The following is a 144,179-nucleotide window of genomic DNA, read 5'->3' on the forward strand; positions in this document are numbered from 1 at the left end:
TAGTGGGTGCCGCCTCCCCGTGGGAGGGGCCAATGGCCGCCTCCCCCGGGCGCTCCCATCCATTCTGGGTGGCGCCCCCTCTAGGGACCTTGAAATTACTGCTCACCGATCATGACCTTACCGTCACAGGCCGGATAGTTGACCGACTATCCGGTCCCCCCAACTCCTCCTAAAGGTCATGCTTCCTCAAACCCCTTAGCCATGCTATGAAGTCTTCTATGAGTAAATCATTCCCCTCCCGGGACAGGTGAACCCCATCATTGAGATACATGTGATCACCCCGAATACACCCATGAGGAATGCTATGCAACTGCGCCGAGCGAAACAATTTACCAATTTTATTGTTTACCCTCTTCACCAAATGGTTCAGTGCTGACACCGAAAGGCCCCCCCGCCATACCTTCCTGGGAATCATGTGGGACCAGGCAATCGTGCACCCCGGGACTCTCTTTGACAACCAGCTAACAGCAGCCAAAACTTGTTCAAACAACACTCGTCTACCCAGTGTCACCATGTCATTGCCCCCCAGGTGTACTATGACCACAGATGGCGGTGACCTTTGCCACCCTAAGAGACCCTCAACGAATGACTCCAATTGGTCAATACAGAGCCCACCCTTCCCATGGAAGGCCACTTTGTACCCGTATTCCCCGGCTGCGCGAGTCGCGTCACCTGCTTTGAATACGTCCGCGGCGCGCCTCACGTATGAGTGGCCCACGACCCATACCACTCTCTCTCTAGACGGTGATCCATGACCGCTGGTCTCCTGGTACTGGGTCGACTCCAAATTCCGCCCCGCGTGACAGGCTCGCAAAACTGTAATTCAAACAAAAGACAAGAAGCGTGAGTGCATGTCATTGACTTTGCAACATGTGCAATCGCACATACCTTCTGAAGCAATTCGAGGACCATCGTCCCAATTGTTTCACTTCATCCGCACTCTGACCCCTGGCTGTAGCCTCAGTAGCAGCCCCTATCCTAAAAGAGTGGGTCCCAAAATCGGCCGGGTCCATGCCCGCAGCAGCGATTGTCAGTGCTAACACCCACTGGAACTGAAACCTCGTCAGTGGGGTGCCATCATTGTGCCTCAGCAGACTCCCCCCCCATGTAGCCACCCTTAGTGCCAAGTATTCTTCTATACACATTATCGGGCACGTGGGGGACCCTCGCACGCGCTGCACAACAACACTATTTCCCATAGCCCCCTGGTCGGTCTTGGACCTGGCTATCGTGATTACCATCGAATCACCCCTAATTAGGACGTGATCCCTGCACAAGCCTCCCTCAACGTCTTTCTTATTCCTTGCGACCAAATCGCTCACCCGCATAGCCCCATGGAATGCTAATGCAAAGGCTGCGCGGAACAGAACTGCTTCGTACTGGGAAGAGCATGTCTCGACTAGTTTCGCCATGAGTATGGACAACCTTTCTAAGCCAATCGGGCGCCTCTCATCTTGTTTGCGACCCTCGAGGCGCTGCCAGCCGCGAAGGGCTTTTTTCACCAAAAAGGAACCCGTCGGGTCTTTTATGCCATGCACCTGCGCCATGAATGAAATGGCCGCTCTATGCCTATTGGCCGTTGCCGCTGATCGGCCCTCTCTGTGTAGTGCTACCAAGAACCCCAGGAAGGATTCCTCCTGACCCCAGTTCTGATTCTCTGTCGGACCCAAAAATGTGCAATAGGAACGAAACGCTCCTTCGTATGCTTTCCTCGTCCTGGGGGCTAAGCTTGCTGCCACGAGGTCTTGTAATCCGGGGCACCGATTAGCCAAAGTGTTTCTGGGAATGGTGCCGCCACTAGGTCCGCTGTAGGTAGATAACCCTTGAACGCCTGCATGTGTGAACGAGAGAGTGCATCAGCCGCATGATTCAGTACGCCCGGCACATGTTTCGCCCTGAACTGTACATTCAGTCTCATGCAAAGCAGCACAACTTCTTTCAACAATCTCAAGATCCATTTGCAGCGTGCTGCCTGTTGGTTAATGCATTCAACAACCGACATATTATCAGACCAAAATACCACAGAGCGGTCTCTGAACTCGTCTGGCCATGACATCAGAGCCACAAAAATAGGGAATAGCTCCAGGAACCCAATGTTACTTGTGAGACCGCTGGAGTGCCACCATGCCGGCCATGTTTGCGCCGACCATCGGTTACCAACAATGGCGCCAAATCCCACGCTCCCCGCCGAGTCAGTCCACAAACCTAGCTCGTCTGAAGACGCTGGCGGCTTGCTCCATACTAATCGACCGTTGAAGTCCGCCAGAAATGCCAACCAAATGCGCATATCCTGGCGAACCTCTGCAGACAGTCTTGTACGGTGGTGTCCTTCTTTGAGACCAACCATAGCTTGTGCAATAGAGCGTGAGAAGGGGCGGGCCATTGGTATAACTCTCAAGGCAAAGTTAAGCTGACCCACCGTTTGCTGTAACTGGTGCAGGGTCACTTTCTCCTTACTAAGGCATAGCTTCAGGGAAGCCCTAAATTTGGCTACCTTTCCCACTGGCAATCGGAAACATCCCTCCACAGAATCGAGCTCAATCCCCAGAAACTCCAGTGAAGTAGATGGTCCAACCGTCTTACCTGGTGCCAATGGGACTCCAAACTCCCTCATGAGGATGTAAAAGTCCTGTAGTGCCTGCGCACATTTTGTGTCGCCGGCCGCTCCTAAGAACAGGAAGTCGTCTAGATAATGCATAACATGCCTATACCCTGTGGCCTCGGTAAATGCCCACTCTAAAAAACAGCTGAATTTTTCAAAATAGGCTCAAGAAATGGAGCAACCCATCGGCATGCATTTATCCATGTAATAACTCCCTTGGAATGCAAAACCTAGCAAGCGCTGATCCTGTGGGTGTACCGGGAGCAACCGGAACGCCGATTCGATATCTGATTTCGCCATCAGCGCCCCGGGGCCCAGGCGATTTAACATGGCGACGGCATCATCGAAAGATGCGTACCGCACCGAACAAACTTCTGGGCAATGGCCTCGTTCACCGAGGAACCCCTTGGAGCAGACAGGTTATGGATAAGCCTAGACTCCCCCGGGTCTTTCTTCGGGACCACCCCTAACGTGGAACAGATGAAATCCGCCACCGGTGGGCGATGAAAAGGCCCTGCCACTCGCCCTAAGCTGACTTCTTTCGCAATTTTTCTCTCTACCACACTTGGATTATGTTGTGCCGATAACTGGTTTTTACAAAAGGAGTCCCCTCGAAAATCCCCCGCCGGGATGTGGAAGCCGTGCAAGAATCCCTTCCTCAACACCCTAGCGGAGACATAATCAGGGTATTTGTTTAACCAAGGAGTCATAGCCATGAGATCAACGGGCGTAGGCAATTGGTCACAACGTTCTACCTCACTCCTGCTTGGACCCTCCCTTTCCACCCGCCCCGTTATTTTTCGATCTACATGAACTCTCCGGGTGTGAGGAATTCCCACAGCCCGCACACACATGCTTGAACCTACATGTTCCTTGCGGTCTGTTACAGTTGCCTCGATTGAAGCACCAACAGACCCCCCGCTTTCCACCATTCCCGCCGGTTTTCGGCTGGTGATCGCCCCCGGCGCCTGCTCGAAAGGGCACCGCGGGCTTTTGGCGGGAGAACCCTGACCCACTCCCGCCCGGCGAGGATGTACCTGCTGCCCCCGGCAGGAGCTGCTTATGCCATGAGACCGAGTCGAGGCAGTCCCAAGTCAGAGAGGCATCATATTCTTACCCTTTTCGGAATTTCATGTCGTAACCTTTCCATTCCTCTCCCTCATACATTGCATAGAAATCCATAATACGAGTTTGATAGCAAGACAGTTCAGTTAATACCTCGGGTTTACGTTCCCCCATAACTGCAGTAAATATTGCAAAGGCCTTTGCCCAATTCGTTATCGTTTCATCCACCCTGAACTCCGCCATCTTGGCGCGCCACACGCTCGGGTGCCACAAATCTTTCTGGGTTTTAGCATATTCCATCTCGTGATGGTCAGTTAATAACGAAAACATATTGACATACTTGTCTCCCCATATCAACTCTTTTGTGGTCATAGGGATGTGCTGTGCCACCCTCTCCCGCCTTGAGGGTAATGAGCCCTCCCCCGCCATTGGCAAAGCGAGCTTACCCGGTTCAGTCATTGTTCCCGCCGGTTTCTCGAGACCCACTGCCGGTCCTACCGGTGTCACCTGTGGGGAAACAAGAGGAAGATTCGCCTTCGCGGCATCTCGCGACTGCCGCAACTGCTGTATTAGTAACTTGGCCTCTTCGGCCGTGTCTCCGGGCGCCTTGGCACCCCCTGCTTTTTTATTGAGCCATGTGGCCAACTGGGTGGCCAATTCAGGAGGCATATCCTCATCGTTAGCGGGGGTAATCACAACCAGGATCGGTTGACCCGCGTCTGGGATTGGTACCGGGCCGTCAGCTGGTGTGACCGGGGAGGCCGGGGGCACCTCAGGGACCGGAACCTCCCCTGCAAACGCCCTCTTTTTGACCCGCTTCCCTCTACCCTCCGGGACGATTCCTGGCAAGGCCGGGCCTATTACCTTCTTAGGGTTACCAGGATTGCTCAGTGCAGCCAGTTGCTTTTGACGTCCACCAAACCTCGGCTGATCGATGGGACTTGTCCGAGTTTCCGCTCCATGCCAGCCATTCGGTTCATCAACATGCGTAGCACCTTATCCGTCTTGGAACCCTTTCCTGCTTTTTTGCCAGCCATGGTTTCGATTATCGGCTCCTTTAGACGAGCAACGAGGTCCTGGACTCTTCGCCTTAGAGTAACTGAAAGAAAAACAACAAGATTACAAGTTCTCAAAATTGCTGCTTGTTCCGTCGAGGGCTCACGAGCAACGAGTGGGTGCAGCCTTCAGAGCACAGGAACAAGAGGACGCTTCTTCGGATTCCCGCTCTATTTATTCTTCTGCGGGAGGGCGTGTACCCTCCTCCGGTACGCCTACTGGGCGTGGTCATCGGTGTAGGTGTCTAGGACAACCCCTCTTGGGTGGGAAAAGGTGTGCCCCGGCTACGCCGCTTTGGGCATACCAGCCGGGACACGCCCCCGCCCAAAATGGTTTCCCGGGAGGATCGGGGCACCCAACCATACGTTCGGGGGGACCGAGTGGTCGCCCCTTTCCATTCTCTCTGGGGAGCTCATCATTTACAGACATTCTTGGTTTTTGTGACATGCATACCGCTAATAAAATCCCAGCCAATAAACCAGTGGACCTTGATATCTCCATCAAATACAGGAAATAGGGGGAGGAGGGGGTTGGCGGTTCCAGGCAATTTGGGATGTGCCCTAATCTCGGTGAAATATGCTGAATTGGTCCCTATATAATTTGCCTAAATCCTATATTACATTCAGCAGCCCCAGCGCATTATCTGCACTAGGTTGGAGCAAAAATACCTTTTATGTACTTACTAATAAAACACATATCTAACATATATAATCATACAAACTCTCACCCTTTCAACATAAAATGCCTTTCACTACCCTTTCACTTCTCCTAGCATTGCACTTGCCACCCCACTGAACCCTTTCTTTATTCAACACCAAAATCCCCAACACCATCTTTGACAACATGGTATTATCCCTTCCCAACACAAATAAGACTAAAGCATCACCCCACTCAGCATACAAACATCTCCCAAATTGATTTTTCTCCCTTTCTCACACTACACAGAAACTATACTCACACACCACCCCACACTCTTCTCCTTCAACATATACAACTCACCACCCCTCCACAGTCAAACTATACACCTGAAATATCCACCACCGTAATACCAGACAATACTAGCGCTCAAAAATTAAATACCAAATACACATAAATACATTATCATCACCTACACTCACTCGTCCAATATATCATCACAGCACAACATACAAACACACATACAATCTTCCCCTAATACCAGCATAAATAACCCATATTCAAAGCCATCTCAAACTCACCATCTCCATGCATCAAATGCACCATTCACTCAATCCACAAATACACAACAATACCCACCACACATCTGTCTTTCATTTCTCAATTCAGAGCCATTCATCATGACACTCATTATCCACTATCACCCATCCCACACACCTTAAGCATACGCAAAAGAAAGTAACTCCACAACAGTCTTCAGAACCTCGCATCCCCTACTCTATACCAAAACAAATCTACAATTTACACACAACTCCACAGCTCAACTCCTCCACTTCCTACAGACTCACCACCACCCACCCTACAAGACCCAAAAGTATGGCTTCTAAGCCTTTTGATGGAAGATAATGATAACCATAAACAACCCTTCATCTCTTCCCCGACAGTTAACATTACCAACAATAGCACACCACCCACAACTTCAATGGATATTACTCATTCTCCTGCAGCACAAGTTCTCTACACTTCTAAGTAAGATTCTTTACAGTGACTGCTGATAAATGTTCATGCTGTATCAAAAACAAGTACCACATATTCATCCTATTGATAGACACACAGCCATACTTACTTTCCATTATAGAATCATGGCTGGAAGAAGACATGCTACTGGTATTCCATGAAGCTTTCCCGGCAGGATATAAAACTGTTACACAAAATCGCGTAGACAAGAATGAAGGTCGCTAAGTCATCTTATTTAAAGAAACAGCAAATCTTACCAAATCTGAGGAAGTTTCTTTGCAAGGTTGTGAAACCCTTCTTGTCAGATACAAGCACACACCAACATTTACTTTCTCCTTTTCAGCAGACCACCACAAAGTAATGCTACATTCCCAGCCACATTGCTAGACACACTCTCCAACCTTCTTACAATATACTCAAACCTATGCATACATGATGATCACAGCACATGTTTTGACAAACCTAATATGCTACATCCCAGAACCATTCTTATTGGCCTAGATGTGCACAACCGACAGCAACTCGTTTCTGAAACCGGACACATTGTTGGACACACATTAGATATTTAACAAGTAACTAAAACCTTCCATCCCCCAATCACATACCCACCACGGAACACGCTGAATTTGGATGAAGTAAAACATTTGCTTACCCCAACACAAATTTGGTCATCATCAATTCTGCCCAGACTCTATATGGATGGCTCAAGAGAGCTTTAGATCTTCAAATTCCTCTGAAGGCATCTAAACGTAGCAGAAACAACCACTACCCTTGGATTAATGTAGAATTAAAAAAGATCAAAAACCAAAATGCTAAGCTTCAATACAACTGCCTCAAAACAAATAACCTTGAAGACAAAATATACCTACACAGACACATTAGAATATACAAGTCTACAATAAAAAAAGCAGAAAAACTATACTATAAAAACTAAATCCACAATGCAGTGTGTCAAAAAAGAATTTTATAAAATACTCACCAAATTCCTTAAGCCAAAATGCACAGAAGCTACCAATTCCATTTATCACAATTTTTGTGACAAACCGCCTAACTATTAGACATCTAGGGTAAATATACGAAATACTTACTTAAACAACAAAAAAACAACAGCCCCAAACCGTTTTCCGCTATACCCTACAGCCAAAGGCAAACAGAACAACTATGTTCCTTCAGAGAACTATCACCAACTGAATTTATGGAATTTTTCAATACAATGAAGCCAGTCAGCAGCCCACCTGAAATCTTCAAAAACATCATAAGGGTATTTATACAGAGGGGTTTAATCAAGCTTAGCTTTACCAATTATCATGAGCAGATATGTGCATGCATAAATTAAGTCAGTCAGTCAAACAAGCTTTATTCGACATAGTCATAAAAGCATTACAGGGAGGAGGAGCTTCGCCGGCGATCAAGATGGCCGCGTGAGCTCGGAGCTCCGAAGACCTCCCGGTCCTCCGTAATAATCCTGCTGCCTATCCTGTCCCACGATTGTGGGAATCGACTGCTAAGTGGGTCCTGATGCGGCACCCGCTTTCGGAGTGAAAATCGGTCTTTCCTGGACTTAGTTAGCTCAACGGACCCCGGAGGCTCCGCCCGCGTCATTGGCGACCGTCGAGGGGTACAGCGATGTGTCCACACGGGCGCCTCTTTGTCTGCGCTTTGTCCTCCCGCTGAATGACTCTGGTATCTGCACGCCCTGCTACTCGGCCTAAGTACCGGGCCCTGGCAATAACATCGTGTGTGTAGCACACCTTCTACGTGGCTTCTTTGTCCCTGTTGATCATCCGGCCTGGGAGTGCCAACATGGCGGGCAGAGGAGACCTGGACAAAGGCAAGTCCCAGCGGGTCAACAGGAAACCGTCCCAGTCCCAATCCACTATTCCGGAGCGATTCTCCCAGTCGAAGGGCTCGCCGGTGCAGGCGGGTCGCACTAAAGACTCGGAAAGGGGTGGATCACCGGACGATTCTGATATAACGCTTCGGGACGTCATGGGCGCGATCACGGGAGTACAGACGGAGATGCACACTCTCCGAGAGGAACTGTCCAGCAAGGTTGACTCCCTGAAAATTGAGTTGAACCTCATCAGGACTGACCTCGGGAAAACCAATGACCGGGTGAAATCGTTGGATCTCAAGACGACTAGCCTGGTCACTGATGTGTCTGATATCCAGACGGAGGTGCGAGACCTGAAGTTGGCGAATGGAATGCTGGCGCGCCGACTGGACGAGTTCGAAGGCCGTGTGCGGCGCCAGAATGTCCGCATCACTGGGGTACCGGAGAAGGCCGAAGAGGACTCGGCGGAACTTTTTGTGGAGGACCTGGTGCTTAAGAACTTGGCACCGGGGGGCCTGAGTAAGTTCTTCTTGGTGGAACGGGCCCACAGGATACCGGGGGGACCGCCGAAGTCGGGCGCCTCCCCTCGCCCGATCATCGCACGGCTCTTTAACTTTAGGGACAGAGACGCTATCCTGCAGGCATCGAGGACCGCGGGCCCTCTACGCTTCCAGAACTCTGATGTGAACTTCTTTCCGGACTTCACTCAGGCCGTGCAGAAAAAGCGTCAGAGCTTTACTGGGGTGAAACGGAGACTGAGAGAAATGGGCCTGCGGTACTCCATGCTCTATCCTGCCAAGCTCCGCATCGAACGTGACCACCGGACCTTGTTTTTTGACTTCCCGGATGAGGTGGGACACTGGCTGGATACCCTGCCCCAAGGACGACAAGAACCGGCTGACCAGACGGAGGAGACCACCGGGGGAGCGGAAGCGCAGGAATGAGTGTTCGTCGTTTGACTTTCCGTGAGCGAAGGGGCCGTATGCGACTTCAACTTTAGACATTACTGCTATTGATTTGACTAGTTCTGTTAATAATATGGGGGATGACGGGGGGTGATAGGACGTCTCCTTTCTCCTCTGTGGGCTTTTTGTAGATTAGTTAAGGGGCGACAGGCACACTGCTAGTTGGGGTGGATTATAGTTTAATGCAGGGGTGCAGGGTGGTGGGTAGTTGGGGTGTGTTTTTTCAACTTCTTTCCTTGTCTTCCTTTTTGTCCTGGCTGAGGATTTATTGGATTGCCATGCTACTGTTGTGGACGCCATTGCGGGTGGGGGGGAGGGGGCGGAGCGTCCTTGACGATGGGGGGTAGATCTCTTAACTTGTTGAGCTGGAATGTCAACGGGTTGGGGGACCGCATTAAGAGGGGTGTTGTGTTGCAGATGCTCAAACGTTGTTCGCCTGATGTAGTATTCCTGCAGGAGACCCACCTAGTGGGGCACACTTGTAAAGCTTTGAATAGACGTGGTTTCAAAATGGTGGCACACTCGGGGTTCTCCTCGGGATCACGAGGGGTGGGTGTCATGGTGCGCATGTCCCTCCCGTTGGAGGTGGAGTCGGTGCTTGCGGATGAAAGAGGCAGATAGGTGGCTGTGGTGGGCAAATGGGAGGGCCGTACGCTAGTTTTAGTTTCGGTTTATGTACCCCCGGGACTGCAGGACACTACTTTCAGGGATCTGGCTGGTGCCATTTTAGGTCTCCCCGAGGGACTGTTACTTGTGGGTGGCGACTTCAACTCTGTCGTTTCCGGAAACCTGGACCGCTTCCCATCCAGAGACCTGCGTCCTTCCCAGTCCTGTCTGCCTGATTTTCTGAGTTCTATGGGGATGGTTGATTGCTGGCGCCTGCTACACCCCTCCCAGAGACAGTACACGTTTCTCTCCGGCGCCCATGGTAGCCTTTCTAGAATAGACTACGTCCTCACCCCGGCTGCCCAGGCGCAGTCCGTGTCCACCGCGCGTTTACTGGCCAGGGGCATTTCGGATCATTCCCCAGTTTGGGTTTCCTTCGACTTCCAGATCCCCGCGTCTTCGCGGGTGGCTCCCATTAACCCTTGGTACTTTCGCGACCCGAAGACCAGGTCGCTCCTGGCTAAGGCGATGGATCGGTACTTTGTCGAGAATGCTGGCTCGGTTGACTCAGCCGTCTCCCTTTGGGAGGCCTTTAAAACCGTGCTTCGCGGCGAGGCCTTCTCCCTGATTGCGGAGGTCCGCCGTCGGCGGGATGAGGATGTAGTTCGACTGGAATCCGACCTTGCTGAGTTGGACTCCCAACTGGCACTGGGCCCCTCCCCCGAACTACTCCACGCGCTCTCCCTCAAACAGTCCGAGCTGCGGGCGACTGCCACTGATGCGGCGAAAGCCCTGCGCAAGGAACAACAAGGCAGGATATATGACGCGGGAGACAAGGCTGGCAAACTCTTGGCGTGGCTAGATAGAAGGGAACTCGCGTCTCGGGTGGTCCCGGAGTTGGTGAGTGGGGATGGCCTATCCTTAACAGACCCGGCGGCTATAGTTGGGTCCTTCGCTGATTACTTCGAAGAGGCCTATGCCTCCGCGGAGCCCCTTCCGGAGTCCGCGTCGGCTTCCTTTTTGGAGGATATTGAACTTCCCTGCCTCTCGGATCTCGAGCGAGATGACATGGATCGGGACCTGACGGTGGATGAAGTGGCCTTGGCTATTAAATCATTACGCTCTGGCAAAGCGCCGGGGCCCAACGGCATCCCGGTTGAGCTTTACAAACTTAAGGCGGACGCGCTTGCCGCACCTTTGTTAAATATGTTCCTTGAGGCCCGTGAGGCGGGAGAACTCCCCCCGACCAGCGGCTGGCCACCATTGTGGTGATACACAAGGAGGGGAAGCCGCGTGATCTTTGCCGGTCCTACCGGCCCATCTCTCTTTTGAACGCCGAACCCAAGATTCTGGCCAAGCTATTGGCTACCCGGTTAGTGGGAGTGATCTCGGACCTGGTCCACCCAGACCAGTCCGGCTTCATACCACACCGAAATACGGCGCTCAATCTGAGACGGCTTCACGCAGTAATGGCACGCACGCATTTGCTTCGTGAACCTGCGGTCCTTGCCTCTCTCGACACCACTATGGCCTTCGACTCGTTGGAGTGGAACTACCTGTGGGCAGTTCTGGACAGGTTGGGGTTTGGACCCGCTTTCATCGGCTGGGTCCGACTACTGTATTCTGCTCCACTGGCCAACGTGGCGGTTAATGGTCGGTTGTCGGCCTCCTTTGCGCTCCACAGGGGCACTAGACAGGGTTGCCCGCTTTCCCCGCTCCTGTTCGCCCTGGCACTTGAGCCTCTGGCGGCCTGGATCCGAACGCACCCTGATATCTCCGGGATAACGTGGTCCCCGGGTTTCGAAGACCGGGTGTCGCTCTACGCGGACGACATCCTTTTGTATCTTACCTCTCCCTGCCACTCGCTCATAGTGGCCTTCGACCTCTTGGGAACCTTCGGGGCCCACTCGGGCCTGGTAATCAACTGGACTAAGTCCTCGTTGTATGTACTATCTGAAGACACGCCGCGCCTTCCCCGTGGGTGCTCGATACAGGTAGCCCAGCAGGGCTTTCGGTATTTGGGCATTTACGTGTCGCGGGACTCCCGGGCCCGATACTCGCACAACCTCCTTCCACCGCTGGAGCGGCTGCGCCGGGACGTTGAAGGCTGGAGGACGTTGCCGATCTCCCTGATGGGTAGAGCTGCCCTGTTTAAAATGATGGTGTTGCCCCGCTTCCTGTATGCCCTCCAGAATACTCAGGATCCCGTGCCAGCGAAATACTTTGCTGATATCGAATCCCTGCAGCGGGCGTTGCTGTGGGATGGTAGGCCACGAATCTCGCTGGCTAAGCTGACTATACCGAGTTATGATGGGGGCATTGCCCTGCCTGATGTGAGGCGCTACTACTGGGCGTCCCAGCTCGCGGCAATTAATCACGGCCTTTACGGCCCGGCGGTCAACCCGGGCTACGCTATGGACCGGTGGCTCGTGGGAGATGGAAACTACTATAGAGCGTTGTACTCCAGGTCTCTGGATTGGAAGCTGACGGGTCCCACTAAGACGATGGTGCAGATATGGCGCGCAGTCACTAAAACTTTGGGCTGGCAACATAGGGTTACCATGGCTACCCCGCTGTATGACTCAGATGTACTGGGGAAGCTGTGGCATACTAAAGGCTTCGATAGGTGGGACACCATTGGGATATCCAAGGTTGGGGACATGGTGGCCAGGGGTAGGGTCAAGTCGTTTGAGGTGTTGCAATCTGAGTTCCAACTGGCGGCAACGGAATACTTCCAACACGCCCAGCTTAGTCATGCCCTCTCCCCCTACGTATCGGAAGGGGAGGCGATTCCCGAATCATCCCCCCTGGAGGATCGGGTGCTGGACGGTTATATGCCGGACAGCGCTATCTCCCTGACGTATAAAAAACTTATTAATGTGAGAGTGGATTTGTTGGTGCGATTGAGAGAGCTCTGGGTGCATGACGGCATAGAGGTGGATGACGAAGAGTGGCAATCGGCGGTCTCCTCTCCCAGAGAGGTGGCCATATCGGCACGGCTCCGCCTGGTGCAGCTGAAGATATTGCACAGGGTTTATGTCACTGGCCCCAGACTTATACATATGGGACTGTCTACGGATGACACCTGCCAGCGGGGGTGTGGTATGCTTGCTACTTTCCTACACATCATATGGGAATGTCCTGAAGTGGCCCGGTATTGGACACGTGTGCATGATGTGATGAGGGCAGTGACTGGTGTGGCCCTGCCGGCAGAGGCCCGGCGATGCCTCCTCAACATTTGGGGCCCGACTGATTACAGCGTTGCGCAGACCCGTTGGGTCACCTTGGGCAACATGGTGGCCAAAAGAGACATCGCCCAGAAATGGGGTGCGCTTGCTCCTCCCTCGCTCAGCCTCTGGGAAACCAATATGGATTGGTGCATGCTGCGTGAGAAGACGGTGTATGTGGCCAGAGGCAAACCTAAAATGTGGAGGTCAGTGTGGGGTGCCTGGAACTCTTACAGAGGTGACATTTGTGACCCCCCCATGGAACTTGAACCAGAGGTCCAGCTTTCCCCGTAGTGCCCCCTACCTGTGGCTCCAGATTGCTTATCCTGCCGTGCTACTCCCCACGCGACTCACTGTTGTCATTTTCAGTGTGTGCTGCCTAGGGTGTGCAGCCCTCGACCTCCTCCCGCTACACAAGTCCACTGTATCTGTACTGTCCTCAGCCTACTTCTCTCTCTTCTATACTCTTTCGTGCTTCCGGCACACCTTCTCTCGGCCCTTTGGGCCTTCCTACCTCATGGTTTATTTATTGTTGAGTTCGATGCTATCTAAAATTAAACCTGATTGCTTCTGCTTATGGTATTGTACACGACCTCTCCTGCTGCCTAAATGCTGCCTGGCCTCCGGGATGTATGGCTGAATAGCGGTGTACTTTTTCTACAAATAAAGGTTTTCCAAAAAAAAAAAAAAATAAATAAATAAAAGCATTACAGATAAAAATGTGTTATATAAAAATAGAATTAAAATTTACACAGAAATTTAAAACAAATTTTTCAAATTCAAAGTTCATTACAATATAAATTAGAAATCATCATGTTAAAATGCATCAAGTATTCAGGTAGAGAGTGCATTATCAAGAGCCTATCCCTTTACATTTTTGTTTCTAATAATCCAGGCCCATCCTAAAAATCTCGCCACAGCTATATATATTACACGGCTTGGATTTGTACAGATGATTCTAGCAGCCACAGTTCCATTCCGTGTACCCAGCAGTTTAGCCATGGGTCGCAGCCAAACTCTGCGCGGAGCGGAGTAGGCCGGACACACAAAGAGTAGATGACTAACTGTTTCTTTGGGATCTAGGCACGATGGGCAAGAGGTACTTCTACCATTAGACCATCTGGATGTGAAAGATCTAACAGGTATACTACCAATTCTCAGTTGGAAATAGAGCTTTCTATCCAGTGGCTTCGTTATGTCGTCCCAGAATGTCTCAAAGCGAGTCTCATTCTTGAACTCCATAAACACCCCCGTTAATGAATGTGGGGGAATGGTCCTGAAGAGTTTCGAGGATATCATCTCCCAGTACAATCCCTTGATAGCCTTTTTCGAGGGGAATATAGCGTTGGTTGAGCCTTAGCCATTCTCCACCAGACCCAGCTCTCTGAGAACCGCTCTAATTCCAGAGAGCCATTTTATCTGATGAAAGACATCACTTTTAATAATGTCTAGAAGTCCCATGGCGAATATTTTCAGCTCCGGCGTTACCCATATTCGCCTCCAGTATAATACTGGGCGGAGGTTTGCAATAATCTCAATTGGTTTCAATTGGTTTCATGCCAAGGTCCTGAAGAAGAGGGCCCATGGGGGTACCATGCGGCAACATGGCAAGGTTACGTAGGAACCTGTTTTCAGAGATAGTTAGTTTACTTAGTTCCCATGTCCCCACATCTCAACCCCATAGGGCCCGATTCACAGAACTAACTTAAGACAAAATCCTAAACTTACTACTATTTTGGTATTCACAGAATGCACTTACTACTTTTGGCATTCACAGAATGAACTTACTACTTTTGGTATTCACAGAAGTTAGGATTTTGTCTTAAGTCTGTCTTAAGTCTGTCTTAAGTTTGTCTTAAGACAAACTTAAGACAAAATCCTAACTTCTGTGAATACCAAAAGTAGTAAGTTCATTCTGTGAATACCAAAAGTAGTAAGTGCATTCTGTGAATACCAAAATAGTAGTTAGTCTTAAGTTCATTCTGTGAATCGGGCCCATAAAGAGCTGCACTCACAGCCTTTGCATTATAGACCATGATTGCAGGGGCCAACGGTTTTGTCAGGGACCTGGCATGTTCGCGAGTCAGTGCCCCTGCGAATTGCCTATGTTTAAGGGTGGCTAAGTCAATCTGCTCATTCCATCGAAGATCATGCTGGATGGGAACACCCAGATATGAAAATGATTTTACTTTCTCCAGGGGTAGGTTATTCATCAGCACCTTCCCTCTGAATGACCTATGTTGGTTAAAAGACATGAAATTGGATTTTAAAACATTAATTTCCAGGCCATGGTCAGTGCAATACGTTTCAAAGATCCCAGGTGCTTTTTGCAGGCCACTTGGGGTCTTAGAAATAATGAGACAGTCGTCGGCAAACATTAAGGGGCCTATTACGATGGAGGATTTTCCGCATCCTCCGGGCCGGTGGAAGCCACCGCCAGCCCGGAGGATGCGGAAAATCCTCTGCGTACCCACCGCCACATTAGGATGGCTGGTGGGTCCTGGTTTCCGTCCGCAGCTTTTCCGCCGCGGTTGGCTTACGAGTGGGAGGCATGCCCATGTCATTCAGGACAAACCAAAGGTTTGACCGCAGAACAAGATCAAAGGCTGCCCTCAAATCAATGAAGGCAGCATACAGGCTACCCCCCCCCCCCAGTTGAACAACCTTCCAATGGAGCATGGCAAAGTGTAGTACTTGATCGACTGTGCTTATGCAGGCTCTAAATCCTGCTTGGAGGTGGGACAGGATGTTCATCTCACGCTCTCACTCGTGGACTTTGTTTAATACCAGTCTACCATATATCTTCTGGATGGTGTCTATTAGACTGATCGGGCGATAATTGCCTGGGAGCAAACGGTCGCCCTTTTTGAAAATGGGGATTATTTCCGCCCCTTTCCAGGATTCGGGTATTAAGGAACCACTGGCTATCATATTTGCCTGTAATAGTATATACTTCCCCCAGAGTTCTCTGTTATTTAGGAAGATGTCAGCCGGGACACCATCTATACCTGGCGCCCTTCCAGGGGTGATAGAGTCCAATGCATGTTGGATATCCATGATAGTAAATGCATCTTCTGCACAGGGGGTATATACAATCCCTTCTCTCTGTTCTGAGGGTAGTTTCAGCCATTTGGCATATTGAGGCCTAAAATAAGTTACCCAATCATCCTGGGCTACCCAATTTTGGGGTTTTTCTGGGCGGGCTTTGCAACCCCATTTCAGCAAGTCCCAAAATTGCTTAGAATTCTTAAAAGAACTAGCCTCCTTCAGCTCCTCCCATTTTTTTACATCCCAGGCGCTCTTAGATTCCTGGATGATAGTTTTATACGCGCTGCTTTTTATGCGAACACTGGCATAGGTATGGGCGGAAAATCCGTTTCGCTCGCGGATTTTGCGGATTTTCGGGAAATCCGCAATCCGCGAGATTCGCGAATCTCCCGCAAAAGCCGCAAATCCGCGAGCAGCGGATTTTGCTCGCACTGTTCGCGTGAGTTCGCGGCTTCCCAGTACAACTTCGCGCCCCGCGAATAAGTGCTAAATTGCAGAAATACGATCTTAGCAAAACTGAAACTACTTGCCAGGTTCAAAAGTTCAGGCTCATCATTAGTAGCCATTTCCTGTAGTGCTTCCTGAGGGGCCCCTCCAGAGTTCAGTTGCCAGTTGCAACTATTATGTGACCCTGCTCTGAACCTCAGAATAGTTACACATATGCCACAAAGGTCCTGAATTACAGCTAAGGGAGACAAGCAGGAGCCAGGATGGAAGTTAAAATCCATTAATCAGCCCCTAATTCATTATTGTCAGTTGGGGCAAGGCAGGTGTTGTAACTAATTTTGCAACAATGAAAGCACTTAGCAAGTGCAAAAGATCACTAATCAGGGCGCACTAAGGAAGCAGGTGCCAGCTAAAAAAATATTCTGTGACACATTAATCAGCCCCAAATTAATTCAGGTCACTTGAGGCAGGGAAGGTGTGCTTTGCTTTGCCGAAAATAATGTACACTGGACAACCAGAGGGTGTGGTGATGAAACAGAGGGTGGCATGGGTGGGCCAGAGGGTGGCATGAGTAGTCAGAGAGTGGCAGTGGTGACAGAGAGTGGCAGTGATGAAGAAGAGTGTCCCAAACAGGCTGGACACGTAGAAACAACAAGTTCGCAAAACTTGTGACCCGACAGGTAAGTTCGCAAATTGCGAAATTGTAAAAACCCTCGCGAACTGGCAGAAACACGGGCGAACACAAAAAAAAAAAATCCGCAAATTTGCGGGAATTCGCGGATTTTGCGGATTGCGAATTCGCAAATCCGCAAAATTCGCGAACGCGAGATCCGCAAAATTCGCCCATGCTTACACTGGCACTGGATCCATTTTTAATTGCCTGCCCTAGATCCTGCCATGCCTTTCTACATTCTATGTTATACCACCTAGGAGATTTGTCGGTCATAATTTGGTTCAGGTTGTTTGGTTTAACAAATAGACCTTTTATTTGTGAAAAAAAGGTTTTGTGTACCTTATTTGCATTTTCTCTCTCTGGGGTAGAAGGTTCAGCATTGGTGCAGGCACTCATTTCCATAGTTGCCTTCTGTAAATTCTTTAAAATAAAGTCAATGTTTGGCTGGCTTTGGGCAACTTTGGCCCACTTCAAGTGGCACATGTCATTTGCCACAGGGACGGCTTGCGAGCTTCCTTTACTTGAGTCCTCTATTTTCGATGGGGCTTCCCAGTAGGACAAAATCATGCATAGGGGGTTGTGGTCACTCTCAAGGCAGTCAACAACCATCATATCCTCCAGATGGTGCCACAACTCGAGATGGACTAGTATATAGTCAATTCTGCTTACTCTGTTGCCGCTCTTGAATGTGACAGCACCCACCCTATCTTTCGGCGTTCTACCATTGGCCAACCTTAATCCTTTGTTCAAACAGGTAGAGTTAATCTGGATCACCAGATCAGTCCACTTTTTCACTGGGTCGAATTCTAACTTTGGGACCCCCCACTGGCTATCTTGATCATCTACAAAATGAGAATAGCCTCCCGACAAAGGTTCAAAGTTTACATTAAAATCTCCTGCAACAATCAAACGTGAATGTACGGAGAATTTTTCAATGAGGCCATCAAGTACAGCAAAGGTATCAGACTTCCGCCCCCCTGTGCTCCTGGCGTACACATTGTAAATGTCCAAGGGTTTGGCCCGGTTAAGTGTAATAGACACAATCTGTATATCTTTGTGATTGGAAGTGAGCTCCTTTACGGTGATCCCAGAATCCTGTTTGACCCAAATAGTTATTCCCCCAGAGGGTCGTCCTCTATCGCTTTTTTCAGCAGCGACACTAAAGTCTAAAAACCCTGGGAAATGCTGTGGGTTAAGGAGCCATGTTTCTTGGAATATACAGATAGTAAACTGGCTGACAAACAAAGCCCATTCTGGACTTTGCACCTCGGCACTCAGCCCTGCAATGTTCCATGACATGATGGAGCCGAATGTATCAAAATCTGTCACTATGCTTACATCAGGGTTCAGATTTATGGGACTACCATCCCCATTATACACCCCTGGATCTGGTATTACATGAGGTATTCCTATGGGGGTGTCCTGTGCAGCAATAGGGGTGTTTGATGATACATCGACACAATGTTTTGAAATAATGCCATCTAGCATTAGTCAATCGTTACATTCCAGGGATGACCCACCCACACCTACCCCCTGTGATTGAGTTCTGAATTCTTTTAGCCACTGTTAGGGGGGTGAGGATCTGATTCGGATGGATGAGTGATCAGGGGAGCAGGACCTGAACTCCAGCAGTATCAGGTTTTGTGCCGTATTTACGTTTTTAAATGTGAGTTCAATACAGTCAGCTCCGTATCCTGGATGCGAAAGCCTGGTGGCCCGAGAAATATCTTCCCTTATCACTGATCGGCATCCTCTGGTGTGTCTGATCCAATGGATAGCCTTATTTGTCAGGGAGTCTTTTGTTTCTGGGTCCTTGTCTGGGCTTATTTTTGGGACATTCACCATGTATACTTTGGATAGATCAGGGGGTGTAGGTCGAGGCAGGAAAGGACATCTGCCCGACTAGTTTTTAGGGGTATGCCTAGTAGTATTAGGGGTATTGATAGGCCTAGAGTTGAGCTTTGCATACCCATTATTTTTTACTCTATCGGGAGATTTAGATTTGGGGATTTTCACATGCAAGGGCTTCGCTAGCACCTCTGTACCTTTGTCTGCTTTACTAAGAGGCGTGTGCGCTTTGGTCTGGATACTACCCCTAGGTTGCTGCGAAGCTATTGCCTTTTGTTTCCCCACAATACCAGTACTCGGCTGTTCTATAATTGGATTACAATTGGGGCAAGTTTTCACATTAGTAATTACCTTGTGCACTTTGGAAGTTAAAATGTCAACTTTATCTTGCATGCAATGAATAAAGCTACATAAACGTTTCACAAGGCTGCGTAACTCGAAATGTCATTCTCAGTTCCAGAAATGGGTGTATATGAGTTTGCTTCCGGCCCCTGCCCTTAATAAGCATCTGATGCAGTTAGCTGAATCAAAGGGTCCCCATTCTCCTTGTTAGAACAGTCAATGTCGGTAAGAGGTGAGTACCTATTTGTGCAGAATACAATTGGATCAAGCAGGCAAGGGGGTGAACTTTCTGCCTCTAAGTCTACTATAGTTGACCCATCGTTTAAAGCTTCCCCTGTACCTTCGTCAATATTACGATTATTCTTTTTTTTCAGGAACATCCCAGGGACAAATGTCACACCTCATTTGCCATTTTTCTGCAGTAAGTCAATTAAATCATCCCCATTGGTCACTCTCGGGATATTCTCTGACGGTGGCTCAGATGAAAGAATAAGACTGCAATCTTCTATGAGTTCTTCAATGCGTGACTTTACACAGTTCTCTCCTGCATGTTTTGGTACTTTAACAGCCTTCTTGGATTTTCTCCTTTTCACCCGGGTACTAATACCGTCAATAACACCCTCCATGCATTTTCTCTTCCCCATTGCAGTTATTCGTATAGAAACAGTACCTTAATAAGTGGTGGGGCAATGCAGATGTATATGGCGTGGCCCTGCCCTGCCTCCTCCTGCCCCTGACGGCCACAGACGGCCCGCCCTCTGCCCGGGCTCTTAGAAGAAGATCCTCCTTTAAGCTGCTTTGTATCACACACAAAGCAATACATGGCAAAAGACCCCTCTTCATCAGGAAAAAAATCAACAAATGCATACAAAAAGAAACCTACACTCAAGAATGAGTCACTGCCTCCTAATTCCTACATACAAAAAAAAACATGGGTGGAACATAATTCTCTATTCAAGCAGCCAAACTATGGAATTCACTGCCCACAAACATAAGATCCACAGACAACGATCTCTCCACTGCAGAAGATTAGTCAAGGGCTGGCTCTTACCCACATGACCGTTATACTAGCAGTTCAAGAATTTACCACAACAGTATACTCAGACATATCAAACTATACTTCTGAAAGTAATGGATCTGAGCTGTCGTTATACAAGTATATATCATTGTACGTTGAACTATGCCATCTAATATAAGCAGATTCATTTATATTTGGGGCAAACTATGTATTGCATCTAAAGATACATGTGTATATCAGACCATGTCAATTTTACTGCTTCAGTGTACGTATAGGTACATATACAGAGGGATATGCCTGCTACTTAAAACTACAGTAAATGGCATGTTTATGTATGTAAAAGTTAATTACACTTATTTGAAACATGAAAAATGTACCACAAGATAAATACGGACAGCAGACCATGTACATATTGCTGCTTCAATGAACATATGGGTATTTATACAGAGGGGTTTAATCAAGCTTGGCTTTACCAATTATCATGAGCAGATATGTGCATGCATAAATTATTTACAACTTACTATTAAATAAATACCCTTCCTTCCCATCCTTCGTTCCCCTCTGTCCCATCCCAAACTTTCTGACTACTATGAACTCCCAAACATCCTTCTCAAACCTTCACACCTCCTTTTGCCATTCCATCCAACTAACAAGCACATACAACCACTACTTACACAAAACCTACTACTTCCCCTTAACAAATCTGTTAGATCTAGGGGTCTCTAGTTGGCAGAGGTAGGTACCAATGTCCAAATTGGGACCCTTGCTTCTAGTCAGGGTAAGGGGGATACACTCTTTAGATACCCCCTACTCACCCCATTGGTAGCTTGGCACGAGCAGACAGGCTTATCAAAGGCAATGTGTAAAGTATTTGTACCAACACTCACAGTAACACAGTGAAAAGCACCCCTAATTGACTCCACACCAGTTTAGAAAAATAAAGTATCTTTATTTAATCTACACACTACCTACCGTCAAGGTCTGCTTCTGCACCTAGTCTAAAAGAATTGCACTGGCTCCCCGTGCGCCAAAGATGTCAATTTAAAATTTAAAAAGTCTTACTCATAAACTCCTCTATGGTACAGGCCCTTCTCACCTGGCAAAAAACTAGTCTGGTATAGACCGCCCAGAACTCTGCGTTCTAGCTCGAAGTCCCTTCTTTCCCAGCCAAAGGCGCGTACCTCCAGAAATGGATGTAGGGCTTTCTCCTACCGGCACCGCAACTTTGAAACAAGCTGCCCTCTCATCTGTTGTCTCTCTCTAACCACCAAGCGTTCCGCAGGAGTCTGAATACTTGGCTCTTTCCTAATTAATTCCCCTCAAGGCCATTTTCTCTCCTCTCAAGGCTGTTGCCTTCTTTTTGCCAAGCGCCCTGAGACCTCTTCTGGTGAATTGTTGCGCTATACAAAAGCCTTTGACATTTGACATTTGACACAAGACCAAAACGACAAACATCCAACATATACAGTTCAGGAATAAGTCTTTAAGAGAGTTCTAGGGTTTGTGTCAAAATAATCCACAGTTGCTTCACTTTTAGCCCAAAGTACCTGTAGATGCATCAAAAGTTCGACATGGAAGCTGCAGCATTGAAAAACAAGCGATGCGTCACTCCTGAGACCCTGGGGAGGCGATGCGACAGCCCCGCTGCAAGCAGCGGGCGTGTTGCGACGAATCCAGTCTGTATGGGGAGGGAGGCAATACCTTGTATGGATTCTGGTGCACAGGTTCTGTAGGAAGCGTCTTGCACAGGCTTGATGCGACAATTGCGATTCTCATATTTACATGACTAGAGAATCTGGATTTCATTAAAGACTCGGAGGCTGACATTATGCATAAATCTTTAATGCAGATCCCAGCAGCCGCATCACAATATAACAGTTCCAAAATAGAACAAAGGCAACAGCTAAGAGCCATGAGCCAACAACACACAGCCTCTTTTAAATGCGGCTCCCAAGCAGATAAGTCTACTCTTATACTCTTCTGATTATCTATGTTTTCCTAGCCTTTAATGGTATAGTATATTACTTATAGTGTTTTAATGGTTCATTATATAACCTTGTGGGGCTTTTGACTCTAGTATGAGTGTGTGTTTATGGTGTGACAGTTTCCCTCCCCCATAACCTACACACCCTCCCTCTACCAATTTCCAATATATGGAAATTCCCTCGTTGCAAACCCCCACCCCCAGGGGCACGCTTATTTGCGGTTCCCTGTATGTTCTTACTTCGTCTGTAATATTCCGAAAACTCACCCCGTTTCACAGAAAACCAACCGGTCCGTTTTTTTCCCCACTTTCCCCGCGCTTAGCGCGTCCCCCCCCTGGCGATACCCATCGTTGTTTTAGCGAAAGTAGTTACCCTCACCTTCTTCACTATTTCCCTTAGCGGTTGCATTTTCTCCCCGCGCCCGGCAGCGCGAGGCTGTGGCGCTTTCGAGGAATGACCCTGGGCAACAACGACGCGGCGTCGTCATGTTGCCAAGGGCATTTCCTCTATCTCGCACGCGCCGGCAAGGTTGTGACGGCGTGTCCATAGCAACCCCTGCCTTGCTCGCGCTGCTTCTCTAACGCAAGCGGCAGTTGACATATTTACGTGTTTAGGTGCTTCTCTTGTCTTTTTTTCAGTATATCCCCGTTAAAAAGCATATCAGTCCCATGTCTAGCTCAGGTTCTGAGGAGGCTTCGGCCCCTTCCCAGGATCTGGCCAGTATCAAGTTTAACAAAATACTCCAGAAGGAGATGAAAAGCTGTCTGAGGGAGGGGCTCGCTCAGATCATTAGTTCCAAGCGCCCCCCTCAAGAAGACGGCTCAGCCCCGGGTAAGAGACTAAAAAAGAATAACTATAATGAATTGAGCATGGAGGGTCTTTGCACCTCATCGGATAAAGGAGGTCTTAGCACCTCAAGGAATGAAGGAGGTCTTCGCACCTCAAACAGTGTGGGTGTCCTTAGCGGCACAAAGAAGCAAGGTGTCCAAAGCGACACACGCTCAACCGATGCTCATGATAGCTATGATGATATTGGATCGGATGACTCCGAATTTCTCGGCGAGTATGTCCTCGACCTTAATGATGAGGAACACGACTTCGGAGACCCTACTGAAGAGGGTACTTCCTCCTCGAGAGATGTAATCTGTAACCCCTTGGGCGAGGAGATGCTCTCTCCTCAAAACTTAAAACACCCCCGAAGCTCCGAATGGTTCCCTCGGGAACACGTTGCGAAGTTTGTTAAAAAATGGATCAGATTCCTCTTGGAGAATGAGACTCGCAACATTCTACGAGCAGAATGCGCTAGACCTTCTGTGGGTGATAAGTCTTGCTACACCCCTAATCTCGACCCTGATCTAATTAAATTCCTCTTCAAGCTGGGGCGTGACCCCAGGAAAGGTATGGAGAAATCCCTGAAAGTTTGCCAGGATCGTCTCCTCGACGTACTTGGCCCCCTCACGAGGATTCTCGACTCTGCAGAACAGAGCCACATTGAAGGCACTCGCCTCGATGCCGAATTGATTAGAGGCTGGAGCCAAAGGGCCATTATCCTCTTAGGAAATGCAAACGCAGGCATCAACGCTGAAAGGCGTAGAGTGGTCCTCACACGGATTAACCCTAAGCTCAGTGATCTTGCCGATAAAGAACCTACTAAAAACCAGAAAGGACTCCTCTTTGGAGAAGATCTGATTAAATCCCTTGGGAAATATGTCTCGACCTTTACGGCCGGGACGGGACGGCGACGATCTCAGTTGCGGCGGCAATGCGCGGCGCAGCGTTGATCTACTCCTCTCGCGGCCCCTTAATGCGATGGCTCTGCGATGATGTTACCAGCGACGTGATGCGGTCCGCAAGCAAGCGGTGCGGCGATCTCACCCAGCGACGACAGGCTCTGCTACAATATTCGCAGCGACGGTAATCTTTCTGCACTGGAGCGATGCGTCCCGCAAGTGAACGAAGCGTCGGTTCTTGCAGCGAGAACAGGCGCTGCGACGATCTTGATCTTCGAGGTGGCGGGAATTTCCGCGCACTGTCGGGGATGTGCTCCGCAAGCGAGCGATGCATGAAAAGTTGCAGATTGTCTTAGTTTCTCCTTGTCCAGCTTCCCAAACAGCAGGCACAACTTCCAGAAGCCCCACAATTGGATTAAGCACTCTAGGAAGGGCAGAACTCATACAGCAGAGTTCAGGGGGAAGCTGGGGTGAAGTCCTTTCGTTCCTGGGACTTCTTAACTGGGAGCCAGCTCTTCTCAGGCCCTTGGAGATCTCTTCAAGCAAGGGGACAAAGCAACAGCAGAGACCTTCCCCTCTCCTTGGCAGCAAAGCAACTGCAGGTCAGCCAACAAGTACACAGCAGGACAGTCCTTCCTCTTCAGTCTTCCAGCCTTCTCCTTGGCAGAGGTTCCTTCTTGATTCCAGGATGATCTAATTTGCTGTAGTCTGGGTAGCCCTTTTTATACCAGTCTTTCCTTTGTTCTCTAGAGGCAGAGAGGCATTGGCTTGGTCAGAACCAGTTCAGGTCAGTTCCTGAGCACTTTGTTTTTCTGTCTTCTCCTCTTCTTTCAGAGAGAGGAGCAGGGTCATCAGCCGCCTAGCAGGAGGTGGAGCCAGCATTGTGGAAGGCAGGCACAGCCCTATTCAGGCCCAGGTGCTATCCCCTCCCACCACTCAAGATGCAGATGTAGTCATTCAGCCTAGAGCTGACTCATGCACCGTCCTGAGGGCTCCCCAGCCCCTGTCACTCACAAACCAGACAGTCAGTTCACAAACAGGCCAAGACACACAGAAAGGTTAGACAAGAGAACAGCCACTTTCTAAAAGTGCTGTTCTCAAACACAGGATTTAAAAACCAACCTACCTAAAAGATGTGTTATTAAATTCTGAGTTCAGGGATACCAGACTTTAGTTTTCTATCTTGCTCCTATGGGAAGATATACAGGTAAACATTATACCCAGCATTCCCCAATATAGCCTATGGGCAAGATAGCCCTCTCAATAGTGAAAAACGAAAATGGCTGTAATTCACCACCTGAGCATGTCACACACACCAGTACATGCTCTACCCTTCATATACACTGCACCCTGCCCAGGGGGGTACCTAGGGCCTTCTATAGGGGTGTCCAATGTGTACAGAATGGGAAGGGTTAGGCCTGGCCAGTGTGGACACTGGTCAGGGCAGCATGGCAGTTAGCAACTGCACACAGGCACTGTGATGGCAGGCTGGGACATCATTTTATGGCTACTCATGTGGGTGGCACAATCAGTGCTGCAGGCCCACTAGTAGCATTTGAATCACCAGCCCTGGCACACTCAGTGCACTTTACTAGGGACTTCCTGGTAAAACAAATATGCCAATCATGGATAACCAATCACAATACCAATTTACACAGAGAGCATATGCACTTTAGCACTGATCAGCAGTGGTAAAGTGCCCAGAGTCCTATTGACAACAACCACAGGTCAGGAAAAATAAAGGAGGAAGAAGCAAAACGTTTGGGGATAACCCTGCAAAAACAGCCATTTCCAACAAAATCCATTCCTATTATTCTATCCCTACTCCAAACTCCCCCTTTTCAACCCCATCCCTAGCATTCTACCTCTATTCCAAACTCTACAAAACACACATGAAATCAAGAGCCCACACCTAACACAACCAATGCACAAGAAAAAACCCCATAAATTTTTACTAGCTACTAATCTTGGGTTTCGAAGTAGCATGCTACTCACCTAAAAGTGCTTCAATGCTTCATCAGGGGTCGTAAGTGCTATATAAATTAATTTACAATTACATTTACATTCTCTGGAGCCTAACACCTAGAGTCTAATGCAACAGAGGGAAACAGAAGTACAAAACTTGTAGTAACGTCCCAAGTACTTAAGAGAAACTATGATCTGGAGGCAGGTTTTTGACCTTGCTCAACTAATGTATATAAGAGATATGCATGCAGTGTAAGAATGTCACATTTATCGGTCTGTATGAGTAATTACAAAAATAGAGACTTAAGTAGCACTTGCTCTTTATTTTTATATCTTCTATAGTGCAACTGATCCTATTGTAGAGGCTCAGAGCATTTTACACCACATACATACATTGTAAAAAGAAAGAAAAATATCCAAAACCTGTCCACCATAACACAATCGATGACACTATGAGGCGCCCACCTCCCCAACAGACCTACTTTTTACAGACTTCATTTCATGCTACACTATAAGAAGCCCTTCCCTCTCTGCCACTATACTTTTTGCTTCTCTCTCTTCTTGAGGCACACCGGCACGTGAGCAGCAAAAAGTCAGAGTAGTTATTAGGGTCGAGCCTGTGAAAGCATGGACTAGCGCATGCGTCTCGCTTGCGAGACACTTTTGTATGCATAAAAGGGCCTGGAGCCCTTGCATGTCCCTCTTCTTTACAGCCTTGTAAAATCATCAAGGCTGGTCTAGTGTAATTTTCCTTCCTCTATGTGGAGCAGGGCCCAAGCAGTGATTGATTCAACTTAACCACATGGCTGCTAGGCGTTTTCCCGTCCTGTGCTGCAAATTGTTGTTTTTCATTGTTTTATGACGAGCTGGCCTTGTCATCAGCGCACGGCAGGTAAGCGCCATGACGAGCCCAGCTCGTCATTAGCTTCGAAGGGGTTAATCAATGCCCTTCTGCTGCTCCCAACGTAATTGAGGTACTATTTTGCTCTGTTTAACTTTGAGTGCCATGCAAATAGAAGGCGTGTGACTGGTTAAAACGTGCTCAGCAGGACAAACAAAATGGCAAATATTTAATTTCTATAGTTAACTTTATTATATTTTGCCAAGTGTTCTTTTCTCACTTTGCACTCATGTTTTCTTTTGTATTTGCTTGTGGGTGCTGTTCTCAAAAGATGAGGATTGTCTTACTGTTTCTTGCTTATGGTTAATTTCTGAAATGATGCTACAACACATAATCATAGAGTACACGTCAAGCCACCCCAAACCAATTTGCTCCACTCAATCCAATCTACCCCAACCCACCCGAATCCAAACAATGCACGCCAATTCAATCCACTCCAACCAACCCCACTCCTCCCAACCCACTCAACTCCAATCTGTCCCACTTCAATCTACCCCACTTCAATCAGAAAAAATCTGCCCCACTCCAATCCAAAACAATCTGCCCCACTCCAACCCCAAATAATCTGCCCCACTCCAATCCAAAGCAATCTGCCCAATTTGTCACTCTAATCTTCCATACTCCAATTCAAAATAAAGAGCCCCACTCTAATCCAACCCGCCCTGATCCAATCCACCTCACCCCAATCCAATCCACCCCACTCCAATCCAATCTACCCCACTCCAATCCACCCCACCCCACTCCACCCCATCCTCCCCCTTACCCTAATCCAATCCACCTCAATCCAATTCATCCCACCCCAATCATGTTCACCCCACCCCAATCCAATTCACCTTACTCCATTCCACCTCACTCCATTATTCCCCCCACCCCACTTCAATCCAATCCACCCCACTCCAATACACCCCACCCTAATCCAACCCACTCCACTCCAATCTAATTCACCCCATCCAGCCCACCCACTCTAATCCACCATACTCCACTGCAGTCCAATCCACCACACTCTACTCCAATCCACCCCACTCTACCCCATTCCAATCCAATTTACCCCACCCCAGTTGTCCACCTCACTCAATCCAATCCATCCAACCCACCACACTCCAATCTACCTTACTCCAATACAATCCATCCCACCCCAGTTCAACCCATCCCAATCCAATGCAATCCACCTCATTTCAGTTCAATCCACCCTCTCTACCCACCCTTCTCTAATCCAATCCACCCCAAGTATTTTTTGGCGGAAGTTCTCTAATGAAGTTCAAGAACCAGTAGTGGTTTCTACCACAATATCGATAAGAGGCTTCACGATAAAGACCAGCTCGGATGTGGCCTCTGCACCACAAACTCTTCAAAAGGACCTTTTTCAGGTAGGGGATGATCCCACATATATCGAGGAGCTTCTGGAGTTTTGGTGAAGCTCTTGTACAATATTACATTTGATTATTGTGGATCAAAAGGTGAACCCAACACAGAGGTCAACTTTTTCTTTTTTGTCAAGTTTTTTCAATATAGCTCACTATAACCAGAAGATATCAGAGCGCTTTACATGAGCACCAGTTGCCTTACAGATGGACACATTCATTTTTTGTTAGGTACAGGGAGATTAAGTGACTTGCCCAGAATCACAGGATGTTAAGCATCCCTGGCGAGACTCTAATCCGATTCCCCAGCTTCCAGGTCGAACGCCCTAGCCGCAGAGCTGTTAGGCAACATCCTCTCCCCTTTGGCTTCTGTTCACATGGCAAAAACCTTTTGATACTGAACTTAATGATCTAATTCAGAAAACAAGGGAAGAGAAGAAAATCCTTCAACATTTCGACTCCTCTGCAACAAAAAATAATTTTATGCAGAGAAAGCTGGCACAATTCACTCAGCAGTCACAATGTCCATTTTGAGGTTGAGGCTGAGGGATGTGCTGGGTGAAAATACCCGAAAATAGTATTCTCAGCCCCAATATTTTAAATCATGACTATCCTGTGAGGGCAAGACTGACCTTTAACAGCGACACCTGGAAAAAGTTCAGTGTTTAATCTGAGTTGGTGGTTGCCCGTGGGGCTCACTGGCACTCATTTTTGGGGACAGTGTGAGGAGGAGCCCGCCTTTACACCTGTGATAGTTCCCCACCGAAGCTTTCCAGACGAGTTGCCGTCCATCCGTCTGGACAAGAGAGGGTTAACTAACCCGAACGCCTCTTCCCTGAAGGAACGCCCAGGGAATAGAACCAACCAATAGGAAGAGACCTGGGGCATTAGAAGGGCGGACCTGGTGGGAGGAGAGCAGAACCCGGAAGACGCCAAGAACGAAGAGGAGGACACACTGAACACGAACAAGGGGCACCTGCGAGAGAAGACCGGACCGAACAAGGAGCGACCCAAGAGCAGCGCAGTTTCCGAAGAAGACGAGGTCAACATCGCCACTGGTGAAGCAGAGGTCTGGTCAGAGGATTGGTGGACGCCCCCGGAGGACCCCTGTATGCCGCCGTAACTCTGGTATGTGAATCAAGCCAGGGGGTGGGGGAGGGAGTTAACCATAGCGGGAGGACGGGGATTTAATTTAGCTTTAAACATATTTGCTTTTGGGAGGGGAGTGGGCGCACTGTGACCTTTTGTTTTGCAGCCCTGACTATATGACCCTCTGTAATTCTTCTACTTTAATGAAAGCGGGCGTCAACATAAACAGTGATAGCCCTGACATTCTGTTCTTTGCGTGCCATAGTTCCGATGTTAGAATTGGGGGTCTCTGGTTGGCGCAAGTATTCACTTGTGACAAGCAGGGATCCTCTCCTCTAACAGTGGAAGGCAAGCGGAAGGATAAGGATTTGTGTTTGCGCAGTACCACAGCGATAACTGGCTCCACTACAAAACTCTGCATTTTAGATAGTCACATGGATGGGGATTATTGTTCTAAATGTCATTTCTTTGGAAATGTGTTTCTAGAGCAGTGTGAAGTTTCTGGATTCACCAGTGGGTGGGATCCAGTGGAAGCAGCATAAAGTGTGTCCAGTGCTTGTCTTCCCCGTCCCGTTCCCAGGGTAATGGTACTTGTGTCACGTCAGATTGGTGGTCAGGTTGAGAAATCAGGGGCGGTAGAAACTGTCTTACCAGTCTGGGGGGGGGGCTGTGGATGAATGGTGTGTTGCACTGGACATGGGTGTGAGTTCTCTGGGATGTGGAGCTTGCTGAATAAATGGATGTGTGTTGGATTTCAGGGGTGTGCCTGAAGCTCAAGGGTGTGCCTGAAGCTCAAGGGAGTTTTCCCCTGCCCCTGTGCCATTGTGTTATTTGTTGGGGAGTGACCCTAAGGAAAGTTCTGGTCTTCCAGCCCGGTGGTGGAAGTGGCTCAGAGGAGCACAAGCCCGGTCTCCGTAGTCTGTTTTTTTTGGGGGGGAACACCAGATGAGGGAGCCTAGCATGTCCGTATGGAGCGTCCTTTAAGGGAGATCTCCCAGTGTGGAGAGAACGTGAAGCGCCTGTAAGCAGGGCTCTAGTACTTCTGTTGTCTGGCAGTACCGCTCCAGTTTGGAGGGTGCAGAAGTCCAGATGGAGGGGTGCAAGGGGGATAGGTTCCCCAGTGGAGTAACCAGTGGGTCAGGGGCAAGCCAGAAGGGTTGTGTCGCCAAGGAGTGACCATGGTGATGCCACTTCTATCCTGAGTGTCAGGCAGACTTGTACACGACACATTAGTTATGTGTCACCCTCAAGGAAGTCCTGGTGCGCCAGGCATCTGACCAAAGGGTACTCCCTCGGTTGGGGAGCTTGTTGAATACTTGTGTACTCTTGTTTTGCTCAGACACCTAAGCCCTCTGTGTTGAACTTTTCCCAAGAACGTCTGCAGAAGTGAGCCTGCTTTTGATTTCTGTGGTCTGTTTAGAGACAGCATTTTGGAGTTGGTATGGTTCTGGGAGGAGCGAGACATAGGGGATGGAGTGATTCCAAAAGGAGTGGTTGAGGTGTCTTCCAGCCCAGTGTGGTGGAAGAGGTTCAGTGTAGCCCAGCTAGGTCTCGGTGTAGGGCTCACGTCCTGTCTCAAAGGAGGAGTGGGTGGGACTGCGAGTCTCAAGGTGTCCGAAACCCAGTCTCAGGGCCTGGAATGTTTCTGAAGGGAACGTCAGGTCGGGGGCCTAGGCTGTACCAATAGGTCATTTGTGGAAGATCTCCCAGAGTTTTTGAAGAATGTGGAACATCGGTGAACAGGGTTTCAGTAGTTCTGTTGTCTGGCATTACCGCTCCAAGTGGGAGAGTTGTGTTCTGGAGGGTGCTTCAGAAGTAGAGGTAGGGTGGGGCATTCTTGCCCGTAACCTCTGGTCAGCCTGAGGGTGCGGACCCTAGGTTGAAGGATCAGTGGTAGTTTGGGACTAAACTGAGGAGAAGGGTGGAGAATGGATATTGTATGCCAGGGGTTACCACCCCCACACTCTGTGGATTGGCAGGGACCAGTGGTATCTGGGTGGCCTAGGGCCTGGTCCTAGCCATGGACAACTAAGGAGTACCAGTGGGGTAGCCTAGTTGGGCCTGTTTTTTTTTAAGTATGTGCTTGTCTTGTGGAAGAACAGGGCGTAGAACCGGAGGGTGTCCCTGCAGTGCGGGCCCACGTCCGTGTTCTATCACCCAAAGCAGGGAAGTCAATCACAGTGGTGATTGGTCTACCCTGCGTTTTGGCTGGAAGGGGGTTGGCTTCCAGTGTTAGAAATGGGATTTCTGGTTGGCTGAGGCTTGCGCCAAAGTCAGGCAGAGACCACCACTCTAGTCAGGGCAAGGAAGTTACACGCCAAGATAACCCCTGCTCACCCACTTGGTAGCGTGACACGAGCAGTAAGGCTTACCCGGAGGAAATGTAAGTTAAGTATTTGCGCACGCACCCACCAGCAACAACATCCCAGGCCCCCCACAAAAGGAACTCCACACAAGGTATATGTAAAAATAGCCTTTGTATTACAAAATATATTAGATAGTAAACACACACTTTACAATGTGCCAGAGGCACAGGCAGAATTTACAGGGGATATGTACAGGACAGGGCCACATGGACCACTGTCAGGAATATGCACTTTTAGGTTTAGAATAATAATCACTGTAGGACAAAAATTAAACATAGAGCACACAACCAGTAACCACCTACGCAACCCTAACCACCTTAGGAACAGGCCACGCAGGGAACCAGGACCTCACTAGCCCCACCTGTACAAGCAAAAACAACCACCTAAGTATCACAATACATGTAGGGGTGTAGGCCTGGGAACAAAACACATGATGCACAAACATACATTCAGAGGTGTAAGAACAATTGCGCAAAATCACATTAGTCACCACCTGTGACTGTCCCTAGGCCAACTGGCTTCGCAGGGGCTAGGATGCCCTGTGTCCCAAAGTCAGGGGCCTAAACGTAGCAGCTGCCCACTAAGTGCTGGGCAGTTGTAGATAAAATGATGGGGCCAACAAGGGATCCTCGCAGGCTCTGCACAAATGACTGGGCCCTCAGGAGCCTCGCTGGGCTCTAAAGCAAAGTGATGCCCCCTAGAGACTCCCTGGCTCTGCACAACAATGTGGGGCAAGGTGGGAGAGGCCCGCTGCCTTCTGGGTCTGCTCTACCACGACAGACAAATGCCCCTGAAGCCTCTCTGGGCTCCTAAACAACTGTGGCGCTTTTGAGCCTCTCGGGGCTCTGGAACAAATGTGGCGCTGTGAGCCTCTCGGGACTCTGGAAAAAATGTGGCCGGTCGATGGAGTACCCCCCTGGGGGGCTCGAACTCGAGTGAGGCCTCACGGGCCTCCCAACACTACAGGCCTCACACTGGAGGGGAGGGGCGGGCACCGGCAATGTCTAGAGAGTTACGGCATACGCGGTATGTGAATCGGGACAGGGGGTCGGGGAGGGAGTTAACCATAGTGGGAGGACGGGTACGGGAATTTAATTTTTCTTTAAACATATTTGCTTTTGGGAGGGGAGTAGGCACACTGTGACATTTTGTTTTGCAGCCCTGACTATATGACCCTCGGTAATTCTTCTACTTTAATGAAAGTGGGTGTAAACATAAAGAGTGATAGCCCTGACATTCTGTTCTTTGCGTGCCATAGTTCCGACTAGTGTTCATTCTTATGGTGGCATTCTTGACCGCTAAACTATCCTTGCCTTATGTAGGAGCTTGTGTCCGGAAGTAAGGTACGAGCTAAAGACAGGTATATCATTTTTGTCTCCTCATATTGAATAGCACAAATTCCTCCCTAACTTCCTGCACTACCATTACCTTACGTGCACTCGGTGTCCCTACCACCCTGGTGATGGTACTCTTTTTGCCAAACAACAAACCGTGAAAAATACACTTACCACCTCTGTCTCTTCTTTTTGCACGCTACCCGGGGAACGTCAACACCACCCACTGGGAGAAGAGGAAAACCTGCAGAGAAAGCTCAGCGACAGCCTGAACGCAACACCCACAAGGCCTATCTGTGTTTATTTTTGCTGTTTGTGCACCAAGAATTAAATAAAGACGCCAAAATAGATCCACGTATAGGACCTCCTAGCTTCTTTTTCCGCTTGTCCCGCTCACAGACAGTCACTTACTTTTCCTCATCAGTCATTGACCGAGAGCAAGAGAGGGGAAAAAAACAAACAAAGGGCAAGAAGAAGGAAGAGAAAGACAGAAAAAACTGTTGCAAAGGGAGAAAGCCGGAACCTTTCACAGGTGAGATAACAGGGCAGGGAGTGTCTGACAGGGAATGGAAAAGGCATTAGGTCGATTCTAAACTGCGCAGCCTTGGTATTCTGTACAGCAACATTTAAAAGCACCAGGTGCGGTTTCTGAGCAGAGCATTCTATTACAAATTACGCACTGAACAACTTAATCATGGACAAGTGAGTATTTGCAATAATAAGAAATGGGTATTCTACAGAATTGAGAGAAGAACTACTGACTTGCTTTAGGGAGACCGCAGTGCCAAAAGCTTCAGTAAAGAAAGGATATCTTCTGAAAGGAGTAGCAAACCTTTTAGAGATAGATGTAAAAAGAGGTGTGGCACAGCGTCCAGGGTGCCTGACTCCGGACCATCGGGTTCACGGTTCGATCCCCGGTGGCAGGTTAGCCAGCACTATGTGACTTTGGGCATTAACTTGCTTAATCTTCCCAAAGGCCCCCAGTGACGGGACACCTCTCTGTAGGTGGCTGTGCGCTTTACAAATGCTAGTATTTCATAACAGAGGTTCAGTATTGGACAAGAACACGGGGAGATTTTCAAAACTTTGCGTTGGTTTAGCGTCACAAAAGTGACGCTAACTAGCGCATTTTTTTTGTTGCTATTTTCTTTCAAGTGTAAAACTATGATATTATGAGAGTACAGGGTTCGATGGCATCGACAAGAGCAGTCATTCCATGGGCACATTTCCTTCGAAAGCAATTACTTCAACGCATATAAGCTCATAGGTCACCAGAGACACAAGCTTTTGAGATGATGCTTGCAATCTCTCAGACATTAGTACTAGAAGCCCGATTTGTACGTTGGTGGAAACAGTACTCCATCACAAAGGAGATGGACTACCCTCCAAAAAAACAGCCCACCCACCATTTATAAAGAAAGTATATGATAGTCTTTTCTCATAATGGTCTCTCCTCCTCACTTCAACATAATGGTTCACCCACCATTTATGAAGAAGCTATGTGATAGGCTCTTCTCGATAGGGATTCAAAACCAGGATTTGAAGTGGTTCTCACCCTTTCTTTCTTATTGGTCTCAGGCAGTTATCATCAGACCTTAATAATCTATTATGAAGCCACTTGTCTATTGAGTCTTAGTGCTCTTCATGAAGCCCTACCCTGTTTAACATTTACATGAACCCATTGTCGAATCTTATCCATAGCTATGACTTAGATGTGATGTCTTATGCAGATGATAAAAGGATTGCCATCTCATTTGTTGGTAGAACCATTTCCACCATATACATTTTGTATGCTTACCTAGAGAGTGGCCTTTTGGATGACAAAATACTCTTTCAAGCTAAATGGTGATAAAATTACCTTATTAACTTTGGAGAAGCCTCTTTGATCTGGTCTCCCTCCTGGAGGCCCATTGAATTGGGTAATACAGGAAACAACACTTACAACGCACCTTTTACAACGCACTACCTTTACAACGCATGCCATTACAATGCAACCATTACAACGCATGTCACTACAACGCATACCACTACAACACATACCTTTACAAGGCAGTCATTACAATGCATACCATTACAACGCATACCTACACTATCCAACACTTACCATACTGTTGCACCCCCTGGAGTTAGAATAGTCATTTTTACCCCTACCCTATCCAATACTTACCCTACTGTTGCACCCCCTGGAGTTAGAATAGTAATTTTAACCCCTACACTATCCAACACTTACCCTACTGTTGCACCCCCTGGAGTTAGAATAGTAATTTTTACCCCTACACTATCCAATACTTACCATACATGCAATGTAATGGTATACGTTGTAATGGTATGCGTTGTAAATGTAGTATGCGTTGAAGTGGAATGCGTTGTAAAGGTAGTTTCAAAGATTTCATTGTAATGGAATGCGTTGTAATGGATGTTGCAGTGTAAAGAATGCGTTGTAAAGGTAGGCGTTATAAAAGTATGCGTTGTAATGACATACATCCGGGTAATACTTCTGTACCCTGTGAATCAGCCAGGAATCTGGGAGTCTTTTTTGACGTTCATGCTTCATTCAAAAACCTATCTGTAATCAGAGACACCATTGAACACCTCCAAAAACATGCCCCATCTCTGGTCTTCTCTGATGTTTTTCTTTCTCCTGACCTTGTGAAAATGTTACATCTGTATTGAGAGCTATTTTGAGCGTTTACCTGAGCGTACCAAAGAGTAAATGTACCTGATTAGAGTTCCCTGGTGACAGCCCAGGCTAAATTCACATTTCCCAGCATACAGGAAACTTCCATAATCCCTATCCTTGGACTTGGATGTTAGATATCAAATTCTAAAACTGGATTTTTGTATGGCTAATAATGTTTGTTTTTGTTTCTAGCCACTATAGCAAACACATACAGGGATCTAGTGTGTAAATCCTAACTGAAATGCAGATGTGACTTTAAGGCAGTTTCACCTGTAAGTAGTATTTTATTACACCAGATGGTGGGTTGTTACTTCTTAACTAAACAAGGTGGGTGTATCTATTTTCCTATCATAGAATCAAATCATGCCTTGGCATTAACATATAGAAGGCCGATCTCCTATTCTGCAAGAAGGAGACTTGGTATTTCCAGATTGTAAATCACACAAACTATTCACAAAGATTCTAGCACACTCATCTGCAGATCTGTAATATGACGTTGGATGGCTGTTTCCTCTTAAATGTTAAACTCCATGTGAAGGAAGTGACCCGGTTAGGGCCACCCGGGTCACTCGTGACTACCTCTCAGCCTTCCTAACAAATGAAGAGTTGATCAGACAGTAGAGAATACAAACCAAACTATTTATTAGTGAAACAATCGGGTGGAGTCCGGACTGACCAGCCTCCTTGGATTATTGCAGAGGGACTGACTTCTACCCCAGGACAACACCTTTCGTACACTTTCAGAATCACTAAAGACATGCCCAGACTGGAATTTTCCAGTTGGTAACTTGTGAACAAAGAAGACGCTCAAAGATGAGTTGCATTCCCAGGACCGGGTACATGCAATCTCAGCGTCAAGGTTACTCTGCCCGTACCCACCGCTCTAAGGGTGGGAGCAAGCCTATCTAGTGAGAAAAGTTTGTGATGGCAAAAACAGTCTATTTAATAGTACTGTGAAACTCAACCTTGGAGAAATACAAAAAATATTGCAGCTGCTTTCTGCTGAGGCAGACAGAGTGAGATGGAAATTAGCTTCGATTGTGACTCAAAATGGCGGCTGAATACAAAGTGGTGCAGCAAATGCTAACTTTACATAGAACAATACACTGGCAAAGTGAATGCATAACATTTACATTTCAACACATCCGTGACTTATGACTTGTAATCTTTCCCTCAAATCGTGTCATCTTATTCCCTCTGACTTCACCATTTAAAAAGGTTTTGGTTCTCCCTTAACTCTGCAATTAATTTTATATTATATCTTTTCTTTCGCCCTATTGCAAGCATTGACTAAGAATGGCATTTCTCCAATTAGCATACAGGGAGAATCTTGATTTTATTAACAACAATGGAGTCCAACATAATGCAATAACCTTTTATAGCTGCCCCAGGCAGCCCTTTAAAGAACATAAAATACATCATAAACAAAACGTTAAATTTTTAGAACTTTCAAGACAGTATATAACTCCACATCTTTAAACATAGTTCTATTTTAGGCTGCGACGAAAACAAAAGATGCTCCTTGGCTTGAGTGGAAAGTATTCTTACTGCAAAGAATTATCTGAAAGAAAGAAGAAACCAAGTGATATCACGAAAAATTAATTCTGAAGTAAATAATCATTTAGCTCTGTCAAGAAATGTCAAGTTAATGATATTATCACAATAAAACCTAGTGAACAACTTCAACTACACTATTGAAAGTAAACTAATTGGGAGTTGTGGGTGGGATAATCCTAGCCTCAGTTGTCTTTAAAAAAATCAAGATTCTCTCTGTATGCTAATTAGGGATTGGCCATTTCATTACAATACCGGAGACTACCATTATGCATGTTTAAAGCTCCCCATTGCCACACTACTTACATGCTCCACTGATTTAAGATAAAAGCTCACAAAAGTTCTAGCACTTGACCAATCTGCCTCTTTCAGAATGTCTGCAGGTGTACCACCTGCCTAAAACACTTTACTGGCCATTGCATCCCTAGAAGAGTGTGCCCCAAAACTTGGAAAAATCAATTCCAGCATTAGATATTATTGCTGCCACCCAATATGAAAAAGTAGCTGTTGAAGCTGCCCTACAGAGTTTTTCATCGGAAGTTAATTACTGATCCTCACCATCTGGTCTAAATTCCAGCAATAATTGTTCATAAACTCTCATGCAACTCACTGCACACAGTTTCTTGCAGTCATTGAAAAAGGGATAAAATATGTTTTCAGACATGGTTTTAGTCCTCTCTGATATCTCAAAGTGGACCCCACCCAGGGAATAAAATCTATTGCAAATCTCTAATGCCATAGCATCCGATACTCTTCTAAAAGAGATTAGACAGAGTAAACTTGCTAACTGTGAAATTTGAGTCCTAGAAAGATAGGTATTATCAGGCCAGGAGACAAAAAGGTCAAAAACAAGATTAACATTCCATAAGGAATCATACCTGGTCATACCTGGTCACTACGTTTTATTCCTTTCATTACTCTGCGGACCACTTCTACTGCAGGAGCCTTCATGGGATTAAAACTCCTCTCCAAGCACCAACTACACCACTTTATTCATACTCCTGTGTATCTTGTCCTGGTATCTGGTGCCCATGACTCACCCAGTAGATTCTAAGCCTCTACTGAAAGGCAGCATTTCTACTAAATCTCTTGAAAACCTCAAAACAAGAAGGTTCAAGTTTCCTTCTAACTCCTTCCTGCCCTTCCAAAAGGCCAGAATCCCTGGTATCAAACAGGGGACCTCTACAGCGAGTTCCATTACCCCGGGGAAGCAAACTTGTGAGTTCCAAAACAGAGTTACCAGAACGATGTTGCATTGTTCCCTCCTGACCTTTAACAACACTCTCTGGATGAATGCAGATGGAGGGAAGGCGTAGCAATTCCCTCCGTTCAAAACTTGTATTAAAGCGTCCACTGCCAATGTCCTGGAATCTGGCCTCCAGCTGTAATACAGTTCTAACGGAAATGTCAATCTGATGGCGAACAGATCTATCTGAAAAGGACCTCAAAAATCCGGAATCTTCCTGAAATAAACTGTCCCTGAAAAATCTTGAGTTCCAGTCTACTTTCTTGTTCTAATGACAAACTGCTTTTAAGAGAATTTTCGAATCCCAACAAAAATACCAGTTTTCCTTGGCTAGATCTGCATGTTGCTTTGATCTTGGTCCCCCTAGGTGGTTGATATAGGATACAGCGTGAAATTGTCTATGCGGATTAAAACCATGCTGTTTGTTAAAATCGACTAAAACTCAAGGAGTTCAGCCCTGCTGACATCTACAAACAGTTTATGTGTGAGGATAGTTCCTCCCTGGACCATTCCCCTCCAGTTTCTATCTCTCCTAATCTAGCCAAGTTTCTTGCATCTGACTCTACAGTAAATCCTGTAACATTCCCAAATATTGTTTTGTCATTCCAGCTGTCCAGGTTATTCAACCACTATTGTAGATTATTTCGCGCCTCTTGGGACATGGGAATTACATCTGAATACCACAGACCTTTCCTCCAACCAAGGGATTTCTGTCTCTGAAGAGCCTTGTAATGAAAAGGGCCTGGGGAAACAGCCTGAATGGAGGATGACAAATGTCCTACCACTCTTGCTAGACCCATCAAAGTCACCATATCCCTTGCTAGAACATGAGCTACCTCCTTCTTGATTTTTGTAAATTTGCTCTGAGGGAGACAAAGCTGCATCAGATTGGTATCCACCCGAAATCCCAGAAATCCCAAATTCTGAGTAGGAGTCATGATTAACTTCTCCACATTGATAATGAACCCTAAGGCCTGTAAGAGATCAGTTGACCACTGTGTGTGCTTCAGCAATTCCCCCTGATCCTGAGACATCAGGAACATGTTGTCAAGATAAATCAACAAAAGTACACTCCTCTTCCGCAAGAAAGCAACTGCAGGGCACAGTACCTTGGGGAAGCATCAATGTGCTGATGACAAACCAAAGGAATGATAGGAGAACTAGGACAAAAGACCTCTCCAACTGAACCGTAAATACTTCTAAAAATCTAGATCCACGGAAATTGTGAAGGAGGCGTCTTTCAGATCCAACTTCACAAGCCCGCCTTTTTCTTGTAAAATGTCGCTCAGAAGATAGATCCTTTCCATCTTGAAGTGCCTGTAAACAAAAACCTGTTTAAGGCCTTCAAGTTTATTACGGGTTGCCAACCCTTGTCCTTCTTCTTCGCTAGGAAGACAGTAGTTACAAAACCTTTTTCAGAGTCCATGACATTGCAAATTGCCCCCTTGATCAACATTCAGGTAACTTCTGTATCTCCCAGTGACATTTGTTCCTGATTTAAGGACAACTCCGTTGGCTGACACCTCTGGTAAGGAACCTGGCCAAATTATATTTTAAAACCCATCACGTTATGTAATATCCAAGGCCCAATCCTTGGTTACGGCAGGCCAATTTGGGTGAAAAAACATAACTACCGACTCGACAGTGTCTATGAGATAGAGATAACAGGGTAGTTGTCTTTCAGAGTCCTTACAGGCTGGGGTGCAGTTGGCAATAAACGTTTGTGTGTACTAACGCTGTGTTAAAAAGTAAGACTCATGGCAGACTTTGTATTCTCTCTACTTGGGACTTACAGATTGATGAGACAATCGCAGGGGCAAACAAACACAAAAAAAGAAGACTCCTGTGAGGTGTTTGCGATAATAAACCCTCCCCTCTACAGCTGGTACGAGTAAAGTGTGCTGGCAGAGGGTAACTATCACGACATGATAATTTGATGAGGTATATTTGGAAAGGGGTGCCTTGGGTGTTTTTAACAAGTGTATTCTTTCAACTTGACAGCCATAGAGAACGAGGTGTCCAACATTGTTGCGGTGACAAGGTGTCTAGCTCTGACGAACTTGCCGGAATTTTCAGAGGCAGAGAAACATGTTGGCAATAGGTAATGGTATGCGAACTTAGCTACCAGCCTTTTTAATTCAACAGACCACGCCTAATAATCAAGAATAAAGTTGTGAGAGAGGTGTGCCTGTTGTTTTTATCACTGTTTGTCACGAGTGGAGTGAAAGCTCATTGCTCCACTTCACCTTACACTTTTTTGTTTGTTTTGGATACTTTATATTTTTTGAACAAAATGACTACCTATGATGAGAAAAGGGGCCCAATCTGGTGAGTACCTGCCTGTTACCCCGATGGTGGTGCGCATGTGAGGGGTCATTTTGTTCTCTACACATTTTTCACATTTGTGTCGATGTACTGTGTAAATTAGTGGCCCAGACATCTTCTGGGTTATGTCTGACTGTCATTTGAATTTTACAAATGAGTTTTATATAAAAAATAATAGAAAAAGAAATTTGGACGAGGTGCGGTAACACACCCTAAAGTAAACTCTAGTAAGACGGGTGGTGCAGTAGTAGAAGTTGATGGTTGGCTCCCCTGTTGCTAAAAAGAATACCGACATTTATCGTCTAAGGGACAGGGTTTTTTGGTATTGATACCTCTGGTAAGGAACCTGGCCAAATTATATTTTGAAACCCATCACGTTATGTAATATCCAAGGCCCAATCCTTGGTTACGGCAGGCCAATTTGGGTGAAAAAACATAACTATCCCCCTACCTTTGTTTGGAAATAACCTATCAAAGGGTTGAAGCTTACCCTTATCTCTGGCTCCCTGGAATCTGCCCCTGCTGCCTCGTGAGCGAGGGATTTGTTTTCTTTGTGGGAAGAAGCTATAGTTTGCATGGAAGTTATTTTTCTGTCATCACTGGTCTTGATGGTAATACTGGTGCCTTTGTAGCCCACGGCTGACAGCCAGACCCCTCCTGTCCGCCCTTTCAAAATGTCTACTGTTGAACATCCATCTCATGTTGAATTGTGCCTTAATAAAAGCAGTAAATGTTGAGACATATTTGCCTAGAGTTTAAATAAAACTTTTCCCAAAGAGAAGACCAATTGGCTCCCCAGGCATTTCCTTGTTGGCAAGATCACCCAACTTTGGGTTGATCCTCATCAGGATAGCTCTTCTTCTTTTGGCAATCAATGCATTGGCATTGCCCGCTAGCTCCAGCGCCAGAGTAGGTCAACATCCATGGGCATGCCATTAAAAGAGGCTCTCTCAGCCATACCCAGAGTCCGGGGCAGTGGACCCAGAGTTTCCAATAATCTGCCTTGGCACTGCTTGAGGAATTACTCCAGGTCTTACCTAGGATCTTTCCCTGACTTAAAAAAGGAAAGTTAATAGTTAAGGGTCCAGATTAGGTACCATTCCAGATTTATTATCCAGGAATGGTCCGGGACATTTAGCTCTCATCAGATTCTGTGTCTCCTTATCGAGAGACTCACAGATCCAGAATTTAATAAAGTAGGTCACATGGTCCATAGGTTAGTAGATCTGAAAAAGCACATTTCATGTTTGCAAACGCTGAAGCAGAGCATTTGTACGACCCGACCATAAAAATGTTTAATACATTTTGCTCACAGTGCTTCAATAGTGGTAATAAAGTCATTTGGAAACCTACATTTCCACATCACAGCTCAGAGAAACCTTAAAATAAACCTGTCAAAATCTTTCGGTGAATTGAAAAAGATGAGCATCAGAGGACAGCCTTCCAAGTGAGCTATCTCGAAGCACTGCAACCAAATTAGTGTGTTCAGTGCTATTAATCACCTGGTATCAGCACTGAACTTTGGTGACATTTAAAAGTTGTGGGGTATAACATTTTCCCTGGATCTCAGTAAGCAAGCAAAGCGAGAGAACCTGACAGCTTCAAGAAGTCTTCAGGGGTGTTCTCTGCTCGAAAAAATGAAGAAAGTAACGTATACATACAGTACATTTTTAAACCACCATTTTTCACATAAAACTGCTAAGAAGCAATAGGCTCTGAAATGACAGTCATTAAATATAGAAAATTCTTTCATGAGGTGCCAGGCCAATGAAGCCAGTTGCTCCTCAGAAGTTGTCCCCATTTTTTCAAAATGTGTTACAAGTCACTCCAATATATCAATAATTGCCACCTGTGTCCGTGACCTCATACGCCAAGGGTATCACCCTAGTGCTAAAAAATTTCTAAAATATGACAGTGCAAGATATTTCCCATTGATGCTACAACTTTACCTTGGATAACCCTTCTCAAAACTTACATCCAGTGTGTTAGTGGCAGCATCTTGTCATGGTTCTCTCATATGACATGATTGGTCTAATGCCAATGGTTATCTCCACTGATAATCTCCAATATGTCTGCATCATTAGATTGTCATGGGCGCCCCATAGACCACAAATCACCTCCAGTATGCCAAAGCCTGCATTTGGCCATTGGTGCTTACTCCATTATGCCAGAAATTATGTACAATAATCTAAGTTCTTGCCATGGGTTCCTCTGTAAACCAAGAATTACCGCTCATAGGGCCCGATTCACAAAATGAATTTAAGACTCAATCCTAAACTTACTACTATTTTGGTATTCACAGAATGCACTTACTACTTTTGGCATTCACAGAATGAACTTACTACTTTTGGTATTCACAGAAGTTGTCTTAAGTCTGTCTTAAATCTGTCTTAAGTTTGTCTTTAGACAAACTTAAGACAAAATCCTAACTTCTGTGAATACCAAAAGTAGTAAGTTCATTCTGTGAATGCCAAAAGTAGTAAGTGCATTCTGTGAATACCAAAATAGTAGTAAGTTTAGGATTGAGTCTTAAATTCATTCTGTGAATCGGGCCCATAGTCCTGGGCCAGCTGCAGACTTGAAAGCATTTTGCATACATCCACACACACACACACACACATACTCATGTACTGTTTCACTCAGTGTCACTCACTCACTCACATGCTCACAGTGGGCAGTACCATGATGGATTATTCAGATTTTCTCTGAATTGCATGAACTTCGGAAAGTCAGAAACAATGCGCAGAGATTGCCTCTCTCTGTTTCTGACTTGTTGTGTCTAAAGTTCATGAATGAACTCAGAGAAATTCCAAGTAGTATGTTTCAGGCCTAGTGTCTCACTCATTGTCTCGCTCAATGGCTCACTCATAACTCCCACACCGCCACTTAGTTTCTCTCTCACTGAAACACACTCACTCACTGTCACTCAACCTCTCTTACCTGCTCACATTAACTAACAGTATCCCATTGTCTTACTACCATCTCACTATCCGTCTCACTCAGTCACGTAGCCATATCACTCATATGCTCACAGTTTCAATTACTGTCTCACGCTCCCACTTACAAAACAGGGCAGAAAGTAACGTGAGCTAAGCCATATGAGCTGGCACCCTTGGTATAAAGTTATGCTATTGTCAGGCCACCAGAATCTTTTAAAAGAAATGTTAATCTGAGAGCGAATACTTTCCCTAAAAAATATTACTTTGCATTTAGCATACAAGCACATCAATGAAAAGAACATTGCTTACCATTTTCATCATTTTGTAAACTACAATCTGGCATGTGAAGGAATGTTTATACTGCAACCCCAGACCTTATATTCTTGCATGTCTGTGAGTTTTATTTCAAGGTAGGGTGGTGTGTTGGTAGCTAATGCCTTCTGAAGAATACAGTAGATCTTGAGGATGATGCAGCCTGATGTAGTCATGCATCTTTCTCTCCTGAATGGGTCAAGGGTTCTTCTGCACCATAATGTTCAGTAAAACCAGAGGAGAGTTTGGGACGCAGGTGAGGAGGCAGCTACTGGATGGAAAGAACCCAGACTTGAATTGTGGTTCTGTACTCCAATTTGGGAAGGAAATACATGCAGAAAAGAAAGTAGGTGCCATGCTATAATATATTTTTTGCTGCTAACTTTTATGAGGAAGAAAGCTGTCTGCATGATGAATCCAAGTGATTTTGCATTTTCCACCAGAGATTCAGTCAATAGGAAATAAGAGGGGATGGTTTGTGGACTGCAAATAAATCATGATGTAGTGTTCATTAAAGAGGTGTGTTTTCAGCTGTTTCCAAAACTGAAGAAGGGTGGGAAAAGGAACAAAGAAAGCCCATTGCTTTGTTTTCCCATTTTTTTCACTACTTCGTGTCCTGTTTGTTGGTGTCTGGCTGCTGGTGTCACCATAGATGGTGAGTTTGTCTTCCAGATAGCCAGAGGTGTTGGTCTTTGTAGATGATTCAGCTCTTTTTAAAGCATGCTGGAAGAGGGGGAAGCATGTTCAGTTCCATTAGGAAGGGGGTGAAGCAGTGATATTTCCTTAGGACCTTTGGGAGGCATACAGCAGGATGTAGGAGGCCCATAATGAAGCGGGCAGTGTGGAGTCTGTGAGGCGTTGCAGCAGGGCATTGATACCGTCCAGTAGCAAGACAAATGGCAGTTCTGTACTAACTTTTTCAGGGCAATGGTTTCACTTTTTTAAGTGATTGAACTGGTACAATGCTATCTCAGTTTTGTTGCTGATGTTTTACTTGAGAGTGCGAGGACGTCTACTATGAACTGGACGTTAGTTGAAAGTTGGGCTTGGATTCCATCCAGCTTCATGTCACTGAGTCAGATTTGGACTAATTGTTGCTTCTTGTTGTAGGCGAATAGCAAAAACTCTGATTTGGTGGGGTTAAAAGTAGACGCTAGACATCCTGCTCTGGATCAGGTGCAGGCCACCTCACCTTCGAGGACACAAAGCCAAAAAAAAGAAGACCTGGTATCAATTTTCTCTTCAAAAGTTTCTTCTAGACAGTGACTTCAGAACTGCTGTTCAAGCCCTTGTACTGTTACTTCTGAATGGTTGTAGCACCCTGCTACACACTTGCATCCAATAATCTCATCCAGAGCCTGAAATATTATATTTACCGCCCCCATCCCGATGGAACTTTATTGTCCCCCATTGCCGGCCGGGACCATCTCCAAAACCAGCTGCATCATTTACAAAGTCGTCACGTCCATAGTTCTCACTTATCTTGCAGACAAGCTCACCAAACAAGGCACCTGTAACATAAAATAAAAATACATCTATATTATAAATTAAAATATAAAAATATTTATTATTTTTTTAAACCACATTTTATATTACATTAAGTGCAACAGTAGGGAAAGTGTTGGATAATGGAAGGGTAAAAATTTCAATTCCCACTCCAGCGAGTGCAACAGTAGGGAAAATGTTGGATAGCAGAGGCAAATAAATTACTTTTCCCACTCCAGTGAGTGCTCCAGTAGAGAAAGTGTTGGCTAGCAGAGGGGAATAATGTACTATTCAAACTCAAGTGAGTGAAAGAGTATGGAAAGTGTTGGATAATGGAAGGGTAAACATTTCAATTCCCACTCCAGCGAGTGCAACAGTAGGAAAAATGTTGGATAGTGGAGGCGAATAATTTACTATTTCAACTCCAATTAATGCAACAGTAGGGAAATTGTTGAATAGTGGAGGGGAATAACTTACTATTCCCACTCCAATGAGTGCAACAGTAGAGAAAATGTTAGATAGCGGAGGCATAAAAATTACTATTTCCACTCCAGCACGTGCAACAATAGGGAAAGTGTTGGATAGCGTAGGGGATAAAATTACTATTTCCTCTCCAGAGAGTGCAACAGTAGGGAAAGTGTTGGATAGCGGATTGGTAAAAATTACTATTCCCACTTCAGCAAGTGCAACAGTAGGGAAAGTGTTGGATAGCGTAGGGGTAAAAATTACTATTCCCACTCCAGCAAGTGCAACAGTAGGGAAAGTGTTGGATAGAGGAGGTGAATAAATTCCTATTCATACTCCAGTGAGTGCAACAGTAGGGAAAGTGTTGGATAACGAAGAGGAATAATTTGCTATTCCCACTCCAGCGAGTGCAACAGTAGGGAATGCGTTGTGTAACGGAGGTGTAAACATTACTATTCCCTCTCCAGTGAGTGCAACAGTAGAGAAAGTGTTCGATAGTGTTGGGGTAAAATTTACTATTCTCACTCCAGGGAGTGCAACAGTATGGAAATTGTTGGATAGCGGAGGGTAATAATTTACCATTCCCACTCCAATTAATGCAACTGTAGGGAAAGTGTTGGATAGTAGATGGGAAAAGCTTACTATTCCCACTCCAATGAGTGCAACAGTAGGAAAAGTGTTGGATAGCGAAGGGGACAAAAATTACAATTCCCACTCCAGCAAGTGCAACTGTAGGGAAAGTATTGGATAGCGGAGGCACAAAAATTACAATTCCCACGCCAGCGAGTGCAACAGTAGAGAAATTGTTCGATAGCGTTGGGGTAAAATGTACTATTCCCACTCCAGGGAGTGCAAAAGTATGGAAATTGTTGGATAGCGGAGGGGAATAATTTACCATTGCCACTCCAGCAAGGGAATCAGTAGGAAAAAAGCTGGAGAGCGGAGGGGAATATTTTACTATTTCCGCTCCAATAAGTGCAACAGTAGGGAAAGTGTTGAATAGCGGAAGGGAAAAAATTACTATTCCCACTCCAGCAAGTGCAACAGTAGGGAAAGTGTTGGATAGCGTAGGGGTAAAAAAGACTATTCCCACTCCAGGGATTGGTGTCACTACAACGCATGCTTTTACATCGCATGCCTTTACAACGCGGTTTTTACCACGCAGTCCATTACAACGCATAATGCTTTTAGGCGCTGGATAGTGAATTATTTAATTTACTATTCCAACTCCAGTCCCCGTGGATAGCAGGGAAGGTGTTGGATAGTAAATTAAATATATTCCCTATCCTAGAGCGCCCCCCAGCGCAATGCGTTGTAATGGTTTGCGTTGTAATGGATGCGATGTAATGGTAGTGCGTTGTAAAAAATGCGTTGTAAGTGATGTTCCCCCCACTCCAGTGAGTGCAACAGTAGGGAAAGTGCTGGATAGCGAAAGTGAATGAATTACTATTCCCCCTCCGTGAGTGCAACAGTAGGAAAAGTGTTGGATAGCATAGGGGGGAAAATTACAATTCCCTCTCCAGCGAGTGCAACAGTAGAGAAAGTGTTCGATAGCGTTGGGGTAAAATTTACTATTCCCACTCCAGGGAGTGCAACAGTATGGAAATTATTGGATAGCGGAGGGGAGTAATTTACTATTCCCACTCCAATTAATGCAACTGTAGGGAAAGTGTTGGATAGTAGAGGGGAATAGCTTACTAGTCCCACTCCAATGAGTGCAACAGTAAGAAAAGTGTTGGATAGTGAAGGGGAAAAAATTACTATTAACACTACAGCAAGTGCAACGGTAGGGAAAGTATTGGATAGCGGAGGCACAAAAATTACAATTCCCACGCCAGCGAGTGCAACAGTAGAGAAAGTGTTCGATAGCTTTGGGGTAAAATGTACTATTCCCACTCCAGGGAGTGCAAAAGTATGGAAATTGTTGGATAGCGGAGGGGAATAATTTACTATTCCCACTCCAGCAAGTGAATCAGTAGAGAAAAAGTTGGACAGCAGAGGGGAATATTTTACTATTTCCGCTCCAATAAGTGCAACAGTAGGGAAAGTGTTAAATAGCGGAAGGGAGAAAATTACTATTCCCACTCCAGCAAGTGCAACAGTAGGGAAAGTATTGGATAGCGGAGGCACAAAAATTACAATTCCCACGCCAGCAAGTGCACCAGTAGAGAAAGTGTTCGATAGCGTTGGGGTAAAATGTACTATTTCCACTCCAGGGAGTGCAAAAGTATGGAAATTGTTGGATAGCGGAGGGGAATAATTTACTATTCCCACTCCAGCAAGTGAATCAGTAGGGAAAAAGTTGGACAGCGGAGGGGAATATTTTACTATTTCTGCTCCAATACGTGCAACAGTAGGGAAAGTGTTGAATAGCGGAAGGGAAAAAATTGCTATTCCCACTCCAGCAAGTGCAACAGTAGGGAAAGTGTTGGATAGCGTAGGGGTAAAAAAAGACTATTCCCACTCCAGTGAGTGCAACAGTAGGGAAAGTGCTGGATAGCGAAGGTGAATAAATTACTAATCCCCCTCCGTGAGTGCAACAGTAGGGAAAGTGTTGGATAGCGTAGGGGGGAAAATTACACTTCTCTCTCCAGCGAGTGCAACAGTAGAGAAAGTGTTCGATAGGGTTGGGGTAAAATTTACGATTCCCACTCCAGGGAGTTCAAAAGTATGGAAATTGTTGGATAGCGGAGGGGAATAATTTACTATTCCCACTCCAGCAAGTGAATCAGTAGGGAAAAAGTTGGACAGCGGAGGGGAATATTTTACTATTTCCGCTCCAATAAGTGCAACAGTAGGGGAAAGTGTTGGATAGCGTAGGGGATAAAATGAATATTCCTACTCCAGGAAGTGCAACAGTAGGGAAAATGTTGAATAGTGGAAGGGAAAAAATTACTATTCCCACTCCAGCAAGTGCAACAGAAGGGAAAGTGTTGGATAGCGTAGGGGTAAAAAAGACTATTCCCACTCCAGCGAGTGCAACAGCAGCGAAAGTGTTGGATAGCAGAGGGTTCCCACTCCAATTAATGCAACAGCATGCGAAGTGTTTGCTAGCGGAGGGGAATATTTTACAATTCCCACTCCAATGAGTGCTATGGTAGGGAAAGTGTTGGATAGCGAAGGGAAAAAATTACTATTCCCATTCCAGCAAGTGCAACAGTAAGAAAAGTGTTGGATAGCGGAGGCATCAAAGTTATTATTCCCACTCCAGCGAGTGTAACAGTAGGGAAAGTGTTGGATAGTGTAGGGGTAAAAATTACTATTCACACTCCAGCGAGTGCAACAGCAGGTAAAGTGTTGGATAGCGGAGGGGAATAATTTACTATTCCCACTTCAATGAGTGCAACGGTAGGGAAAGTGTTGGATAGCAAGCCGAAAAAAAATCCGATTCCCACTCCAGCAAGTGCAACTGTAAGGAAAGTGTTGGATAGCAGAGGCATGAAAATTACTATTCCCCCTCCAGCGAGTGCAACAGTAGGGAAAGTGTTGGATAGCGTAGGGGTAAAAATTACTATTCACACTCAAGCGAGTGCAACAGCAGGGAAAGGGTTGGATAACGGAGGGGAATAATTTAGTATTCCCACACCAATGAATGTATAGTAGGTGAAGTGTTGGATAGCAGAGGGAAATTACTTTTTATTCCCAATCCAATGAGTGCAACGGTAGGGAAAGTGTTAGATAGCAAAGGGGAAAAATTACTATTCCCACTCCAGCAAGTGCAACAGTACGGAACGTGTTGGATAGTGGAGGCATAAAAATCACTATTATTCCACTCCAGCGAGTGCAACAGTAGGGAAAGTGTTGGATAGCGAAGAGGAAAAAATTACTATTCACACTCCAGCTAGTGCTACAGAGGGGAAAGTGTGGGATGACGGAGGGGGTAAAATTCATAATCCCACTCCAGGGAGTGCAACAGTAATGAAAGTGTTGGATAGCCGAGGGGAATATTTTACTATGCCCACTTCAAACAATTTAACGGAAGGGAAAGTGTTGGATAGCGGAAGGGAATCATTTACTCTTCCCACTCCAGGGAGTGAAACAGTAGAGAAATCGTTGGATAGCGAAGAGAAATAATTTACTATTCCCACTCCAGCAAGTGCAACAGTAGGGAAAGTGTTGGATAGCGGAGGTATAAAAACTACTATTCCCACTCCAGCAAGTGCAACAGTAGGAAAAGTGTTGAATAGCGTAGGGGTAAAAATTATTATTCCCACTCGAGGGAGTACAACACTATGGGAAGTGTTGGATAGCAGAGGGGAATAAGTTACTGTTCTGTACTGTACTGTACTCCAGCATATGCAACAGTACAGAAAATATTTGATAGCGGAGGGGAATAATTTACTATTCTCACTCCAATCAGTGCAACAGTAGGCAAAATGTTGGATAGCGTAGGGAAATAATTTACTTTTCCCAGTCCAATCAGTGCAACAGTAGGGAAAGTGTTGGATAGAGAAGGGGAAAAATTACTATTCCCACTCCAGCAAGTGCAACAGTAGGGAAAGTGTTGGATAGAGGAGGCATAAAAACTACTATTCCCACTCCAGCAAGTGCAACAGTAAGGAAAGTGTTGGATAGCGTAGGGGTAAAAATTAATATTCACAGTCAAGCGAGTGCAACAGTAGGGAAAGTGTTGGATAACGGAGGTGAATAAATAGAGTGCAACAGTAGGGAAAGTGTTGGATAGCAGAGGGGAATAATTTACTATTCCCACTCCAGCATGTGCAACAGTTGGGAAGTGTGCATGAGGGAGGGGTTAAAATTACTATTCCCACTCCAGGGAGTTCAACAGTAAGGAAAGTGTTGGATAGCAGAGGGGAATATTTCAGTGTTCCCACTTCAATTAATGCAATGGTAGGGAAAGTGTTGGATAGTGGAGAGGAATTATTTACTATTACCACTCCAGCGAGTGCAACAGTAGGGAAATTGTTGGATAGTGAAGAGAAATAATTTACTATTCCCACTCCAGCAAGTGCAAGAGTAGGGAAAGTGTTGGATAGCGTAGGGGTAAAAAAAATTATTCCCACTCCAGGGAGTGCAACACTATGGAAAGTGTTGGAAAGTGGAGGGGAATCATTTAATATTCCCACTCCAATGAGTGCAACAGTAGGGAAAGTGTTGGATAGCGAAGGGGAAAAATTACTTTTCCCACTCAGCAAGAGCAACAGTAGGGAAAGTGTTGGATAGCAGAGGCATAAAAATTACTATTCCCACTCGAGTGAGTGCAACAGTAGGCAAGATGTTGGATAGCGTAGGGGTAAAAATTACTATTCCCACTCCAGGTAGTGTCACACTATGGAAAGTGTTGGAAAGCATAGGGGAATAATTTACTATTCCCAGTCCACCAAGTGCAACAATAGAAAATATGTTGGATAGCGGAAGGCTAAAAATTACTATTCCCACTCCAGTCAGTGCAACAATAGGGAAAGTGTTGGATAGCGGAGGGGAATATTTTACTATTCCCACTCCAACATGTGCACCAGTAGGGAAAGTGTTGGATAGCATAGGGGATAAAATTACTATTCCCACTCCAGTGAGTGCAACAGTAGGGAAAGTGTTGGATAGCGGAGGGGAAAAACTACTATTCCCACTCCAGCAAGTGTAACAGTAGGGAAAGTGTTGGATAGTGTAGGGGTAAAAATAACTATTCCCACCCTAGCGAGTGCAACAGTAGGGAAAGTTTTGGATAGCGAGGGGAATAATTTACTATTCCCACTCCAATTAATGCAACAGTAGGGAAGTGTTAGATAGAGAAGGGGAATCATTTACTATTCCCACTCCAATGAGTGCAACGGTGGGGTAAGTGTTGGATATCGAAGGGGAAAAAATTACTATTCCCATTCCAGCAAGTGCAACACTAGGGAAAGTGTTGGATAGCTGAGGCATAATAATTACTATTTCCACTCCAGCGAGTGCAACAGTAGGTAAAGTGTTGTATAGTGTAGGGATAAAAAATTACTATTCCCACTCCAGGGAGTGCAACAGTAGGGTAAGTGTTGGATAGCAGAGGGTTATAAATTACTATTCCCACTCCAACTAATGCAACGTTATGGAAAGTGTTGGATAGCATAAGGGTAAAAATGACTAATCCCACTCCAGCAAGTGCAACAGTAGGGAAATTGTTGGATAGCGAAGGGAAATAATTTACTATTCCCACTCCAACAAGTGCAACAGTAGGGAACGTGTTGGATAGCAGAGGGGAGAAAATTACTATTCCCACTTCGGGGAGTGCATCAGTAGAGAAAATTTGAATAGCGGAGGAGTAAAAATTATTATTCCCACTCCTGTAAGTGGAACAGTAGGGAAAGTGTTGGATAGCAGAGGGGAATAATCTACTATTCCAACCCCAGCAAGTGCAACAGTAGGGAAGTGTTGGATAGCGGAGGGATAAAAATTACTATTCCCACTCCAACGAGTGCAACAGTAGGGAAAGTGTTGGATAGTGGAGGGGATAAAACCAGAGATTACAGCTATTGAACCTAAAGCCCCAACCAAAATAAAAACAAAATAATTACCAAAAATATTTATCAATTAATAAATTAATATTAATGATCAACTAATGATTCATTTATTGAAACTAAATTACTTTCCACCCTCTACCCAATAACACCAAAACACACACCTAAAAATATTTACACAATTTCCATAACTAATTTTACAATAATAAATCAATAACAATTAACAACAAATCATTAATTATTTTTTTTAGGAATCTTCCCAACATTTACAAATATAAACCCAACAATTCACACATCAAAATTATTCCACAATTATCATATTTAATATTTAAATAATGAATTTCATGAATGAACAAATAATTAATTAATTATCGTAAAACATGACAATTAACATAATTAATTAAAAATTAAGTAATAATTACAAATTAACAAGCAAAATAAAAACAAGTAATAATAAATTAATTCACACAATTACCACTATAAAATACCATTCAATAAATATTATATTAAAAATATTTAAAAGTGTATTAAAATTAAATTACTTCCGACCCTACTCCCTCATCAACCCAACTCCTAAAAAATGAAACAATTAACATAATTACCACTTAATTAATACTAATTAACAACCAATTAATAAATAACTAATAATAAATTAATTACCACAATTAATAATGTAAAATATTAAATACATAAATATTAATTGATAAAAAATATTAATTAATTAGTTGCAAATAAATTACTTCCTTCCATACTCCCCTATAAACCCAAAACCCACTCCTAAAAAAGTGACATAATTACCAATTAGTTAATAATAATTAACAAACAATTAATACATAATTCATATTAAATTAATTACCACAGTTAACAATATAAAATATGAAATACATAAATATTAATAATAAAAATATTAATTACTTGATTAATTAGAATTAAATTACTTCCAACCCTATTCCCCTAAAAACCTACAACCCGCTACAGAATTAAAACGCAAAATGTACTTAAAATAAAATTAATAACTTCCAAAAAGTATTAATACATATATTACAAGTAAATGTCTTCCCACCCTATTCCTCCATAAACCCACAACCCGCTGCGGAACCAAAACGCAAATTTTCCTTAAAATAAAATTAATAACTTTTAATAATGTAACACATATATTAAAAAACAAATGCAATACTTAGACATAATAATAGAACACATACATTTTAAAATACTTACTAAAATACATAAAACAAAAAAAACTAAAAAAGAGAAATTTTTAACAACTGTATTTTTGCAAATGATATTAAAGAGTTCGATATTGTTAAAAACAATGTTACTTACCCTAGACTCGATATTCTTTGCCACGATATTCTGACAGTCGATATTTTTGTATCTCAATATTTTGCACTCGATATTAGTGCAAGTCGACATTAAAAACTCAATATTCTGACTGTTTACCATATCTTGCATACAAAAGCTCAGCTGTTCTTGGGCTTTTAGATATAAAATTAACCATCTATAAAGATGCTTGTTCCATATTATCGGACGGCCTTCTTAATAGTGTAAAGGTCTTATGCATGATCAATCTCATCCTGTCCCTGCAGGCTCTGAGCTTTTACTATGGTCACAGTGGTTAAAGAGGATACTCAATAAATGTCTTTCTGTAAGGTCTGGTGTTCTGTCTCATAGGGCCCGATTCACAGAACTAATTTAAGACAAAATCCTAAACTTACTACTTTTGGTATTAACAGAAGTTAGGATTTTGTCTTAAGTTTGTCTTAAGACAGACTTAAAAACAGACTTAAGTTAGGATTTTGTCTTAAGTCTGTCTTAAGACAAACTTAAGACAAAATCCTAACTTTTGTCTTAAGTTAGTTCTGTGAATCGGGCCCATAGTCAATAAGCTCTGGTGTTCCATGTCACAGTCTCAATCATTTTTAATGATTCAATACCAACCCCCTCACCATATTAAGGGGCCCAAGAGAAGGTAAATACGTTCCTGTACACACAGTGATTTCAGCAAATTGTTTCAGGTTTTCAACTGGTTTTTGCTGAGAGAAGAATTTGATTATTCGTTCTGAGCACATTGAGTTAATTATACGATGCTTAATATATTGGGTTCACAGAGAGCTTGCTATCATTTCAGTCCAATGTGGAGACATCCCCTGATGCATCAACGGAGGATTTAGGCTTTGCTCTTTGCAGCTGATGGGGACTCGGGCACATGGGTCTCCAATCGACCCCTTGAAACATTCATATGTTGAACATGCTGATGCTCAGATGTAAAATCTTCACTACATCACAGTCACCAATCACAAACCTGCACAGCGAGAAACGATGCACAAAATATGACAATCTGAAGATCCTGGAACACTGTTGGATGCTGTTCATGCCAAATTAATCGCTGGCATTCTTTATAAGTGTGAAATGTCATTGCTGAAAATGTTTTTCGTGAAACAATTGCTCTAGCATGGTTCATATAAAATGGAGTTAGCGCATAATCCTGTGGATGTGGGTCTACCTACGGCAAAACCCTTGTGTAAGGATATACCAGGAGCATCTCAAAGATGCCTGTAAAGCAGGTTGAATGACTGGAAATCAGCCACAGGAACACACAACTAAACAGGAATAAGGAGCTTCTTGGGAATGGTGATGGACTGTGGGCAGTTTATTGAACACCCGACAGGCACTGTGAAGTCGCTGCATTGACCTCCTGAAGTTTTGAACAGATTGGAATTAGACAGTCTGGGCGACTGTTACCTGTGGCCTCTGAAAGGAGGGCACTGACTTCTACTGAACAAAGATGCTTCCAATTAGAAGGGGACGCCAATGAATGCAATTCGGCATGTTAGGAAGGAGCTGTCTACTGCCATGAATGAGCTCCAGGAACTTGCATCTGATAGAGTGTGCTGCTGCTGAGGCGTTCACTCATAGCTTTGTCTCTATCTGTCAGGACCATGGAGCAAGGACACAGGCTGTCACCCACCCTGATCAAAACCAAGGAAAAGGCACTCCTGGCTCCTGCATCACACTATGTCAAAGGCAGCATTTTAGAGAAGTTCTCTTAGCTCATGAGTACATGTGATCAATTCCACCTCAATCATAACTACTTTTTATACTAGGATGGCTACCCACCAAATCCCATGGGGAAAACGATTATTGTTGGCACTGATTCCAGGGCAGGGTGGCTAGGGAATCCCAGCCTAAAACATAGGTAGCAGCATCTATCTGTGTTTCAAGAGAATGGTCAAGCAGACAATCTCCATAATCGAGGATTAAACCTTGGTCCTGGAGGAAGCCTTGAGTGGTTCCTCTATAAATGTTGTTCCACTTTCCTTTCCTCAACCAACTGCCCTCCCCTGGGCAGGCTAATGACTCAGAAAGCAATGGGAGCAATCCCGTGTTAAGCTTCTGGAATGCCAATTCTGCTACGCCCCTCCAAAATCACGGAAAGAGGAACGAAAATGTCAAGATGAGCTGGCAGAAAAGAGGATGTTATCCACTTGGGTATCTTCTGGTAAAAGACCAACATCCAAGAAGAAAATTCAAGATTTTTGTCAAGGTAGCTTGTCTTCCAGAAGGATGTTATTATCAATAGTCTATTTTTATTGCGAGTAGGAGCGGCTTATCAATATGTTATGCTACCTGATTCATGTAAGGTTGATATAGCTGCTTTCTCTTTCCAAGTTCCTTTGGTAGTAACCCATCAGAAAAGTGAGTAAGTCCCCATCTACACTTACTCTTAACATTTAATGCCAATTTACTTTTGGTATTGACCACTACTGTTTAAATTCCTGACACATTTCTTGCTAGTTAATGTGGTGTTTATTAGGAGGCTTGCACGTTTGGAAGAGGGGAGATTGACAGCATGAGATATAGGACCGAAGGGATAAAGGAACAGGCAAATAGCTGGGAGAGGTAAGAATAGAGCGGGGAATAGGGGAAAGGAGCATGGGTGAGGAGGCATAGACATAAAAGAGCTGGAAAGAAAAAGGAACAGAGCAGGGGGAGAGACAAGGTGACATCGCTGGGGATGTGCCACAGGAAGGCAGGTGCAGGGACAAAGGCACAGAGTAAAAGGCGAATTAACTGCAGGGAGAAAATGAAAGTAACAAGTAGATACAGGGAAGAAGGCACTTACAAAGAAAAGGATAAGAAGAGAGAAGGAGAAGCAAAAGGTGCAAAGAGATTCCAGGTGATGAGACACAGCTTTGCAGATTAGATTAGATAACTCTCTCTCGCCTTAAAGACCTCTGCAAATGAGTCACTGGTTCAGGAGCATTGCCATGACCTTGCACCTTGTCAGTAGGTGTTTGAGTCTAGCTTTGAAAAGGTGATGTCCTGGGTCCTGAGGCCAATCATTGGCTATTTTGTAGTCCACCAAATGCAAATTAATTATCATTTTGCAGTCGTGTTTTGGGTTGAGAAGCAAAGTTCAGAGACATTAGCATAGTGTCACAGCCTCACATGGGGTATCAAGCCCCTAGGGGAGCTGTTTACACTGAAAGTTCCAGTCAAGCCATGGACTTGGATTTGAGTTTTTGGTTTCTGGGGAAGGGCGCAAGTCGGTTTTATGACATTGCAACCGACAGAGGTGTTTTCTCTACAGGATAAAACTATCTCTTAATTCCACTGGTTGGTTGTGGAGCGAGAATGTGCAGATTACTTTCTGGTAATCGCCATTATTCTGATTACTCTTCCTCATGACAGCACTACTCCTTCGTTGAGGTGGTCCGCCTTCTCCGAGGCACTATTACATCTGGCTGATCCAAAAATATCTGCCTTATTCTCACGTTCCACCTCATTTCTCTCTTTGATAATAAGATTTGAGAAGCTAATACTATACTTGTAACAACTCAGTGAAAGCTTCCTAAAAATATAAGATCACTATGCAAAATTCACTACAAAAATAGCACAGTTTACTAATGAAATAATAAAAAAACTACAAAATGATCGCTGAGAATAATAGATTATTTTATTGCAAAATCCCGAAAGTGAGATTTTTTACGTACTCTAGTAATTTTTCTACACTTGATCTCATTATAACTGGCTGCCTGAGATTTTGGAAGTGTTCTTACTCTACCCTCTTGAGTGCCACCATTCCACTGCCATACTATACTGTCTCAGCTTTTTTGTTGCCAAGATGGATGCGAGTGTCCTTGCATCACCGCCAGTCTACTCTTCCAAATTCTCTCATCTTCTCTATTTGTAACATTTTTAGTCAAGTAACTCTCGTGGTTTTTATGTGTTTGGACTGATCAGCACACCCAGTTGGAGCTTATATTTTTACTGAACCTCCAACTGGAACTCTATTGATCTTACATTTTCTTCATTTGTCTTTCCATTTGTTGGGTTTTTTTCTCTGATGCCAAGATCCAATTCCATGATTCCTCACTCCCTTATTCCAAACCATCCATGTGGACTAATTTTGTTCACTACACATTCCCTTAAAATAATTGAAAATGGATTTACCTGTAGCCCATGTGTTGACATCAAATATGCAGGTAAGTAACTCTTTAACTCTTCTCTCCAGTCCAAACCATTTGCTTTTGCTACTTGAATACCTTCTTACTGCATTTTATCCATTCATTCTACAGCAGTTTCTGTCTCTGGATGATACACTTAGCTCGTTTTGGATCTTAACCTTTATTCTTTTGCCATTTCTTTCTTTCTCTCCTTTTGTTGAGTTTCTTTTTTGGTCGCCATGATTTAATTCCAATGTTTCTCGCTCCTTTATCCTAAACCATCCAGCCTGAACTCATTTTTGTACATGGCACAAAAGGCGATTTGCCCAGAGCCCCATCCACCGACACTCCATATGGAATTATACGACTTTGTAACTCTTCTCTCCAATCAAGCCACAGTTCCTCATGTATTATATCAAACTTTCATCACAATAGAATTTTAATCACAAGTTCTTTCTACCCTTATGCCCCAAATTTAGAGGTAGAAGCTATTTTTTTTCAACTTGAATGTAGTTTTCCACAAACTCATCTTTTCCTTGTATCCTTAAACCAAAGTGATATTGTTCAAGTATAGTACTTATTCCTGGTAAGTCATGTAAATCCAGTTTTCTAATACATAATTCATACTCATTTGAATTCCATGCTTCATCTTGAGACAGCTCCAGTAGATTTTCTAATACCTCCTGCCCTTCAGCACCCAGACAATGTAATAATAATAATGAATACCTTCTCTCTGCACTCAAGTTGGTCCCATGCAATCTTGCATAATTTGCAAATACTTTATTCCACTTGCTCCCGCTGATGTTCGGCTCTCCAGGGTTCAATTAAATAAAAAGGACATGGCATAACATTTTGCATTGTCGTACCTGACTAGCTTGCTGTAATATACTGAGTCACAAATAATTTAGTTTCTTCTTTCTTGGTTCTAAAACGTCAAATCAAATTGCTCCATCAATAATATTATTCAGTAGTTTACTGATATCTGCAACCCTCTTATGCACTTTCTATATTACAGAGTAAATCAGCTATAAATAAGATTGTCACCAACATCCACCAAGTAAAATCCATACCGGTTTACCTCAATGGTTTTTAACCTGTTTAGTGGATCCCTAGCTCCTTAAGAGCTTAGAAGGTGCCTCCTTGAGTCCAAGATGCAGGGCCGCTCTCCATCAAACTGGAGTTTTGGAGAGCATGGGGTTGTCCAATGATGAAGTATGACACCTGGCAGGTGTGTGAGCACATCCCATCAACTTTTTTATAGTACCAAAAAGCTGTGAGACAGACGGTAAAAAGCGAGTTGATAGAAACTGTGAAGTAGACCCAGGTAGAGTTCCCCGGGTGGTCTCCCACAGGTAACTCGGGTGACCTTTTTAAAAAAGAATCAAAAGGACCAACAGTACATTTCCATTGGGTGGGGTGGGAGGTGATCACACCCCCCACTTCCCACCAGGACATGCCTTTGAGCTTGAAGGGCAGGGGGTAGAACAGCACTGTGTTTTAACAGCTCAGGCTTCTCATCAGTCTATGCCCCGTGGGGGAGCCCGCATTTCAATGTTTTCCCTGAAGATCAGAGGAGAGACATAGAAATACTCCCAGTATTCTTGGAGAACATGCGCTGCTGATCTTACGCCAATCCTCGAATATGCTGGGAAAGTTTGTGCTTGTGAGTGTTGCCTACTTTTGGCAAACGGGAACATTAAAAAGACATGCATGCATGAAATGCATTGGCATGCACACCAGAGGCAGTGGGGCATTGACAGACACAGGAATGCTGATGAAGCGGTGTCGCCTTTGTCATTTCGAATTTAAAGAATGTATTAATGCTTAACACATATAACCATTGCTTACACATCTGCACATATGATTTTATATTCAGATCACTTATTCTGTGTGATTTTATATTCTTAGTTAAATATAACTAGATAGAGGTCCTATTTATGTTAGCAGGAGTTGTAGACCTCAGAAGACCCACTCCAGCCTAAACTAAATGTTGCATTCCTGTTTGCTGTGCATATTTGCTTTTCTCGTTTCAGCCACTGAGAGCTGCTGTGATCTTGTTAGTGTACTGTTTTTGTAATATTTCTGTGTGAAGATAATTATTGTTGCAGTTTAACGAGTTGGACAATAATTCTGAGCACCTGTGAAAGAAGGGAGACAGAGTAAAGATGGCTCCGTGATGTGATAACCTTGGAGGCCGTGAAGATGGAGAATTGTGCATTTACTAACAATCAAAAGTGGGCACATCGTAAAACATTAGAGTTGCTTGGTTCCTGCATTTGTGGGAACGGGCCAGATGTAGGTAGGCGTTACCGACCGGTAAAAGCCTTTTCCTATGTAGGAGGCTTTTTGGGTAAATGAGATGTAGGAAGCACTTAAAAGAGTGCTTCTGGGCTTTAAGAATTCGTTATTTACCTCCAACTATTAGTTGGTGGTAAATAAGGAATTCCTATGTAAATGCATAAATGTGCATTTACACCTGTGCCATGTGACAGACATACATGCCCTTAGGGCATGTATGTATGCCACATGTGCACACCAACACTAATCAGGGGTGCAACAGGGTGTCAAAGTGACACCCTGCCACCCTTGACTTTTTCCCAATTTTACCGAATCAGTAATTACCGATTCGGTAATTGACATTCATTCCTATGGGCCTCCAGGCCAATAGGAATCAATGGCAAACACTGAATCGGTAAATACCGATTCGGTTAATACCGAATCTTACCGATTTGGTATTTTGTACCAATTTTTTACCTACATCGGATTTACCGATTCTAAGATACCGTATCGGTAAAATTTGGTATTTTAGAATCGGTAAATCCAATTTACCTACATCTAACCCTATACTCACAAATTCTGTATGCAGGTGATTATTGATTCATGATTAACTGATTTGTTTAAGATTGGAACTTTAGTAATGTGCTAATAAACTTTAACTGTTTGCAAATGCACTTGTCTATGTCATTACTGTGGAGCAAAATATGCTTAACTGTCAGTGTTATTTGTACTTTTATTGTTTTAAGCCTGAGCTCGACAAAAAGGTCCTTCGCAGTAGGTAAAGCAGAGTTCTGACTTTGCATCGAATTTGCATGGTGCAAAACTTACATTATCTTCCCGCACTATCAAATCTGGTAATAGAAGATGGTTGTGGCTGAGGTGAAGAGAGTTGCAATTAGTCTTAATTTCCCCCAGAGACAGTTAGAATCTGCCACAGCCTGGTCAGCGTACCCAAGTTTATGTGCTTGGTTATATGTTGTTGAAGCCTTGTTTTTGGTGGGTTTTGATGAGTTAGTGTATTGCACAGTGTGGTGTCCATTATGAGTCCAGAAGGGCTCTGAGTTGCGATGCAGCTTGAGGTGTTGTTTTTATATGTTGCTTGTACTTATGTAAAGGTTGAAGCTTTGGTTATCAGACTTGTCGAATTCTAAGATCTCAGGATGGACATTGAGTAATGCATTGTAACTTGTCTGTTAAATTTATGGTGTTGGACTGTGAAGCATTATCGGCCGCACAAAGAATAGAGTCTTTTAACTTTCTGTTATGAGACTGTACTAATTTAGATTGGTGTTTGGTTAAACCTTTTTTGTTAAGAGAAGCAGACCACACTAGGCAGAGTGATTTCCTGCTGGTTTGCAATTCTCTGCCCATGTGTGATAGCTCCAGGGGGGCTTTATTCCTTGGTTCTCATAGAGTTATCATGTAATATGAATTCTTTTTTAGTGGAACAGACACAAATGTACTGGTTTGTTTAATAATTTTAGTGTGAGTTGACCGCTGTTGCGTGAGAGATGCTGTGAAGAGCTGCGAGATGCATCATGGATAGTCGCGCTGGTATTGGTAGGCTGGTGTGTGGGCTACACTGGGATTTGCTGTTACGTCAGAAGTGCCAGAAGTTGGTTCTGTGGTGTCACACTGAGATAGGAAGATGGTGTTGTCGAATATTGTTTTGTGATATGCTGAGTTTTGACGATTATTTCAATTAAAGTCATTCAAATTTGTGTTGCTGTTAGAATTGGGGGTCTCTGGTTGGCACAGGTATGCACTTGTGACAAACAGGTACCCTCTCCTCTAGTCAGGGCGAGTGAACTACCCCTTAAGAACAACCCCTGCTCACCTTTTAGGTTGCGTGGCGCGAGCAGTCAAGGCTACACAAAAGACAACAGGTAGTTCAGAGCAGCATCTCTTTATTTCAAACCCAATGCATTTCGGGCTGTAACATCAGACCTTCGTCGGGGGTCACTATAACATTAATTACAGGAAAATTCATCATTGCCAGATAATACCGTTTTCCACAGCACACACAAGAAGCTATACTTCAACACTAAATTGTTCACTTTTGTGTTTCCAAGAATCTAAAATAGTGCCTAATCACCATGATCATCGTAATCCACCCTGCAAGCATGAAAATCAACATGAAATAAACATATACCACCCCATGTCCCCTTTAGTTTTGTGGTGTCACCCTCTTACTGCACAAAGCATGCTCTAAATTCATCTTTCACCTTCAGCTAAAAACCATTCTTTCTCCGTGTTCTAATAACTGGTTTATATTCAGCACCGAGCACACAGCAGTTCAAACCCTCCTTACACGTTCCTTTCTCCCATGTTACCCCTCTCACCCGATCAATGCGGAAAACTCCCCATTTTAATACAATCTGTGTGAACCGGATTTCTCTTTGCACCCGTGCCCCTACGTTCTGAATAGCTCAACTTAACGCTTTACCTGCTCACTCTTTTTCTTCTGGTCTCTCGGCAAACGCTTTAAGCAACCAAGGAATTCTCGTGTGCCTGGTCCTGCATTCGAGCCCCATTAAGTGTCTACATGCTCCGCCCCCCTGTACACACCAACAGATCACCTGAAACTACTTATGCTTCCTTGTGAACTACGTGACCCACCATGCACTTGTTTATGAAAAGAAGCAACGATCGTCTGTGTAATAAACATCATTACAATTTGCATTCTTTTCGGTGTAATGTCTGTAATATATAAGAAATATGGTGTGCATACCACCCCTCTCATGATAACTTTCTAAAAGTAGCATTTGCAAACACAGGATATTAAAATACACTTTACTAAAAGAAGTATTTTATTATTCTGATTTCAGGCATACTAAACTTGACTTTCTACCATGTTCCCTGAGCCTACTGGGATTATAGAGTGTAATAATTCCAGCAGCCCATTTTGGCCTATGAGAACAGGTAGCCTTACAATAGTAAAAAACAAAAATGGCTGTAATTCACTATTAGGACATGCCACACACATCAGGGCTTGTTCTACCTTATGCTTACAATGCACCCTCCCCTTGGGCCTACTATAGGGGTTACTCACATGAAGTAAAGGGAAGGTTTAGAGGCTGGCAAGTGTGTACACTTGCCCAGCCAGCATGACAGTACCAGACTGCACGCAGGTTCTGCAATGGCAGACCTTAGACACCTTTTAAAAGGCTGCTTCTGTGGGTGGCGCAACCAGCGCTGCAGGCCCACTAGCAGCATTGGTATTTACAAGCCCTGGCACTCCTGGTGCACTTTACTGGGGACTGATAGTAAACCAAATAAGCCAATCATGGCAATCAATTACAGGTACACTTTTCTTAGGGAGCACTTGCACTGTGGCACTGATTGGCAGTGGCACAGTGCCCTGAGCAGCTAACACCAGCAAAACATCTGAGGCGCATCAGCAAAAAGTGGAAGGGAGACTCACGCGAAGGTGCCAGGTCTAACAGTTGCGCTTTACATAGAGACAACATTTTATTTTTCAAGAAATTAGGGGCTTTGTTTAGGGGTATTGTGAGGATGTCTGTCCGCAAAGGCCCGGAAGCCCCTCCCGGGGGCACGCCTGTGCATTACATGTCACCTCAGATCGGTTTAAACATGTGTAACTGGCTTAAATAATAGAATAAGATCACCTCAAATGAAAGATCCTTGCAGTTTCCTCCCTATGGTACCATTAATTTTAACATTATTGAAAACTTGAGGAGGGTCATTTATGAGATGAAACCCCCACTCCGGCAAGCCCAATATGAAGCTTTCAATGCCTAGGAACTCGCAGAACATGCGAAAGAAATGGACAAATATTTTACCACAGCTAAGAGGACAGTCCTCAGTGGGAAGCAGAACAGCATGTGATGAGGGGGTTGGGATGTACCCCGTACTGCCCAGTGCAAAAACAAGGTAAAGGAAAGTAAAAGAGGGGGTGAGGTTGAAACAAAGAAAGGTGCGAGTGGTGAGACTGACTCTCGTGATTACTTTTTAGATGACTTGTTGGCCTCTCGACCACCTCCACATAATGTAGTTCAACAAAAAATCAACCAGCTGTTGTACTCCCACCACCTGTAGGAGTGCCTGTTAAACAGGAGCTCCTCAGTGGATGAGAGCCTGGCACCTTTCCACCTCCAATCTACAATAGGTGCCTATTCCAACCCCGACTCCACATAAAATGCCCCATCCCACTAACAGCTTCTGCCGAGTATACCACATCAGGCGGGCAACTAGAACCAAATTTCGGGAGGGGGGGCGAAAAATATTCCAGGGGGGGGGGGCTAATTCTTCTAATCCTAGACAGAGTGGCTGTAAGAAGGGGTGATCACACAACAAAAGCCTCATTTTCAAGTAAATGGTCTTTTAAAGACCTGTTAGGTACTCGGGTGCGGCTGAAATTAGATGCTCGCCAGCCCGCAAAGCTGTGTCAGCCCGGGCTGACACACACGACAGGGGGGACTGAAGCCCCGTGAGCCCAATGGGTGTTGCGCGCTTGTACCACATAGACCATTGCCAGCTCCACTGACAATGTCTCTGAATAATGCCATTTTTGCAACATCTCCCATGCCTGTGGTTACAACAACCATGGTTGTACCTGGGAATGATGCCTTTGCAGAGATGGGAGCAAGACCCCGAACAGGAGGAACTCCTGTTGTGAGACTGCCAACTGTAGAGCTTGAGAGCCCTGTTTCATGGTCACCAAAGACTGCCACCACCTTTAGACCGTTAGATGTAGTAAGGGTGGATGTAGAGTTTGAGGAAATCATGAAAGGAACTCTCAATTTGGGGTTCATAGATGAGTACAATGAGGAAGAACTTAGGAAGTTGCTAGACGTGCTTGTGTGACATATGTGGCCCTTGAGGGAATAGCTACAGAATTTGGTATTGACCTTCCCAAAAGCAGACATTTAGGTAGAATTTTAGGATGCTCATGACTAAAGATGATCTCAAGAACATGAGAATCCTAGGGTTAAAACTGCCACTAAGGGGATTAGTTGGTAACATTAAACTGGTGAGTAATACACATAGGTTTAGAGATACATGAGCATGAAAACAAAAAAAAAAGAAGAATGATGAAAAAGAGACAGATGTGGATAGGAGTAGGAGTAACTGTGAGGTAAAGGTTTACCCATTGAGGGAGATGCATGTAGGAACATATGTGCATGTGTCTTGGAGTCCTGGTGACCTTTGGGAAGTTTTTAACACATAATTGACATTATGACCTTCAATGAATTGTGAGCTCAGTGTAAAATAGCTGTTCAGTGGCCAACCGCAGAACCATTGAGGGATGCAAAAGCTTATGCCCCATATGCTGTAGTCATGGAAAAGTATCATCAGGTTGTTAATATCTTGAAAACTAAGGTTCCCCAGAATGAGATAGATTGGTTGAAAATCAAAGATTCTGGATGAGAAAGTTTGTGCTATGCCTACTATTGCAGTGATGTTTTGGAAGCTAGACAAAAAACAATCAAGGAGAAATTCATGTTGCCACAGACAAAATTATCTTGTAAAAGTTTCCAGAATGGTCCCTACATGGCGAAACCTGGTTATGGTGCCGGAATGCATGAAGTTGGATATCCAGGAGGTGGTCAGATGATCCAGGGTAGAATGATGTCTCACAAGGTAGAGGACAAGGTGTTCCGGTATAAGTTCAGGAAGGGATATAGCCATGTCAAGGAAAACCACCCTGTATCATTATTGTAATAAGTTGGACCACTGGAATCGAGAGTGTACGTCTTATCCTTATCAAATGCAATTTGATGGTCAAGTACCTAATGTGAATGTTACGCCAGCTGCAAATGTGCAAATGCCAAGACCCCAAAATTCTAACATGCCCCAAGCTCTGTTAAAGCGACATCATTTAAATATCCCAAGGTTTAACGTAAAATTCAAAATCCAGAGGTCAACAAAATCATTTCTTGACTTCGGAGTTACCGTCAGTGCCCAGTTTCGGAGATACATGGTCCGACCAATAACAATGACGGTGCCTGATAGGGAAGAAAGATTACATACTTGGTGCAGCCTAGGAGAGAGACCAGAATGGCCTTTATGTTGATGGAGAAGTGAATGGCCACCGTGTCCTTTTTAATTGACACTTATGTTACCCGTTCTACTGTAAGGACAATAGAGGTTCCAAGCCTACACCTGTCGGTAAGATAAGTCCAAGATGTAAGTGTTGCCAATAAACAGATTGTGAACCCCATTCTAGTTAAGGTTCCTGTGAAGATTTTTCCTCTAGAGTAGCACCATCAGTTTGTGATATGTTATTTTTAGCTCTGTCAATTTGCTAGGTAGGGATCTTTTATGCATACTCAAGTGCGTGATTTACTGTAGACCGGATGGTGTTGAACTCCAAACACAGGATGAAGATGCAGATCCTAACCAACAAAGACTTTCCCCCTGATTTGAGGTACTCCGCCCAAATACCCCAGTAAAACCTCCCACAAGAGGTGGTGATTCCTGATCATGGGGATTCAGAAATAAAATATTAAATGGTGGGCTGTGCAGGACCTGCGAAAAAGTAATACCATTGTTGTCCCATGTTGTCCTGTGGTACCAGATCCTCCTGTAATATTGTTTCAGATACCCTGTGAGGCTGCATGGTTCACAGTCTTCGACCTGCATCTATTGCATCAAGTTTCTTTTTGAGTTCCGTTCCAAAATAGGGTTTTAGCATGGTTCTATACAGAAGTTATAGTTATAGTTATACAGAAACCCCTTGATCTTCAAACAAATATTGAAAAAGAATCTGGAAACTCTGCAATTGCCATGCAGCTTGTCTTCGTCCAATACATTGATAACCTATACCATTGCTCTGCTGAATTATTCTCTGAAAATGAACATAAAGAGCCCCGGACTAAAATGCAGTACTGTCAGAAAGAGGTCCTGTGTCTGGGACATCATATTCAAAACAGACCAAGGGAAGTCTGTGTTGTGCCCTGGTTCTAGGAAGGATTCTGTTTATGAGAAAACAATTGTACTGTATTGTTCTGAGAGGGAAGGGTGCTGCCTATAAGTGCTCACCCAAACACATGGAGATTTCACACTTCCTGTGGCTTATTTTTCAGACACCCTTGCCCCCAGTGGCGGCTCTGCCATTGGGGTGGGGGGCGTTGCCTCACTGCTTTCTCGCAGTGCGAGAAGGCAGAAACATAAATGGTAATAATAACTAGTACCATGTTATGTTTCTGCCTTCTCACACGGCGAGAACGCAGAAGTGCCTGTTGGTGGTGGGAGGTCCTGCTCCAGGGCAGGGGGGGAGTGGCTTGCCCGCTGTTGTGCATATTGACTGTTTGGTCGGCCCTGGGGCTGGCCAAACAGTCAGTATGCACAACAGTGGGCAAGCCACTCCCCCCCTGCCCTGGAGCAGGACCGCCCACTCTCCCTTGTTTTTAGGTCTCGTCTGTAAATGCGCATGCGCATTGAACTTGCGAGACTATAGGGGCTTAAACAGACTTTAACCAACTTGCGATTCCATGGCGATTCCTTGCAGTGCCCGTGAAATTTAAGCTCAATGCGCAAGCGCATTGACATTAAAAGCGCGTGCACATGAAAGCGACAAGGCTCCCTCCCACGGCTATCCCCAGCATGCGCTGTGCCTCAGGCATTTCTCCTCCCCTAATTTATTCACTGCCCACGGCTTTCACTTTGACGGGCGCCAGGCCGTCTCTCCCCTCCTGGCCGCCTCTCCCCTTTCTCTCCAGCACGCTCATGCAGCCTAAAAAAAATAATAATAACACATGCAAACGACTTTAAACACAAATCACCCAGCCTCTCTCCCATTCAGCAGCATACATTTGATACATTCAGACTCTAGGCTCGATGCTTGCATCATAAGGTAACAACTTTGAGTCACAGAAGGGATGGCTAGCTTTAATTAAAAAATACTTGTGTACAAATAAAATTAAACACACAGACTCACTTCCATTTATCATGCCTACTCTTTCACCCCCTCCCTCTAAAGCGTGCTAGGGACCCCCTCCCTCTACAGCGTGCTAGGGATCCACTGTGGCCACAGCCTAACCTTACACTTAAAACACGATTAATACACACAAATCTAACATTCAGCTGCATACTAAACGCCAAAACTCTCCAGCATGCGCGCCTCACTCTCCAATTCATTTCACATAAACACACTCACCACAGGCTTTGGGTAACTTCGGATGCACACTCAGCTCATACCATTTCGCCACACCTCCATCTACATTTCGGTCACAAATTATATTCACAACATGCCTTTCAAACATACAGCCTAAACAAAGAAAATAAGACGTGCAAACGACTAAAAACCCAAATCACCCAGCCTCTCTCCCATTCAGCAGCATACATCAGCTCATACCATTTTGCCACACCTCTATCTACATTTCCGACTTTAAACACAATTCACCCAGCCTCTCTCCCATTCAGCAGCATACATCAGCTCATACCATTTCGCTACACCTCTATCTACATTTCGGACTTTAAACTCAAATCACCCAGCCTCTCTCCCATTCAGCAGCATACATCAGCTCATACCATTTCGCAACACCTCTATCTACATTTCGGACTTTAAACACAAATCACCCAGCCTCTCTCCCATTCAGCAGCATACATCAGCTCATACCATTTTGCCACACCTCTATCTACATTTCGGTCACAAATTATATTCACAACATGCCTTTTAAACATACAGCCTAAACAAAGAAAATAAGACGTGCAAACGAATTTAAACTCAAATCACCCAGCCTCTCTCCCATTCAGCAGCATACCTTTGATACATTCTGACTCTAGGAGCTATCACCACACAGCTCCACCGAGGCATACACCACACAGCTCCACAGATGCACCCACCACACAGCTCCACCTAGACACCCACCACACAGCTCCACAGATGCACCCAACACACAGCTCCACAGATGCACCCACCACACAGCTCCACATATGCACCCAACACACAGCTCCACTGATGCACCCACCACACAGCTCCACCAATGCACCCACCACACCATGCTGCAGATTCCTCACCTCTACAACAATCCCCATTCATATGACTGGATCCAGAGATCTTTATAGCAATAAGGTCTCCATTAGAGGGCTTTGGAGTCAGTCAGTGCCAGAAGTGATGACAGGCAACGTCACAAGTCCATAAAGCGACCACCCTACTGCCTTAATATTTGTTCCCTTTTTCCACACCTTCGGCGCCTATCCGTAGCTTCACTGAGTGATTTACTCACCTACTTTAAAAAAATAAAAGCACCTACTCTGCTCCCAAGAAGTCTGAGTTTAAACCCTGTCAGGACTTTGAAGGAAAGATCTCAATTACGGAACTCAATGCAATCTGTATACGGTGCTTGGACTCTAATTAAGTTATAAAAACCTGCTCCTTGTGCCTCAACATGCATCTCAATGCCATTAAGAAGCGGAAGGCCAACACTTTTCATTGCCTGAGCCAAGGACACCTACACAGCTCGACCGATGCACCCACCACACAGCTCCACCGAGGCACCCACCACACAGCTCCACCGATGCACGCACCACACAGCTACACTTATGCACCCACTACACAGCTCCACCAATGCACCCACTACACAGCTCCACCGATGCACCTACCACACAGCTCCACAGATGCCCCCACCACACAGCTCCACAGATGCACCCAGCTCCACCGATGCACACACCACACAACTCCACAGATGCACCCACCACACAGCTCCACATATGCACCCACCACCCAGCTCCACCGATGAAGCCACCACACAGCTCCCCTGGTGCACCCACCACCCAGCTCCACCAATGCACCCACCACACAGCTCTACTGATGCTCCAACTAAGATCCACCAATGCACCCACCACACAGCTCCACCAATGCACCCACTAAGCTCTACCGATGCACCCACCACACAGCTTCACCGATGCACCCACCACACAGCTCCACCGATGCACTCACCACACAGCTCCACCGATGCACCCACCACACAGCTCCACCAATGCACCCACCACACCATGCTGCAGCTTTCTCACCTATAGAACAATTCCCAGTCATATGACTGGATTCAGAGATCTTCATAGCAATAAGGTCTCCATTAGAGGGCATTGGACTGGAGTCAGTCAGTGCTAGAAGTGATGACAGGCAACGTCACAAGGCCATAAAGCGACCACCCTACTGCTTTGGGTAACTTCGGACGCACACTCAGCTCATACCATTTCGCCACACCTCTATCTACATTTCGGTCAGAAATTATATTCTCAAAATGCCTTGCACACATACAGCCTAAACAAAAAAAAAACATGTGCAAAGACTTCAAACACAAATCACCCAGCCTCTCTCCCATTCAGCACCATACATTTCATACATTCAGACTCTACGCTTTATGCTTGCATTATACCACTTCGCCACACCGCAAGCAAAAAATAGGTAGCAACTTCGAGTCACAGGAGGGATGGCTACCTTTACTTAAAAACCTACTTGTCTACAAACAAAATGAAACCCATAGACTCACTCCCATTCAGCATGCCTACTCTTTCACCCCCTCCCTCTCCAGTGTGCTATGGAATTTTTTGGGATTTTATCTACAGGCTTGCACATAAAAGATAATTACTATGTCGGCGTCATTCAAATAACGTTTGTATAACATTTCTGATGTTTTGCAACAAGAACTGCATGCAAAATGTTACAGTATGTGTTTTAGGTCATAAGGGAGCTTCATTTTTACGAACAAAACAAAAACAGAGCCTCTCTCCCATCCAGTTGACTAAACCCTCCTAGCCACAACCTCCTACCCCCCACCAATCTGTCTGTACCGCTCGCCCCACTCTTCAATTCTATTTACATAAACACACAGGCCACAGACTTTAAGGCTTTGGAAAACGAAACTACAGGATGCTAGAGTGCTTTAAGCACCATCGTCAAGATTCTAATCAGTTGTGAAGCTGCATTTGGGATATGCTAATTTGAACAGCAGGATGCGAAGCGGTTGTTAGCCCGAGAAATTGTTTTTTTTTAATAAATAAAAGGCGGACTACAACACACATCCCCCTGCCACTAAATAACATGCACTGGAAATGTTACGCTTTTTTTACAAAGATATACAAAAAATATTGCTTTCAATAGTTCACATTTTGCACACAGAGTTGACCCTTACAAGTTACTACTTACGTTTTGTTAGGGTACATCCAGCCTCTCTCACATTCAGCAGCATACATTTGATACATTCAGACTCTGGGCTCTATGCTTGCATCATACCACTTCGCCACACCGCAAGCAAAAAATAGGTAACAACTTCGAGTCACAGGAGGGATGGCTAGCTTTAATTAAAAACATACTTGTCTACAAATACAATTAAACACACAGTCTTACTCCCATTCATCATGCCTACTCTTTTACCCCCTCCCTCTACAGCGTGCTAGGGATCCACTGTGGCCACAGCCTCACCTTACTCTTAAAACACGATAAACACACACAAATCTAACATTCAGATGCATACTAAACGCAAACACTCTCCAGCATGCGCGCATCACTCTCCAATTCATTTCACATAAACACACTGACCACAAAATAAACAAATTTAAACATATCAATTAATACGCATCTGTGGTAAAAAATTTAAAAGGAGGTCAACATTATCTCTAATAAGCAAACACAAACAAAATAACTGCATCTATGTTTATGCAAGCGAAGCTTTTGGAGTGCAATTTAATATGTACCTTACTAAAAAATTGATCAATTTTAAAATGCATAATATTCAAAAAATTAATGATGTTTTCTTTAATAATTCAGCGCAAATACCAGCATCAATCAACATTACATAGGTCTCTTTTACCTTCTGAAACAACGTTCACAACATTACTACATTTAAAGTGTACAATATTCACGGAGAAAAAATAATAACTTATAGGCATCATCACAACACCTCACACTCACAACCAATCACACCCTCACCCACCCTCACCCTCAGCCTCACACACCCTCAATCAGCCTCACACCCTCACACACCATCAACCACCATCACACACCTTCACTCAACAACACACCCTCCCCCTCACAACCTCAAACCCCTCACACTCACACACCCTCACACCCTCACCCAATCACACTCACACACCATCACTCACCATCAGCCCCTCACCCTCACACCCCCTCACACACCCTCACACACCCTCACACTCAACCTTCAAACTCGCACACCCTCAATAACCTTCACACCCTCACAACACTCACCCTCACTCACCCTCAAACTCTAACCCTCACTCACCCACACCTATCATCACACACTCTCACACCCCCTTACCCTCAACCCCTCGTCCTCACACACCCTCACCCCCTCACCCCTCACATCCTCACTCATACTCACAACGTCACCCTCATTCACACTCACACAACATCACACACCCTCACACCCCTAACCCTCACATCCACTCACCCTCACACTGTCCAAGTCCACCCTCCAAATCAACCCTACAACTACAATACCACCCTACAACTCCACCCTCCAACTACAACTCCACCCTCCAACTCCACACATAAATAGCGTTAGGTAACATTTATTTCAGTAACTAAACATCTAATTTCACACTTGTAGGTATTCTAAAATAAAAACGTAATGCATCGCGAGGACATTGCAGCAATTATTACATAAAAATGCAGAAAGGATTTTTTTCAAAAAAACAATAAATGCAAACAAAATATTGAATTATCTGAATAGACAGCGAGTAATAGAACAATTTAAAAGGGGACAAAGCCATAGAAAGGACACTAATTCACAACATAAAGCAGTTACTAAAGTAAGCAAAAATAAAACCATTAAACAATGGCGTCAATAATCCACAAAACAAAGACAGTGCGTAATCACAAGAGCACAAAACTTCACAGCCTAACTGCAAATCTTCAAGAACTACAATAGAGTATTTCGTTCACACAAACAAAAAAAATGTAAACAATCAATAAAGGTGGCTTCATACGTATACTTTGCCATTATTCATACGCATCAAAACATGTAGGTTTCAAATTATACAGCAAATATAGCTTCTACGTACCATTACAATCAATGCTAATATTTAAAAGTCGTCAACAATCACAAAGTCTACGGATAACAACAAAAATAAAAACATAAATACGATTTAAGCAACACAAAAACACAAGGAAGAATACAAAAAAGTACCGTCTAAATAACACATTGTCACCGAAAATAATATAGAAACATATAGGAAGAGTACATCCTAATACATTTTCTTTATTACATAAAAGTAAACAAAAAAACATTAGATACAGAGAATTTGAAACATTCCATAAAAGTACAATAGGTACATACACAAGCCGAGTACGATCGCAAACAAAAAAAGTTACAAAAAACATTAGTAAACATTACAAAACTTACTAAATATATATGTAGTAGAGAAACACTAGTTAAACAAAAAAAATGTACATTCTCAACTTACCTGTCAAACGACGCAGCTACAATGCAGGAAGCACGACACGCCTTCCACAAACGCCAGTCGGTGAAGATCTGGAAGTTCCCCAATTAACGTGACGCAATTGCAACACTACATAGGACAACGTTGCAATTTGATTGGACGGAATACACGTCAATCAAAATGCAAGGTCAATAATGGAAAAAACTAGAACGCTAACCTAAAAATCATTGGTAGCGTTATGGCACAAGGTAGCGTCCACCATTTTTACGCACTAACACTAAAAAAAAAAAGGGACTAATTCAACAACTAGGACAGGGTCCTTACTCAGAACGCACACACATACAAACTCACACAGCCACACACACACAAACTCACAACAACCCAACACACACACTTACAGTCACCCCCACTCAATCACCCTCAACGCCTCACACACCCTCACTCTCACACACACTCAATTACCCTCACACCCTCAACCAAACACCCTCACACACACTCACTTAGCCTCAACCATTCAACCTCACACAACATCACTCACCATCACCCCATCACCCTCACACCCCATCACCCTCTCACACCATCACCCTCACACACCACTCGCCGTCACACACCATCAATCACTCACACACCATCAAACACTCACACACCCCACCCTCACACCCTCACAACACCTCAGCCTTACACCCTCACCCACTCTGACTCACCCTCACCCTCACACATCCTCACTCACCCTCACACACTAAACACCCTCTAGCACACTCACCCTCACACATCCTAAACAACACAAACACTCACTTCCTCAAATCCTCACTCAGACACTCACACTCACCTACCTTCACACCCTCACACACCCTCGCTCACATTCACACCCTCACACCTTCACACCCTCACACCCTCAACACCTCATCCTCACACACCCTCACTCACCATAGACACTCACCCCCCACACCCTCACAACACGTACACCCTCACTCACCCTAACACCCTCACCCTCAATCACCATCACACACCATCACAAAAAATCTCACCCCCTCACACCAAATAACTCTCACACACACTCACTCACCCTCACACACTCTCCCTCCCTAACACTCTCACACACACTCACACACACACACCCTCACTCACACCCACCCACACCATCAAACCCTCACCATCATACCCTAATCCGCACACAACCTCACTCACTCTCACACCCGCACACACCTCAACCTCACAACACTCAAAGCCTCACACACCCTAACACTCTCACCCTCACTCACCCTCACACATCATCACACACCCTCACACCCCCTTAGCCTCACACCCTAACCCCCAATCACCCACACACACCATAACACCCCATCACCCTCACACCCCCTAAAACTTACATCCACTCACCCTCACACCCTCAAACTCCAAAACCACACTGCAACTACACCCTACCAACTCAAACGTTCAAGTCCAAATACTACTCCACCCTACAAATCCACCCTACAACTACAACTACACCATACAAATCCAACTCTACCCTCCAAATACAACTCCACCCTCAAAAAACAACTCCTACCTTCAACTCAACACTCCAACTCCATCCTCCAAATCCACCCTCAAACTACACCCTACAAATACACCCTCCAAATACACCCTCAAAATTCAGCCACCAAATACACCCTCCACCATCCAACGCCACCCACCAACTCCACCCCCCAAATACACCCTCCAACTCCACCATCAAAATCCACCCTCCACATCATCCCTCCAAATCCACCCACCAACTTCACCCTCCAACTCCACCCTCAAACACAACACCCCAACGCCACAGCACCACTCAATGCCATAGCAGCACTAAATGCCACTGCACCACTCAATGCCACAGCATTACTCAATGCTACAACATCACTCAATGCCACAGCATCACTTAATACAACGGCATCACTCAATGCCAGAGCAACACTCAATAGCACAGCATCACTCAATGCCACAAAAAAAGACAACGCCACAGCATCACTCAACACCACTCAACGCCACAGCAACAGTCATCGCCACAAAACAATTCAATACCACAGCACCACTCAATACCACATCAACACTCAGCGCCACAGTGTCACTCAGCGCCACAGCATCACTCAGCGCCACAGCATCACTCAGCGCCACAGCATCACTCAGCACCACAGCATCACTCAGCGCCACAGCATCACTCAGCGCCACAGCATCACTCATCACCACAGCATCACTCAGCGCCACAGCATCACTCAGCGCCACAGCATCACTCAGCACAAAAGCATCAGTCAACGTCACTGATTCAATCAACACCCCTCAACGCCAAAACACCACTCAATGCCACAATAACACTCAACGACAATACCACAGCATCACTCAACGACACAAAAACAATCAACGCCACATCATCCCTCAACGAAATAGCATTACTCCCCAACACAGCATCAATCTATGCCACTGCATCACTCAACGGCACAGCATCACTCAGCAGCACCACATCATCACTCAGCACCACCACAGCATCACTCAGCACCACCACAGCATCACTCAGCACCACCACAGCATCACTACGCACCACCACAGCATCACTCAGCACCACCACAGCATCACTCAGTACCAACACTGCATAACTCAGCACCAACACTGCATCACTCAGCGCAACCACAGCATCATTCAGCGCAACTACAGCATCACTCAGCGGAACTACAGCATCACTCAGCGCAACCACAGCATCACTCAGCACAACCACAGCATCACTCAGCACAACCACAGCATCACTCTGCACTACCACAGCATCACTCAGTGTAACAAAAACATCACTCAGCTCAAACACAGCATCACTCAGCGCAAACCACTGCATTGCTCAGCTCAACAACAGCATCACTCAGCGCAACTACAGCATCACTCAGCATCACCACAGCATCGCTGGTTCAAATATGTTCTCTCAATGTTTCAAGATTTATTCCAAATGTCAAAAAAAATCTTAACATTTCACTTCTGTTCTTGGATTTTCGTCACAATAAAATACACAAAACATAATCTTCAATAAAGATATTTACTAAAGTTTAAGCTATTGGCAATATAAAATAAAATCAATTTTATTTACGTATTAATTATTAAAAAAAGTTAAAAGCCATTGTTATTTGTTATATCAATACATCTAAGTCACGTAAATACAAAACATGTTGCATTACAAATGCTAGAGGTGTCACATTTGCAAAAGTTATAACTATTGGCATTGTAAATAAGAAAGCTATTAATTTAGCTATTTTAAAAAACAACACATAAATAAAAATAAAAATAAATTATAAAACCAATAGCTCTAACTTTCCTATTGCGAGACCTATTGCATTTCCAATGCTTGTTCTCAAATGGCCCGGGTGGGGCGCACTTCAATGCGCCTAACCAGTTGTGATTGGTGGAGCCTGGAGGGGAGGGAGGGACGCTGCCTTTGGGGATGACGAGAGCTGCAGGCAGTTAAAATGTAGGACTGCGGCAGCCGGGATCCATCCAGAAGCGGGACGGTAAGTTTTGTGTAATTTTTTTTAATAAAACGAACCCCTCCAGCCATCCCCCCGCGTCGACCCCATTTCCAACCCCCACCTGTCATGCCAGCCGGGAGAGTTAAAGATAAAATGTCTTGGCAAAAACGTAAAGGTAGAAGCAGACCAGGCGTTTAAATAGTCAGGGAGCCTGAAGCGCCTGGAGCCAGCGTGCAACATCCTAGTGCCTCCCCGTACCCACAGTAGAGGAAACCAGGACGAGAATATAATGATGTGCCTAGCAGAGTGCATTGGGGAAAGGCGCTACATCCGAGAACGTTCTCTACACCTTCAAAACATTAGAACTCGGCGGCCTTTTATGTCCATGAAACACCGACAAGCTTAGATTAAATGATTGGGGGAGGAACACGTTTAACACACATGGGGGTGGGCTGTAAAAATAAGGGGGGCGAGGGTCTTCTATGAGGCCACACACAGCTCGCAAAGCAGAATGTTTTCAGTAGGTAAGATCTTCCGACCTAAAACCTCACTGAACCAACTTCGGTTCGCTTATTTTGCCCCATAAAGGGGCTAGTTATTAATCCCTAACCATAGCTGTCCTGTGCCCTCCAAACAGACTCAACGACCCGGCCTCTCCTAATGGTGTTTATTTATGGCGGGGCAGTGGGGATGCAGAGATGTCACGGGTCAGGTTCTGAAGACACCACACCTGTTCACACGCGTTAGGATGGCACGGGTGGAGGGAGCTGGAAAAAAGCATGTTGTGAGTCCACTGAATGCGTAAAACTGGGCATACATGTAGAGCTTGGACCCTACTAAAATATTCATGTGATGTACTGTTTAGTTCTAAATTCACTCGAGCTCTTAAAGATTGAAGGCAGAATTTATCCCACCTGTAATTTAAACTGGTTTACTATAGCGCCTACAGAACAATTGCTAATACAAACTTCACGGTTACCAAAGACAGTATGGTACTCGGGGAGGATGTAGGCCTGAGCTGCCAATCACAAGATCTCAAGCTGCGACCTGCACGTTGCACAGACATCTCTACCAATTACCGCTTACATCGAGGAGCTATCTTACAAGACCAAGCCATACTCCATGCATCAAAATCCCAGCAGCTCCTCCCCAGCCGCGCTCATAGACTAACTTTTACAGGGTACCATGACTCCAACCCCGGCCTCCCGACAGAACCCTATAAGTTAAATACTAAAGTCCAGTTAGCCCACAAGCAGAGAGATGTAGAAAGTGCATCAGCTGCTGCTGAGGGCTGCAGGCCACCCCCGAGTCTATCTAGTCCGAGGAGCCGTGAAAGTTTCCTTTCACACTCCTGGGTCTGAAGGTTCTCACATTCCTGGCGTGAAGTGATCAGTTAACACATGCCATTAACACCGGTGGAGGCAGCGGCTGCTCATTAGCTCACTTCAGGCCCAGCCGTCCTCCTGGGAGAGACCATAATCTCCACTGGGAGGGGGGGTTGGGAGACAGTAATGGCAGGCCCAACCTTTACAAGAGCTTTTAACTACCTGCTGGCTGCTCACTCAGGTGACACTCGAGTCACGCGATCTCTCCCATGTGTGGCCTGAGGTATCATGGATGCTAGCCGGTTATAACTTCGGGACTACGAGTCCCAGGGTGCAAAGGGAAAACAGGGTGCAATGGGAAACCAGGATTGCATAAAATACTAGTCTAGCACATGCATTCAGAAACGTAGCGGGGACATCAAGTGTAGCCAAGATAAACAGTACACTTTCCCTAGTCACCAATAACATACATTCTAGAATGCCCCTTTGCTCGATGACGTTTGTTTGGCTTTTGAGATTCATGACATCATTCACTGGCTGGCCCCTTTAAGATTTCGCCAGGACTCGGAGTGAATGAATTATTCGATAATGTTGCCTCTCACAGGCAATGTTTTCTTCTCAGTCAACAAATCTCTGGATTTTTTTCAATTGACACCGTTTTTTGTTTCTTGTTGTCTGCTATCAATTTAGTAGTTATGTTTCTAGGTCACTAGATGTATTGTTTGCTTTTCCCCTAATTCTTTGAAAGAAAGAGTATAGCGGTAGTTGGTCCAGGCTCGCTCGCTCGCCACAGTGAGGTATGACAATTGCTTTACGCCCTACCAGTTTCAAATGTCACCAGCTGCCACTGCTTGCCCCAGTAGCTGCAGCGCTGCCGGGGTGTCTGAAGGTAGTGACCGCACTTGGTGTCAGCATTCAGCAGTGTGAGGGTATTGTATTGGGTTACTCTTACAGTAATGGTCCCCTACTCAGTCGAAATTCATCTGACCTGAAAGCAAGCCCAACACATGAGCAACAATGGATTGGCCAAATATAAGAAGGTTATTCTGACTCCTGTATTACCCCTGCCACATTGTTGCCTTTGACTGCTGTTGTTGGAAAATGATGGGGTGGACCATGACTGCTTCTTTGTGACCAAAATGTGCAAAAAGCCGAGATACAATACTCAAGATAGATGTCCCTCTGGAAGAGGCTGCGTATTTGTTGTTTGTGAACGGCTCTTGCTTAAGAGATAAAAGAAGGATTTTGGAAGCGACCTTTGCGATTTGCTCCTTAGAAGGTTCAGTGGAAGTCTCCTGTCTTTGCAATATAACCCCGGCACAGGAGGCTGTACTGTTAGCTCTTGCTAAAGCCAGTTGTGTCTCTGACAATTTAAGAGTCACCACATACTGACAGTCAGTATGGATATAGCATGGACCGTGATTCTGGGCAGTTATGGTCTTAGAGGGGTTTTATGACATTGTCTGGTTCTCCTACAAAAAATGCGTACCACTTTATGAACCTATTGGAAGCATTACAGATGCCGGTTGAAGTAGCCTTTGTAAATGTGCAGTCCACAGGAGCAAGAATGATTCTGTAATGCTACGCAGATGAAGTGGCCAGATATTGCTTTTTTGGATCTTGCACTTTCAATGGGTATTTTTCAAACAAATCTGAAATGGACACATCTATAAGCCTTCTGTTGACCTTTGATGGGAAAAGGTGAAGAGGCACCAGAATGTGAGCAGGAGAGGAGAATAATAGCAGGGTGTGCGAAGAATGAGAATGAGGTTTCGGTTTCAGTAAATGGCCAAACTGGATCCCTGACAGAATATTAAAGACAAAAATATCATGTGGACAGAATATTGTTTAAAAAATATCAAGGATCAAAGTATTGAGAAGGTAAGTGCAAATAGGTAAGTTTAGATTTACTAGTGTTAACTCCACATCTACGTACCTTGAAGATATATAAATATCATCAAGGTACATAGTATAATAAAACTTTGCATCACCATAGAAACTCACCTTCACGATATTCTTGTCCTTGATATTTTTGATACAGAATTTTGTGTCCTCACAATATTTTGGACTCAATATTTTGTTCAAACACCGGCCAAACTGTGTTACTTGATTGCAGGTTGCCCCTAGATCTCTGGTATTTTCGTAATGCCATCCACATAGGTAGATATGTGATGGTTCGTTTCTTCAGCGTTTTTTTGGTTTAATTCCTGGTATCTAGTGGATGCTGCCGAATTATGTCATAGATGTGTCACTTGCCAACAGATTAATGCAGGTAGGAAAACAGCAGTCCTCAACAGTCACATAGGGAGAACTGGGGGTCCCTTTAATTGCTTGGAACTTGACTTTATCGAGATACCCATATCCAATGAGTTTTGCAACATCTTGGTGGAGGTTTGTCTCTTTTCTCAATGGGTGGAGGTCTACCACACTTGGGGAAATGACAGTCCTACTGTGGCCAAACTGTTGATAAGTAAATTTATCACACGTTATGGAATACCAGTTTCTCTGGAATAAGATCATGGAAGTCACTTCGAGAATTAGGTAATGAAACTTATGCATGCAGCTTTGCACAGTAGATTAGAGGTTCCAATCTAGTTGCAGACCTGAGGCTTCAGGAATAGTGGAGCACATAAATAGTACGCATCCCATCTAGCTATAATGTGTGTATCTATCTCCTTGAAATGGCCAGATGCCCACCCATTGGTATTGATAAATCTGAGAACTATTCAGGATCGGAGGACTTGACTGTCCCCCCATGAGATTATCATGAGAAGAGCCAAGAGAGTTCCCACTATGGCTGCGACTGCGCTTGGAAATATTAAGAATTATATGTTTCTTGACTACTGCAAAGGGTTGGATGATGTGGTGCGTCCACTATCTCTCACCAGGTAGAACTAGCAGCTACACTACCATGATCTCAGTCCTAGCGACTGCATACTGGGAAAGAAGCATGTGAGAAAGTCATGCCAGAACCACAAATGATGAGGCCTCTTTCAGGTCATCTTGGTCACAAACACTGCTGTTAAATGTGAGGCCTTCCAATTATATTCAATTCAAAAGTGCTTTATTCGAGTAATTACTCATAAAAGCAAGACATACAGACATATTAAAAAACGATTAAATATACAAGTAGTCAGAAATTACAAAGCACTTACAAATCCATAAAAACAATTGTACAAAGATAAACCACAATATTAATAAGCAAGTAAGAAGGTGTAAAAGTTCGTTATTGAAAACTTATTTTTAGATGACCAATAAGTTAAAAACATTAATATACGTTTCATGGAGACACTGATGCAATACATAGGCAAAGAATAGTCAATTCACTAGCAGTCTCTGCCTAGTATCGGCAGAGAATAGTTACATAACTAGCAGTCTCTGCCTGATTATCCAAGCCCAACCAAGGTATTTTGCAGTGGCAATTATAATCCATGTAAGGGAGGTTGAACATAAAATACGCAATGCAACTCTACTACATGTGGTACCAAGGTTCCTGCACATAGGTGCCAGCCAGACTCGTCTAGGGTCACTGTAAGCTTTGCAGGAGAACAAAAAGGGACCTAGAGATTCTCTTCCTAAGCCACAAGCAGGGCAGATAGTGGACCCTCCAGAGCCCCATTTTGCTGTTAGTATTCTTAGGGGGAGTGAACCAGCTCTCATTTGGAATAGAAGTTTCCTGTCTAAGGGTTTAGATATAAAATCCCAATACATTTCAAATACAGGAAACAATTTGACCTCCAGAAAACTAGCAGCCATGGACCCATTATTAGAATTACGCAAACTGGCATTAGCAACATATTTCTTTAAGATTGACTTGGACGGAAATAAAGCTCCTGATGGGTCAACCCACAACTCGCTTAGCCCGAGCTCAAACAACATCAATTTTAGCGATTTAAACCAGGTAATCTTATGAAAACAGTCTGCTTTGATAACGTCAGTAAAGCCTTCCGCATAGTGGGAAAGCTCAGGAGTAGTCCAGAGCCTACACCAGTATAGAATGGCCGTAGTCTGGCTAAGTCCACAATTTGCTTCCTACCGAGATCGTATCTCAAGGGCAGTAATGGAGTGCTATTCGGGGTACCAGTAATTGACCTCAAAAATTTATTCTCGGATATTTGAAGCGCACTCAGATTTTCATACCCCCACATCTATGCCCCATATAGCGCAGACCCGATTGCCTTGGCTTCATAAATCATCAGAGCTGGTTTAACTGGTTTAGTCAAAGACTTCATGTGTTCCAGATTGATAACACCAGCTAATTGTTTATGACGTAGAGTTGCTATATCAATGTGATGACACCACCTATTGTTGCCCGCTATATGAATCCCCAGGTAGGTGAATGACTTTACCACATCAAGAGGACGACCACTCATGACAATTTTGGACTTGAAGCTACGATTTGGATTAAAAATCATGAGCTTCGTTTTAGACACATTCACCTCCAGACCGTGATCCACACAGAAGGTATCAAAGATGGTCAGTGCATGTTGTAAACCACTTGGGGTTTAGGATAAAATTAACGTGTCATCCGCGAACATTAAAATAGGAACTTTTACACCTGCAAGAGAAGGAGCATCCACTGACTGGGATAGCATGCGTGGGACAATACCGTTGATAAATAAGGTAAACAAGATTGGGGCCATTGAACACCCTTGCCGAACCCCGCGCTCAACGGGAAATTCAGCAGTGTCCTTACCATAACCACCCCACTGAATTTTTGCGTAGGTTAACTCATGGAGTCTCATAATCATAGTCAGCAGAACCACGGGAACCCCCAGAGCCTCCAGAACCTGCCACAATTTTGCCCGCGGCACCAGGTCGAAGGCAGCCCGTAGATCGACAAAAGCTGCATAAAGGCTGCCTCCTCCTAATACCACGGTCCTCCACTGGATCAATTGGAAGCCAAAAACTTGATCCACTGTACTGGTTGCCCTTCGGAAGCCAGCCTGAAAGGGTGATAGGATATTATTATCATCCGCCCATTCAAGCAATCTGTTAACAATCACTCGACCGTCTATTTTTTGTACAGTGTCGATCAAGCTTATTGGACGATAATTACTTGGCTGAGCACGATCTCCCTTTTTATACACAGGTATAATCACAGCCCCCCGCCATGATGCCGGAATATCAGCACCCTTAGCGATGTGATTAGTAAGCAGATGAATATATTTGCACCATCTCTCTTTATCATTTAGAAAAACGTCCGCAGGGACGCCGTCCAATTATATTCATGCATCACACATTCGAAGAGTGAGAATAGTTGGAGAAGAATTGGTGACAGCCACTAATAATTTGCAAGGGTTGAATCCAGGGTAATCAGAGAACTCGGAGAGAAGTAGGAAAATGTGCACAAGTGTATCAAAGCCAATCTAAGACCAGTGCAGGGCCTGTGGTGAATGAGTCAAGAGCAGCTGCAGTGACACAAACTGAAGAAGGTGTACGCTCAGACGCTAAGCCTGGAGCAGGAACAAGCAGTGCAAACAGAGGAAGAGGAGTCAAGAAACGAGAAGCAGCTAAGGAGAGAGGGATTGAGAGTTTCTGTTCTCTTTTGGAGTACTACAACTATACTTCTCATTCCCCTGAAAACTCGCAAGCAAAAAACCCAATCACGCTTCTTCTCTGGAAATGCTCCCAAAATCTGGAACTCTATTCCAGTCCATATCAGAACCATCCTCTCCTTCCTAAAATTCAAAGGACAGCTCAAAGACCTCTTCCTCAACCGTACTCTCCCGAATGGATAACTGCCCCCAACATAGAAACATGCTCATCGCAGCATTTCGCCATGTGGATAATGAAGGCTTCCATCCCACATACCTCTCAACACGCTCATTTGTTGTCTTCCTTGAACTGTACGCTTCGCAACTAGTTTGTTTACTATTATTTTTACTGTGTGTTCGACTGACTGCCATACAGTGTGTTCGATTTTCTTCACTAGAAATGTTGTTAAGCGCTTCAATTTTGTCCGGTCTAGCCTGCGCTATATAAAACTCTTAAATAAATAATAAGTTTGACGAGTGCATGCCTGACACCATGAATGAGAAGCCAGAGACCAATGAGCAAGGTGACAGTGAGCCACCAGTAGTCAGATTATCGAGAAGTTCACAAGTACCTAGTCAGAGATACTCAGCTCCTGAATGCACTAGTTTGCTGACAGTGAAACCGGTTCTAGAACTCCTGAGACTGGACACCAGCAAATTGTTCCTGAAGAAGCTCCATGCTCAAAGCTGCCACAGACTTTGATTGAATTTGATTTTGACTGATCAACTGACATCTATGAATGGTTGAGCACTTAGACTGACTTTGTGATGACCTTTTGGACCCGGGCTCTAGTAGCAGAGTAGTGGTGCCCTTATAGAAGAAGAGTAATGTAGGGACAGGGATTGACTTTGAAGCAATAGAATTTGTTATTCATTGTGAATAAGTCATCACTTTTGCTGATGTGGAAACAATTAGTGGATTTTTAAAATTTTATTTTTTGAGTCTTGCATTTATTTTTCTGATGCACAAAAAACCATGTTGATCCTTTCAGTAAACCACTGTAGAGCCATAGGGGTTATTTTGTCTATCATTTCCATCATTCCAATGATATGCTTGTTAATACATATGAGATCTCCTGCAGAGAGCGTGATTTCTAAAGATGAACTTACCCATGCCACTGTAGAAGAGCAGCCTAGTTTTGATTTTGAAATGCTATATAGGGATAGTTGTGAGGCATAAAGTGTGAATGAGGATAAATGTTTGCTAAAAATTAGTGTTGTTTTCTCAGCTATGAGTAAACTACGCACTGGTAGTGTTCAACTTAAGCTACACCAGTGAGAGTTTCATGTGTGCTATATGAGTTAGCAATGTAAGACTATGCAAATCTGGTGAAAACCCACATAGACTGTGCATGTACACGTCTTAGCCGCAACCAGCGCCTGGAACCTTGGCCCTTCAGGCACCCACAGAAACTCCATCACAGATCTCCAACACAACTGCTGCCCCACATCTCCCTTTTCCACAGCAGAACCGTTCACCTGCTACTGCTGCCTCTTGACCTGCATTGCAGGCCCACCCACCCTCACAGACACCCATGCCAATCCCACTCCGCTGAGAGAGACCATGCTGGAACCACTCCTTTGCCTCCTGATCAACACCAGATCACTCTACAAACAGGCTACTTAAGTCTGGGACACCATCCCCACCCTCTCCCACCGACTTAACCTTCATCACAGACACCTGCCTGAACCCCTCCTCCACCCCTGACATCGCCACGGCAATGCCCAACAGCTAGAAGATGATATACTGGTACCGCACCAAAAAGCACGAAGGCGACATCACCATCATCCATATAGAAGCAATCCACTGCACCACCACTGAAGACGAAACCACATTGATAATGGAACACCTTAATCTCCAACTCCAGACTGACGTCAAAACAACCATCAAAGGCACCCTCCCCTACAGACCCCCAGGACCACTCACCAGCATCTTCAACACCATCATAGACTTCATTGCCCAACTAGCCTTTGAATCCAACTACTACATTTTCCTCCGAGACCTCAACTTCCAACTGGTCGACCGCACAGACACAAACTCTGCCAAACTCCTGGAATGAATGGACAATATTGGCCTCACCCAGTTGGCTACAGACCCCACACACAGAGCAGGACACACACTGAACCTGATCTTCACATCCAGCAACAGAGTCAAATACAGCAATACCAGAGAACTTACGTAGACCAACCACTCCATCGTCCACTTCACCATCACAGGTGCACTCACTCCACCTGCAACCCTGCCAGCACCTCCTGTTATGTTTCCTAACCTAGGCCTAAGTAGCTCAACAAGCTCTTACCTACATTTGTCCTACCTTGCTCTGCAAACAGGTTCTAGCAATGACCTTTAACCCAGTTATGTGCCGAATAACTGTCTATTGGTTTCCTTGAAACTAGCCTCATTCATTATGCATGAGAATTCTTAATATCATATCTTAATATCATATCTTAATCCCCTGCACATGACGTACATCAGTGTTTCCCAAACTGGGTTCTGTGGACCCCCAGGGGTCCGTGACACATTCCCAGGGGGTCCTCAGGCAGCAGTTTTAAAAGCACTGCAAAGTTTCTTGTAGAATTAGCAGTTTTTGAGCAACCATAAAAGTGTCAAGATAACACCAGTGATTAATGTACCTGCTGGAGAGAGAGATGAGAGTTTTGTCCTGTGGCAGGTTTGACTTATCTAATGAGCACAGAGGGTTAATATGCCTACTGCAAAGAACACGTACCATGCATTTTAAAAAACTGTATTTTACATGTATAGGTCAGTGGGTTACTGTAACTGTAAATGTGTTGTATTTGTATAGCGCAAACAGTAACCCGTAAGCATCCCGGCGCTTGTACTCCTACCACAAGGGAACCCCTCCTGGCTTTTCCTTGTGAGGTGTCCACTCCTGGGCATCACATGGTGAAACCAGGGATCCGATGTGTATCGAGGGCCGTTGTGGAGACTAAGCAAGCTATTGCCCAGAGTTGCAGCGTGGGGCCCATGCTTAGATTCGGCACTGAGGCGAGAATATCCGGTCAGAGGAATTTAAGCCCGATCTCGCCGAGGCGGGAATCGAACCCTGGTCCCTGGCCAGCGCTCTGCATCAAGGTCTGCCACTCTAACCATTGAGCCACACTTCTCCACACTTACTGCTTTTGTCACAGATATTCTTGTGTTACTCTGCAGCTCATGAGAGACCATCATAATGTAGCACAGTGACCTATAAACTATCATCAAAGAGCTGCTTTCACACTGCATGGTACAAGTTACTAACTTAAGTTTTTCCCAGTCTTTCATTATCCTGATGCTGCTAAAGGGATTTATTTGGGCGGAAATATATTTTTATTGTTAAAGTCAATGCTAACCACTGTTATGTTCTGAATCCTGGGTTTGTGCTTTTCCATACCAAGCACTCTTTACAAATGCCTACCAGTATGAATAACATGTGAATCCTACACCTTGTAGTCCCCTTTGCCGTATGTAACGTTTTCTCTACATCGATTTACACGTATGATTCATTGACTCTATATGTGTGTGATGTAAAGTGCTCTGAAATCCTACAATGGTATGAGAGATGCAATAAAAAAATGAAATACATGTGACAGATGTGCTATGGAGAAATGAGAGGCACTGTTGGAGGGTGATAATAGGGGAATCATTGAAGAACCCCAACAAAGATTGTTGTATCCTGGTGCATAGTAAGGTCATCATTGACTATACTTTAAAAGCTAATACAAATTAATATATCATGATAAATGTGTTGTAGAAGGCACCATTGTATCCTAAATCATCTTGAGGGGAGAGCCTCCCAAAGCCCCCTTTGTAGTGGTCAGGCTCACTCACTGCAGTTGGTGTGCACTGTATGGTGACTGGTCTGAAAACATTTGCCAGGGCTGCTTTGGGTTTCCACTCTGGCCTTGGCAGGAAAAGGAGCCTTGTACTGTGAAATAAAACAAGCTATTTAAAAGTTAATCACGGCGATGCAGCACCAACTTTCTCATTAAAGTTTTCTGCAAACTCTTTCAATATAAAATACTAAAATTCTTAGTAATTAGAGTGTTTGTTTTGTGTGCACATGTGTGTTAATTTTTTTCGAATTTCTCCTTTAATGTTTGAAATTTAAATCATACAAATTGCTGGGGGTCCCTGGCTTCCAGTGGTGAGTCAATGGGGGTCCTCGGGGGTAAAAAGTTTGGGAACCCCTGACGTACATAACCGGATTAACATACTCTGTACAAAAGTCATTGCTATCTTCATTTTCAGGTGACAGGGCTATTTTGCATAGTTACAATTATTGATTTAGGCTCATCTGCATATTTGTACTCACAACATATCAATTGTGGTAGAACCCCGGCGGCTACCTTTTTGGTATAAAAGAACTGCGCCTTCACTAAGTAATGAGAGGAGAAGATTCTATGCTGACACTGGCGCAGTAGTCCCTGCACGCTGAGGCTTCATCATGCATTGGTCTGACATCCCTTGCGGGGTGTCCAACTTGTGACCAAGACGGGGGTCTTTCATTCTCTCCCATAAGGTAATGGGGTAGGGTTCTTCCCTAGGGATTCTTGGCTTTACACCTACAAACATGCTAGGTACACTTAGGTACACTTAGGTAGGGTCTGCATCGTAGGAGTACGCTTGATTACTGTCATGTTTATATGCCTGCATATATTCACTGTTTTAGCACCATGGTGGAATTTTACCTTCTATTAACTCTGTTGCTGCTTGTAATCATTTCCATTTCTTTTGTCTATTTATTGTTGCAGCAAACATGTTTTATACTAGAATGATGCTGGTTCAATAAATACTTATTGAAAATGCCCTCAACGTTTATTCTGTTTATGTCTCTGAGACTAAGTGAGCATGATTGACTGAGCGAAAAGTACTGTACTGTTTCCATGATCCCTGAAGGGTTGTCATATTCCATGGTTGCCAGGATCTATTCGCTTCTTGTTAACGTTCGAGCACTGATAGTGGCACTGTGAGCAAGCTGGTCTATAGGCTGACATATCCTGTTGTGGTGTCTGTAATCAGTCTAGACACAAAGCCCTCAGTTAAAGTTGTCCAACAAACGTGCAGATCCTATGTATTTTTAGGAATTATACAACACTCCTTCCACAGCTGCAGCAAAGTGACACAGACCCAATGGATAGATGCCCTCCACCCAGGGTTGGACTGGGAACAGCAACCTGCCCCGGCAGATTGCTGTTCAACCGGCCCAGGGGGGCAGGGAGGGTGTTCGTAAAATGCAGCGCTCCCGCTCTTGTTACAGGGGGCCAATTTTGCAGATTGCTGCAAAACCGGCCCCCATGGACACAAAACTAGCCCCCACACATCCAGCCCTCCATGGAAACACCCAGAACCCGCTACGGCCATTCCATCCCTGCCTCTAGCCTGCACAGACTTTTGCCGCAAGCAGTCAAGAACTTCAACACTTGGATCACCAACACCGTCGTCACAGTCGCTCCAATCAAACCAGCAAAAAAAAAAATGCAGAGCGACCAACCAAGATAGATGGTACACACCCGTTTCAGCATAATGAAACACAGCTGCAAACAACTGGAGAGAAGCTGGTGCACTGCTAAAGACAATACAGAGGAGGCCACCTTCAAGTTAGTGCTCAACAAGTACCACCAATGATTTAAAGATGCAAAAAAGACCACATCTAGACTAGCACCAACCACATCATTGTCAGAGACTTCTCCTGCCCAACAGCTCCCAGGAATACAATCCCTCCCTCACAAGAACTCTGCAACCTCCTGCAAATCACTTGCATAACAAGATATCCATCATCTACAGCAACTTTGAGCCCCAACCCACCAACTTACTCAGCCTCCTCACTCCAACGGAAACCTCCTATGACCTACATCTCACCATATGGGAACAGCTCACCACAACGAACACCAGAGCCATCATGAGCACCATCCACTCTGGAGCACCCACTGACCCCTGCGCTACTGCCTCTTCAAGCAAGGAAGCAACGAGATCAGCTACAAAACTCACGACCATCCTTAACGCATCCATCACCATAGCCACCTTGCCTGAAGCATGGAAACATGCAGAAGCCAGACATCTCCTCAAGACTCCCCTCCGCAGAGAACTCCAGAATTACAGCCCCATGTTGCTGCTCCCGTTTCCCGCAAAAGTCCTGCAGAAGGCAATCCAGCAACAGCTCACCAAGAATTTGGAGGGAAACAACCTACTTGAGCCCTACCAATCTGTTTTCCACGCCAACCACAGCACCGACACTGTCCTGATCACTGCTACGAACGACGTGCACCCAACTCAACAGAGGAGAATCTGAGGCCCTCATCCTCCTCGAGGCTGGATGAAGGACAACTGTCTGAAGCTTAACATTGACAAGACCAAAGTGCTGATCTTTGACAACCATGCTTTTTCTCTGGAATGACGCATGGTGGCCCGCTGGACTCGGACCCACCCACATACCTAAGAGCCACGCCCACAACCTCTGCATCATCCTGGATAGCAAACTCGCCATTAAACAACAGATCAACATATTCCTCTGCCTGCTTTCACACTCTGTGCCTGCTCTGGGGAGCCATTTAAGGATATTTCAGAAGCACAAGAAAAATAGTCACACAAGCCCTAATCACCAGTCTCCTGGACTAGGCAACACACTGTATGCACTGTGTAGCTACAAACACATGAGAAGGCTCCAGACCGTACAGAACGCAGCAGCCAGACTGATCCTCAACCCGTCTAAATGGACCCATATCACCCAAAATCTGAGCAACCTCCACTGGATCCTTGTCCAGAAAAGATGCCAATTCAAACTACTGACAGACACCTACAAAGCCCTTCATGACCAAGGGCCAGGATTCATGAACTGTCTCCTGAACTTCCAATAACCATCCACAAACCTCTGCTCTGCCACCTTCACACAGACACTTTGTGAAGAGATTCAAGACCTGCCTTCTCAACTAAGTCTAGTAACCCAGAGCCTGGATACGCTTACAGGGGATAAGCCATGGTCTACAAGTACGGATTGATTGATTGACCCATGCAAAATAAACTTAGAAATGACTATCAAGTAAATTATTCAGACACACTTATCAGCAAATTTAGGTTAAACTTGAATGACCCATGCCTAACTGATTTAGTAAAAGTAATGAAAATGTCCACACAATTGTTGCAAAAGAAAAGTGCTTATTTTATCTTAATGTTTACCTGGGTGTTTTTGTAAAATGTTGCAAACCACCCACTGGTAGCCATAGAGTGTTTTACAAAGGGTTGGTGTTGGATGCGGAGATATTCAAATAAAAATCATTTGTTTGAAAGCAGAGAAAATAACCAGAATATTAACATGAAATCAGTGAGATATCCTTCTTCAGCCATGAGTCCTTTTCACAGTCTATGTCAATATTTTTTCATGAATTCAAGGAGTTCAACAAGCCTAAATCAAAATGTTTTTTAAATTAGCCAAACTGTTGTAACTTACAACAACTCATAGGTGTAAATTATGTATGCCGGATTTAACCCCTGCATTTGTGAATCTGGATTAAGGGCAATACACATTTTCCCATAGACACAGAATGGGCAAAACCCTTTGATGAATCTGGCCCTAAGTCCACTACGCATGTGCAAAGCAGCTTAATTATGAAAATATCCCCATTTTGTTTTCACTTTTTTGGACTTGCTGTTATTGCAAAGACTCAGAGTGGTCTAGTGTCAGGATTGTCAGAGTGATTTTAGCTACTTTGCACTAATATAAAAAAGGATAGAAAAGGATAAGTATAGCAGAACAGAAAGAAAGGAATAGAGACTTTCTTTCATTATAGAATCTACTTGAAGTATTTGGACCTAAGCATTGGCTTATACTGTAGTGTAGTTCCTAAAATACCCCTGCAGGACCTGTGCTTTTCGGTAACATATACTGTGGGTCTGGTGGCAGACTGATTCTGAGCACTCCCACAGCGTATGTTAGCCTGTTTGCATTTGCTATCTAACAGTGCCACTAGAATCTCCTTTTTATTAGAGAGATTAGTTTTTAGCAACCTCAGAACACGACAACCCTGATTCCTCAGACTTGTGGAAACAAGGTACTAATGTATTAGGTCTAATTGCAACTTGTGAATTCTGATGTTCATTTGAATTAGAATATCTGGTTCCAGTAGGACAAGATCTATAGCATTGTTGCTTAGTCATTGATGTGTCTTTCTGTTTCAACTTCTTGGATTGTAGTGAGAGGAGGGCATCTGCTACTGTGGAGACCACGAGGCCTACTGCTTATTATTGACCACATAGTGTGGTTTTATTAAGTCGATTGAGACAAATCTTTTCTCCTTTTTCCCGGCAAGAGGCGGCAAAAGTACAGTTCTTATTCCTTGTACTGCAAGGCCTGTTACAGGTATTCTGTATGAAGGTCCAAATTCCTTTTTGTCCGCAATTTTCTCTCTGATCAGATCCCTGACTTTTGGGATCCAGACAGGTCTTGCTATGTCTGCCTTGACTTCCCCAGTGGCAGTCTTCTTTAGTCGGACATTGCTTTGTTTTGTCCTGGATTCATTTAGATCCTGTAAAACGATCATGGATATCAAATGGTTTTTCATCTGCCACTGTGCCTTCACAATCAAGATCAAGTACCCACATTCATGTCCCAAAGAGGACTTCCTATGGAGTGTCAACCCCTAGAGAGTTTCTTGGCTTGTCGCTTAATGCCCGCTGTTGCCCATAAAGGTGGTTGACCCAACTACCGCCCTTACCTAATACCCTAGCTGTTAAAGATTGCTTCAAGTCCTGGTTTTTCCTCTCCACAACCAACTTTCCCTTGGGGTGGTACGGAGAGGAGTACCGCAATGCTATTCCCAGTCCTTCCATGGCCTCTTTGTAAGCCCGAGAGCTAAACGCAGGGCTGCAGTCAGAATGTAACATGCTTACTGCATATATGCCGATAAAGACTCGCAAATCTTTTATAACAGTTCGAGCGTCAGCCGAGCGCTGAGGCCATAACCATAGAAATCTCGAGCCGGAATCCACTGCAACCATGATATAATAGTAAGCCCTGTCCATTTGTACGGTGCTGCAGTGGTCCAAGTACACACATGCAAGAGGTTTGCCTGATTTTAATAATGGGATCTGCGCATGTCTTGCTACAGTGGAGCCTTTCATCTGCTGCCAGATGTTGCAATTCAAGACCTAGTCTTTAGTTTGCTTAGTTAACCCTGGCCACCAATAGCACTGTGCCAGTAAGGAAATAGTGGCAGCAACCCCTGTGTGCGCAGAGCCCAAACCCTAGTGTGCAGCTAGTATTAAACCTTGCCTACAATCCATATTTGGCATTACTCTATCCCCCACTCCTGGAATCTGAGCATATGGAATGTTGCTTGCATCTAACATGTAGGAGTATTTTAGTGGAATTTTTTTGGTTATGCTATGCTGCCTTTGAGAGAATCAATGACCGCTACCATAATCTCACCATCTAATCTCATTTTGGAATGAGTGAGTACAGCTACGCAAGCTATGCAAACAGCCCCCTTTGCGGCTTCATCAGCTAATGAATTCCCTTCAACATGAATGCCATCTCGTTGATGACTCAGTGTATGGCTCGCATGAGTCCTTGATAGCTCTTTTTTCAACTCTGCTACCTGTTTCCATAGCATTTTGTGCTCAATTGTGCCATCTTTCGCATCTTTAACCCATTTTGCTCCCAATGGTTTAGGTATTCATTATATGACTGAACAAAGTAAAACGAATCACACACGATTAGTGTTGGGAATTTGTGATCCGTATTTACTGGTGTCAGTATCAGCGCTTTTAACTCTGCCAACTGTGCCATGCAGACTCCGAGCGATTGCGTTTTTGTGCAACTTGTATGGAACTTTCAATCCTGCATGCGACCTTTGACGATAGCACACACTGCGCTGTATTGCTGCTTACTCCCTATGGCTGGTTGTCCAGATCCGGCAGTATAAATAATATATTCATATTGATCGAGAGGCAAGATTTCATTTGGTAGAGGATATTCTTGTTCATATTGCAGGAATGCCTGTATTTTTAAACGTGGATCAAATCTGTATTCAACGTGCGTTGCAGTAAGAGAATTAGCCTATTGTATCCATCTTGAATGTAAGGCTTTCGCATTTACAATGCTAGCCTTTGTAACAGCTTCTAAAGCCGGTACTGAGGTAACAACAATAATGCGTTTCCCCTGAGCCGGTGCTCTTTCTCTTGCAACAGCAGTCTGAACAACTGTGAGGATTTTTTCAGTTGAAGTGAAACTCATTTCTGCATTTGCGAACAGGTGTGATTTGTATGTGATTGGTACTGTTTCTCCTTCATTGAAAGTTAAGTAAGTGTACCCACATTGAACTGCAATTATACAGATCACCAAGTGGCGCATGTTTACGCGTTTTGTTTAATTTTATTTTTATTTTAAAAGTTAAATATAGCGCTAACTTGAACCATAGGTATCAGAGCGCTTTACATACACACTGTAAAAACAGAAGGAAATTATATTACATAGTAGGAAGGCAGTAAGGAAGCAAAACAGAGATTAAAAAATACAACATGAAAAATAGGTAAACAGTGCAGGGGAAGGAGAGAAAACAAACGAAGGAGGCTAACACAGTCCGGTCACCAACTATCCTTGAATGTTAAGAGAGAGAGGAGTCAACTCAGATATTGAAGTCTGTTAGTTGACGTTAGTCAGGAAAGTATTTGCAAGTGTTTGCAAGTGTTTGGAAGCTATCATGTCCTCCTGGAGTGAACAAAGAATATTAATATGTTCTTGTGTCCAATTTCTGACTGAAAAGTCAGGTTTTATTAAATCGTAGAAAATGTTTACCCTCTGTGCGTAATCTAAAATGTATGTTCTGCCAAAATGTAGGAATCCCAGTATTGATTGTAAATTTATTAATGATTTTGGAGGCTGGAGCAGCGCACACTTTTCTAAAAAGTTTGCTGCTAGATTTTTCCCTTAACTTGGCAGCTCATATCCCAGAAATAGGACAATGAGGTTGACTACTTTTGATTTTTTTTAAAGTTACATTTGTCGCCCTTAGTGGCAAATTGCATTATAATGCTGCCATTTTACCTTTGCTGCTTTTTGCACACGACACTACGTAGCTGTTTTTGCAACGCTAGCTTTCACGAAGGTCTACACATGAGAAATGGTTTGTTTTTCGACATCTCTAGACATACATCATGCCCCCAGTGTGTACCGTGAGTGCTGAGCCATCAAGGTTATCATAACATGTAAGCCTGTTTATTGGCGTGTCCGTGTAACACATTCTAGACACATTTTGGCAGCTGCAAGCAGAGTAGGATTTTGGCGCCTTTATCATAGCACACTTGCCATAATTTCACACACTTGGAAGATTCCAGGGATGCAGAGACTTGCCGATCCAGATATAGTTAACACTTACTGAGCGTACAGGTAATGGGGTCCCCCAAAACAAGTTCAAGAGACCTTCTATAGTTTTGTAAAACATAGTTCCTATACAGGGAGGGTGTTTAACTAGGTGCTTTTATCACCTGTTTGTACTATCATTATAATATGAGTCCTCCTTTTGTATTTTATGGAGTTGTAACCATGCTGACCATATTAATTTTAATCATATGTCTGCTTATGTTGGCTAAGATACTGCACATGAGATCACATCGTTAAAATTAATATTTTAACCTTACTGTGTCTCTTATTTACTCCTGTTGTGAACTTGTATGAGAGTATAATAAAAAGGGTGTTCTCACTTCCCACCATTCCTGAGATGGTCCTTAGTTGCATGCTCTAGGTTGTCTAATCATTGGTTACTTTGTTAAAGGACGGAGAGCTAATGTGACACTGATGCTAGCTGGTTGGGGTTTTCTAGGTACTGAGGTGAGTTTCTGGTACACCACAATTCACTAATGGCCTAGGTCTCTGTGCACAGTTCTGTGTATGAGCAGAAATCCTTGCAACATGGCGCTACCAAAGAGCGTGGTCTTTTTATGAGACACTTGAGTAGTGCTTATATCAGTCTACGACCCCCTTACTATTGTTTCCGGTTGACAATAGTGAAAGGATAAAACCTACCTATAGTTACATATGTTTATTCAAGCTTGATACATTTAAAACGGTTTTCTGTGTGAATTACTACCCAGTTGTGCCTTTTTGCATTGCATTGTACTTCTCTATTACTGTTTCGATATGGCTGCGGTTGATATCCCAGCACACAGTCACTTGCAGGAATACCTTGTATCTTTAGAGGGACAGGCAGTGTTTTTTGTTGTTTCAGCTGACGCGGCGTACCCATTTGAGTTGTATTACTCATGGGTTACATTTCTCGTGGTAAATGCTGGTACTGGCTTATTTCACACTTACACCCCTGCTGATGCTCCTGCTGTGTACGCTCCATATTGGACAGTAGAAATTCCGATTTCTGCTTGGCAGCATGCCTTTTGGTTTAATGGTGCCCTTCCACATGTTATTACAGCAGTCAGACAAGGGCTGTTGTCGATTCCAGGCGCGACTTGGCCTGTTTTAGCTGCATACACCCTGCATCCTCAGGCGGGGCAGTTATCAGCTCAACAACTAAGACCCCTATATACCTCTGCAGTGTCAGTTGTTAGGGGTCTGGTTCATTACATTACCCGCAACCTCCCGGGTGGTGCGGCGCAGCCAGTTGGTGATGGCGGGCTGAAGCTTAGTCCCGTCATGGTTAATGCGGTCATGTGCAAGCATCCCCAGGGTAAGGAAGAGATGCCTTTTTGGCTTGCTGAGAAATTCGACCAACTGGAAGCAGTATTCCCGAATACAAGTCCTGTTGAGAAACACAAGACTTAGTACCTGACGTAAATGAATGTTCAACTTGGGGGGTGATTTTTGCGGCAGTCTACACTAGGTGCTTTGGCACCCCATCAATGACTGTCCTGCCCTCTGTGATCAAGCGTGTTCAGGATGAACACAGACCAGAGGTGGCTGTGGAGTTGGGAATGCGACTCATGGGAGCGTTTGACATGGTACGCGATCTCGTACTTGCTAATGTCAAGGGAGATGTGGTAAGTTTCCAGGTCTCTAATGCTTTGCGCAGACGGACTTTGCGCAGACAAACCCTGTCAGTTATCGAAAATTATTACAGAGGCTTATAAGACCGTAAGCCGTAATAGTTTGGGTGTTAAGCCTTTCGCCGAGAGAGAAAAACAGCAGCAAACTCAACCAGCATCATCTGATAAGGATGACCGCCTGAAAGTTCAGAAACAAAATTGGAGTAGGAACAAAAAACAGGGGAAGCAACAGCAGAAACAGGGGTCCTGTCACACTTCACCTACACCTACCCCTGCTGAGCGTACATATGATTTGCGCGACCGCAGTACTATTAAAGTCACCTGATAGATTTCAGGTTCCTGAACAACGTTCTCCTCGCTCTTTGCAGAGAACATCGGTAACAGTCACCGGTGGAGGAGGCGGCGGCAGAGGTCGAGGTGCCCAAACAGAGCCATGAGAAGCCTTGTTAGGCTGATGGAAAAGGCAAGCAGGACGAGACACCGCGTCCAAGGCCCCAGTTTCAAAAGAAGAAGGTTGCTGCAGTAACAGCGCAATATGCCACAGATAGTGAGAACGCAGCTTCGGAATCTGACATGGACGCTGACGCTGCTGGACAGTGCGGCGGAGATTACCATTGTTCGAGAGGCGCTGCATCCACTACTGAGGGTAATAGCGACTGACACCTTCGTTGTAGTGGAAACAGCTGACACTAGAGTGGCTCCCCCTGGAATATCCAGGTGTGATTGAAACGTCTGTGTCTCCGATGAATAACCCACTTTTTACTGTGACCAAGCCAGATGGCTCATACCTTTCGGTATTGGATTACCGCCACTCAAACTCACATTGTCGTACATGCGCTGTACAGAATACTCACAGTTCTGCTCTTGTGGATAGTCTAGTGCGTAAACGATTCAAAACCATACTTGACATTTCCAATGTCTTTTTTGCCCATAATTAGAGAGTACACAATGTTGTTCCTGGTCCATGAGCTCAACAATGAAGGTTGAGGTTTAGCTCCTCCGCGCTGGGTTTCACGTACTTCTGTTTTAATGAGGGAGACACAGTCCCTATTGCTTACAAGTCACACTTGTACACTTCGGCTGAGTTACGTTTTTTCCACGTGGAAAAAGTTTTGACAGCAGTACAAATGGCGATTCTTAAGGAGCGTGCACTGTCACAGGGAAAGCGCATTGTGGTTGATACTCCATATCCTACCTTGGAGGCAGTGACGAAAGCCAGTGTACCAAATTCCAAAGCTTTGCACCCTCGGTGGATACAATGGGCAACATACTTGACATCCCCGGATGTAACCTTCATTTTTGATTCCTCTTTGCAGACTCAGGAGTTCTTGCAGTATGAATGTGTTCATCCTGCTCCTCCGACTATGCTCCCAATTGAGGGTTTCCGCTGAATCATTTACACTGATGGAAGTGCACAAGCGGCTATGGGTTCCAGGCACGCGTATTCCGCTGCCTGCACAATTGTGGTTGGTACTATGGAGGATGGTGAATTCAAATCCGATGTCGTGCATACACAGACATTAGGGGATTGTACCGGCCAGTTGGCAGAATTTCGTGCTCTGATGCTTGCATTGGAGTACGCCGATCCCAGTGTGACTACTCTTATTGTGAGTGACTCTTACTACTGTGTTCAGTCTTACAATGACAATCTACCCTTTTGGACTCAAAATGATTATCGTGACTCCAAAGGTCGCACAATAAAACATAAAATGATCTGGGTTCGAGTGGCTGAACTCAAAGAACGACTCCCACTCGTTTTTGTAATTCATACGCTGGGTCATCAGCGTGTTGGAGTTCATGCTGTTGGCAACTGTGTCGCGGACAGGCTGCGAAGACAGCAGTAGCAACATTTGCAGTGGCAGCGGTTACATGTTCCAAAAGTAAGATTGGTGATGACCTCTTGGCAGCTATTGCCGCAACAGAGAAGGGAGGTAATTATCCTAAGGGGTTCCCTTCGAAGTACTCTTATCATTACGTTCCTTATTTGAGAATTAACGACGTTGGTGACAGGTTGATTCCAACGCGGACCGCAGACAGGCTTTGATTACAGCATCCCACACCGGGATGGCTTTGGCGCATGCCGGCGTGTCAGCTACTGTATCTCTTCTCCAGCAACGATATTGGTGACGGGGTTTGTACAAACAGACATGTGATTTTGTCCTTCAATGTGGCCTTTGTCAGCAAATTAAACCTTCTTCTGCTGCACGCCCGCCCCATGCTCAGTTGTACATTTCTAAGAAGCCACTTGCGTGTGTTTATTTAGATCACTGCGGTCCTTTATCCTCTGATACTGCGTATAAGTACATCTTAGTAGCAGTTGACTCTTGCACGTGCTTTGTCTGGGTGTGGCCTTAAAGGAGCACTGATGCTAGAACTGTCGTAAGGGATTTGTGTCTTTGTGGGAATTTGTGCGTGTGGTACCTTCCATTCGGACCAGGGTCTAGCGTTTGCCTCTAAGGCGTACAAGATGCCATGGCTTCATTGGGGGTCCAGGTCAAATTTTCGTTTCCATACTGGCCTGAGGGTAATAGTGTTGTGGAGCGGATGAACCGTGACTTAAATCAATACATGACAGCAAAAGTTTTAGGTGCTGTCAGAGACTGGCTTACCCACCTCAATAGTGTACAACGTGCACTAAATAATCTCTGGGTGGGCGGACCCCGTACGAAATGCTCTTGGCATCAAGATGTTTGTTACGGACCTTGATGGTCTAGACATGGCAGCGGGAGCCGCATCCTTTGACGTAGATGAACATTCTAATGCTTTGCAGAACCTACAAAAGACCGGAGACAGTCTTGCAAAGGAACACTTGCCCTCCACGTCTGAAGCTGCGTTGCAGATTCTGGTAGTCGGCTGGCTACCCCAAGTTAGAGAACTAGCCCGAGAGAAGATCGACAACAAAAAGGAATTTGGTCCTTCTTATCGAGCTCCAGTTGCTGTGCTTGATGTGCAGGGTACAAGAACAGTCATTTTACCTCCTCTTCCTGGGCGAAAGGGAAAACAGGTACATTTCAATTGACAATGTCAAACCACACATGGTGGCCGGTTCTCCATAGTATGACGCCTGCGGTGTCGTGTCCAGCAATTGTGCGACACTCTGTTTTGGTCTGGGAACCTGTTGTCGGGCCTGATGTTGCCGTTGAAATGAGTCCACTTACGAATCCTTTATTGAATCAACCTGCTGGTGATCCTCTTAATGACACTGAATATACTTACCCCACTGACTTATCTATGCTTGATTTGGAGACCCGTGTGGCTAATCAATCCCATTTTTCATTTGGCACTGGCTCTTCCCCATATAAGTCCCCTTCAAAAGTTTCGATTTTTTGCTACCTGGTTTAAAAAACATTTTTTGATTCCTCCTTGGATTTATATTTGGCTGGTGCTGATTGCAATTTTTTTCTTTCATGTCCATAGGATTTGTGGTATATTTTTTCCGTTTTATCAATGTTGAGGATAGAACTTCAATTCGAGTGATTGATGGAGCTTTGGCTCCCCACTCGTCTTCGAACATCTTGAAGAGGGACCAGACATTTGTGGATATAACTGCTTGGCCCGTTTTAGATGGGATTGTATGGGATGCTGTAAAGTTTCAGATACATGGTCATACAGAGGTTATTAATGTTCCAAATGTGCTCAGTGTTTCTATGGGGGATGTGGTTAAACAAAATATTCGCTCTGATGATTGGGACGTTAAAGCTGTGGAGGCTTTATTTACTGATTTGAAATATTATGCTGTTTTCGATGCTGAAGATTTGTATTTGGAATCTGCGAATTATGGTGATTTGTACTTTTACCAGCATTTTGGCAATCACTTTTCGCATAAAACTAATTCATTTAGAAATGTGGTTAATTACACACAGTGGGAGCACTGTCCCGCACCAGTGGAAGGCAGCTCAAAAACATTTTTGAAAAAGTTTTCCTATTTTACTGATTTTTATCAATCAAACCCTAATGCATTTTATTTTAAGTTGACTGAAAAGTCCTTCTCCAAGGTTAGACTTACTCACACAAAATTACTGTATTCGAAGTCCTTTATTGACCAGTTGGCTGTTGGGGGCTATGCACTGTGGAGAGATACTATTGATCTTAAATCTGTTTGGGGTTCTAAAAGTTGGCAAGTGCAAGGCACTGAGGCTTTGCATTGTGCATGTCTTATCCCAAACCATATGTTGTTTCTGAATGACACCATTTAACAAACCACCTGCTTTGGATTGGCTCCTTCTAAAAAATGTATTGCTCCTTCATTTCCTGATTTGGGTGAGTTTCCCCATTGGGATAATTATACCAGTACTTCCCTACATGACTTACAAACTCCTCTTTTAATGTTTCCAGCATTAGTCCCGAAGGCTGGTTGCTATGGCAAAAAATTGCAGATTCCTGCCAGCACCGTTATCTGGGTCTGACCCCTGGCTATACAGAGGTTAGAGTTGATCGACACTTTCAGACACAACATTCAGTCACCACCTATTCTGTAGGCAAATTGTGACAGAGTTGGCTCAGACATTCATCCTTGGCGTCTGTTAAGCTACATTTGTCCAAACTCACTGAAACTGTTGCCTTAAATGATTTTGTAAAAGGTCCTGCGGCAGGCAGATCGAAAAAGATGGATATATGCCGCTTACAATGAGGTTTGGAAATTGTCACAAACGGAAGCTGCTTCTAGGCTTAGAGCTATTGATCAGGCAAATTTAGAAAAAGTGCTTGCCGTTGTAGATAATAGCATTAACAGGTTTATGGTCCTCCAAAACTCTGCGAAACAAATCGGTGAGGTTAGGATGCAGGAAGGTGAGTTGGAACAAACTGAGACTTTTTCATATCTTGGGGTTACACTTGACAAAAAGAGGAGTTGGAAGCCTCAACTTGATTGTCATATGGTCAAACACACTCAACTCTCGGGTGCGCTCCTCAGGGAATTTAGACATTCTCATAAATGTAAATGTACCGGCAATTATGGAGCGCACAGCTGCTTCCCTGAGGTAGTGTCCCGGCGCTGTACGTATACCGCTTAGGAACCCTTCCTGGTTTTCCCTGTGAGTGTCCACTCCTGGGCACCCCCAGGGTGAAACCAGGCATCCCAGCGCTGTTGTGGAGATTAAGCAAGCTATTGCCCAGAGTCGCAGAGTGGGACCCATGATTAGAATAGGCACGAGGCGAGAATTATCAGGTCCGAGGAAATTGTGCCCAAGACCCGCCAAGGCGGGTATTGAACCCTGGTCCTGAGCCAGACCTCTGCATCAGGGTCTGCCGCTCTAACCATTTGAGCCACAGTTCTCCACATACCAAACCAGTGGCCCCGATACTCCAGATATATAATTCTAAAGTTAGTGCCGCAATTTTATATGGTTCGGAATTGTGGGGACACGTGAATCTGGATTCACTGGTGGTAATTCAAAACAAATTCTTAAGATCTGTAACGGGTTTGCCACATTCAACTCCCGTAATTCCTCTCTATTTGGATTTGGGTTGTCACTCCATAAGAGATGTCGCCCGATTCAGATCAGTTTTATACTGGAGACGACGCTGATTGCCTCCCGAACTAACCAACTATGCGTTGGCAGTCCGGGAAATTCTGGATTTGGATGTGAACAACAAAATAGAGTGGCTTAGAGGTGTTAAATATATTCTCACTGAGCTAGGACTGGTTCGGTTGTGGTCCTCTCCAGAGGGAAGTGTTTTTCCAACAGAAAATTAACTTAAGACAGCATATTGGGATTGGATTTACACCCGACAGTATGCATCTTCCAATAGTCCCACATTGTCTAACACAGAGGTCTTCAAACTTTTAGACACCGAGACCCCCCCTGTCAACATTTTGAGCCGTAAGGACCCCCCTGACACAAACTTCTAAACCTGTAGACAGGGCTATTAGAATTATGAGGCAGGTGAGGACCAAATTACGCGACAGGCTTGACTAAATTGAGCGGGAAGAAAATGTAAGTAATGTTATGTGATGCTGCGTATTTTGGGATAGCATTGCTTCTTTATTTTGACATTTTTTACACACAGTAACACTGAGGAAAGATTTCACCCCATAAGTACCCGTTTATAAGCAAAATACAGCAATTAACATCAGAAAGATTTCTAGTCAACCTTTGAGAAGGGCCTTCCACTCCGCAGAAATACATGCTGCCACATTAGACACTCACCTGGCCCTGGCCAGGAGAAGCAGGGGTCCCTTGAAAACCTAGCGGTTTTGTGCGGAGTTAAGCAGTTTACCCATGCAGCTTTCCTTTCACCCCCTCTCTTCCACTCCTCTCTCCTCTCCTAACCCCGGATCCCTCTCTCACTTTGCAGGCCATTTTCCTTCACCCCTTTTTACAACTTCTGAACTCTCCCCATTCAACCTCTCACTTCACCTGTAATCACCTCTTGCCATTCTCTATTTTCACTGCCCTCATCTCTAACCGTCTCACGCATTTATCTCATGGCCTCTCTGGCCCGTCACCACCTGTGCCCCTCAGCACTTCTCAGCCACCTCGTCTCTCCATTCAAATCTTTGTCTTTTTGTATATTACACCTCTCCAGTCCCCCCATTCAATTTTCACATCTATCCTTTGTTCTAACAGAAGCCCTCACCTTTGGCTCACACTCACTTCTTGCATGTCCACACTTCTCTTAGGCAATTCACATTTCTCCTCATCCCTGACCTCTTCAATCAAATTCTCTCACTCCTTTGCTGTCCTCTCACCTCCTCATCTCCCCTCACCAAGCATACGTGCCGGACCCATATGCTCCGCTCGGCCTGTGCCACTCTGCTTATTGTTCCCTATTTCAAGAAGGCATGAGTTGTCTGTCTCGCTGTTTTGCTGCAGGCTGCACAGTTATGGAACTTGCACCCTTCTTTGCTTCGCTCCACCAAGAATCTATTCTCCTTTAGGAGATATAAAAAAACGTTCTCTTTGCTCTGTAGGTTACCCCATTTGGCTGGTTCTCCCTCTCGTTCTGTGTTTCTCATTGCCTACAGGCAGCAGATGGTTATTAGCCCCAGGACATCTTTTGGTAACAGTAGCGCACCACAAATGTAAATAATATTAATAGCCAGAAGCAGGGGAGTCACTAGATCAGAAATTCGGAGGGGACTAACACTCCCACCCAGTGCTGGTCCTACCACTGGTCGCACACGGTGCAACAGTCTTTTTTGGTGCCCCACCCTTGTTTCCTCCTTCACCATGAATTTCTTCACTGCCACTCACCAATAATGCACCTCGTCTCTCTATAGCACCTTTCTGACAAACATTTCATTTTTTTATAGCGCTACTCATAGTTTACTCACACTCAGTTCTGTGATCTGCATGGTACACTTTCTTTGTAGCAGGCACATTAACGCTCTGCACACTGTGTGTGTGAGACAAGAGTGCCCATGTGAGTGCACCGTGAGCGATACAACAGTCCGAGATTAGGGTCAGAGGAGTGAATGCAGGGTGAGTGAGGTGGCGTATAAATTTATGAATTTGGGTGCGAATGCAAGTTCAGAATGGAACGAATTAATGTATGATTACTGATGGGCTTGTTTGAGTGAGTTGCATATTGAGCAGTGAGGGGGACTGGTGAGTGAAGTGTCATAGGAGTGCAGGATGAGTAGTGTACTCGTGTGACTGCAGGGTAAGGTATAGGGTGAACCGCGCAAGTGCATTTTGAGAGCAGAGTAATCACTGTGAGTGCAGGGTGAGTGGGTGATCATTGTGAGTGCAGAGTGATCATTGTGAGTGCAGAGTGAGCGTGAAAGTGAAGGGCGAGAATGAGGAGCAAGTTGTTTAAATGCAGGGTGCGTTCCCAGGCACTTGAAGTAACTGATCATGTTATTGACGGCGGCGTAGGGTTTAAGATCCAAATTAAACTATTGCGGCATTAATCAAGGGTGGAGGAAATAAATAATGTGCTGATCCTGCAACAAACTTACAGTCCTATGGTTAGGAATGCCAGCAGATTATTTTGATGGTCCAGTCGGTACAAAATTAAGCCGTCAACTAAAGCTGTATTTTCAGCACTTATCTGTGCATACTTTGAACAGCAAATATAAATAGAAAGCACTTTTAATTGTGTTCTAGAGCTGTCTCAATGATCCATGACTGACAAAGAGAAAAAAGACAGAAAAGTCACATAAGGAATGCATACATACTTTTGTATTTAAAAGTCTATTAAGTGTCAAGAGGAGGGCTTTCCAGGTTCTTTAAACAAAAAAAGACAGGCATGTTCTTTTGGCAACCCTACTTTGTATTCCTTTTTATTAAATGCATTCGCACAGTACAACAGTAATTGTAAAATACAAATGTAAGGAACAGTCAGAGTGGGGCCCCAGGGGGTACTGGAACCAGGCTAAAAAAACTAAGCCTCTGTAACCAGTTTACAAAGGCATGTAAATATGCAAATGGTCCTTAAAGACCTGTGAAAAACTCGGGCGGCTGGAGATGACTCCAGACACTCCCCAGCTGAGCCCCCAGCAGCTCGAGTTTCACTGCAGCAGCAGCCCGGCTGAGACACACGATGAGGGAGGAGGGGGGCTGAAGCCCTTGGGCCTGGGCAGAAGTGTAACTGTGAAGGCGCGACCCCCTTTGCATCGCTCCACGGCCCCCCTGGGGGTCGCGCCCCACAGTTTGAAGACCCCTGGTCTAACACCTTCCTACTCACCAAATTTGAACCACATTATGAGCAGTATTGGGACCTAATTACCTCAACTCGTGACCGTAAATTATTTCACCAATTTAGAGTTGGTACCTTACCGACCAAGGCCTTTACTTCCAAGTGGTGTGGCTCACCCACCAGCAATAGCACATGTCCATTCTGCTCGGACAGGGAAGAATCGGTGGGCCATATTTTATTTGCATGCCCAGGATATCTCAAGCCGAGGAGATATTGGCTCAAACCTATTTGCACCATGATGGGGACCAGGGACCATCGCAAGGCTTTCAGATTACTTACATTTGCCGTGGATGGCCCTTCTGTAATTGCTATGGCCAAATTTTTGGGCAGAGTGTGGGTGACTCGCTTGTCTGCAAGAAGGTGTTTGTAATTGTATTTATTTACAATGCTTCCCCTGTTTTCCTTTCATTCTATTTTGTATATATCCGTCACTTGTTGATATGCTTGTTAATGATTCTGATGTATTTCTATTTATGAACTGTTCTGGTCCACCACAAGGGCGGGTTTTAATTTAGTTTTATGATATTTATAGTTTTAATGCTGTATTATAGGAATGTCCCACAGCCACGTGTATTGGTATAGTGCAGTGTAATGTATTCTGGTGATTTTTTAGACCCTGTGTTTCATATTGTGCTGACTTTTGTGATTTACTCTTTTTAAATCGAAATAAAGTATAAATGATGATTTAACACCCTTTCTTCCCGAATTTACACTCTAGATAATATTGTGGCATCTGTGGTTGATATTGTGCAAGAAGATGTTGCCGTACTGTATCATGGGCAAAATCAATTGCGTTCTGTTATGCAGTTTGCCTGGACTCTGCAAATGTAAAAAAATGGCCGAGTTCCATGAGATTATATGAACACAAGTTTATTATTTCTGCCTTTCAATTTGACTGTTAAACAGCAATTTATGTCAATGAAAGAGGCCACGTTTTCACTGTTGCATATTGAAAAGTTAAAACCTTTACCCTTTTCGGTAGCGGAATCCAATTCAGCAGTTTGGCTCATCCACGGGTTAATAACTTTACCTTTTTCCCTTATCAAATTTGAGTCCTGCATGAAACATTATGCCATAGGGAGGTTTGAGCCCCTGGGTGGAGCTTATCTTCATGAAGTCTGGAATCTCTCGTTCTCATATAGGTGTTTGAGGGATGGAAAAGACCGTCCACGTAATCACGATACCGGTTAAGTTACAGCAAATCGCAGCGGAAAAACCACCAGCCTGAACACGGCGGATTCACCACAGCGGAGAGGCAAAACATTGCAGACAGATACCCACCACAGGCAGATCGCCGTCATGGACCCAGCTCTGCACGCATTACCGATCCTCTTCGTGCTCCACCACTTGCAAGTCATGGACCGTCGCCGACGACGACGCAGGTACTTAAACACACCAATCGCTGCCAGAAGGGGAGTACCTGCCGGGGCTTTGACGTGGGGAGGGGGAGGTGCATGTTGGGGAAACGACAATTACGTTAGCACCAATATATCAACAATGCAGGAGACAACCAGGAAGGACCCTGAGAAACAACTACACACAAATACATTGTTTTATTGCACATATTAGTAAATCACTCCTAGAGTAGGCAGGAGCATGGGCACTGGATACAACCGAAAAGGTACATCTGAGGTAGCACATGAGAGGGCACAATGCAGCATCCTAATAGCAACAGGCCAGTGTCCCTAACAGAGCAGGTACATCAGGGGCAGCACATGAGAGGGGCACAGACCATTAACAGTCCATGGCAATGCACAGAGTAGGTACATCAGAGGCAGCACATGAGAGGGCACAATGCAGCATCCTAACAGCAACAGGGCAGTGTTCATAACAGAGCAGGTACATCTGAGGCATCACATGAGAGGTGCAACAGTCCATGGCAAGGCACAGAGGAGGTACATCAGAGGCAGCACATGAGAGGTGCTAAGTGCATCAACAGTCCATGGCAAGGCACAGAGCAGGTACACCAGAGGCAGAACATGAGAGGGGCTAAGTGCATCGACAGTCCATGGCAAGGCACAGAGCAGGTACATCTGAGGCAGCACATGAGAGGGCACAATGCAGCATCCTAACAGCAACAGGGCAGTGTACATAACAGAGCAGGCACATCAGAGGCAGCACAAGGACGTGTGTCAAGCGCCCCGTCCCATGGACATTAATAATGCAAGGGTAGTTGCAATGGACTATCTACACACCAAGAACAATGACATGTGAGTGATGGGAACTGCACCTCACAGCACAGAATCTGGTGCACTGCTCGACCTAGTAGCCTCGGACATAGTGGCAGGAACTGATACCGGATTGGGAGACACAGCCATAGCTCTAGTGACTGACACATGAGCCATAGACCCAGACACACTGCCAGCACCTGAAACAGGAGTGTGAGACACAGCCACAGATGTAGTGACTGACACATGAGCCATAGACCCAGACACACTGCCAGGACATGTCTATGCACAGTGACCAACAAATACCATACCAGCATCTGAGACATGAGGGTGGCGGACACACACATTGGCAGTACCTGAAACAGGAGAGGGCACAACTGACACAGTGCTACTACATGAGGCATGACAGCGAACAACAGACACAGTGCCACTCTCTGACACATGAGGGTGAACTGCAGCTGACCCACTAGGACCACTGAAATGATGACCCACAGGGCTGTGTGGTCCAGGAGGCAGGGTGGCTCCGGGAGCTGGCGACCGCTGTACTTGAGCGACATTGGGATAGGCAGGTGTCACAGGTGTGTGTCTCCATTTCTTTGGGCTATGGAAGGGCACCCTGGACATGACTGGACTGGTAAGTGGTGTGGCCTCATCATAAACATCACCCATCAAAGGTGGATCATGTGCTGGTGTGGGTCTGCTCTCTGGGGACGTGCTGGACCCTGCTTGACCTTTGCTGTGGCCCTGCCTTCTGCCCTCTGCATCACGTGTAAAGGGGGATGCAAGAACAGTGTACTCCTTCCTCTGCTTCTGCGGGGTGTGGATGGGAGTAGAGGTATGGGGGGACTCCACTGCTGACACATGTGTTTTACGTTCCTTCTCCAACATCGGCCTCCGGGCATGCAGGGGTGATGTATGCCTGTCCTTGATGGAGCTCGTGTCCATGGGAGAACCCTTGGCCCTGGGAGGTGCTTTGGCCATAGGATGTGTCCTGTCTCTGGAATGTGCCTGATCCGTGGGCGGTGCCTGTCCCTGGGAGTTGGCTTGTCCTTTGTAGTGTCCCTGTCCATTGTAGTGTCCCTGTTCATTGTAGTGTCCCTATTCATTGTAGTGTCCCTATTCATTGTAGTGTCCCTGTCCATTGTAGTGTCCCTGTCCATTGTAGTGTCCCTGTCCATTGTAGTGTCCCTGTCCATTGTAGTGTCCCTGTCCATTGTAGTGTCCCTGTCCATTGTAGTGTCCCTGTCCATTGTAGTGTCCCTGTCCTTTGTAGTGTCCCTGTCCTTTGTAGTGGCCCTGTCCTTGGGACTGTCCTTGCCCTTGGGAGTGTCCTTGCCCTTGGGAGTGTCCTTGCCCTTGGGAGGTGCCCTTCCCTTAGCAGTGTCCTTGTCCTTGGGAGTGTCCCTGGCCTTGGGAGTGTCCCTGGCCTTGGGAGTGTCCCTGGCCTTGGGAGTGTCCCTGGCCTTGGGAGTGTCCCTGGCCTTGGGAGTGTCCCTGGCCTTTGGAGGTGCCCTTTCCTTTGCAGTGTCCTTGTCCTTGGGAGTGTCCTTGGCCTTGGGAGGTGCCATTTCCTTTGTAGTGTCCTTGTCCTTGGGGAGTGTCCCTGGCCTTGGGAGGTGACCTTTCCTTTGCAGTGTCCTTGTCCTTGGGAGTGTCCCTGGCCTTGGGAGGTGCCCTTTCCTTGGGAGTACCTTTGGAGGGGGATGCTTGTGTTACATGTGAATCCCTGTTCCCCAACACCCCTTGAGGATCTTGTGGGTCAACTCCAGGGTAGCTGATGTCGTGGTCTGTGAAAGATTTCCCTGTCCTAGGGGATGGTGTCTGTGCCCTCCGTGCCCTGCCTTGCTGCCTATGGCTGCTTCTAGTGCAATACCCCGAAAATTAGGCCTGCTCAGAAATGTCACTCTCCGCTGAGACATCAAGTGGTGTGGATGGGGGAACGGAAGTAGAACCTTGTCCATGCGACTTTTGAATGGCTGCAGACACTGTGTTGGATTATGACTGAACTGTTCAGTGGAGACCAGCAACATCGCCATGCATCCCCTCCATGAATGCTACCACCTGCCCAAACTTCCTATCGTGGTCTAGGAATGCATTGATCATGTTGGTCTGCCCTACACACAGCTGTCGCAGCAGATCAACCGCCTCACCACAAAGGGCACTTTGTGTCACAGGGGCAGGGGCAGCGGTACCTGCACCGAAGGCCACTCTGCTCCCCCTACTCTGGCGAGCACGAGCAGTACTTGTTGCAGTTGGTGGCAGTGTGGGCCCTGTGTGCTGTGTACCGACTGAAGGTGTAGATTGCCCACTCCTTGTGTCTACCAACAGTGCTGACTCAACAACACTGTCTGAAGATAAGGACGATGGTTTCTCCACATGTGAGTCCTCCGGGACAGTCCTGTCCCCCTCTCCGGGGCTGCTCTCTTCAGTCTCAGTCTGCGTGTGTGTGATCTCGGATCCGGATGCATTGCCACCACTGAGCACTGTTGTTTGTGGGTCAGTGCCCTCGGCCAAAGCTGAAAGAGAGAGAAAAGAGGTATACCTAAGTGCCACACTCACGTACTGCAAATTACAAAACCAAAACTTCCTTGACTGCTGACCAACATGTAGCACCCATCCTGCACACAAACCACCTCTGCCAGACATCCTCATGTTAAAGAACCGGGGGTGCCTGTGAAACATGTACATCAAACAAACATGTCAAGTGCATGCAGACCACCACACGTGGTGTCATGGGAACACAGACCTCAACGGCATGTCCTGGGTTGCCTGCACTACAATGCAACTGGTATGTCTACCTGGCTGACATGGATGCCAACGCTCACTCCGATAATGGCACCAACATGCAATTGCAGCACACCATACACACCACAGATGTCACTATTGTGTCTGAGCATCAATACATGCATGCACTCACAAGTTACAAACACATTCAGTGTGCTTACCGCTAGTTTGCTGCTGCTCCCCTCTTAACCGGGCGGACAGGTCAGGATGCGTCACAGCAATGATACGGAGCATCAGAGGGGTCATGGTGCGTCGTGCAAGCCGGGATGATCGTGGAATGTGCCCCAGTGTCATCTCTGCCACATTCTTGCTGAGCCTGGAGATGTCGTCCCAGCGCTTGTGGCAGTGTGTGTGTCGTCTATTGCACACCCCCACTGCCCGTACATGACGTGCTATGGTCCTCCACACGGCCTTGCGAAGGTGCAGCTTGACCTACCATCATGGGAGATAAAAGGGGAAAAAGTCAGTGGACATTTGGCCATTCACACAGATAGGAACAACACGTATCCTTCATTAGCCATGCACAGTACAGCACATGTGAAGGTCCCACAGCACACCGCCAAGATTGCAGAAGCCAGGAGTCAGTGACCACCTCATGCACACCAACATGTCCTCCACTGCACTTACCACCTGTCCGGGGGCACCGTAGAGCCGTTCATAGTGGCGGCGCACACCGTCCACAAGGACATCCAGCTCCGCTGCGGTGAAGGGACGAGACCGGATCTCTCGCACTCTCTGCATGGCAGGGTCCAGGACTGTGGCACAACAGCAGCAGTTGGTGGATTGCTCAGCAGCAGCAGGTAGAGGTGATGGGTGCAGGCAGCAGTTGGTGGATTGCTCAGCAGCAGCAGGTAGAGGTGATGGGTGCAGGCAGCAGTTGGTGGATTGCTCAGCAGCAGCATGTAAAGGTGATGGGTGCAGGCAGCAGTTGGTGGATTGCTCAGCAGCAGCAGGTAGAGGTGATGGGTGCAGGCAGCAGTTTGTGGATTGCTCAGCAGCAGCAGGTAGAGGTGATGGGTGCAGGCAGCAGTTTGTGGATTGCAGCAGGTAGAGGTGATGGGTGCAGGCAGCAGTTTGTGGATTGCTCAGCAGCAGCAGGGAGAGGTGATGGGTGCAGGCAGCAGTTGGTGGATTGCTCAGCAGCAGCAGGTAGAGGTGATGGGTGCAGGCAGCAGTGGCTGGAAGCAGCGGATGTGTGCTGCAGAAATTCACACATATATAGGGCCCTGAGCTGATATCAGTGGCACACGTCTGTAGCAATTGGTTTTCCCGGGCTGCCTCTTTCAAAATGAGCCAATGACTGGCCCTGGTGTGGCGGTGCACGGCTTCCGCTATTTTTGAATTCGCTTACGTGCCCCGCGTTACCTGTTTCCATTGTCTACATGTGCAAGGACCTTCACGGTCACACCCCGTCAACCGCATGTGCGCCCTACAGCGATGGTGCATCATTTGAAATTCAACACTCACACACACGCGTCGCAATGGCGGAGCACGCATTCCGCGGAGGCCGGGCAGGCTAACACATACATTTGAATGTGCAAGTGGGAATGGCAGGTGGTCCCCCCCCTTTCAGTCACATTGCAGCACCCACCGTAGACCGCCGGGCCTGGCCGCTCACCCACCGCGGGGCCTGGCCACTCACCCACCGTCGGGCCTGGCCGCTCACCCACCGCCGGGTGCGGGCGGTGGGTGACCGCCCTGTGTATTGATATCAGCCTGGCACGGTTGCCCCTGGCCGGTCACCCACCGCCGGGTCCGGGCGGTGGGTGACCGCCGGTTGCAGACAGTGGATGACTGCCGGGTGCGGGCGGTGGGTGACCACCCTGTGTATTGATGTCAGCCTGGCATGGTTGCCCCTGGCCAGTCACCCACCGCCGGGTGTGGGCGGTGGGTGACCACCGGGTGCGGGCGGTGGTTGACCGGCCAGGGCCAACCATACCAGGCTGACATCAATACACAGGGCGGTCACCCACCGCCCGCACCCAGCGGTCACCCACTGCCCGCACCCGGCGGTCACCTACCGCCCACACCCAGCGGTCACCCACCGCCCGCACCCAGCGGTCACCCACCGCCCGCACCCAGCGGTCACCATCCGACCACAACCGGCGGCTGCCCGCACCCGGCGGTCACCCACCACCCGCAACCGGCAGTGGGTGACCGGCCAGGCCCGGCGGTGGGTGACCGACCAGGGCCAACCATGCCAGGCTGACATCAATACACAGGGCGGTCACCCACCGCCCGCACCCGGCGGTCACCCACCACCCGCAACTGGCAGTGGTTGACCGGCCAGGCCCGCCGGTCTGCGGTGGGTGCTGCTGTGTGACTGTAAGGGCGCATACCAACTGGCATTTCAACTTGTACATTCAAATGTATGTGTTAGCCTGCCCCACCCAAGCGGAATGCGTGCTCCGCCATTGCTATGCCAGTGAGTGATGATTTTCAAAAGATGCACTGTTGCGGTAGTGCGCACATGCGGTTTGGGGGTGTGACCGTGATGGTCCTTGACCAGGCAGCAAATGTTATGCACTATTGCAGTATCAAGGATCATCTTATGTGTTGGGGGAAGGCGTACCCGGATGGAGTGTGTACACACACTGCATGTCTCCGCACACATGTAATGTTCATAGTTGTACATGTGTGTCAGGACATGTCCGGAATACGTCAGGAATCATTATGTAATGTCAATGGCCCGTGTACACGTCTCATTTATGTCCATTGCTTACATGTGTGACCATACTATTGACCTTGCCAGTGGTGAACATAGGCCAGTGATGTGAGCCCAAGTTGCATCAGATGTGCATGGCTATGTGTTGACGTCTTGGTTTTGAGGTCACACGTTTCTATTGGTACACATCTACACAGTACATCCAGGCTGTGTACCCACATTCTGAAGCTGTCGTGAGTGTGTGGTTTGTGTGTGCAAGTAGCATTGATGGGTGTATACATGCATACTGTGTATGCGTGTGTGTGTTGCCTGTTGTATGCCCATGCCTGTCATGTGAGGATCCAGAGCAATGTAGGTGGAGTTATGGGTGCATGATGACAAGGAGGGTGTGGTCCATGTTCGTGTTGTGTGTGCACGTCCATGTGTGTCTGTGGGGACGCTTGTCCACACTTGGGCACTCAGTCATGTTATGTTGGCTGTTCTTTCAACATGTGTGCACGTAACATTGGACATGTTTGCACACAGGATGTTGTTTGTGGGTGTACATTGTGTGTGTGTAGTCAGCTGTAGAGCCTTATATTTCGGTCACATCACACATACAATCAGTGTCTGCAACATGTATAATTTGTATTGTGTTGGTCAAGATGTGATAGTGTGGCACAGCTGTGCGTTGTTGTGCAATTGACATCTGCTCCCATCTACTCCCACACAGGAGGGCTCCAAATGTGCATCGACCATACACTGTGCTGGAGGACATGGTTGAAGAGGAGGTAATCCGCAAATTCCGGCTGGACAGACGGCGATTGCAGGACCTTGTAGCCCAATTGTCACCTCATCTGCAGCCACGCAGGCCATATCCAGGAGCAATTACACCCACAGCAAAGGTGATGGCGGCACTTCACTTCTTCGCAACAGGCACTTCCCAGGACACAGTTGGTCTTGCCGAGGGGATGTCCCAATCCATGTTCAGCCTGGTACTGCGGGATGTACTGGATGCCATGATGCGTTACAAGGATGATTACATCAATTTCCCATGTCCGGCAGAGCTGGCTGCAGTGAAAGGTGACTTCTATGCCCTGGGCCAGATCCCACATGTAGTGGGTGCCATTGATGGGACACATATTGGTCTGATTCCACCCCAGGCACGTGAAGCCGTCTATCGCAATAGGAAGCAATACCATTCTATAAATGTGCAAGTGGTGTGCCTGGCTGACAACATCATCTCCCATGTGTGTGCACGATTTCCTGGGTCCGCGCATGACTCCCACATCCTGCGGAGCAGCATTGTCCCCCAATTGATGGCTAATTTGCATCAAGAACGTGCGTGGCTTGTAGGTGAGTGTGCTGTGATGACTACTGTGTTGTATGTGTGCCATGCTGTTCCCACCAATCCTGGTAATGATGTATGTGTCTGTCATCCCCCCGTCTAGGGAAAATCCCTGGGTGCACACTCACACGGGAAATTTATTTCTGTATTTCGACCATCTATGTATTACCCCCCCACAGGCCAAATGGTCACAGAGGAGGAAAATAGGTCAGATTCCACACTAAAATAGAACGTTCACAATCTTTTTAATAAAATGAAACTTTTACAAAGGTTTTATACACGCATAAACCGATTAAAATAACAAAAGCAAATAAAATTTAAATTCATAAATTTTAAAAACAGAAGTCTAACTACAATTCATTGTAAACAATAAACAGGCATAAATTCATTTATCACAATTCATATATCACAAGACACATATTAAAAAACAGATATAACAGACAAAAGTGCTAGACGATAATAAGAAAAAAACCCTCTACACTGTGGCCTATGGATTTCTGTGCCACTTGAATGTCTAGATCCAATGGTCTTTCATCTATTAGCACGTGGTATAGTCAGTAGTACCCCTGATAGATTAGTATCTACTGCTTCCTAGACCCTGTTTGGATTCTGCGCAACAAGAAAAAAAGAATGCGTCAACGCGTTTCGGTGCTGTGGACACTCGATGTAGTAGAACCTTCCTCAGGACTGCCGTTTCTTTGGCGTCACCGGCTTCAGGGATTGTTTGTTTTTTACCACCCTCCCTGTGGGTACATATAAAGAAAAGCATGGTGTCACTGATCTATGTTACGACACAACTCTTGATCTTACATTTGTCGTTACCTCTTGTTTGAGTAAGAGTACTCATGTTCTAGTACCTCTTGTTCTTATAATATGATTACCTTGCTTATTTTACCCTCCCCCTCCTATGGCTATTCCAGGTTCAACAATTTATCGGATGTTTCACATATTTACATTTCCATTGTCCATTGGTTGTTTTTCAATTGGTTTAAGGATCATTCATATAATATTACCATCACATATACTACATAACGTTTCTATATAGTCCCTCCGTTTCTTTCTTAGTGTGGAAATATGAAGGACATGGGGGGCCTTGCCCGGGGGACATGTTGTACCTATACCCCTTATCCCCAGAAATACACCTCTTAAAACCTCTTACCCAATGGGAAATAGTTTGGTCCCCGGGGAGTTCTCTGGGCAGCTATACTGTTTTGTGCCTCCTCAATTGGCAGGGTAGATTTTTCCTAATATTGGAATACAAAGAACTGTCAATTCCCTCATGCCTAGCGATTCAGATCTTTTGTTAGTGGGCAATAAGCGTGGGCGGAAAATCCGTTCCGCTCGCGGATTTTGCGGATTTTCGGGAAATCCGCAATCCGCGAGATTTGCGGATTTCCCGCAAAATCCGCACGCAGCGGATTTTTTGGGCGGCGCGCGGCGTTGGTGATACAATTTTTGCGGCGCGCGGCGTTTATCATCGTTTGCCGAGTTGTTTTTTTCGATAGTTTGCGAGTGCTGCGCCATTTTGGATCTTGCTGTGTGATCCCGCGGGAATTGGCGAGCGCGATTACGTCATCGCGGCTTGCCAGCGATAGTTTGTCAACGCGAGTACGGCGAGATCACGTCTCGCGGTACTTCGCAATTTGCGAGATTTGAGATGCGGCGAGCGAAAATATAAATTTGCAATTCTGCACAAGAAATCCACCAGCAAGCAGCATAAACCTTCTAGAAATGATGATTTTTATGTGAATAACTCCTTAGTTTGACATTTGCCTGCACTTTTTTAGCGAGGAGTCCATTTTGGGGAGGGGGCAGGGGGGTGGGAGGAAGGAAGTGCCCCATAGTCTTCAACTTCCTGTTCCTGTTCAGCAGGCTCCTCCCAGTGCTTTGTCCATCTCCTGGTCACTTTTCATTCGGATGTGGACCTGGAAGGATTACCTTTTGTGGATGCTGCTGGATCTTTGGATTTGAGGCCTTTTTGACTTTCTTTGGATCACTGTTGGATTAGAAATTTTACAAGTAAGTTTGTTTGGGGCATTACAGTTGCTGCAACTAAAATTTTGGGATTTTCGATTTTTGGGCTGTTTTGGGGCCTTTTCCCAGGGGTACTCAGTGGTGGGTGGACTGATTCTTTCTGTGGGTTGTCTTGAATTTAAACATCATGGAGGCCATAGATGAATTGGGATTGTGCTGATTTTTCTGTGTTTTTCGATTTTTTTTTTTTGTAAAATTTTGTGTTTTTCGATTTTTGACCTGTTGTTGGGGCCTTGACCAGGGGTAGTGAGTGGTGCATGGGGCCTAGTCTTTCTGTGGGCTGTCTTGAATTTAAACATCATGGATGGAATGGGATTGTGCTGATTTTGCAGTGTTTTTCGATTTTTGGGGGTGTTCATGGGGAGGGACATGCCATGTGGCTGGTGGCCATTTTGAGTGCAGCTACAGGCACTGGCCATGTGCTGGCAGGCAAGTGGCCATTTTGAATGCAGGCTTTGTTGTTAGGCCTCCAACCATTTTGCCTACTTTTCAACCTTTATTTATGCCAGGGGTAGTGAGTCTTGCATGGGCCTAGTATTTCTGTGGGTTGTCTTGAATTTAAACATCATGGAGGCCATGGATGGAATGGGATTGTGCTGATTTTGCAGTGTTTTTCGATTTTTGGGGGTGTTCATGGGGAGGGACATGCCATGTGGCTGGTGGCCATTTTGAGTGCAGCTACAGGCACTTGCCATGTGCTGGCAGGCAAGTGGCCATTTTGAATGCAGGCTTTGTTGTTAGGCCTCCAACCATTTTGCCTACTTTTCAACCTTTATTTATGCCAGGGGTAGTGAGTCTTGCATGGGCCTAGTATTTCTGTGGGTTGTCTTGAATTTAAACATCATGGAGGCCATGGATGGAATGGGATTGTGCTGATTTTTCTGTGTTTTTCGATTTTTTTTTTTTGTAAAATTTTGTGTTTTTCGATTTTTGACCTGTTGTTGGGGCCTTGACCAGGGGTAGTGAGTGGTGCATGGGGCCTAGTCTTTCTGTGGGCTGTCTTGAATTTAAACATCATGGATGGAATGGGATTGTGCTGATTTTGCAGTGTTTTTCGATTTTTGGGGGTGTTCATGGGGAGGGACATGCCATGTGGCTGGTGGCCATTTTGAGTGCAGCTACAGGCACTTGCCATGTGCTGGCAGGCAAGTGGCCATTTTGAATGCAGGCTTTGTTGTTAGGCCTCCAACCATTTTGCCTACTTTTCAACCTTTATTTATGCCAGGGGTAGTGAGTCTTGCATGGGCCTAGTATTTCTGTGGGTTGTCTTGAATTTAAACATCATGGAGGCCATAGATGAATTGGGATTGTGCTGATTTTTCTGTGTTTTTCGATTTTTTTTTTTTGTAAAATTTTGTGTTTTTCGATTTTTGACCTGTTGTTGGGGCCTTGACCAGGGGTAGTGAGTGGTGCATGGGGCCTAGTCTTTCTGTGGGCTGTCTTGAATTTAAACATCATGGATGGAATGGGATTGTGCTGATTTTGCAGTGTTTTTCGATTTTTGGGGGTGTTCATGGGGAGGGACATGCCATGTGGCTGGTGGCCATTTTGAGTGCAGCTACAGGCACTTGCCATGTGCTGGCAGGCAAGTGGCCATTTTGAATGCAGGCTTTGTTGTTAGGCCTCCAACCATTTTGCCTACTTTTCAACCTTTATTTATGCCAGGGGTAGTGAGTCTTGCATGGGCCTAGTATTTCTGTGGGTTGTCTTGAATTTAAACATCATGGAGGCCATAGATGAATTGGGATTGTGCTGATTTTTCTGTGTTTTTCGATTTTTTTTTTTTGTAAAATTTTGTGTTTTTCGATTTTTGACCTGTTGTTGGGGCCTTGACCAGGGGTAGTGAGTGGTGCATGGGGCCTAGTCTTTCTGTGGGCTGTCTTGAATTTAAACATCATGGATGGAATGGGATTGTGCTGATTTTGCAGTGTTTTTCGATTTTTGGGGGTGTTCATGGGGAGGGACATGCCATGTGGCTGGTGGCCATTTTGAGTGCAGCTACAGGCACTGGCCATGTGCTGGCAGGCAAGTGGCCATTTTGAATGCAGGCTTTGTTGTTAGGCCTCCAACCATTTTGCCTACTTTTCAACCTTTATTTATGCCCAGGGGTAGTGAGTCTTGCATGGGCCTAGTCTTTCTGTGGGTTGTCTTGAATTTAAACATTATGGAGGGCATGGATGGATTGGGATTGTGCTGATTTTGCAGTGTTTTTCGATTTTTTTGTGCTCTATAACTGAACTGATGTTCCTCTGTCTTCCATTTTTTTTAGGTGCACAAGACTCAAGAGAACCACCAGTGCCAGGAAGAAGTCCTGCAGCGGTGTGTGTGTGCAGCATAACGTCACGCGACGTCACGTCTGGCCTCAGACAACTCTACAATTCGTGCAACTGCGGCCTGCTGTCTGACCTGCTCTGAAGAAGATGGCCCCAAAGAAAGTTCTCCGTAGCTCCTCTAGCAAGAAAGTTGCTAGTAAGGAGCAGAAGAAGCAAGTTACCAAGGAGGCTGGTGTGCCACCCACCACTTTTTTTGGGAGCAAAAAAAAAAGTACGCCTGCAGCAGCAGGATCTGCTGGGGACCAACCTGAGAGCAGCACCCCTGCTCCATTGGGTTCAGTGCCTCCACCACCACGCCAACTTAAGTCAAAGCCCTTGAGTGCTTCAGAGGCAGTCAGTGTACTTCTCCAATCACCATCGACCAGTGATGTTGGCTCATCGCAAGAAAGTAGCAGCAATGTCCCTGAATCAACACAGGTTGTTGTAACTCATCTGACAAGTGTTGAACAACCACAGCCGCAACAACAACACCATGTGCAAGTACACGCCCAAGTACATGTGGAAGGAGAGGCAGCAAAAGGAGATGCGCAAGCAAAGGTGCATGGACGTTCACAAGTGCCCACAATAGTTGTTCCTCCCGAAGTAGGGGCACATTTGGAAATCGACAATGAAGCTGAGGTATCATTGGAAGCCACTCCTCCTGATGATCATTCATTGTCTTCCACATCCCTAGCAAGGAAAAGATCAAGGGGGGTGTCTACATCTTCTTCAAGCCCACCTCGTTCTGGTGCAAGTGATCTGTCTTGGGAACCACGACAACTGCGGTCTGACAGTGAGGCAGAGGCACACCATGATCTGCCACCGGTACCTAAGCGTAAAAGGAAGGTCGTCCAAAAACTCAAACCTATGGAGTGTGATGAGGCTCAACAAGAAGTGACAGATACTGCTGGTGATGAAGCCTCTCACGATGACGACGAGGCAGTCATCACAAAGGTCACTGCAGCCCCACCGGGCATGCAGCAAAGAGACATTTTGACCCTATCCCGAGAAGCTGCTGAGCGTGATGATGATGTCGGCGAGGAGGCAATGGAAATGGAATCATTAGATTTGGAGTTAAGTAGTACACCAAAACCTACCGCTTCCATATTTCTTCCTCGCAAGAAGGTACCCACCTCGTCCTCGACCTCAATTCGTGGTGGTGAAAGTGCAAAACGTACTGAAGTTCGGCAATCCACATCCTCCACTTCATCTGTCATTAGCAGCAGGACCACCACCACCAGTATCGCCGCCTCCTCCGGCCCCCGAAGACATTTCAAGTCTCCAGTTTGGGACTTCTTTAGTGTTTGCCCAAAAAAGGAAAACGTAGCCATTTGTAGCCTTTGTAAGCTTCGATATAGTCGTGGTAAGCTTGGTTCTAACTATGGTACCGGAGGCCAGAGAGGTCATCTTGAGAGAAGGCACCCTGTCGAATGGTTTCCGCACCTAGAGGCGGTCAAGAAAGCCGGAATTGCACGTAATGAAAACGTTGATTTGTCATCTGCTGATGACGAGGAGGTAGAAGAAGACGATTCAAACACTTCACTTACACCCAGTTCCCATGTCAGCAGCACACCCCATGGGAGCCACACTAAGAGTGTGGGAGAGAGTGAGACATCAATGCGGAAAAGTTCATCAGCGAGCGTAACTGGGTCGAAGAGATCATCATCATCCCGTAAATCATTGGTCCAGGGCAACATTAAAAAGATGTTGTTTACAGAAGCGCAATATGAACGCAACCACCCAATGACCCGTCTGTATAACACTAAGCTGGCTAAAATGCTAGCTCTGGACCTTCTCCCTTTTTCTTTTGTAGAAGGGGTTGGTTTTCTAGAATTAGTGACAGTGCTCTGCCCTAAATGGAAGGTTCCTAGCCGGTTCTATTTTGCCCGAGTTGCGGTTCCAGCACTACATGAAGATGTTCTGAAGGTGATTGGGGCAGCTTTGGAGAAGAGTGCTGTTCACACTATACATCTGACAACAGACATGTGGACCAGTGGCGCAGGCGCTGATTACATGTGCATCACTGCACACTGGGTCTCTTTTTCAGGGGCTAAAGCAAAGCTAAACTCAGGTGTTGACACTAACATTGTTTTTAAAGGTGCTCGGAAACATGCAACACTAGCCATGTTTGGTTTGGAGAAACGTCACACAGCAGAAAACATTTTGGATGTCTTTAACACAAAGGTCCTTAACTGTCTGTCCCCACTAAAACGCAAGGTTGGTTATGTTTCCACAGACAATGGCTCCAATATAGTTAAGGCCATGAGGGACGGTTACTATTTCAGAGTGCCGTGTTTGGCGCACTGTATAAACCTGGTTGTCCAAAAATTCTTGGGTAATAAACGCAGTGCAGCGTACAGTGTATTGGACAACTGCCGAAAAATTTGCAAGCATTTCAGGCATTCTTTTAAGGCCCGCAAGCAGCTGAGGAGCATGCTATATCAAAGTCAAATGCCAGTGAAAGCACTCATCCAGGAGGTGGTAACACGTTGGAACTCAACCTTCTACATGCTTGAGCGTCTGTATGAGCAGTATACGCAACTCGATCAATTTTTCTTGAAAGAGGGTATAGAGGAGCTGAGGATGGGTGGGCCGCAATGGAACATAGTTGAAAGCCTAACACGCATGCTTCGTCCTTTTGAGGTCTTCACACGTGCAGTCAGCAAGGAGGACTCTAATTTGGGAAAAGCTATCCCATTGTTGTACATGCTGGAGGACCAACTGAAGGAGGTGTGTTCTGTGTTTCGAAAAGATGACAAAAAGAAAGACTCTTTGCTTCTGGCTGAGACATTATTAGAGCTCCTACAAGGTGATGAACGTCTTCAAAAGATCCACTCAGAACAGCATTACATTTGTGCTACTATTCTGGATCCACGCTACAAAAAGGCGCTGGCAGGCAGAGCATTCTTTCCTTTTGCTGATGAAGATGTTACAAAGTACAAACGTTGGCTAGCCTTGTCAGCCAAGAAGTTTGAAACAGAACGGCTGGAAATTGAAGGAAATGGCAGTACATCAGCAGGCCATCCCCAGTCAAAACAATCCACTTCTGCACCTGTGGCTGTGGCACAAGTGACCTCTCAGCCGTTAAAGACACCGGCAACCGCATCATCTGCACGAAAGGCAGCAGAAACATTGGAGGCTGAAGAGGATTGGCTAGCTCTGCGTGGGTTTGGTTCTCAAAAGGCCAGAGGCACAGCAAGAGCTACGCAAAGTGGAGGAACCTTGGAGGAGGACCTTGAGTCGATGGTGAAGGACTATCTGAATGACTCCACAGAGGTCTATGTTAATTCTGACCCATTGGCGTATTGGCATGGGAAAAAAGAATTGTGGCCACAGCTCACCAACCTGGCTTTAAACTACTTGTCTTGCCCACTCGCAAGTGTGTCTTCTGAACGGGTTTTCAGTGCGGCTGGTGGGATTGTAACTCCCAAACGGAGCCGCCTCTCGCCCAAAAATGTGGAGAGGTTAACAATGATCAAGATGAATCAGCACCTCATACCACCAGATATAAGAGTACGAGAGAGCGTGCCGGATGAAGAGGAGGTGGCCAGCACCATAGATGAGGGAATTTCTACTCTGTCAGGTGGCACTGACCTCACCCGGGCTGAATTCGCAGAGTATGATGACGAAGCCTTATTCTTATTCCTGGACCGTGATTCCGACTTCGAGCCCTGAAAATGAGACAACGAATCAATAACTTTCTTTTTCATCCTTATTCACTTTTATTCCTGTGTGTCTGTCTTTCTTTGTTGTGCACAGTTAATATAATTCAAACTTTAATCAGATAATCACAAAGACAAGCCCATCAGCAGAACTGTCTTCACTTGTTTGCTAATTTATTTGAAGGTGCCGCAGTCTGCATTCCTCAGGTTCACAAGTTCAGAAGAACATGCTCCTCTATCCTCCTCCTCCAGACTCCTATTTCCATCAAAGCAGAGGGCTGGTTTACGCCCAATGAAGAAAGACTCAGCACTTGTGGGGGTGTTGTTCTACCTCTTTGCAGGTGAGTTGACGGGTCTGGGGCCATTGCTGGGAAGCACTAAAAGTGGTTTGTGCCAAATCCGAGGCGGAAATTTTTTTGTGTTTTTGATGACTTGCTTGCCTTTGAGGTGCTCTTAGGGGGGGTTCCGTCTGTTTGTGGGTGAGTTTCATGGTCTGAGAGCATTGCTGGGACACTCTAATCTTGATTGCATTTGCTTTTCAGGAAATCCGTCGTGCCAACCCCGACTTATGGCCCAGCTACGCAGCGCGTTTGGACCGAAGGCCCAGAAATATTGCAAGTATGAGAGTTTGCTTTTGGCCTGTTTGGGGGTGTTATACTTCTTGGCGGGTGGGTTGCCGGGTCTTGGGGCATTCCTGGGAAGGTCTAATACCGGGTAGAAGTGGTTGGGACTAAATCCAGGCCGATTTTTTTTGGGGCTATTTCTGACATTTTGCTCTATGTAGCGTTTTCGGGGGCCTGTTTGGGGGGCTTCCTGGTGTTTGCGGGTGAGTTTCGTGGTCTGGGAGCACTGCTGGGACACTCTAATCTTGATTGCATTTGCTTTTCAGGAAATCCGTCGTGCCAACCCCGACTTATGGCCTAGCTACGCAGCGCGTTTGGACCGAAGGCCCAGAAATATTGCAAGTATGAGATTTTGCTTTTGGCCTGTTTGGGGGTGTTATGCTTCTTGGCGGGTGGGTTGCCGGGTCTTGGGGCATTCCTGGGAAGGTCTAATACCGGGTAGAAGTGGTTGGGACTAAATCCAGGCCGATTTTTTTTTGGGCTATTTCTGACATTTTGCTCTATGTAGCGTTTTCGGGGGCCTGTTTGGGGGGCTTCCTGGTGTTTGCGGGTGAGTTTCGTGGTCTGGGAGCACTGCTGGGACACTCTAATCTTGATTGCATTTGCTTTTCAGGAAATCTGTCGTGCCAACCCCGACTTATGGCCCAGCTACGCAGCGCGTTTGGACCGAAGGCCCAGAAATATTGCAAGTATGAGAGTTTGCTTTTGGCCTGTTTGGGGGTGTTATACTTCTTGGCGGGTGGGTTGCCGGGTCTTGGGGCATTCCTGGGAAGGTCTAATACCGGGTAGAAGTGGTTGGGACAAAATCCAGGCCGATTTTTTTTTGGGCTATTTCTGACATTTTGCTCTATGTAGCGTTTTCGGGGGCCTGTTTGGGGGGCTTCCTGGTGTTTCTGGGTGAGTTTCGTGGTCTGGGAGCACTGCTGGGACACTCTAATCTTGATTGCATTTGCTTTTCAGGAAATCCGTCGTGCCAACCCCGACTTATGGCCTAGCTACGCAGCGCGTTTGGACCGAAGGCCCAGAAATATTGCAAGTATGAGATTTTGCTTTTGGCCTGTTTGGGGGTGTTATGCTTCTTGGCGGGTGGGTTGCCGGGTCTTGGGGCATTCCTGGGAAGGTCTAATACCGGGTAGAAGTGGTTGGGACTAAATCCAGGCCGATTTTTTTTTGGGCTATTTCTGACATTTTGCTCTATGTAGCGTTTTCGGGGGCCTGTTTGGGGGGCTTCCTGGTGTTTGCGGGTGAGTTTCGTGGTCTGGGAGCACTGCTGGGACACTCTAATCTTGATTGCATTTGCTTTTCAGGAAATCCGTCGTGCCAACCCCGACTTATGGCCTAGCTACGCAGCGCGTTTGGACCGAAGGCCCAGAAATATTGCAAGTATGAGATTTTGCTTTTGGCCTGTTTGGGGGTGTTATGCTTCTTGGCGGGTGGGTTGCCGGGTCTTGGGGCATTCCTGGGAAGGTCTAATACCGGGTAGAAGTGGTTGGGACAAAATCCAGGCCGATTTTTTTTGGGCTATTTCAGACATTTTGCTCTATGTAGCGTTTTCGGGGGCCTGTTTGGGGGGCTTCCTGGTGTTTGCGGGTGAGTTTCGTGGTCTGGGAGCACTGCTGGGACACTCTAATCTTGATTGCATTTGCTTTTCAGGAAATCCGTCGTGCCAACCCCGACTTATGGCCTAGCTACGCAGCGCGTTTGGACCGAAGGCCCAGAAATATTGCAAGTATGAGATTTTGCTTTTGGCCTGTTTGGGGGTGTTATGCTTCTTGGCGGGTGGGTTGCCGGGTCTTGGGGCATTCCTGGGAAGGTCTAATACCGGGTAGAAGTGGTTGGGACTAAATCCAGGCCGATTTTTTTTTGGGCTATTTCTGACATTTTGCTCTATGTAGCGTTTTCGGGGGCCTGTTTGGGGGGCTTCCTGGTGTTTGCGGGTGAGTTTCGTGGTCTGGGAGCACTGCTGGGACACTCTAATCTTGATTGCATTTGCTTTTCAGGAAATCCGTCGTGCCAACCCCGACTTATGGCCTAGCTACGCAGCGCGTTTGGACCGAAGGCCCAGAAATATTGCAAGTATGAGATTTTGCTTTTGGCCTGTTTGGGGGTGTTATGCTTCTTGGCGGGTGGGTTGCCGGGTCTTGGGGCATTCCTGGGAAGGTCTAATACCGGGTAGAAGTGGTTGGGACAAAATCCAGGCCGATTTTTTTTGGGCTATTTCAGACATTTTGCTCTATGTAGCGTTTTCGGGGGCCTGTTTGGGGGGCTTCCTGGTGTTTGCGGGTGAGTTTCGTGGTCTGGGAGCACTGCTGGGACACTCTAATCTTGATTGCATTTGCTTTTCAGGAAATCCGTCGTGCCAACCCCGACTTATGGCCTAGCTACGCAGCGCGTTTGGACCGAAGGCCCAGAAATATTGCAAGTATGAGATTTTGCTTTTGGCCTGTTTGGGGGTGTTATGCTTCTTGGCGGGTGGGTTGCCGGGTCTTGGGGCATTCCTGGGAAGGTCTAATACCGGGTAGAAGTGGTTGGGACTAAATCCAGGCCGATTTTTTTTTGGGCTATTTCTGACATTTTGCTCTATGTAGCGTTTTCGGGGGCCTGTTTGGGGGGCTTCCTGGTGTTTGCGGGTGAGTTTCGTGGTGTGGGAGCACTGCTGGCTATATATACTTTACTTTGCAAGAGGTTTGAAGCAAATCCATGGTGGCTGAGGGGACTTAGGGCCTAGCTGCAGAGCGCGCGCGGAGTGATTTGGGAAATTTGTGAAAAAGTGACTAAGTCCCCATTTTTGTACTTTTGCTCTTTGGCTGTTTGGGGGTCTTCTACTCGTTTTCTCCTGGGTTGACGGCTCTGGGGCCATTGCTGGGAAGCTCTAATACCGGATAAAAGTGTTTTGGACCAAATCCCAGGCGGAATTTTTTTTGTGTTTTTGATGACTTGCTTGCCTTTGAGGTGCTCTTAGGGGGGGTTCCGTCTGTTTGCGGGTGAGTTTCGTGGTCTGGGAGCACTGCTGGGACACTCTAATCTTGATTGCATTTGCTTTTCAGGAAATCCGTCGTGCCAACCCCGACTTATGGCCTAGCTACGCAGCGCGTTTGGACCGAAGGCCCAGAAATATTGCAAGTATGAGATTTTGCTTTTGGCCTGTTTGGGGGTGTTACGCTTCTTGGCGGGTGGGTTGCCGGGTCTTGGGGCATTCCTGGGAAGGTCTAATACCGGGTAGAAGTGGTTGGGACAAAATCCGCGCGGAAAAGCCTTTAGTTTTGGCACTTTTTGTAACTTAGGGTTCGTTAGGGTTAGCCCTAGCAGCAGGATTGCATGTGTTTCGGGGTGTTCTAGATTTTTCAAACTGAGTTCTGGGGTCTTAGAGCACTCGTGAGAATGTGTAATTTTGGTTGCAAGTCATTTGAAGAAAATCCATGGTGGGAAAGGGGGGATTTGGCATAGTTAAAGAAAGCCTTTGCCACTATTCTTAACTTAGGGTTCGTTAGGGTTAGCAGTATTTCTATTGCATGTGTTTGAGTGGGGGGGATTTCGAGTCTTGGAGCGATGCTGGCTATGGCTACTTTTGCTTGGTTGCTTGCAAGTGGTTTGAATGCAATCCACGGTGGGTAATGGGTAATTAGGGTACTTCGGCCTACTTTTACTTTCAAAGTAAGTTTTGTCACCAGTTTTCTGCTAGGCCTCGTTTTTTGAGATTTGATTGGGGGTCTTCTACATTTTTGCGACTGGCTTTAGTAAGGGTCTGGGTGGGAGCACTGCTAGGAAGATCTAATTTTGTTCTAAAACACAGTTTACAGTACACCTAGCTTGAGGGGCAAGATCCGATACATTAATTTGCCCATACATCCTTCAAAAGGTGACTCAGAGTACGCACTTTCAAAAACATTGTACTGTCTACTAGGAAAAACAAATTGTGACTTTTTGCACTCCACAGCCTACATGCCTTATATTTATTTATCAGTGGTGTTGTAATATTATATCACTTCCTGTTTTTCGTTGAATAATTACAGGCCGGGTTTCAGTCTCTGCAATGGGGAAAAAAGGATGGAGTCAGGCTTCACAGTAGCGAGCCACAATTCAGCATCAGGCAGGCAGTGGACAGGGTGTCTTCTGGTGACCAACATCGATGGACGAAGCGTCGGCTGCAATGGAGGAGTGCCGCTAATAGGAGGATTTTTTTTCTGCGGGCAACTTACTTACCACTTCCAACAGGACCACTACAACCACATAGATACAGTATCCCTTGCCTTTTTCTCTGACTGTGACTGCATTTCTTGGCTCTCTCTCTGCTTCTACATTGATCCCTTAACACATCACTTAGTCCACTCCACTATCACATCTGCACCACACATAGTCATTTGTAAGTGCTCCTACGTAATTCGCAAGTCGCAGCACGCCCCAGGCCGTAGAGGACTGGGATGGCCCCAATGATGAAGCATGTCACCAAGGGGCAACCCTGGTGAGTGAGGGGACACCTAGAAAAAAAGCAATTTCTCCTTTTCTATCTACTATACCTTCTGTCAGGTTACGCAGCCCCTAAGCGCCTACCGTACTATGAAACTACATTTCCCATGAGTAGGCGGGAGACTTGCAGACTATTTAGTGAGACTATATGAGAGTACCCTTGTATGTTAGGACAGCACTTCACTGATGCCTGTCTTGTTTTCTGTTACAGGTATCCTTTCCCTGCTGACCCTACCTTTACCCATCCCACATTTTTTATTTTAGTTTGTTATTTTTCTCCCCCGCCTAATGCCTCGAACACCCTGTGTTTACACTTCTGGGTGTTGGTGACATTTGGAAGTGGAACCATATTTGCATCGACTGGATCACGGGGAGTAAACCTGACACCTTCCAGACCAACCCCATTGAGTGTTGTTGTGAATGGATTTATAGTGACCAGCAAGGCTCTCAGGTATCTGGCTACAGAGACCTTATGTTGAATATAGTTATCAATATTTCCACCCACGCCCTGTACTGTCGCATTCTTTCTTCCACAGTTGTCGAAAGTACTAATTACTTTTAACTGACATGCATGCAGTTACAGTAGTGTATGCACTTTCAAAGATTGATGGATAGGTTTGTACCCAAAGATTTGTTTATGTTCACAATTGTTCGTCCATGCTGTGCTACTTTTTCTTGTCTCCCAAAACCTTTCCCAAAAACCCCCGTACCCATCCATTTTTCAAACCCTAACCCTCTTCCCCCGGGCTGTGTGGTTTTGATTGATGTGTGACTAAATTACAGCAATAAATCCACACACTTGCTGGGGAGGATAAGGTGATAGCAACAGGCTGGTGAAGAAATCCGATGATATATTCTTACTCTGCTTGACAAAGACCCATGGCTAATGTCAAAGAACTTCAACCGAATTAGTTATACTTTAACATTTGTTAGGCTACAACGTGGCACTGTTCTAGTGTACTTCTGTCACCTGCTATATTCTGTATTGTACCTTTGTATTGCTCAGGAGCACAAACCAGATTTCATTTTCTTTTTTTCATAGGCAAGCAACTGCCACTGTGTCACACCACTAGTACCACCGCTATGAGGAAATTTTATCCGCCCAGGATTGCCAACCTTATTTGCTGTTTCCCGTGGAGCCAGCCCTGGGCCTAGCCCTACTTGCAAACAGAAATTACAGGTAAGATAGGCGTTTGGTTGGAGGTAGTATAATGGAGTATTAGGAGAGACGAGAGATTTGATTGACGGTAGTACTACTAAAGTCCTAGGACTATTCAGGAAAACAAACTTACTGTTATGTTAAACCCCCACCCACCAGACTCAAAAGCAGTAAAAAACAGGTATGGTCAGATAAAGTTTCAAAAAGTATATTTTTATAGCCCTAACAAAAGAATCTCCCGCAAGACCCTCCCTAACCCCAACGATTGTCCTTCAAAAGTCCCCAAAAATCACAACTCCCAATTCCCACCCCCCAAAAGTCTCTAAAAAAGGGGCAAGGGACACTATGGCAGGGTGCTGTTGGAATTAGCAGCCAGGGCATCATGCTCCTTGCGGAGGGTGGCAAGTTCGAAGCGGAGGCCCTCCACCACGTTCTTATAATTATGGACCTCCTGCTCCAGGTAGGACAGTCTGAGGGATAAGCGGCGCCGGTGTGCCTTGCAATTCCTGTGAGGGGCAGCTGCTTTCTTTGCTGCTGGGCGGTGGCGTTTGGCTTTGGTAGCCCGGCTCCGTACCGCTGGAGCACTGCGCTGGCTGGCAGCCCGCACGGAGGAGGAGGCAGCTGTCCCAGTGGACGTTGTTGTTGTTCCAGACTGCGTCTCCTCCTCCTCCAGGGCCACCAGCCGCCGATATTCAGCAACAGTGGCATCCAGCCTCCGTTGCCGGGCCATTCGAGCCTGCTCCTTCCTCCTTGATGGTGTCTTGGATTTGGAAGGAGCAACTACATGAAAAAAGAAAGACATAGTCTGTAACCAATGCTCCTTAAGATTAACACAAAATGATTGAGCAGAAAGTTGTCACAGTACAAGTAGCAAATTGAAAGCACAGTGCATAACTATTGAGGACAGTATCTATGTAACCTCCGACTTCTTCATCCTTGCTCTAACATTAGTGGGAGTTTAAGGAACAAATTCTACGAGCACTATGGACTTCTATTACAGTCGACTATGACAGTACACCACTCTTATTCTTCTTCTTCTCTCTTGTTTAGGACAATTGGTACGTTATCTTATGCAAGCCGGCATAATGCCAGCGCAGTGAACTTGCACCCGAGAAAAACAGACGCACACCATGGTGAGTGAGACAGACTTGCGTTACTGTACCGGTCCAGTACATGCAGGTGGTGAAGCTCTTACTTTTCTATTACGGGTGGCACTGAGAATACTCTGTTAAAAGGGCTACTGCTTAATTAATTTAGCTTTCACCCTACAGTGCAAATGAGTATTAGAAAAGGAAAATGAAGAAGCTAAATTATCTGATTATCTATCACTTCACATGGGATGTATTTGATGACATATGGGATGACTTTAGGTGCTTTGCTTATTATTGAGTGAACAGTGATACCCCCACACATGAATGACGTACTACTACTAAACTAAAGTTATTAAGGGAGGTAGGGAGTGCCCACCGTAATAACTGGATATATGCTGTGCTTGCAGTTGCAATACAAACTACTGCTACTATTCATGGTAGTCTTTGGACAACGTTACAACTTCTTTTCCTTGCCTTTCCTACACTGGAACGGACGTGCGGGTGCGGTGTTACATGCTCTTCAAAGTAACACTTAGTTCATCCAGTGACCGTCTACTCTCTCTAGATTCACATATGCTATCTAAGAGTCAGATAGTACCATGAATGATCCAGGCATCCATCCATTCAAAGTATATTGCACACATACAGTTTCTGTCTCACCCACCCAGGCTGTTCTCCTTCCACCCATCCTTGCTTCATCATTCACCCAGCCATGCACCATACCATTTTCTTACCTTCCCAGCCACCTCGGGGACCAAGCAAACACATATCATTCTTCTTTGCCAGTCATCATTACATTTCTCGTGCTTCCACACTTACTTACACCCTTCTTTCGCTTTTCGTTCATCCCATCCATCAAGTTCACCTCAGATCTGATTGGGATTCTTCTCGCCAAAAACTTCACAGCTAAGTCGAAGTACATTTAGAGGAGGCTACTACCTGCTTTTTTTATAATACACCCGTGCAGAAAGCACACTCTGCAGTCTTCAATCTCAATGACTAAGGAATGTATAGCTTACCTCTGCCCGCCACCACCGTGTGAACCCTCACAGGCATGTCCTTTTCCGGCACTTGCACCGCCTCCTCCCCAGAGTTGTCCTCCTCGTCCAATGCCACCACCTCCGCGCTGGCCCCGTCTCCAGATGTTCCACCTACAAAGTACATTTAATAATGTTAGAATACACCACTCACTACTATATAATATTTGGTCTAGGAGGAAGAAAGAAATGTGAAAAAAAGTGTACAATTTAATAATTTTTGACTGTCTACTCTAGAGTAAAAAGGTCCCTTTTTCCAGGGAAGGCTGTTGTCTTGCTGCACTTTTTGGCACAACTGATGAATGTTTGCTTTTTACTTTTTAACACGCACCACTTTTTCTCCTAACAGACAGAACCTTGACTTCTAAGAACACGAGCAGGATCAAGTTCAAACCAGGTGAGAGCTCGGCTCGACCACAAGAAATGTGTCCAATTAATCGTCAGCACTAAGCACTTTTCCATTTTCAGTTACACGTTCACTTTTATGACAAACTTGAATTTAATAAATGTGTTTACTTTTAATAAAGCTTTTAAACTTAAATAGAGTCTGTGGTTTTTGGTCCTCCAGACTAGAGTGGGTGAGCTAAAGGTTTTCGAATTTTTGCAAGCATGAGTCCGTGCCTCTGCCATCGGTGACTTTGGGAGCTAAATGACTCTGCCACACTATCTAGTCAGTAAGGAGATTGGGGCCGGGGTTCAACTACAAAGTCTGTTATCACTGAGGTATGTGGAAAGTCTAACAGTTACAGCACCTATTATAATTGATAAGCTAAGCGATGCATTATTTAGTGTCCATAGTTCTGTTTGTGCAGATTTGTCCCTGCAACAGTAGTAGAATGGATTGTCCTATCCAAACCAAAAGTAAAGTAGTATCTTATTATTTCTTGGTGGTGGTCATTCACCTTTTTATTGTTGGCAATGGTCAAAGCATAAACATTTAGAATACTTGAAAAGACAATATGGACAATCCCAGAGGACTACACTCAGTGCATAGAGCTATTGCTGACTAGAATGGGAGTCCAATGGAAATGCCAAATGTGCAATCTTAGTTAGCTACACAGACAGACTAATAAGAATAATCTAGTAATACCACACGGAGTCATAGGGATAAGAATTTAGATCCTGTCTACAAGAAGATCAAAGACGATTTAGAAAAAATCGAATGAGGAACGCTAGGAAAAAATAAGTACTCTATATTAAAATTAAAACTTACTGGGGCCAGCAAAGGAGCCCTCGACTGCCCGGTCCTGGCCTGCATCGACAACAGCACCCTCCTCCTCCTCCTCCTGTGTCCTCCTCTTGCCCCTGGGGGAAGCTGATGTACAACATGAAAGAAAGAAAAACAGAAAACATGGATGATATTTATTTCTCAACCAAATCAAACATTTAAAAAAGAACTAACAAAGTAACAAAATATTTTTGCGAAATAGCAAATAGGGAACGACTCCACGGGATATATTATTGACCAATCTCATGTGGTCGACTACGTCATTACTTTAGTATTGCTTGATTTGCGGACCGTCGAATTGGAAACTACCCTATGTAACTCACTAAACAAAGTACTAAAAAGGTTTGCCTAGGATTGGCAGGCAGCAGTCCGCAGCACGCAAAGTGACAGCCAAAGTCCATTGTGATTGAAGATCAGCGACAACACTAAAGTTTCCTACTACATTCACCAGTCATTAAAATACTCAAACTATTAATCCACCACCACTATTTCTTCTTATCGCCATGTGTACAAAGGAAGGACTGGACTTGAGTCTGTAGGGGCTGATTTATAAGGCCCTTGCGGCTCTTTTGCTCCATTGTTGCGTGACTTTTGTGACGCAGCGACAGCACATAAGAGGCGCAATGGTGCGGCGTATATTAACAACGTGACGCATCTGGGAGATGCATCACGTTGTAAAGCCCTGCGCCAATAGGGGTGTTCCGGCGCAAGGGAGGGCGTTCCTGCGCAGGAACGCATCCTAAAAGTGGCTGAGGGAAATCTACAAGATTTCAATCAGTCACTTTGAGGACAATGATGCGTGACTCAAACCCTGCGCCTGCTTGAAGCAGACGTACGGCTTGACGCAGCATTGGGGAGATAGGGCACCCCAGAGAATTGATGGAGCTGCACCATCGTTGCGACGCAACTCCAGCAATGCGCCACCTTTACGGCACAGATGCGTAACGCTTTGGTGACGTTTTGGGCCCATGGCGCGCCGCATTGTAATACGGCGCACCATGGGTGATGGTGGCGTGACGCACAATTACTGGCGCATCCCTGCAACTTTGCAGGGATGCGCCGGTAATTAAAAATCTGAACCTTAGTGTGTAGCATTGCGCAGTTCTTTCAACTACACTCATACATAATTTCACAGGCCAATGAAATGAACACAAAATCTAAAACAAATAAGCATAGTAGCAACACTACTGAGAAGGAGAGCAGTGTACCTGAAATGCACAGAAGATTTTGAAATAAAATGTACCTACAATGTAATGAGCAGCATTATTGCTCTTGTAAAAAAAACAAAAATTTGCAATATAATAACACAGCAGGAGAAAACATAGTAGTAAAGACATAGCTACTACTACTCACCAAGCCCGGGGATCTCAAGGCCAAGGAGGTCGAGCAGATCTCGCTCACGGGTCAGGACATCCGTCCAGCGGTGGGTGGCCTGGTTGTAGGTGCGCCAGACCCGAGAGTGGTGGTAAATGGCCTGGCACACCTTCTCCCACCGCTTCCGGCGCTCCCGGGCCCCGTACCCGGCACTGATCTTGCCGCCTCCCATGATGGTCCTGGGGAGGCGGCGCTGAACATAAAAAATGAGCTGGCCCACCTCCTCCGGGGTAAAGATCTCCCGTGGCATCACTAGCTCCCCCCTCAAACGCCCGCACGGGAGCCGGACACGGGGTGCGGGACCCTTCCCCTTCTCGGGATGCTTCCCGGCTCCCTTCACCATGGTCTGGGCGGAAAGGAATAAAGAAAATAGAATAGGGAAGAGAAGAAAAGAAAAGAGTTTACAAAAGTAGTTTAAAATTAACCAAAAGTAGCAGTAAACACAAAAATATAGGGCTAGAAAAATAGAGGGATAGATAATAAGTAAAATAGATAAAAAAAAACTTCAAACAAGCAAAGGATGGCAGAGATTGACAGAGGATACAAAGACCATGCCCAGAACCATAGCAATGAATGAGAAACAAGATGGCCGCGCCCGTTCACGACCGCGCGGGTAAGTTCGCGCGAGATTTTCCTTGCGAACACGCGCGAGACTGTACTGGCAAACCGCGGACTTTGCGAGATTACACTTCGCGCCCGGAAACGGAAATACGTCAGGCAAACAAGATGGCTGCGCCCTTGCACGACCGCGAGGGTAACTTCGCGTCTTGCGCTACGAGCGGCTCGCAAAAACGCACAAAACCTTGCCAACTAACACGCTGCAAAAAAAACAAATTGCATATTCGCACGAATTTGCGGCTTCCGAATCCGATCTTGCGCGTGTTCGCACCCCGCGAACCCCGCGAAATTGCAGAAAAACGAGTTTTTCAAAAGTGAAAGCACTCGGCAGGGGCAAGAGTTCAAACTCATCATTAGTAACAATTCCCGGTAGTGCTTCCTGACTGGGGCCCCTCCAGAATTCAGTTGCTAGTTGCAACAATTGTATGACCCTGCTCTGACCCTCACAGCAGGCTCATACAATAGCTACAAGTAGGCCACAAAGAAGGTCCTGGGGAAAAAAAATGCACTGCAACAGAAAGCAAAATTACAGATAAGGAAGCAGGTGCCAGACTGGAATTTTAAAACAGTGACACATTAATAAACTAACCCCAAATTAATTCATCTGAGTTGAAGCAGGGATGGTGTGCTTGCTTTTCCCCCCCATAATCTACAGTAATGATGAACCAGAGGGTGGCATTGATGTAACAGAGGGTTGCAGTGGTGAAACAGAGGGTGCTGGGAACCTGTGATGATGAACCAGACGTAGAAACAACATAATTCGCGACCGTTGCGCGACGAAATGTAAGTTCGCAATTGCGAACTGGTACGAAACCCTCGCGAACTGGCAGAAATCCTTGCGAACACAAAAAAAAAAAAAATCCGCAAATTCGCAAGAATTCGCGGATTTTGCGGATTGCGAGTTCAAAAATCCGCAAATTCGCGAACGCGAGATCCGCAAAATTCGCTCATGCTTAGTGGGCAATAGGGGGGTCAGTTACCTCTTAGTTGCAATAAAGAGCTTTCCTTTTATTGAAGGGTTTGCATGTAATTTTTCGATGCTCCACTTTGACTGTACATGTCACTGTTTAAGTATAGAAAATATCTTGTTTTATTATATTGACTTCTATATCAACTCCATTTTATCTGGTCGTGGTCTACATGATTTCTTACCTTAAAATTGATAAAATTGTTTGGCGGGCATCTATCCGCACTGTTTCATTAGGCAGCTTCATTTATTCTGTTAATGTAAACATAGTGTAATATTTAATTATCTCATGCTCTAGAGGTATTTCTTTGTCTCTATTTCATTACTTTAAGTCAATCTCGTCACTCTTCCCCACAGTAAACACAGTTTGCATTGTCTCGATTGATTGGGTACCTCATGTCTCTGCCCGCAATACATTACATTATTTAGTCTCCCTTACTCTTCTTTTTATTTCTATATACACTTTGCTCCTCTCCTTCCTGGGGTCAATTTCACTATGTGTACCCCGTTAACTGGACCGCTATATTGCGACCTATTCCTTCTTCAGTTACAGAGTTGCTTAATTAAGCATGTTTCCCTCTTAGTTAGCGGAGCGCCCGTCTCCTGCATAGATAAGCCGTACTTTTAGATTTCTTCACTGCCCCTCCCCGTATGTTGTATGTTGCTAGCCCTGGCCCCGTGCTCACCTCTTAAGCTCCGTATCCGCGCGTCTGCCTCGTCCTTTCCTTCTCTCAAAGGTCTCGGGCAGAGCGCGCTGTTTTTAAAAGGAGTTACGTGGATTGATTACATTCAGCTGGGTTACGGGCCTGCGCCTGCGTACTCTGTGTCTGAATCTCCGGCGTTTTGACGCGCCATCTTGGAAGGGAGTTCATCCTACTGTTGTTTAATGTTAGAGTATATTTCTGGGTTTTACTCGCCATGTTTTTTGAATTAATACAGATTATGGGTTCTAGATAGTATCAAATTTACTTAGCTATATCTACCTATCTATACATATATTTACTCGCATATTGTATTTGCGGGCCGATTAATTTGCCACGCCATCTTTGTAAGGGGTAATTTCAGAGCCATATATTTATGTACGAGCACAACCCCTATTATAAATATTATGATGATTCCCATTCTTTGTCTGTCAATTGCGATTCTTTAAGGGTTATTTATGGGTTAGTTTCTTTTTTATCTCTTTATCACTACCCACTTTTTATTTTTTATTTTTATGTTTGTGTTCCCTATGTAGCCTTTCTTTTGTGAACATTTTTGTTCTGCTTTTAATTTCTACTGGCAGAAAGGCAGTTACTAATTTGGGAAAATTCTTTTATGTAGTGGAGAAGTGTCCATAAGTTATGGTGGTATTATTTAATTCCTCCTTATCTTGTTATTGTATTATACTATGTTGTTCTGCCCGTAGTTGTCAACGTTTTACTCTCTCCCTCTTCCTTGCATACTAGTATGTGGATAAAAAACAGCTAATGGGACATGATTTTATCTCTCTTTACAACCAGCTAATGGGACATGATTTAATCTCTCTTTACTATGGTATTAACCATTTTATCTCTTCTCCTCTCATGTATTACTTATGTTTGTGCCCTAATTCATATTTCGCAGTTACTCCCTACTACGGGTTTTTGCTGCTCGGAGATAGCTGGCTGTTTTTCACCTAGTTCTCTCATATTATATTATGGTTTCCCATTCTTCCCTGGAGTTCAAACCATGTCTAATCGTGTCAAATTTGATCATATACCATTGTTCTTGTTGTTTCCTCCTTTTTTTTACTGTCTCCTAATCTGGTCTGGTTACTATGGCAGGGACTGCCTGCAAACAAAGAAAAAGAAAAAAGAGTGGTGGCCAACCAGATAAAAAATATAATAAATCATAACTTGAAGATACTAAATGATGGAATGCGTGCTCCGCCATTGCGACGCGTGTGATAAAATCATGTCCCATTAGCTGTTTTTTGTGAACGTTCTATTTTAGTGTGGAATCTGACCTATTTTCCTCCTCTGTGACCATTTGGCCTGTGGGGGAGTAATACATAGATGGTCGAAATACAGAAATAAATTTCCAGTGTGAGTGTGCACCCAGGGATTTTCCCTAGACTGGTTGTCCTTGTACCCTGATCCCTGATGATAGTGGGGTACTCTCTCTTTTTGATTTTATGTCATCCCCCCACCTAGGCGACTCTGCGTACCCAAACCGACCGTGGCTGCTGAGCCCCCTACGGAATCCGACTACCCCAGGAGAAATACGCTATAATGAGGCCCATGGGAGGACACGTCAGGTGGTGGAACGTACATTTGGACTGCTGAAGTCTAGGTTTCGCTGCCTGGATAGAACCGGAGGGGACCTACAATACTCACCAGGAAAAGTATGCAAAATTGTGATGGCCTGCTGCATGCTCCACAACCTGGCCTTACGCAATAATATTGCACTGATCATGGACCCTACAGACCAACAGGTTGCTTTGCCTCCCATACCACCCATGTCCAGCGATGAGGAGAGTGGGGAGGAAGATGATGTGGACCAGAAGCGTCAGCTCATTGCTCGCTACTTTCCTTGAATGTGAGTAACAACCTCTTGTGCTGGTGTTCAAAGCGTGATGTATGTTTGCTGGTGATGTGTAGGTGTGGTGTGTGGATGCTGCCTGTTCTGGTATGTTCTGTTCGCAAATGGGTGTGGGAGATGGTTTACATCCAATGCTCCCTGATGTGTGTCCTGTGATCCGCTTAATTTTTGATGAGTGTGGTTTGTGGGATGTTGCTGTACGGTGTGGTGTGATGGGTGTGATTCAGTTTCCTGACCTGTGTTTGTTGTTCTCTCATTATCCCTAGGTCACTTGCACAGAGGCATGATTCTCAAGAACATTGATCCCTGCACCTGGTAATGACAAGTACAAAGACAAACCTGTGATTGAAACATGGAGGTCACACAGCATTGAGTCTTTACGTGGTGTTTATTTACAGGGTGTGGATTACTGTTTGTGCATATTTACAAACAGGTGTTGGGGGAAGTGAGAGTTGAAGGTTATGTCAGATGAAAACACTGTGGGGACACCACATTGTGTGATATACACCTAATCCAACAGACGTGTGCCAATGCTTGGCATTGTGGGGCAAGATAGTTCGCAGAGTGAATGCCAGGCTCAAGGAAGGGTGAAGTCAGTGGCGGCCCCTCTTTGAGTGGGTGGATGGTGCATTGCCACTGCTCTCAGCTGGATCCAGCCTCGGACGGCCCCTCCGTCTTGGAGCCGAGCGGTGCCAGCTGTGGGGGCAGGTTGTTCTGGGACCACCTCCCTGTCAGTGGCCTCAGGTGATGGTGGCGGTTGCGGTGGTGTTGATGCCCTGTCCCGCTGGCCAATTGGGGAAGGGGGAGGTGGTGTTGGTGCCCTGTCCCGCTGGCCAATTGGGGAAGGGGGAGGTGGTGTGGCGCGGGATAACCACTCCCTCCAAAGAGCTGTTTGCTACCCCATGAGGTCAACAATTTGTCCCAATCGGGTGTCCACGGACCGCAACAGCTGGCAGGTGTATAGCGAGTCTTGGTGTGCCCGATCGGCCTGTGCCTGCGACCGCTCGTAGGAGGCTTCCACTCTGGCAATGGCATCCAGGGTCTCGGTCCCAGGATGGGCTGGGTGTTGTTCCCGACCTTGCCTTGCACCTGCACTCCTGTTTGTGGCCTGTGGTGTCACCTGTGTCCTCCCCCGTCCGCTCTCCCTGCTAGCCTGAGATGTTGATGGCCCATCATGGGACGATGGGTCAGGCAGGGTGGCACAGGCAGGAGTGGTGGTGATGGTGGTAGCTGCACAGCTCACAATGGCAGGTGTTGGTGTTGTGACACTGGCCAAGGTGGTGGAGGCAGGGATGTCCTGGGAGTCTGATGGCCCTGGAAGTGTGCTTGGGCCAGCATGGTCCTCTGCACCCGAGGTGTCCATGGATTCTTCTCCAGAGAATCCTGGCTGTGAGGGGGGCGACTGGTGATGGCGGTTGCAGGTTTCACCTGTCAAGTTTCGATCACCTGAGGGACAAGAATTTAACAATCAATGCTGTGGACATCACAGGTTTGTTGTTGTTACATTACACTTTACTATGCAATCAGGACATGGTTGTTGGTGTCATCATGTTGGTGTGGTAGACAGTACTGGGCATTATGGTGGTGTGGAGGTGGGGAGACAATACTTGGATACGTGTGGTCCGGTCCTGCGATTGGATGGGGCCCCTGTGAAGATGGCTACCTACCTGTTGGTTTGAAGGAGGAGATGCACTGGTCAGCAAATGGTGGCCGGACTTAATCTTGCTCTGGGATGGTACATGAGGGCCTGTTGGGAGTTGTAGTGCTGGTCTCTCACCCACCCCCCACCCACCCCCACCCTGTAGACATGGGGGCCTGTTGGGAGTTGTAGTGCTGGACCCACCCACCACCACCACCCTCCCTGTAGACATGGGGGCCTGTTGGGAGTTGTAGTGCTGGTCTCTCACCCCCACCCTCCCTGTAGACATGGGGGCCTGTTGGGAGTTGTAGTGCTGGTCTCTCACCCACCCACCCCTCCCTGTAGACATGGGGGCCTGTTTGGAGTTGTAGTGCTGGACCCACCCCCCACCCTCCCTGTACACATGGGGTCCTGTTGGGAGTTGTAGTGCTGGACCCACCCACCCCCACCCTCCCTGTAGACATGTGGGGGGCCTGTTGGGAGTTGTAGTGCTGGTCTCTCACCCCCAAATGCAGGGATCACCACAAATATAGTCTGAAAGGAGGACACAAGGCCAGAGCATACTACTTTAAAAAAATGTGCCAGGTAAGTAGTCAACGAGGCTTTTAAGATTGGGTGAATCAAAGCACCGAAAGGCAGGGGCAGGTCCGTGTTTAATAAGGCATTTACCTCAGTATGAGTATTTGCAACGTGAAGGACGAATGTCCCACACGCAGATGTAAGGGGGACTTACTTATGGGACAAAATAGCTCTTATTTGACTCATCTTGTTTAACTCTGCTTCCAAGGTCGGAATCGAGGGCTAGATGGAAACATCAAGCCTGCCATGCAGAGGAGGGAACAACACATTCTTGCAGCAAGTTACCCGCTGGGAAACTGTAATGATATAAGCGATTCCCGCATGCATCCCACAACACTGTGTCTCTTATTTACTACTGTTGCGAACTGGTATGAGAGTATAATAAAAAGGGTGCTCTTACTTCCCACCAGTCCTGAGATGGTCCATAGTCGCATGTTCTAGGTTGTCTAATCATTGGTTACTTTGCTATAGGACTAAGAGCTAATGTGACACTGATGCTAGCTGGTTAGGGTTATCTAGGTACTAAGGTGAGTTTCTGGTACATCACAATTCACTAATGTCCTAGGTCTCTGTGCACTGTTCTGTGTATGAATAGAAATCCTTGCAACAGTGCCTCTCTAAGTCGTAGTCTGTTAAATAAATATCATCCACATAGGACAACGCTTCTTCATCAAATTTTTGAAGTAACTCTATTACCCTTCCTGACCCTAACGCTGAAAAGCGGTCAGAAAAATCAATTTGAGATATCAAGTGTTTTGTATTTTTCCCGCACAATGTTATTCATTAATGCAGCACTCTGTGCATTTTGGACAGCAAATGTCTTTGTGCATGAGTTTAAATGTCTGTAATCTAAAACTAGACGATCTGTATTGTCGGGTTTAGAGACTGGAAACAAAGGATTGTTCATTGGAGAGTTACATTTTTCAATGACCCCCTGGTATTCAAGTTGATCTAAGATGTCCCTGACCTGTTTTTTAGCTTCTTGCTTTATGGATATTGCCTCTGAGCATTAAGTGAAATTTTTAATGGGATAACGTGGTAGGTTGAGTCCTCATCCCACCCAGTGTGATTTTTATACAATGCTGGAGCTTGGGCTACTGCCCACTCCCGTGCATATGTATGTTTAAGGTGAACGGGAACATAGTCGGAAAATGCAGGAAAAATTATATATTCTCCCCTGGGCACTCCATTACGAATGCTGGTGGCCAATCTTGTTTGGCTAACAGGATGTCATTACCAGATAATAAATTCTTCCAAAAGAGACCTTTTATTTTCCTGGGCTTGTCCCCCTCCATCTGAAGTGTTATTCCATGTAACTTATGTTGAATGCTTGCCCTTTTATCTGGTGTTTCAACCGTGATATAATCCTTCAAGTCTGCTGTCACCAGAAATTCCTTCAGGTTCTGATAAGCTATTGTTACTTCTGCCACACTGTCTAGCATCGTCAGAGCCCATTCCCCGTTCTGAAGTTGTGTCCTCAGAATTCGGGGCATTTCTGATTTTCAGACCAGCAACTTTCTTTTTCTTAAATTGAGGTTTTGATTTTGGCTTATCTTCTTTTTTGGAAGTAAAGTCTTGATTGCGCTGCTTGTCTCTGGACCTTGTGTGCTCCTCTCTGTGTTCTGACCGTCTTTCTCTCTTGAGTTTTTCTTTGAGCCCTGAAAGGAACAAAAGGAACGTGTATCAGTTTCCTGATATCTGTCAGGTTTCCGCATATTATCCCTATTCCTAAGGTTATACCTCTTTTCAGAGGGCTCCTGAGGAGAAGACCTACCTCGGGACTGAGATCTGTTGTCTCTAAACTTTTTTTGTTTTTTATTATCCTACTTTTTTTTAGAAGAAGTCGGTGAAAGCTTAGAAGTGTCCTTTTTGGGACTGCCCATTAGTTGAGGTTTTAAAGCTTTTCCCCCCAAACTATCCCTGCCTAATTCTGTGTATGTAGTTTCAGTTATTTTGGGTAGTTTGTGTGCTTGATCTAAAGGATCAAACTCCCTTAGGCTTTGGTGGATTGCCACTGATGCTTCTTCCCCTTTAATGTTAGCTAGTATTATGGCTGATACCTGGTTGTAGTTATTAAATAACTTCATCCCTAGGTTCAGAGCAGGCTCTGCTCCTTACTCATTTTGTATTTGTCTTTATACCTCTGGTATCACTGTTAATGAAGAAATTACATGAGTTCTGGTATATATGGCAGCAAAGACTGTACCCCAAGAGGTACAATCCTCTCCCTGTAGATTAATCCCCATGGGCAAGCAGATTGCATTCTGTGTTTTTCAAATTGTGTGGTATTTGAGAAAATTGCTTTTAACTGCGTTATTCTCTGAGCTACCAAGAAAGGAATTTGTTCACGTTTTGTGGGCAATTTACCTATTACTGCGTGTAATCTTTGTAGGGTAATTTTAGTAGCTGTACTCTGCGTAGGAGTTGCATTTGGTTTAATTACTGTGGGTTTGACCGCAAATGTCCTCATGACGAACTGAGCCATGTTTCTGTACAGTGTTGAAAGAGCAATTCATTATTTGGCATTGTGTCAATGTCAGGATGTGGTGCATAGGTCGCTAATATTGGCAATGTTGCTCCTGGTCTTCCTAATGGACCGATGTTTGCTCTTGTTCTTGAGTGGGGTAGGGCGCCATTAAACCAGAAAATATGTTCCTGGTAGGTAAGCGGAATTTCAGTCTCCTCAAACGGAGTGTAGACCGCTGGGACTTCTTCATGAACAAAATCGTTAAATGTTTTTGTTATAGCATTTGCTGCTGGGAATGTAACACCTCTGTTCGGAAATCTTCGTGTACCTCTATCACGAATATTACTATTCCTCCTCTGGTTAGTAAACCATTTTTGAGGAGTTTAAGTGTGAGTGTGCAATATTTATTGCATTGGCATCTCCCTCCTCATCTGACTGATATACTTATGCCAGCGGGTCTATTTCTCCTTCTTCGGTAGTCCTTGTGTTTGAGACACAAAATAACTGTTCAAGGAAATTAAGATAAGGTGTTTTGCACATTTTGGGAACAAAATGACCTTCAAGCTTCATTTACCAACAGCCAATAAATAAGATATCTCGCAAGGTTTGTACCCACCCACTGCAGACGTCTCTAGTTTTTGCGAATACGGGGTCTCTGAGAATAAGCACGACTGAACTAATCAGATTCTACTGTTAAATAATTACCATACCAACGTTGGTGGCGCCATGTAGTGTAGTTCCTATAGTACCCCTGCAAGTTCAAGTTCAAGGGACCTGTGCTTTTGGATAAAATACACTGTGGGCCTGGTGGCAGACTGATTCTGAGCAACCCCAATGCGTTTGTCAGCCTGTTTGCATTAGCTGGCTCACAGTGCCACTAGAATCTACTTTTTATCAGAGAGATTCGTTTTTGGCAACCTCAGAACACGACAACCCTGATTCCTCAATCTCATGGAAACCATGTACTACTTTTCGCTCAGTCACTCGTGCTTGATCATTTGGCCTCAGAGAGTTACACCGGAGAAACAGTTGGGCATGTTTACAATAAGAATATATTGCACAGTTGTTCGTCTAGTGTAAAATATATGTACTGTGACAAATGGTAAACAGTAGCAGAGATATATGATCAGCAGTACAGTGAATTAAAATATATAATAAAGTTCTATCATTTTGCAAAAGTCATGAACATATACATGAATATAGAAATGCATTTATAAAATAAAGTGCATACTCCTACGATGCCTGTCTAGATGTACCTAAGTGTACCCAGCTTGTGAGTAGGTGCGAAAGAGCCAAGAAGCCTGCTAGGATTTAGTCAAACCCCATTACCTGAATAACGAGATTGTGGGGCCTCGTCCTGGTCCCGAGTTGGACACCCCGCAAGGGATGGTTAGACCATTGTCAGCTGGAGCGACTGCATGCAGGAACCTCAGCGTCTCTGGTCAGTGTGTTGGCCTGGAAGTCTCGGTTCCCTCTAACTACTGATAGCAAGAGCTGCTGTATTTATACAGACAAGTATAGAGTCCCTTTGTCCCTGGTGTCTTGTGTTAGCCATTCTTGGGAACGAAGATGACGTATGGGATGAACTGTTTAAGTAGATGTTTATGCAGGTGGATTTTAGCTCCTGCCTGGTTTCCTAGAACTCTTATGAATATTTAATCATACTGGATGAGCACATTGAAGATGGTATAGAAGGCCATTGTTAGGGAAAACCCTCCTTCTGTACCCAAACCACAGTCTAGATAAGGTTCAGCACTTAGCGCCCTTTTTTGTGGAGTATAGGGA

Source organism: Lissotriton vulgaris, chromosome 1_2, assembly GCF_964263255.1.
Source record: "Lissotriton vulgaris chromosome 1_2, aLisVul1.2, whole genome shotgun sequence".
Taxonomy (NCBI): Eukaryota; Metazoa; Chordata; class Amphibia; order Caudata; family Salamandridae; genus Lissotriton; species Lissotriton vulgaris.